The 144179-nt window shown below is 43.6% G+C and overlaps 2 protein-coding genes across 3 annotated transcripts in view; one reads left to right on the forward strand and one right to left on the reverse strand.

The window, feature by feature from the left end:
* SBF2 (SET binding factor 2) overlaps positions 1–23183 on the forward strand; it is a 463869-nt gene extending 440686 nt beyond the window's left edge. For both annotated transcript variants that reach the window (XM_080816668.1, XM_080816669.1), the window contains 8 exons: positions 9966–10092; positions 12369–12496; positions 13952–14185; positions 15161–15265; positions 17151–17344; positions 18406–18493; positions 20261–20392; positions 21433–23183. In XM_080816668.1, coding sequence (XP_080672794.1) covers positions 9966–10092; positions 12369–12496; positions 13952–14185; positions 15161–15265; positions 17151–17344; positions 18406–18493; positions 20261–20392; positions 21433–21531 — 1107 coding nt within the window. In that variant the 3' untranslated portion in view covers positions 21532–23183. The remainder of the gene's footprint in view (positions 1–9965; positions 10093–12368; positions 12497–13951; positions 14186–15160; positions 15266–17150; positions 17345–18405; positions 18494–20260; positions 20393–21432) is intronic.
* A 20001-nt stretch (positions 23184–43184) lies between these two features.
* Positions 43185–106227, reverse strand: SWAP70 (switching B cell complex subunit SWAP70). The gene is made up of 12 exons (XM_080817716.1): positions 106032–106227; positions 81664–81804; positions 71950–72123; positions 60921–61148; positions 58494–58640; positions 57232–57340; positions 54411–54592; positions 49686–49793; positions 47965–48131; positions 45794–45992; positions 44696–44792; positions 43185–44361 (listed from the first exon to the last, which is right to left on the reverse strand). Exons 1-12 carry the CDS (start codon positions 106128–106130, stop codon positions 44255–44257), a joined length of 1758 nt encoding a protein of 585 aa, XP_080673842.1. The 5' UTR covers positions 106131–106227; the 3' UTR covers positions 43185–44254.
* Positions 106228–144179: the final 37952 nt, after the last annotated feature.

Raw genomic sequence — 144179 nt, forward strand, 5'->3', positions numbered from 1 at the left:
AAATAGGTCCAGGGAGATCCCTCTTAAGTGTCTAGATTTGTTCTTTATCTATGCTATTTTCAGTTTCAAGCCTCATCACTAACCCAGCTGTACCTGCTGTTCCCAAGTCCAGAGCTCAATCAAGTTTGTTTTTTCCAGAGGACAGACTTCTAATCCCTTGCTTTCAAGGAGACAGTCACATTACTACATGGGGTAGGAAAGGACCCTGGAGATCTCACCACTTCTTCTATAGACTTACACCTAGTTCTCGTTTTTCACTCCCGTTTCTCCCCTATATATGTTTCTCCGCTCTTGGGCCTCTGAGTCCTGAGCCTTTCTGGGTTTACAGGGCAAGCTGTTACCTTCTCAAATCATTTTCATCCTACAAGCATCCCAATGTAGCTTTTCATCTTCTATCATTTATTGCTATTCTTCCTTCTATTTTCCATTGTTCATAAATGTACTGAATTTTCTCAACATGCTATCTCCCTTCCCATTCTCCCCACCTCCTTTTAGGCTTTTTGCCTTACAAAAATTCCTTTCCTCTAATTAAGGGAGAGTTGCAGGGGGCTAAGGGTATATGGCCTAATTTGGCTTAAGTTAAATGCACTATTAAATATGTTAAATGGGGCTCCTGGGTGGCTCAGTCATTAAGTGTCTTCCTTCAGCTCAGGTCATGATCCCAGGTCCTGGGATCAAGCCCGCATCAGGTTCCTTGTTTCTTCCTCTCCCTCTGCCCTCTCCCCCTGTTTGTGTTTCCTCTCTCCCTGTATCTCTCTCTGTCAAATAAATAAATAAAATCTTTAAAAATAATAAATAGATAGATAGATATGTTAAATATCCATGTTCAACTTGCAGTGTTCTGCATACCTTAACATGAGAGTCAGGAAAAGAATCCACTCACCATCAGTAAGAGATGGGAGGTTATCATAGAAGACATATTGTTCTTGAAAATGAGAACATCATTCTACCCCAAGTATAATAATAATTACTTGATATGGAATACTTATATTTTATTGTTGGGGGTAGGTAGGAGTGTGAGTAGTCTAGAATTAGAAAGTAACCTGTATTTTGTGAGTACCCCTTAAGTGGTATAAACAAAGTAACTTAATATAAACAAAAGTGAAGTATAAATTATTTTTCTGTTGTCTTTAGAATACATTACAATAGATGCTCAAACAATATAATGTTATCTAAAACATCTTAGGATGTATGTTTAATTTCTAGTAACTTCTTATTGTAAATAATGAGTTAAAATTCAAATGTTCTATATAAATTGAGCTTTAGTGACAGCTCAGTGATTTGTAGGTGAATGCTTCACAAACTGTAGAAAATAATATTGTTCAGGGCCTAAAGACTCCTTTAGTATGTATTTAAATCTGGTTGTACCACATTAAAAATTTTTATAGAATTTTTTAAAGATTTATTTATTTATTTTGGAGAGAGAGCAAGAGAGCTTACAAGCCGTGGGGAGAGGCAGAGGGGGAGAGAGAGAGAAAGCAGACTCCCCACTGAGCACGGAACCTGCCGCAGGGCTCGATCTCACAACCCTGAGATTGTGACCTGAGCTGAAATCAAGAGTTGGACACCTAACTTACTGAGCCACCCAGGTGCCCTTATATTAAAATTTTTTAAATTAAAGTATGAATTTTTAAAAATTTGCCTGAAACCTCTTTTGCCTTAGTACCCTCACACGTAAAACCTGAGTGGAGGCAAGTCATGGCAAAGCAAGCACATGACCTTAATTGCAGTATTTAAAGGATGCTTGGCTATGATAGGTATCAGCTTTGGTGAAGCAAATTACTTTGTGCTGAATAGGGATTGTTTATTCATTCAAAAACAGAAGACTATAGAAGACGGTAGTTAACAAACAGTGCTTCTGACTCTTGCTGACTTAATTATAAGGTAGTGTTTCATCATCTCCTACATACTAGTTTTAGGCATTAGAAAACGCCTTCTTTGAATACCTTTCAAGTGAACACTAGTGCTTTACATGTCTCCAACTTTTGCCAGACAATTTGAATTACTGCTGTCCTCAGTCTCTCAGGGGCACAAAACAGAGCCAGGTCCAACAACATTTAAAAAAAAAAAAAGCAAAATTACGCAGCACCAAACGAAACTCCCAGGTGGAATATGTTCACTGCTTATTAACCATTTCTAACATGCTGAATGCCAAAAGGCAGTCTATGGAAATTTGCCTAGACTTGTCCATTAGTACTAATAGAGTTACAAAGAAAACAGATGAAGCACTGTTCTTAAATTAGAACTGCCTCATCATATAAAAAGCCATTGTTTATGCCAGTATGTCCAGGTGTCAGATGAATTATAAATGCTAGATCACTATTTCATAATAACAACATCTGGCAAATTTTTTGTTGCTTCTAAAAGAAATTGGCATAGTTCAAATGATATCATTACAGGATGCTTCCTTTTCTTAAAATAGTTGAACCAAATTCAAAAAGAAATACATCCAAAATACAAAATGAAATTTTTACCTAAAATTTATTTTTTAAAATATAATACCAGGGGACCAGACATGTATAATATGAACGAAAACATGAAGTATAAGAAAGCATCTCCTCTATGTCAACATTAGAGTAAATCTTTGAGTGTTTCTTAGAACTTTTTCATTATTTCCTACCTTGAGAAAAACAAGTAACAGTTATAACTTTGCTTTGAAGCTTATTCAAGTTGTAAATTGACTCGCTCTGGTCTGGCTGTGTGATACAGTCCTCCTCAAGGTTACCACAGGCCAGCACTGTGCTAGGTCCTATTCCAAAAAGAAAAACTATTCATCTCTTGAAGATACGAACTTTCCTTGTGAGCACATGTGTGAGAAGCTAAGCTGCCCTCACATGGTTTGGTTACTCCAAAATTTATCCATTAATATTGGCAAAATAACTGCAGTTAATGGGTTAATGGTATATTCAAAGTTTCTGTGTCTGCCCGCTTCCCATTCACTTGAAAACTGGCAGAAATTGACATAACCCAACATGTTTTATATCAAAGCAATTTTACATTTAAGTTTTTAATATTTTGAGCCCATAAAATAAATCTGTGTCTACATATCAGTCTTACTTACTAATTTTGTTCTTTAATAAATTATTTAACCTCTCTGTGCTTTGGTTTCTAGATAGATACATGGATAGGTAGATAGCTATCAGAAGGATCACAAATTTTATGTAAAGCGATCAGCACAGTAGAGACTGCACAGTTAATGTTTGTTAAATCTTTATCTTGAAATAATAAAAACGAACATTAGTTACCTGTTTTCTAGGCTGTGTCTGTGATACCCACAGTTTTTCCAATTTGATACCATTCTATATAGGGTCTCTTGTAGCTTAACATTTCTAGTTCTTGAGAGCAAAATCCAATGTTAACTTACTATATTTTATTCCCAAAATGTTGATCTTTCCTGGGACTTGAGTCATAGCTTATTTTATGGGCCTTTAAATTTTATAAAGTACTTAGTGACACATGGGCAAAAAATAAGACCCTATAAATTCATGTTCCTCCAAATTCCATTTTAGAGGCTCTTCTTATAAATAAGTAAAATTGGCAGGTCTCACTCCATAATGGAAAACAAAACTAAAATACCTCACATAGCTTTGTCTTTTAAATCTGTATATTTAAATTTCCTCAAACTCTAAATAGTATCTATTTCTTGAGAACCTACAGCTAACATCATTCTGTTTTAACAGTGAAAGACTAAATGCTTTTCCTCTAAGATCAGGAACAAGATGTGGATGTCTACTTCACCACTTCTTTTTTTTTTTTTTTTACGATTTATTTATTTATTTATTTGACAGACAGAGATCACAAGTAGGCAGAGAGGCAGGCAAAGAGAGAGAGGGAAGAAGGCTCCCCGCAGAGCAGAGAGCCCGATGCAAGGCTCGATCCCAGGACCCTGGGATCATGACCTGAGCCGAAGGCAGAGGCTTTAACCCACTGAGCCACCCAGGTGCCCCTACTTCACCACTTCTATTCAACATTGTACTAAATTAAGGTCCTAGCCATGCAATAAGGCAAGAAAATAATGATAATAAAGACATCCACATTAGAAAAGAAGTGAAATTATCTTTATTCACACACAACATGGTTGTCTGTGGAATCTACAAAAAACTACTAGAATAAGTGGATTTAGCAAAGCTACAGGATACCTGATCAGTATTCAAAAATCACTAGTATTTCCACATACTAGCAATGAATATTGGAAAATTAAAATGTAAAAATTATTATCTTTACAACAGTATCAAGAAACATGAAAGAAATCTAACAAAATATGTTAAAAGCCTAGACACTGAAAACTACAAAACATTACTGAAAGAAAGTAAAGCCCTAAATAAATCAAGAAATACCTCTTGTTTATGGGTCAGAGGATTCAATATTGTTGAAATGTCAGTCTCCCAGATTGATGGAAATATTCAGAGCAATCACAATCAAACTCCCAGGGGCTATTTTGTAGAAATTGGCAAGCTCATTCTAAAATCCATATGGAAATGCAAAGTATCTAGAATAGCCAAAACAGCTTTGAGGGGCACCTGGGTGGCTCAGTGAGTTAAGCCTCTGCCTTCGGCTCGGGTCATGATCTCAGGGTCCTGGGATCGAGCCCCTCATCGGGCTCTTTGCTTGGTGGGGAGCCTCCTTCCCCCACTCTCTCTGCCTGCCTCTCTGCCTACTTGTGATCTCTGTCTGTCAAATAAATAAAATTTTAAAATCTTTTAAAAAATTAAAAAAAAACAGCTTTGGAAAAGAACAAAACTTGGAAGACTAGCACTGTCTGATTTTATTATAAAGCTACAGTAATCAAGATTGTGTGATAATTGGTGTAAAGATAGGTCAGTGGAACAGAATAGAGTCCAGAAATAGTCCCACATTATATGTAATATGTGGAAAACTGATTTTAAATGAAGGTGAAAAAGCAATCAATAGAGAAAGGATAGTCTTTTCAACAAATAGTGCTAGACAATTGGATTTCCAGATGCAAAAACAAATAAAAAACCAACTTCAATCCAAATCTAGCACCAATATAAAAGTTAATTTAAAAGGGATCACAGACCTAAATATAAGACCTAACATTATACAGTTTCTAAAAGGAAACATAGGAAGATGGGGCACCTGGGTGACTCAGTTGTTAAGCATCTGCCTTCAGCTCAGGTCATGATCCCAGGGTCCTGGGGTTGAGCTCCGCATTGGGCTCCCTGTTCACGGTGGAATCTACTTCTCGCTCTCCCTGTGCCCCTCCCCTACAACCCTTACTACCCCTGCTTCTGTGCATGCATACTCACTTGTTTTCTCTCTCTCTCTCTCTCTCTCATGCATGTGCATGCAAAAACAAATAAAATCTTCAAAAAAAATTAAAATAAAAAATTAAAACTCAAAAATAAAAATACTAAAACAATAAAACAATACTTAACAGAAAGGGAAGGAAGCATGTGGATTGTGCTTTTTTGGAGACCGCTGTGGTATTTTATAGCAGAAGAATCTAGTGTCCCATTGATAAGGAGGAAAAAATGCCAATGAAGTAGACAAACTGAGTCCCTGGGAGATAGGACTAAATGGAGAAAGTATAATTTTTCTTTTTTACTGGAAATCTAAGCACCATATTTTGTCATACAAATACACTCAGGTCTTTGTCTCACATTATGGCAAGAAGACATTTCAGAAAACAGAATTGAGAGCCCAGAAATAAACCCACACATATATGGACAATTAATTTACAACAAAGGAGCCAAGAACATAAAATGGAGAAAGGACAGTCTTTAATAAATGGAAAAACTGGGCAGCTACATCCAAAAGAATGAAACTAGACTAGACCACTGTCTTATACCATACACAAAAATTAACTCAAAATGGATTAAAGACTTGAATGTAAGACCCAAAACTGTAAAATTCCTAGAAGATTCCAAAGGCAAGGGAAGCAAAAGCAAAAATAAACAAATGGGACTACATCAAACCAAAAAGCTTCTGCACAGTGAAGGAAACATCAAAATGAGAGGGCAACCTACTGAATGGGAGATGATACTTGCGAATCATCTATCTGTTAAGGGGTTAGTATCCACAATATATAAAGAACTCCTACAACTCAGTGATTTAAAATATATATATATATGGGCAGAGGATCTAAATAGGTATTTTTCCCATGTTCTTAATGTCAGATTCCAAATGTGGCTTTCTACATATTAATCAACCCAGCATTCAGGTCAGTCTGATTTTTTTTTTTTTTTTTTTTTTTTTTTGTCATGGAAGAAATCCTCACAAGCTTGTTTCTTAAACTGTGGCTAAAGAATTAAAAAAAAAAGGGGGGGGGCTTATATCTTCTTTTCTACTTCCAATAGACCTGATAATTAACTTCAGTTTAGGGGCAGATTGTTTTTTGACCTCAAGCAGTTAGCACCAGCAGGTACCCTTGTGGCATGCAGACACTCAGACACACACACAGTGCCCCCAAGTACTGACACCGTGATGCTATCTAAGCACCAATTACAGTTCAAGCAGGGTGAGTGCCAGTGGCCTTGAGAAGTGTCTAACCTTTCTAACATAATTGTAGGCTCCAGGATTTGTGGTGAGGCCCAGTCACTCTGTACAGTGGGCTATGAAAGTATTTTTCCACTTGTAGAGGAGTTTTGCTTCTAGTCCTAGCATATGATCTCCCTGAAATGCCTGTAAGTTCAACTTAAGGTCATATTCATTATTATTTCCATTCTACTTTACCTCATAAGTGGGTCTTCAAAATCATATACTTAAGCACATAAAGTGTCAGAATAGGGGCGCCTGGGAGGCTCAGTGGGTTAAAGCCTCTGCCTTCGGCTCAGGTCATGATCCCAGGGTCCTGGGATCGAGCCTTGCATCGGGCTCTCTGCTCAGCGGGGAGCCTGCTTCCTCCTCTCTCTCTGCCTGCTTCTCTACCTATTTGTGATCTCCGTCTGTCAGATAAATAAATAAAATCTTTAAAAAAAAAAAGTGTCAGAATAATCAAGGAAAGATACAGATATGTATGAGGCAGTGGTTTCTATGGAGACTGGTCATTGAGAGAACAGTTTTGTTATTTGGAGCTTTGTTTAATAAAAGTTTTTTTAAAAGTTTTTAGAACCTGTTATGGACTGGGTCCGTAGAAATAGCCCTAAACTTTTCTTCCCCTGTGACTAACAAGGTTTATTCCAACATCTATTGGGGCAAAGTTGTTCTTGGAGCTCACTCTCCTTGAGCACGTTGCAGATTCCTCCTCCCTGAGACTCTCAGATGGAAAGGAACCAAGTTCCATCCTGGGTCTGTCTCCTTCTGTCCTACCAGCCACAATCTGAGTCACCCCTCTCTATCATGTGCACACTGGCTGTTGGAGTGGTGCCATTGATTCCAAACCAGGAGCTTGGGCTAGAGTGCGTGCTGTTCTGAACCCTGAGATAGGACACACCACCTGGCTGTTCAGGGTCATGTCACAGTTGTCCCATGGAAAGCTGTCCCATCTTATGGAGAGCTGATGCAACAGGAACTGGCTGAGATCAGGGAAGCAGCTCCACAATATACAAGCCCACTGAATGAAAGTCACACTCTCTCTTAATATGTTTTCCTAAAATCCATTTTATTTTAATTACTTATGAGCTAAAATTTTAGTTCATTTTAAAAGCCAATAAGAAAATGTTGTAGGGAGAAAAAAATCTTTCATCACAGAAAACTAGGTTTCTAACCAGATGATAAACTTTGATAAATCAATGACACCCAGTTCATGTCTTTAAATTCTCACTGATCTATTAGGCAGTAACATCAACATATTACACACATGCCTGCTCACTTTGGCTGACCAAATGTAGGCCTACATTGCCAAGTTAAACATGGAGAGAAAAGGTGGCTTCTAGACAGCCTGCCTAACATGTTCATTTGAAACAGCTTTTAAGCAAATATAATTGTGATTGGATCTTATCTCAACCAAACAGAATTCTCTAATGGTCATGAGAGATTGAGCAATATAGAGGTGGGATTGCAAGGTGGAATGGAGTGTCACAAGGTCATCAGCCTACCTTCTGTGAACATAAGAAGGCTCCACAGAGTCTGCATACAGCTTGTCTAAAATACGCTGTAGCTCAGTGACCGTTCCAAGTTCTGCCTTGCTCCTGCTCTCCCATATCATGCCTTCATCCTTATTCCTATGTCCAGTGACCTCACTGCCTAACTTAATGATCACAAATTAAGTTAAAAGGCATAAGCTCTTCCCCTTTCCTTTGGCACTTGAACATCTCTTTCTTCTAATCTACTCTTCTATATCCCTTCTCATTTCCAAGCTATTTCCTATATCTGAGCCCTTAGCCTCATTCATTCTTGCTTTCCCAGGCCTTGCTCTCTTAGTTATCAGATCTTTTGCCACAATTTGTTTTCTCTCTACTGGCTTCTCCTGCATTGTCTTCAGACAGCCATATATTTCTTTTGTCCTGAAAAGATCTCTTGCTATACTCTAAACCACCATCTCCTCTTCTCATTCCTTTCACTACTGGTACTTCTCTGTACAACTTTTGTTTTATTACACACTACTATATACCACAAGTACCTGGAAAGCAAGTTATGACTTATGGTAATGTATGTCTGTTGAGAACCTAGCGCAGTATAAAGCAGTGACTGAGGCACAAACCTTGGGTTCAAATTTGGTCTCACTGGTTACTGTCAAATGACCTTGGGAAATTACATAATCTTACTCATCCTCAGCTTCTTTGTTTCTAAATGAGGAGGGGTGTGGGAATTATAATGCTTATCTTCAGAGGCTCTGAATAGGGATTTTTCCAAAAAAGACATACAGACAGCCAATGAGTATTATGAGAAAGTGTTCAACATCACTAATATCAGGAAAATGAGTAATCAAAACCACAATGAGATATCACCACACATCTATTAGGATGGCTAGTATCATGAAGACAAGAGGTAACAAGTATTGGCAAGATACAGAGAAAAGGGAGCCCTTGTGCATAGTTGGTGGGAATGTAGATTAGTGTAGCCACTGGAAAAGTAGTTCCTCAAAAAATTGAAAACGGAATGACCTTATGATCCAGCAATCCCACTTCTGGGTACGCATCCAAGGGAGTGAATTTGGTATCTCAAGGAGGTAGCTATACTCCTGTATTCACTGCAACATTCTTCACACTAGCCAACATATAGAAACAACCTAAGTGACTATCTATAGATGGACAAAGAAAATGTTTTATACACACACACACACACACACACACACACACAATGGAATATTATTCAGCCATGAGAGGGGAAAATAAAAAGGAAATCTTGCCATTTGCAACAATGTGGCTGGACCTTGAAGGCATTATGCTAAGTGAAATAATTCAGAAAAGAATAAATTCAGTACGATCTCATTTATATGTGGAATCTAAAAAAGCCAAGCTCATAGAGACAGTAAAATGGTGGTTGCCAGAGACTGGGGGTTGGAGGAAATGTGGAGATACCTGTCAAGGGGTACAAACTTCTAGTTGTAAGAAGAGTAAGTTCTGGGAACCCAATGTACAGCCTGATGACTGTAGTTAACAATTCTGTATTATTTACTTGAAAGTTGCTAAGAGACGGGATGTTAAATGTTCTCACTAAGAAAGAAGCTTATGAATTTATGTGAGGGGATAGAGGTGTTAACTAATCCTATTGTAGTAATCATTTCGTAATAGATAATGTGTATCAAGTCATCACATTGTATACCGTAAATTGACCATGTTATATGTCAGTCATATCTCAATAAAGCCAGGAAAGAGTAATGCCTATTTTATAATGTTGTTATGGAGATTAAATGAAATTATGTCTATAAAAATCCCTAGCATGGTGTCTGGCATATAGTAGGTACTGAGAATGCCTGGTTCCCTTCCCACCTCCACTCATGGTAGGGGCTCAGTTGATTGACCACACGGTCTCCCACAGATTTCAGGTCACTATTCAGTGGCATAGCATCCAGTTTTTGTTAAGTTTGATTTTTATTCTTTTCTTTGTCGTGTATGTTTCAGGTTCACAACCAATATCCAACGGAGTTTGAATTCAATCTCTATTACTTAAAGTTCTTGGCTTTCCACTATGTGTCTAATCGCTTTAAAACATTTCTCCTGGATTCAGACTATGAAAGATTAGAGCATGGTATGTGTTTGCACTCCCTTGTTCCATCTTTTTTGTTAGTTTTGTGTGTTTTTAATTAAAATTTCTAGTAACATACTACCCCCAAGTGTGGCAAGGTCATTTTAGGGTTTTACCCTGAACTACAAAAGTAGAATAGATAGGAGTGAGTGCCCAAATTCTCAGATTATGTGCTGTGCTAACTCTTAGGGACTACAAGTGGTCATCCCTATAGCAAAGGTGAAATCTGCTTACTAGTTTAACATCTCAAAGTGGTATCACTGTTTAAAGAGAACATTTTACTTAGTTTTTCCATCCCTGGTATACTCACTGTAGTAGGGAAAGCTCCTGCTTTTGGAGGCAGTGTGAATAGCAGGAAAGGCCATGGGCTCCGGAGCAAATAGATCAGGGTTCAGTTCCAGTATTTCCAGTACCAGCTGAGCACTTTGGACAAGTTAGGTGCCTTTCTGAGTTTCCTCAGTGTCCTCATCTCTAAAAATGATGACAATAATAGCACCTACCCCTTTGGCCATGATGATCACATGAGGAAATAGTTATAAATTTCTTAGAACAGTTTTTAGCTTTTAATAATCATTCATTGAATTTTAGATATCCCCATCATTATTATAATTTTTAATAGTAGTAATACTTGTAAAGAGTAGATTTTGAAAGTTAGCCTCTATGAAAACATTCCCTACAGGGATTTTACATTCTTACATTCGTTGTTGTTTTAGGGAGAAGGGAAGGGATGATACACAGGATCTTGTTAAGAAAACAGTAAAGGAAAAAAAAAAATAGCTATTTCCAATATATGTACCTGGATATTCATAAAGAGTACTCTTCTACTGGCTAAAAATATTTACTGATGTGTCCTCAATTTAAAAAATGGAATCTGAAAATGTTACAGTTCCCGTGATGCTATTAGGTGGTCTAGTAGGGTGTTTCACACTTTTGGTAAAGGAGACAGCACTGGTTCTTATTTATACTCCAGACCTTTTTTGACTCATAGAATTGTCATTCCACACGTCATAATCAGAGACGAATTTCTTACATTGGACGTTGGAGTCCCTTAGAGAACTGTTAAAATGACTAGTATCTGGGACCCATCCTCAGAGATTCTGATTTAAGTGGTCCGAAGCAAGACCTAATAAGCACTGGGATTTTTTTTTTTTTTAAGATTTTATTTACTTATTAGAGAGATAGAGAGAGACCACAAGTAGGCAGAGCAGCAGGCAGAGGAAGAGGGAGAAGCAAGCTCTCCACCGAGCAGGGAGCCCGATGTGGGGCTCGATCCCAGGACTCTGGGATTGTGACCCGAGCCAAAGGCAGCCGCTTAACCAACTGAGCCACCCAGGTGCCCCAGCACTGGGATTTTTTAAAGCCCTTGATTTTTCTGATGTGTGCCCAGGGTTGAGAGCTACCACACTGGGCTCTGCGGGTAAAAGTTAGACAAGAAACAATAGTAAGTCTTGGAGGCCTCTTGTAGGATTTTGTGCAGCCTTTGGATTGAAACATCTTTTCTGATCAACTGGTAAAATGCTTGACTTTTGACTGTCATTTCATTCAAAGCAAGACAGCAGTGCTAAGAGAGGCATCCTTCCTGGCCCTTTGAAGAAGTACCCTCCTTCCTCACCCTTACACATCTTCTCTGTTAAAACGAAAGTGAGCTTCTGTGAGTGGCAGATTGAGGGTTTGATAGGTATAGAATAAGATCAGAAAAAGCCTGAAGCACCCCCCCCCACCTTTGGCTTTTGTTAAGTCACCCAAAGATACAGACCACACCCTTCTATCATCCAAAGTCTCCATGACCACGATTTGCAGTATACATAAACTATTTAAACAAGAAGAAACTTTAAACAGCTTCATAATGAACAGCTGGCAACTGGAAAAAGAAACCTAAAATTATGTTTTTAACCAAACTTCATCACATCAACTAGAAGTCCTTCCCTTTTCTCCTGAAAAATGTGTAGAATGACGCCTCGCGTGGAGCTCTTTGAATCTAGACATAGACGTAGGATGTGGATTAAAAGAAGGTCATGATGTGCTGCTAAATACTTAGGAAAACCTTATCAGATATTTTCCTTCCATTTGGGTTTGTTTCCCTATAGCAGTAAGTTCGTTCCTGTCTTTAGCTTTGCAGTGACCTCCTAAGGTTTCTGCACATACATTGCTGTTTTGAGACCCATAAGATAGAGTTCACTTTTCATCTGCTACATGCATCATAGTTTTAGGCAAACTGTTGATTTATTTGACTTTTGTGTATTGGGTTTGTTTGTGTTTGTTTGTTTTTTTATTTACAGGAACTTTGTTTGATGATAAAGGAGACAAGCATGCCAAAAAAGGAATTTGTATTTGGGAGTGTATTGATAGAATGCACAAGAGGAGTCCCATTTTCTTTAATTATTTATATTCACCAGTAGAAATAGAGGTATAGTAAGAAAGTATTTATTTTTCATTTTCTGAATGTTTAGTATTAAAGTTTTCCTTACTTTTTTTTTTAAATTTAATTTCTTTTCATTGTAACAGAATTCATTGTTTATGCACCACACCCAGTGTTCCATGCAATACGTACCCACCATAATACCCACCACCAGGCTCCCCCAACCCCCCACTCCCCACCCCTTCAAAACCCTCAGATTGTTTTTCAGAGTCCATAGTCTCTCATGGTTTATCTCCCCCTCCAATTTCCCTCAACTCCCTTCTCCTCTCCATCTCCCCACATCCTCCGTGTTGTTACTTTTAAGTATATATAAGCTGTTTAAGCTTTTTATAAACATTGGACTAGGAAGCTATCAAAAATACCAGAAGCTATTTAAAAGTTTGATACACCATGGGTTTGGGTAATGATGGAATGGAAACTGTTCTTATATTCTTGACCATAAAAATTAGGAGCTGGACCCCCAAACCTAGAAAGGGTAACTTAAAGAAAGTCAAAGCAAGGCAACTTTCCACAGGATGAAAGACCAAACAAAACTTGAAACTGCAACTGGTTATCTAAGCTGAAAAAAAAGGTCTAAAATACTTTGGGAAAGATTTCTTTAAAGTCCCCTTACACCAAAGCCATGGGAAGCAGGGATGTTTGGAGCCCAGCCCAAGAAGCATGACATCTCAGGGGCAACCATGCTGTGTGATGCACGTCTGTACGAAGTAAGCTCTGGAATGGGACAGGCTGGTGTGATGAGCAGGACCACCTTCCTCAGGGGCAAGAAGGCCCTTGTCCTTGGCTCCATACTTAGGACCCCACTCTGGCCCTTCTCCAACAACCCCTTCCTCATAAGATGCAGAACGCAAAAAACCCAAGTGTTTGTGCTTAGATACTCCTTCTTTATCTAAACCATGCTCTGTTACCCCAAAATTTCTTACCCAAATCCAAGTTACTAACAGGACTACTTCCAGTCTGTCTCCCAAGCCAGTACATGTGCCCTTCAGCCCCATGCGTGCCTAAGAAGTAGCTGTTTGGCAGGGAGTAAACAGGGTTTAGCCTTGTGGGTTGGAGTATATATACACATTCATAAAAGACCTTCACAATATAGGACCGAGCCAGAGTGAGAGGAGCAGGAACTTAGGCTAAGGAGTCTGGTTGCTGGGCCCAGCTTCTCCAGTGCTACCACTGTCTGGTGTAGAATTCTAAAGAGTCCAAGCTCTCTCATTTTGAGCGTGGTCTTGCAGGTCATTAGGAAGTTTTATTTATCAAGGTAGGAGGAGAGACATTTTATTTAATAGTTTATCTTGATGTATAACATTTAAATATTTAGAATGTGGTATTGAACATCCATTCATGCTCTTGCCCTAGACCCTGCAGATGTTAGGGGCCAGCCTGCCTGTGCACTTGAGGTACTTTGAGGTCAAGATGAAACTATATTTCAGAATTCTCTTTGAACAGGCCCTGAAGCCCAATGTAAATGTCTCCAGCCTCAAGAAGTGGGATTACTACATAGAGGAAACCCTTTCCACAGGGCCTTCATATGACTGGGTGATGCTAACTCCCAAGCAGTTCCCCTGTGAGGACTCTGAAGCAGCTGGAGGAGCTGGGCCCCAGAGCCAAAGGAGAACGGTGTGGCCATGCTATGACGATGTCAGCTATGCTCAGCCTGATGCACTCACCAGCCTCTTCAGTGTAAGTCAGACCCACGGAGACATGCATGTAGGGTACCTGAGGCCTCAGGAACCAGGTTAAGAAATTGGCTCTCAGACTTCTAGACATGGCTTTCCTCCCTCTGGGCTAGTGTTCTACGTGGCACCCCCAGAGGGTGAGGAAACTGAATTTGCTCCCCAGCAACAGCAGGGGATCAGACTCAACTACTGGAAAAGAGTTAAAAAAGTAAGTTTTCCAGCATTATGAGGAAGCAATCAAGCAAATGGAGCAATTTGCAGCTTCCCAGCTGTTTTAGCTACCCAGCAGCCTGAGTCAGTCCTGGGTTATGGCTTTTGTGGGTGCTTTGCTTCCTCTGGTCAGAAGTGTGGGTAGTTGATGGCCTGATGGGCGTGCTGCCAACCGTCTTCTCCAGGGAATATTCTGGAGTGAAACAGTCCCAGTAGTAGCCACCCTGATGAGAGCAGCAGCCCGGAGGAAAGGGTTTGAGCCCTGATCTGGACCAAACAGTTCCTGAAGAGTCTTCGTCCCTTCTTGTGACCCGTGAGGCATAGGTGTGCTGCAGGGAAGGCGCTGTCACAGGGCAGCTGCTCTGCTCACTGGCATCCCTCTCCAAAGGAAATTCCGTTCTTGGGCAGTTCTTGGCTCATTTTTTCCACATCCGGTTTTAAATCATCAGAGGTGGGGGTTCCTCTGTCAAGAACAGACCTCCACCTTGCTGTTAGGGTTTGGACACCAGCCCAGTGCTTGACCTTTTGCTGTGGCCATCAGATTTCCTGCGGGGTAGCCAGAGATGAAGGTGTACCTTTGCCACAGTACGTCACACCAGCTAGAGCTCCCACCCCTGTTCCTGCCTTGAGAGACCTCTGAGGTCACCAACTTTCTCTGCCTTCTAGCCGTGGTGTTCATCGGGCCCAGTACAGAGATTTGGCTCTGGGGGCACATTCTGATCTCTATGAAATTCTTAGTGTCAGAAAACTCCTTTTAATTACTTCACAGGAAATTGAAAAATTGGAGCATAAATTGAACCAAACCCCTGAGAAGTGGCAGCAGCTGTGGGAAAGAGTAACAGTGGACCTTAAGGAAGAACCCAGAGCAGACCATGTGAGTTGCTAAAAGCCTGTGAGGAGTTACTTCTGAGCTTTCTGAGCGTGCTTGGTCAGGTGGGGCCTGCTGCCGCAGGTAACCCAGGTGGGCTTATGGCCAGAGGGTGGGGTCATGCCCTGGAGGTCCAGGGCAGAAGGTTCCAAGTGACTGAATACTTCCTGAGTGTCTCACTTTACCACAGTGACATAAGACTTGTGTTTCAGGGCCCCGTACCCAGGGAAAATTACTGGGTTCTTTTCTATCTGCGCCTCTGTGGTTTCAGCTGATTTTCTACCACATGAGTGGGGAGGGGAACACCAGGACCATCTTTCCTTCAGAGAAATAGCCAGAGAAAAGAAAATATTTTTAAAAGACAAATTATGGTACTTTCTCTTGCTCGCACCCCCTTTTCTGTTTCTGAATTAAGAAACATTTATCATAACAATATTTTAAAAACACACACTGTTTTCTGTTTTTCACAGCCCCTCTTCTATTTTTTTTTTTTAAAGAATTTATTTATTTATTTGGCAGAGAGAGATCACAAGTAGACAGAGAGAGAGAGAGAGAGAGAGAGGAGGAAGCAGGCTCCCTGCCGAGCAGAGAGCCCGATGCGGGACTTGATCCCAGGACCCTGAGATCATGACCTGAGCCGAAGGCAGAGGCCTAACCCGCTGAGCCACCCAGGTGCCCCCCCTCTTCTATTTTTTACTTCAGCTTTTATCAGGCATGGAATAGTTGCAAGAGACCGTGCTGAGCCCCACCCACACTTTAGTGTCCTCTGCAGCCCACAGGGAGAGGGTGGCGTCCCTGCTTACATGCAAGGGGACAGGCACAGAGATCACACACCTCATATTTGATAGAGCCACCATCAAACCCACTTCAGACTGGCTCCAGATGCAACAGAAGGGAGGTCAGGACAGCTGTGGGTGTTCTGAAAAGGACTTCACATGTCACAGAGGGACAGGGAGAGTGGGGCACAGAAGAAAGCCTCTAGCTTGCTGAGAAGGGGACCTCCAGGCACTCACTCTTGCCTTCAGATGGCCCCAGGCAGGTGGTGTCTGACTTTAATTCTCAAAAGCTTTATTCTTTAATTCTCAGAAGAATATTCTCAGAAGAATAAAACCATTTCTTGATATTTTTTCTGATTATGAGAGATGTATTTATTCTTTTAAGTAAGATAATACACAGATAGTTATAAGCAGAGGATAAAAATCACCTACAATTTATAGCCTAGAAATAAATTGCTAATTGTCAAACTTATTGTATCATTGTAAACACACATAGAAAGGGATTTACTATGCATACTGTTTTAAAACCAGCTTTCTGGAGCGCCTGGGTGGCTCAGTAGTTAAGCATCTGCCTTCAGCTCAGGTTGTGATCCCGGCATCCTGGGCTGTAGTCCTGCATCGGGCTCCCTGCTTAGCAGGGAATCTGCTTCTCCCTCTCCCTCTGCCATTCCCCCTGCTTGTGCTCTCTCTCTCTCTCTCTGACAAATAAATAAATAAGATCTTTTAAAAAAATATATGAGGCATACATGACCTTCCATTTGTCACTACATATGTCAGCACAGCAGTTCTATTGGCTGCCTAGAATTCCACTGTACGGAAATACCATTTTATTAACCAGTCCCCTAATGATAAACATTTACATTGTTTCTGTTTTTTTATTATCATAACTCCAGGATAAACATCTTTGTATGTGTATTGTTTTAATTGCTCCTTGAGTTATTCAGTTTTCTCCTTGAGATAAATTTTTTAAAATGAAATTACTGGATGAGTTGCTCAATAAAATCTTTATAAGGCTTTCCTAGCTCTTTTTTTTCTTTAACTTAAAATGCAAATTTATCATCTTACAGTTTGGGGGGGTTTATTTTTTTTTTAATCAAAATATGGTTCTTTTTCAGCTGCAGAGACACCCTTCAGGCTCCCCAGGAATTGTGTCTACCAACCTGACCTCCTGTCAGAAGAGGTCTCTGCTGCACCTCCCAGACAGCAGCGTGGGCCAGGAGCACAGCGCCGGCATCTCCCCGTCCAATGGCGTGGACCGCAGAGCAGCCACGCTGTACAGCCAGTATGCGTCCAGGAATGATGAGAACAGGTGGGCGTGCTGAGCCGCTGGGCCTGGGCAGGACAGCCTTCTGTAACCTTGAGATGGATTTGCTTTCATTCTTCGTTTCTGTTGTAAATGTGTCAGATGGCTCGTTGAAGAGGAGAAGTCAAAATTACAACTAAAATAACGCCAAGAGGTTATGGTGATTTGTGGTTGAGTCCTGGTTATTATTATCTCATGCCTGTCAGATTGTTTGAGAGCGTATGTGTTAGTCAGCACTTTTTCAGTGGCGGACATCAGAAGTTCAGCTCACGCTAGCTTAAGCAAAAAGGAATTTACTGGCGTGCCTGGGTGGCTCAGTGGGTTAAAGCCTCTGCCTTTGGCTCAGGTCATGATCCCAGGGTCCTGGGATCGAGCCCCGCATCGGGCTCCCTGCTCAGCGGGGAGCCTGCTTCCCCCCACCTCTCTCTCTCTCTCTGCCTGCCTCTCTGCCTACTTGTGATCTCTATCAAATAAATAAATAAATAATTTTTTTTTTTTTTTTTTTTAAGGCATTTACTCACAGACACTGGGAAAGCCAAGGATGTGCCAGTTTCTCACAATTTTCTTCAGGCTTCTGTTCATTTGCTGGCTCTGTTTTCCTCTAGTGGTTGCATCATTCCCAACATGGCACAAAAGATGGCTATTGAGAGCTCCAAACCTTACAAGTTTGGTAATTCCAGCAGAAAGAAGCAGTCTTTTCCCCAAAGGTCTAGTAAAAAAGATTCTGGAGAGAATTCTGATTGGCTTTTTTTTTTACCATCAAGGGAAAGAGAGACTTGACAAAAACAACAGACATCCCCTTCATAGCACTTTTTTTTTTTTTAAGATTTTATTTATTTATTTGACAGATAGAGATCACGTAGGCAGAGAGGCAGGCAAAGAGAGAGGAGGAAGCAGGCTCCCCGCTGAGCAGAGAGCCCGATGCGGGGCTCGATCCCAAGACCCTGGGACCATGACCTGAGCTGAAAGCAGAGGCTTTAACCCACTGAGCCACCCAAGCGCCCCTCCTTCATAGTACTTTTTAAATGAAAAACCAAAATTAACTGCCCTGTCATCATTTCTTCTAGGTCCTTCGAGGGAACGCTTTACAAAAGAGGGGCTCTGCTGAAAGGTTGGAAACCCCGTTGGTTTGTGTTGGATGTAACAAAACATCAGGTAATAATACTCTCAAAGCCTACAGAAAATCACTTCTCTCTAGGCTAGACTGTGGCCTCATTCTACCTTAGAACTGACCAGTCAGCCTGGAGGCAGAGAACCCATTTTGTTTCTCAACACGTTCATCTCTAAAATGGAGTCTGTTGAGGGGCACTTGTGTGACTTAGTTAAGCATCCAGCTCTTGATCTCACTCAGGTCTTTATCTCAGGGTTGTGACTTTAAGCCCCACGTTGAGCTCCATGCTGGACATGGGGCCTACTTTAAGATACGATAAGATGTATAAAATAAAATAAAAAATAAAGGCTGTTGAGAAAGATAAAAACTGGTACCCCTATACAGTGTTCTGTAGGACCTGCACCTAGAAGACCATCCACATAAAGATCTTAGGTGGGGACCACATTTCCCTCTGCTCAGGGCATTTCATAAAAGTTACAGAATCTTTGTGGAAGAATATAGAGAATTTATTTACAAATATGCAATGGAAGCCCTTTAGGGTAGGTTGTACTTTAACATAACAATGTCTCTGAAATCATAAAGAATACACTGTGGAGACAAGTTCCATTAAACCACTAAATATAACACAGGACAGTGTCATAATTTTTCCATTATTTATAATTACACCAAATTATACTTGCATTCTTACCAACTTTTGGATTTCTTGAACACAAAACGTACAGTTTTCCATTTTCGACTTACTTCTACCCATGCCTGACTAGAGAAACAGAGGTAAGTATGAGGCCAGGGTGTAGTGACAGAGGCACTAGACACTTCTCTGCTGTATAAGTTACAGAGTGATACCCAGTCCTGGCACATAATAACCACTCAATCAAATGTTGAGCTAGTTTTTCAAAAATCATTTTATATCTACATGCTGTCTGGCAACTTATATTTTTATATAATGTAATTGAACATATTTTCCTACCAGTTCATAAAGATCTTCCTTATCATTTTTGAAAAGTTATAGTATTCCATATTACTGATATAATTAACCAACCATCATTTAATTAACAAATACCCCCATTGAAAGACAGATAAATCTCTTCTGTTTTTAGCTAATAAAAATAGTGCTGAAGGAAACCTCTTTCTCTGTCTCTCTGCATGCTTAAGGGAGTGTTTCTGCAGAGGTGAGGACACATCAATAGGCATAAACATTTTAAAATTGAGTTGCTGTTGCCAAATTTAGTCCAAAAGGTTTCTAACAAATTATATCCCCACTAACAATGTTTGAGAATACTTAGTGCCTTACAATCAACCTGAATATTATCAGCCATTTTTAATATTTCTTAATCTAAGTGAAAAGTGAAATCTTACTGATTACATTACCTTTCTTCCATCACCGAGGTTGCGCATCTTTTCAGATGTTTATAGGTCATTTGTATTTCTTCTGTGACTTGCCCATTAAGCTTTTTAAAATCATTTTTCTACTAGATTATTTATCTTTTTCTTACCAATTTCTAGGAATTCTGTACATATTCTAAACAACCTCTTTTTTATATGTTACATATATTTTTTACAAGTGTTAGTTGACATTTAATTTTATTTTTAATATGTAATATTTTTATGCATTCAGATTTCAAAAAAAAATTAAGTCTTTTTCCTCCTTTCTGTCAGCCACCAAGAAGCAAGCAATGTTTTTATTTTCTTATTTATTCTTTTAGGCATAGGTTAGCAAGATACAGAGGAAGGTATTCAAATACATTTTGAAAAGCCATGCCATTTTCCCTTTCTGTGTGTCTTATATCCCATCTGTATCCTTTTGGTTCCAGCTACGATACTATGACTCAGGTGAGGACACAAACTGTAAAGGCCACATCGATCTGGCTGAAGTAGAAATGGTCATCCCTGTTGGCCCCAGCATGGGAGCCCCAAAGCACACGAGTGACAAGGCTTTCTTTGATGTAAGTTGATCTTACTTGTCTTTTTCTCACTCTATCTGTACATGACTCCTTACAATCCATCTATCTACAAGAATTATGGGGCCTCAGAGCAATTGATGGAGACAGCAGATAGGTTACAGATCCCCTGGCTATGGGAATTGCTACAGAATTTGAATTCAGCACTCAATGCCCAAATCTGACCTCTCCCAGCTGTTCAAATGTCTCAAAAAGGCTGCATATTACTTTGCATAAAGGACTTCTTCAGCGGGTATCCAGCCACATATGGAGGAAGATGAATTCCCTGTTAAATATTGTTAGTTATTTTACTCACCACCTACTGTCAAGAACAGATGCTACTTCCCTTTGGATCCAGCGGTCTTCATGCTTGACCATCCATAAAAATTGTCCATAGTCATACATAATGACTGTTTGCCCTAACATCTTCAGCAGCCCTTAGGTGAGCCTTGGGGCATTTTATGGGCCACACGATGGGGTTCTTACCTAGTTCCCATAGCCAAGCAGGGCTTCATAAAGAGCACAGTCATACTCGAGGGCTCTGTTCTGGCTATGAAGCCATTTCCCTGAGTCTGGGCTTCCAGAGTGGCCCCAGCTGAAGCCTTTAGAGAAAGGGATGGAAAGAGGACAGGAAAGGCAACTTCCTCATGGTGTAGATGATTCTCAGGCTTCACAGAGGAGCACAGGAAGCTTCTGTGGCACCTTTGCTGCATCTGTGCAGTGCATGCGAGAGGCCAGAGACTCCACAGCCCTTCCTGACCCTCCTTCTTAGTCAAGGAAGGCCCCAGGAAAATGCGAAGTTAGACTCTCCTAGCATGTCTCCTTTTCTGCCAGTGCCCTTCTGTTAACATCTGCAGTGACTCTGGGGACCAAAAACACAAAGTGACCGTCAAGGCAATGACAGTATGGTAGTGGAGGGGAGAGAGAACATAGAGGTTCTGGGGTGGCATGGGAAGGGAAGTTCACTGGGATTGATTCACACACTTGCCCAAAGCCATAGAACAGGCCTGCCCTTCATCTGTGCTTCTCGTCTTTCGGTTTTGTAGCTCAAGACCAGCAAACGTGTGTATAACTTCTGTGCCCAGGATGGACAGAGTGCCCAGCAGTGGATGGACAGGATTCAGAGCTGTATCTCTGATGCCTGATGTCCCTGGTCAACCCAAGCAGAAGAGGGAGGAAGGACTCAAGCTGTCAGATAGGACAAAGTGCATGAATCCTTGAGGAGCTGACAGCTTCCAGTTTGGTTCTAAAGAGTCATCCCAGGCCTGAAGTTCTCCTGCCCAGTCTTACCCAGTGCCCTCTTTGAGCAGTTGCTATGTCTGCTTAGCCTGATTGAATGCATCCCAGAGGGCTGGCCAAGAGCCCCAGGCACTCCCTGTGTCTTGCACTAGGTTGTTCTAACAGGGTCTTAGTGGTTAGGGACCAGAAGAATGCTTCCTGAGCCAACTGTCACCCATCCCCTAGGCAAAATGGCTACCACTTACTTGACTCCTTCTTGATGAAACTAGATCCTTTTTGTTACCAAGGTCATAATTTCCTTGGATAGCTTTCTGACAAGCAAAAATCAAAACTCTCCAAGATGATCTTATATTCTGTCTGGAACAGGTTTCCCAGCAGAATAGTTCCTACTCTTACTGCCTGACCTTAGAGATGCTCAGTTCTCTGGTGCTGCCTAAAGGTGCTTCCATAACCCCTGCTTGGCCACTGGGGATCACACAAGAACCTCAGTGCTCAGTGGCAGGCAAAGGGGGCGCACACAGGATTCTCTTGAAGGAAAAAGATGGCAGGGAATGATGCAACAATGACCAGGCCAATGCAGGAAAATATTTCTTCCAAAACACTGAATTTTCTAGGCCAAAGGTGCCCTGAGGATCCAGGACTTTGTGTTCCTATGTATTCTTCTGCTCCCTGACAGCTTCTTACACGAAATAACATGCAAAAAGCCGAATGCACTAACTCACAAAATAAACCCTTGCACTGAACTCTTAATGAAGTGAAGATGTTGCAAAGACAGAAGCCAGCTGTCCATGAGCACAGCACACCTGTGACAGGCTGTGTAGACAGCAGACGCACGGTGGCATGATCAGATGCCCAAACAGCACTTCTGCACATGAAGAGTAAGCACGGTCGGTAGATTTTCTTTACTTTTGATAATATTGTCTTTTGTTCAGCTGAAGATCTGAGGAATGCTGTGTGTTCCCCGCCAGCGGCAACAGCGAGATCCCTGCTCACAGGCGCTGTGGCCGGCTGGAGTCAGAGGTAGCTAGAGCGTCATTTTGAAATGTTAATATGTTAAATACCAAACTAATATTTCAAAAATATGTATATATGATTTCTATATCCTTGTTTTTCAGATAGCCTACTTATAATTTAATATAAAATTAACTGATTCATGCATAAGATTTCAGTCATAAAAATAGTTCCCTTTTTAAAAGATAAAAAACCACTTTGTCTTTGTAGATTACAAATAAATCAGATTTTCAAATTTAAAATTATCTACACACTAGGAAATAGAACTGTGTTAATATATAAGAAATTGGGGAAAAATAAGAATGAAGGATTTTTCTATCATTTTCATTTTATAAATTGCCACCTGTGAAAATGATTTTTGCACATTATTTGTATTTTTTCTTTGTATATGAAATAATTTTTGTACTTTGTAAAATATGGAGCCCATTGTACCTTCAGCTATTTGAGACTGTGCACAGTGCTTCTTTTATAACTGGATTCTTTTAACTTTCGTAAAGGTGTTCCATGCCTTACAGTCACTAACCACCTTGAATTAAATTTATTTCTTAAGAAAAAGCATCCTCATTTGCTGTGAAATAAAACTCACTGTGTAGTGCATACCGCTCAGAAGGCAACATCCAGGATGTACGTATGAGACTAAAAATTCAAGGGTGGAACAGCCCATTTCGTGCCTTGCTTAGGTGGTCACTAGACACTGGACATGCTGGCATGAGCTTCTGGGCTCTAGACACACAGCCGCTGAGTTTAGGTAAGAGGCCGGAAGCCACTCTTCCCACCCTGTGCCTCTCATGGCTGTGTGAAATTGGTGGAGTCCTTTTCGTCTTCTGGGTCACAGGTTTACCACCTATGTATGGTATGTGGCAGTTAGTGAGAATTTTAGGCAGGAACAACTGAACTGGAGTCAGATGGCTGGCTTTTCTGTTTCAGGAAATCGTTAAAACAGCACAAATGAAGGATCGGTGATTTCCATTCTGGGCAACGTTTCTTCTGGTTGAACCCTTGAGTTTACTTTGGGGACCTTAGCTACATCTCAACATGGAGCCAACAGAATTGGGGTTCTCACCCCAGGGCTGAACCTCTCAGGCTTCACCTGTCCCAGGATTCTGCCCCTGCTTTGTCCCTGAAATTCACTCACAAGGGAAACTACTGAGACTGGGGGTTGAGTACAAGAATATCCAGATGCCCTGTGTTCTTCAGGTCTTAGCCATGGGGGGGTGGGGCGGGAAGAACACTGGATTCCAAGGAAGAAAGATTAAGGCCTGGCACCTTGTAAGGAGCTTAGCTGCCACCACCCCTCCCCTGTGGCGCTTGTGACAAACCTTTCTATGGCTGGGCTCTGGAAAGATGCAGATCCTGAAAGGAGCACATTGTACAGGTCCAGCTTCCCAAGCCCTTTGGCCCAGGTTCGTTCTTCTCACTTTGCAAAGCCCTCTGCCCAGTGGCCTCTGTTCCAGAGCTAGAGCTTAGACTGCTAATGGCACAGCATGTTTGCTTCTCAACAGAAATAGACATTTCTAGATACTTCATTGGGAGTTCTCTTAAGGGTTATTAAGTAACCCCATCATCCCATAAAGAATTTCTGAACCATCTCAGGGTGATAACTGGGAAATGCCTTCAGCAACAGCCACTGGAGCTACAGGTTAAGCAAAGAATAAGGCAGTATTGATGCAGACAGAGGGCTTTGAGCAGCACTGTCAGATACATAAAGCAAGCCATATAATGTATATTTTTTAAAGTAAAAAAGCAGATGTATCGTCTCCCACCCCAATTTCTCCCCCTTCATTTTTCCCTTCAAAACAAATGGAGGGTTTTAGAAAGGGGGTGTGGGGAGATGGGTGAGCCCAGTGATGGGTATTAAGGAGGGAACGTACTGCATGGAGCACTGGGTGTTTTACGCAAATGATGAATCATGGAACACTACATCAAAAACTAATGGTGTACTGTATGGTGACTAGCATAACACAGTAAAAAATAATAAAATTTTAAAAAACAGATGGAACTGATTTTAATAACATTTCATCTTATTTTTAATATATTTTTACTTAACCCAGTATAACAAAAATATTATTTCAACATGTAATCATTCCAAAAAATTATTAATGCTGTATCCCCATGCAGTTTACCCATTGCCCTTTGCCCAACTCAGGCTCAAACTCAAAGGTACTTATTTCCATCTTACGGACTGGTTCCAGGCCCATCCGTTTTTATGACTTGATGCATCCAACAGAACCCAAGTCATAATGGACAGTTTCAGATGTCCCTCTTGGTATACTTTGGTCAAGTGTTGTGTCTCTAGTAACATGCTAGAAACTGTTCCTCAAAATGGTGTGTAATTCACTGTTGCTATTAGCATGGCCCTGCCGTGGCATCCAAGGGGCCTGCTTTGGGACTTTCCCACTGAGCCTTGCCGTAAGCTCCATACTACATCTTTCCCCTTTCCCACTGTCAACACTCCCAACACCTCCAGCTTCCAAGTACAGTAGCCTGACCCTGTTGCAGAGGCTTCTCCTGCTATGGGACCCACCTGCAGCCGACAGCCCTACACATCATCCAGAACACTGTGTTGTCCCTAAACCCAGAGACAGCTGCCATCCACCATGCTTCCTTCACAGTGGCAAGGAATAGAAGATACAATAATTTCTCTTATTCTTGACTTTCTTTCGCTGGCCACTGAACCCCTTAAAAACATCATTAAAGTGGCAGGTCCTTAAATCTTCATCAGTTTTATATGCTACACTCTGGAGTGCATGTGACTGAGCCATGGGCTCCAGCACAGGACACCTCTTACTCATTCTGCCTGATCAGCACGAGGTCATTGATGTAATGGATCAGTGTGATATTCTGTGGGATATCCACATGGCCCTGATCTCTTGACATGACATTAAGACAGAGGGCAAGGCAGTTTACACAACCCTGAGGCAAACTGTAAATGAATATTGTTGTCCATCCCATGTGAATATGAACTGTTTCCGATCCTCTTTTCCAATTGGAATGGAAAAGAACACATTGACCAAATGACTGCAAACCACATACCTACGGCCTTATTAATCTGCTCTAGCAATGATCCCATGTCTGGCACAGCATCTGCAAGCGGGGCTCCTCCTTGGTTCAGCCAGAGGCAGTCCAGAATCCGTCAGATTCATCCGGAATCCATCAGATTCATGCAGAGGTCAGATAGGTGAATTAAAGGGAGAAACGGCAGGGACCACCACCCCTTTGCCCTTTAAGTTGTTAATGGTGGCATTACTTTCTGCCATATCCCCTGGTATGAGATGAGATGTTTTCATTTACTACTTTGGGCAAGGCGAGGGAGCCGGGAGAAGGCAGCAGGTTCAGAAGTCTGCACATGGCATTCTCTGCTATGACTGCTCCCACCCAGTAAGCCAGTGACCTGATGTGGGGGTCACTCCAGCTGTCAGAGCACATGAGTTCTGATGGAGCACTTAGGTGCAAGGGACTGCTGGGCAACTTTGTGGACCCAGCGAGCCCACTGCAAGTCAGACCATAGCTGTGACTCCCCTTTTCCCTGACCTCCAGGGGCCTCACTCTAAAAAAGGGCCCATGATGATGCTTTGAGTCTCATAGGTTCATGTGAACTAGAACTCCAGTATCTACTAGTCCCTTGTCTCTAGTGAACAGTCACCCAAATAAATGGCCCTAGAACTTTGGGAGAAAACTTCAGGAATCACCATATATACTTGCTGCGGTTTTGCAGGGTCCTTCCTCCTAGACCCCTGGCCCCTCTTTAGACTATGGGTTCCAGATCCTCAGACTGGCTCAGGTCTGGGAACTGAGCAAAGGAACAAGACTTTACATTGAGCCTGCCTCCTGCACCTCCATTCCTGTGGGCTTTTTTCATTGTACTTAAAAAGCAGAACCTCATTGGCTGCCTGTTTTGTACCTAGGGACACCATGCTCCACGTGCCTTCTGCACAACTTTCTGTGGGTTGAGCCGTCTTGCCTACCCCTCCATCCTTACTGGCCTTACACAATATATCCATTCCAGCACCCCCACTCTGGCCCAGCTTCTTTTATTTCTTCTTTACCATCTGTCAGGAAAACTCGGGTATTTCCACTTCACTGAATGTTGGCCACTGCTCTTTCCAGACTTCTAAGAGCCCCCCCCCCCCCCAGCAGAATCTGCCCTATCGCCTCATGTCCCATCCAGGGTATTAAATCTGTGTCTCAGGAAAGTGCCCCCAAATCCATGACTTCTTGCTTATCCAGTCTTACATTCTAGCCCTCTTAATCAAGCGTTCCCCAGTCCAAGCCCAGGACCATTCCTTTGGCTCCTGCTAGTGTCTGTGGTAGTTACTATTCTTTCATGTTACTCTCTTTCCCTCGCTATCAGGCTCAGTATGTCCCCAGCTGGATTATTCTGGAATTCAGCCCTAATCACCGTACTTGGCCAGCAGGGGAAGAAGCGGGGGCAACTCCCTAGAAGGTACCCGTTGCCCGGCAGGGGTGAGGCCTCTGTGGCATCCTTCAGCACAGCAGAAATGGTAGCTCTTAGGAGGAGGCGTGGCCGTCTCTGTAAGTAAGCCTGGAGGCTCAGGAAGGCTGCAGCCCCCACATCCTCGGGGCATCCACGCTGATGTCTTTATCTCGTGCGGAGGGTTCCAGACTTTCCCCACCAGGGCCTGACCTTCACAGAAGTAGCTTGGCTGAGCGTTCAGTCTTATCTGTGCAACTCTGATCTTCAGCCTGCCACTCAGCTGCATCTGTTCTCCACGGCCGGAGATAAGTGCTGCTTTGTAAGCTTCCACGGAGGTTTGCTGGCTCGCACGCTGCCCCAATAATGCTTGTCAGTGGCCCGCGGTCCCTCTTCAGTCCTCCACAGAACACCAGCTTGCGTTCACAGTAACCAGTCAGTTCTTGGCAGGCATTTTTCCATCCCCACCCACCCACCCCTACCCCCAACTTATTTTTTAAATGTTTGGATGATCGCACCTACCACAACATTACCCTCCCCTAGGAAATTTTCCCAGGTCTTTACCAGTGAAATCTTTAGCATTTGAGCTGCTACCTTACTCAAGGGACTATCTGGGGCCCCCATCAACCAGGACGGCTTCCTCTTCCCCATCCGCTCTCAGGCCCAAATCCCTATCTTGCCACTGTTTCCTCAGACCACTTAGGTTAGTTCTGGTCGTTCCACAAAGACAGGACTCCCTCCCTGTGTGCAAGAGACTTACGGGGGAACACGTGTGAGGGAAGACGAGCAGGGCACAGGTCGGGGAGGTTGGGAGGGACGTGAGGCAGTGATGTAGGTTTGACCCTGCGAACAAGAGACAGAGGCTGCAGAGTCGGAGGCTACAGTTGGGATCTAAAAGGAGCAAGGCCAATGGGAGCCCTTGTGCTGTTAAAACGGCCTGTCAGAGAAATCTTGTATCTCCCAAGAAAGAACCCGTCTTAGTCACTGGCTGAGAGCAGCCTGTGGGCCTCAGCGCAAAGCCTGAGGATATGAGAACACAACCACAAGGGCCAGTCTGAAATCTGAGAGGCGTATTTTCATGGCCACCATCCAAGTTCTAGGGGTTTCTCTCCATTGGAGCGCTAGACCCAAAGGAGCAAAGATGTCTGCATTTTCCACCTGAGGGAGTATATACGGAAGCTCCTGTTTCTGTCACATACCAGCTTTGACCTAACTTCTCTGAGCCTTATTTTCCTCACCTGTAGAATGGGAACAAAAGTCGTGATAATACATATGAAAGTACCCAGCACAAATGAATTCTCAGTATATCATTTGACTAAACCAGATTTATTGAAATATGTAATAAACTTGGTACAGGCTGGGTTCCGAGGAGTCTGTGGATGAGTCAGAGGCCCAAAGAGTTGGAAAGAGACAGGCCATCTGTGGTGTGCAGAATAATGCCTACTGCCCCCGAAGACATCCACGGCCCCATCCCCCAGAATTTGTGAACATGCTACCTGCTGCCGCAAAGGAGCATTGAGGTTGCAGATGAAATTAAGGCTGTGAATCAGCTGACCTCAAGAGATCTTCCTGACACACCCAGTGTCATCACAAGGGTCCTTGTAAGCTGAGGAAGGAGGCAGAAGTGAGTGGCAGAGAGGGGCGACATGAGAGACATGGCCAGTCACTGCAGGCTTAGAAGATGGAAGGGGCCAGAGGTCGGGGGCCAAGGTACGTGGGCAGCCTCTGGAAGCCGGGAAAGGCAAGAAAACATCCTCCCCTCAAACCTCCTGCAGGAACACAGCTCTGCCAATAGCTGGAGTTTTGCCCAGTGAGACCCGTTTGGACTTCAGACCTTCAGAACTGTAAGATAATAAATCTGGGTTTTGTTTGTTGTTGTTGTTACATAAATTAACCCATTTATTACAGACGAGCGATGTTTCAAATGGTGAAGCTTCTACTGGTCTTTCAGCTCCTCAGTCCTTGGGTGGCGGGCTATACTGTGATGGCAGAAGTGGTTCTGTGGGTCCAGGCGGCACGCGTTCCACGTCTTCATGCAGGATCCCCAATGCCAGATCCCCACAGCTCGTCTCTTCCTCTTGGCTTTGCCACAGGAGGAGCAGGTGTACTTGGCATGCTGGCTTATTTCCATTTTCTTCACCGTTTTCCCGAGGGAGGCACCACAACAGATCCCACACTTAGCAACAACCTTGCCCTTCTTGGTGCACGTAGCCATGTCACCAGATGAAGTCTGAGCCCAGAGAGCAATCAGTCTGTAGTTTGAAGCCTCTAAGTCGGCAGTAATGGGTCACAACAGCACCAGAAAACAAATACAGGTTGATACAAATGACCTGTAGTGACAGAAACGTGTGCAGGGCGCAGGAGCCCGGGATAGGGATGCTGGCTGCGGGGTGGCCCAGGGAGAGGGGAGAGGGAAGTAGAGGGCATGAGTGCCACGAGAGGTGTGGGCTTGGGGGGTTGTGCCAGCAGGGGCTTACTGCCAGGCCGTGACTTGCACGTGCCCACCCTGGTGACACAGGCACTTTGCATGCAGACACTGTCAGACACAGGCCCACCTGTCACCGACAGTCCACCTGTTTCTGGTGACCTCTCTCAACATCCACGTTTCCCAGGGGCAGCTGAGTTTGGCAGGTGGGGTTGGGGATCACTGCTGTGACCCCATCACTTGAGGCCTCACAGGGGGAGGCGGCTGGAAGTCATTTCTCTGCAGGGACTTCAGTAGGCAAGGTGCCAGGGAAGCTTGATGGGGTGTGCATTCCCCCCAAACCTCCCACCGTGAGATGGAGCCTACCACAAATGGGGCAGTCACTCAGAACCACAGAGGCCCATCTTTCCATGCATTTGCTCATTATTCAGTCAGTCAGTACATTTATTGGTACTTTCTGTGTGCTGGTGCCTGTTGAGGCTACTTTGGACCCCAAGTAAAATAAGCCATTAGCCACACCTGCAAGGTGTCCTATCTAGCGTAATCAGAACTGTGACCAGGTGGGGACAGTTATGGGAGGAGACCCCAGCCCAGCCCCTGGCGTCAGAGAAGACCTCCCAGCATGAAAAACTGACGTGACTGGAGTCATTTTAAACCAGAGTCGGTGGGCAGCGGGGAAGGTCACTACAAAGAAACTGCCTTGCCTGCCCGTGTTTGAACCGGGCAAAATTGTCCACAGACTCAACAGGACAGCAGGCTTCTTGGCCATAAAACTGCTGGCTGTGGGCTTTGGAAAGACAGAGCAGGTCTCTAGAGCATACCAGGAATAGTTCCGTTTGTTAACCCAAGAGTCAATCAGTGTGCACCCCGCAGCGGGGCAGCCTGTTAGCACCAAGTCACGAAAATGCCCCCCTTCCTCTCTCTCGTGAAACGCCTCGCTCTTACCCGAAGGCAGGACGCTTTTCCCGGTTACTGCTGGAGTCTGTGCTCCGCACACTGCAATTCTTGGATCCCAAATACACCCTCATTTTCCTCTTGTTGTGGCTCCTTATTTTCGGGTTAACACCCGAATACATGACATGGAGGCTAAGTCTTAGGACAAGAGGGAGCTAGCTGGGCAAGAGGGAGCTAGAGGGCAAGGAAAGGCAGGTAAACCAGGACAGGACATGTGTTTAGAAAGATCTTCGTGGTGAAGACGCACTGGAGAACTGGGAAGTGGGGGGCGGGCAGGGGCTGTTGTGGTTGTTCAGATCTGAGAAGGCAGGCAGCGGGGCTGGAGAGGTGTTCCTGAGGTGGCCTACCTGCTGGGGTCAGTGAGGAGAGAAGGGAGAGGGACAGGACTATCAGGTTGGTGCCTGAGAGACCTGAAAATGGCCGCAGCCTCTGAGTCCAGTGGAGGAAAGATGGCCAGGCAGGCCCTGCCAGGCCCTGGGAGGGCTTGTGTCCCACAGTATCAGGCAGGTGGCCCCCCTGCCCAAGTCACAGACATACAATACAACTTGAGAGAACGTGAGTGGCCACTCTCTGCTCTGCAGCTGAGGGCTCCCTGCTTTGGAGAGAGAGGTCAGATGCCCAGGTCAGATGGCAGTGTCTGTTGGAGACAGGCTTGAACCCAGGCTTGAGTGACTGTGTCCCAATCTCGCCCTCCCTAGTCATCCATACTTCAACCCGGCCAGTCTTGGCACCAGAGAAAGATTACTAGGGACCGCTGACCTCCACCTCCCGACCAGCCACGCCAGGCCACTTAGAGGGCCATTCAAGGCCAGGAGCACACTGCCATGACCTCGGCCTCCTGGGGACTTGACCAGGACATCAAGTTTCTTCTGTGGGTGGAATGAGCTAGGGCCTCCGGGAGAGGACGGAGGGGCCCACAGCTGACTCAGCTCTCTTACATTCTCTCCACACGGGCCACGCACCCCACAGACCACCTGAGAAGCATATATCCCTGTCTGGAAGCAAGGGTTCCTGCCTCCCTGCCAAGAAGAGCACAGGCCTAGCCCAGCTCGTCCCCCACTGTCACACAGCTCAGCAAAGCTTGGCCTTCCAGGAAATGCACGCCCGGCCAGAAGAAACAGAGTTCAGGGCTTACAACAAGGACGCTCATGTGATCCTGGTGAGATCTGGTCCTGTCTGAGCCTGTTTCCTCATCTGAAATGTGAGGCTGGGCTCATTTACCCTAAAGCTTCAGCAGCTGTGACGCTCTTTTGTGTCTGCTGTACAGTCTCTGGCCCCATTCCCGCTGAAGGGTTGTACACCAGATGCCTGGTCCCTGCAGAGAACCCCCAACTCTGGCCTCAGAGATCCACCTCCTCACTCCCCACAGTTCCCCCGAGGTTCGAGGTTCAGTGCAGCCCCAGCCAGAGGAATGTGAGCCATTCCCGGCATCTCCTCCCCTGTGGCCAGCCCAGAGAGGGGCTGGGGCCTCTGGGCCTTTCTGACAGGAAATTAGCTGGGCCTGGCCTTCCCCACTACCAGCTGCTCTGCTGACCCTGACCCCATGTTTTCTGAAACCCGATACTGCTAAGTTCAGAGCCTCCTCTCCATTCCCAAGGAGGCCTGGGTGAGCTCTGTGTCTAACCTCCAGCCTGCATGCGGGTTCGCCTTCCTGCCCTGGAAACTCCAGCCCTACTGTGACCCTAAGCAGGCCCTACTCTCTCTAGGAGACTGGTGTCCCCATGTCTGAGGCTTGAGGCAGAGCCCGTGTGCAGAGTGGCTACAACATGGAAAATGGCTTGGAGGGAGGCAAGTGAGAAGGGCTGTGGAGAGACCATGTAAGAGGCTGTTGTGATCCAAGGGAAGAGTGCAGGTGGTTAGGATCAGGAAGGGGCAGTGAGGCTGTGAAGAACTGATGGAGGCAACGGGATGAAACGGGTGGTAGTCTGGCCACGGAGGCTGCAGGGTGAGGTGTGTGAGGCCCCCTAGCTTCCTGAGTTGCAAAGACTCTTGGGGAGCAGCAGGGGCTGAGCAGGGCTGTGGGGGAGGACCCCAGTTTGCCTTGGATCATCCAGGCTAAGGTGCCTTTCAGATGCCCTAGTGAATATTTGGATACAGACAGGAATGAGCTGGAAGTGCACACTAAGGAGGCAGGAAAGTAGATGGTAACCCAAGCTGAGAGGCGGACAGGGGACCCCAGGCAAAAGTTCAAAGAAGAGGAGAGAGCCAGCCTGCACCCAAGGACAGTAATGCTGAGTGGCCGGCCTGTGTGGGGTGCACCCGGAAGGAGCCACGAGGAGCGGCCAGAGATATAGGAACAACCCAGAATGCTGCGCCCCGCAAGGAGGGAGAAGGGCAGTTCGAGAGGCCAGCGCTGAAGGCTGCTGGTCAACTGGGAAGAGCAAGACTGGACAGTGTCCTGGGGTCACTGACGACTTCAGGGCACACATTCTAGGTGAGTGAGGGGCCGATGAGGCAGGCTGCAGTGGGCCAGGAGGCCGTGAGAGGTAAGCAGCGGAGTGGCCTGGGGAGGGACTGCCCTGTGCAGCGGCAGGGGGACTGTGGGGTCAACACAGGATCTGGCTTGTTCGTGTTTAGGCCGAGCGAGAAGCGAGCGTGTTTACGCGTAGCGGCCGAGGTTTGTCACCGAGGGGTTGATAATAGCCACGAGAGCAGGGATGACCCTCAGAAAGATGGCCCGGAGCCTGCAGGGACCCCGCGAGGCCCCTCCGCACCTCAGGGGCCGAGCTCGTGGGAGGTACGCGCGCGGCCACGACGGGCCTCCCCGCCGCCCCCGCCCCCGCCCAGCACACGCGCACGCGCACACGTACGTACGCGCCTGAAAGCCTAGGGAGCCCGGCGTAGACCTCGGCCACTAAGAGGTCGTGTGTACGGGAGGTGACGACGTAGACGTAGTGGTCGTGTGTCCGGGAGGTGACAGACGTAGACGGTCACACACACTTCTCATCGGAGTGTGGGGCATCCCCGAGAAGTCGAGTCGCGCCCAGTGCCAGGCTCCGTCCTGAACGACGGCAAGCTGCTGTTGCGCTGTTTTCCACTCACGGGTTTTCCACGAAGCTGCCGTTCGCCTCTGCCTAGAAAGAGCCAGGAGCCAGCGCGGCGCCAGCACCCCCGCGTCCCCGCGCTAGGCCCCTGGGGGCCCCCGGAGACACAGGCGGGCGCCTGTGCCGAAAGGCGGAGCTGGGATGGCCACGTCGTACTCCGCCCCTCCCTGTGCGCCGAGGAGCTGAGTGGGGCACGTCACCCTGGGGCATGGAGACACCAGTCGTAAGCGGGAGCTTCGCCTTTCCTGAGCTCTCCGCGGCTCTTGCCAGCATCCCCTCTGGCTTCAGACATGCTCTCACCCAGTGTCTCGTGGTTTCCCGCCAGCCTCTCGTCCACTCCGTCCACTCCGCACGGACCACCAGTGCTGCCTATTGTCCCCAACCGCCCGGGACCCTGTCTCTGCTTGCCCCCTCCCTGGAGAGCTGGCACTGCCGCTCCATCGTTGTCGCAACTCAGGCCTAAGCCTCCTCTCCAGCCCTGGCTGCCTCCAGACGCCTCCACCCGAGCACCCAAATGCACCCTGACCTTGTGACAGGTGCACCTCCTCTCCCTGCACTCCCTGCCCGCCGAAAAAGAAACCTTGCTTCACTTCCTCTGAACTGGGAACTCCTTACACTTGCCCTTAGCCCCAGGCTGAGTCGTCCTCCACAGAATGTTCCTTGCTCTCACACCCACAGATACAAAATAACACAAAATACACCCTCAGCCTCACCACTTATCACCTTCGCCACCGCCAGCCTGGCCCACCTCCCACCTAGGCTTGTGTGGGAGCATCCTCAGCAGTCTCCCTGCTTCCACCCAACAGTGCCAAGGGCGCCCTTATAAATGTAAGTTCAGGGCATCCTCTGTCCAGCATCCCCCAGTGCTGTTCCCTCTTCCTTGGACTGGAAGTCTCTAAGACCTTACAACACCTACAAAACCTGTGGCGACCCTTCCCTCTGTTGCCAGCCAGACCTCATCTCTGCCCAAGGGCCCCACACTCACCTGCACCAGGAGCGAGCACACTTGGCCTGCCCTCTTCCTGGGACACTCCTCCCGCAGACTTCCCTGAGCTCGCCCCTCACTTTCCTCCCCTCTCTGCCCCCAGCATGTCCTGGGTGTGTCCAGAGCCTCACCACTCACGCACAGCCGCCTGTCCCTCCCCTCAGAAAGCAGGTTTTGTGAAGGCCGTAATTCCTGTTCAGAGTCTCTCAACACATGCAAGCATGGTTAGGCACAAACATGCACATAAATAAGCACTTGGTAGGAACGTGTTGGAGGAAGGAGCAGAAGTAGCTGAGAGGATGGTCACTGGGCATCAGGGAGGACGCCCAGCCAGCTGAGGGAGGATCAGAAAGGACAGACTGAGAGATCCACAAAAGATGGAGAGAAGGGTGCCCTTCCAGACCTGCCAGGTCCAATCTGCATGAGACTTGAGTGTTGGTGAGGGCTGCAAGGTGGCCCATTTTATCCTCCACTGTCTCCCACCTCTTTCCTGATGATGTGGGTTTCTGTTCCTTGCAAGCAAAACAGTCTTGACTCAAGCACTGTCCTTCCACCCACCCTCCACATCGCCACCCTACTTCCAGCCTTCCAACCATCTAGACATTTGGTCATCTAGATGACTAGTCCAACAGCCCACTGGGCCCTTCATCCCCAAGAGCACCTGCCTGCCCAGAGTCCACCCATCCACCTACCAGATAGAACAAACAACTGTCCCTCTGCACGTCAGCCCCCCAAAACACACACGGTAGCATAGGGCCAGATCATGAAGGGTCTTGAATGCCAGTGGAGCTATGGAAGAATTTTGAGCAGAAAAGTTATAAAATCTAATCGGTATTTTAGAAATAAAACACTGGCAGTTGTGAAGAAAATGGATTAGAGGAGGTAATCTAAAGCAGGAAGACCGGTTGGGGTAATAATCCAATACTTCAGATGATGAAATAGGGCAGAAGCTGAGTGGCCAGGGAAAGGAAGCTTCGAGGAGAAGACGGGAGCAGCCATGGAAGCAGCCTGTCCAGGTGGGGGACCATCTAATGGGCCTCAGCTTGGCAGCCCCGAGGTGGACCTGGGCACCATGCTTGCCCCAGCTCTCAGGTAGGGCTGTGCCTCCTGCACATTTGGCCGCAGAAGTTCAGGACAGGAAGTTCCCAGGGGCCCAGCCCAGAACCAGTCCTTTCTGTGCCCATCTACAGAGCCCTCTGCCCTATAGCTCAAGCCCCTGAGCAAGTGACATTTCCAGAGTACACTGTCACCACCAACTCCAGTGTCACAGCTCAGCCTGGGCTGCAGAAAGCTGGGGCCTCTTCTCTGTTAATTTTCTCCAACTCCTCAGAGGCTGGGCCTCAGGCCCAGTGAAGTCACAGTTTGGGAGGCAGCCCTGGCTCCCTGCCGCCCACGGAGGCTATATTTGGAGCAAGACAACTCCCTACAGACACAGACTAGGGACCCACCCTGCAGCGCTGCCCCAACCAATTTTACCTATCCAAGCAGTGTGAGCGTCACTCACATTCGCACGTACCTGCTTATTCATTCATTCGGTCCCTCACTGATTCATTCCCCATAGAGTTACTGATCCCCTCGCATGACAGGCCAGGCACAGCAGGATGTATGGTGGGCACGTGTGTGTGTGCAAGTATATGTGGCTATCTGTGTAGAAATGGGGACGGCAGAACATACTCTCAGCACCCTCCTCAGGGTTCCACGGTGCCTGTGACTCAGGATCGGGGCTCAGCGGCGTCTGCAGGCACCTGTGAGCATGTGCGTGCAGGCACGTGCTCTCCGAGGAGGCAGCTGTGACTCAGCCATACACGGTGTCTGTACCGTACCTGCGCGGATAGGACTGTGTGTGCCACGCGAGCCCTTGCCCCCAGGGGGTGGGGGAAGCAGTTGTGACTGACTCAGCTGCATTCCATGACTGGGTGCCCCCAGGCCAGCTGTGACTTTACACCTTGCTCACTTGCCAAGCCAAACAGCCAGTGCTGGGTGCACATATTCTGCACAGAGTGTGCAGGGACAAAGTCCCAAGTCAGCGGCCTCCAGTAAGCGATCCGGGCCCCACTGCTTCCGCCCCTCCCCTGGCAAAGGGCCCTCATCCCAACCTCTCCGGCCTGGCCTCCTGGAGCCTAGAGACTGTGCCCCATGCGGACTCCTCCGTCTCCTCCACCCACAAGCGCCAGGTCTGCGCACATTAGGAACCAGGCTGAGGGGTACAGAGCTGCCAGCCCGATCCATTTTCCTCCCATACCCCAAACTCCTGCTGTTTCAGCCATGATCACATCTTTCTCCACCTCCCAGTCGCAGCCTTAGCAGGCACAACCCCAGCAGCATTTCCAGTCTCTGGGGCTCCAGAACCCCAGCCTCAGCTATGGCACCGCCTGGTCCCTCCCCGTCTTCTTCCTTTGTGTTCCTTGACCCATCTATCCCCGGCGGTCTCTCTCCTTATCTGCCCAAGGGTCTATCTTTGTCTCTTTCCGAGGCAGACTGTCTGCAGCGGAGGCTTCACAGGAGTGGAGGTGCTGACAGGGTGGGGGTGTGGGGAGGCCACTTGGTGTCGCTTCTTGAGCCTTATCAGCAAAACTGAAGTTCCTGCTCAGGGCTCAGGCTGGAATTTCGCCCTGGATGACCTTGCTGCATTTGCTGGGGCCTCCGCAGGGACAGCCAGGGTCAGACCAGTCAGGAAACAGGCCCCTGCTTGTTGGCTGCTCCCCCTCCCTCCTCACCCACTCTCATCCCAGTTCTGGGGGGGCCCCCAGCCAAGCCTGTCCACAGAGGACACAGAGGGGAGAGGACTGTCCCTTCCTAGGCTCTTACAGGAACAGGGCCTGGGCTGTGTGTGCTGGGGGCAGCAGGGAGGGGTGAGTCATGACCAGAATGCCTCAAACTACCAGCAGGGCACTTCCCAGGCCCCCCAAGCGGGCAGGCCTGCACTGCAGGCATGTGGTACATGCCCAAGGACTGGGAGAGGCTCCGAGTCCAGACACCTGGGTTTTGTCCCCATCCATCACTGCCTGCCCTTGGGCAATTACCACATTCCCCTCATCGATAAAGTAGGGGGAAAACGACACCTTTTTTGGCTGTTGATGACACAGTGGTACTGCCCGCGGCCGCCTCCGGTAGGCTCAGTGCCCATGGGTTTCCTCAGTCCTTGGCGGACACGGCCACCACCAACTGGCGCTCCCACCCGCCGCAATGGGACGGCCCTGCTGCGGGTGCGACAAGTGAGGGCCAGGTGGCCGGGAACGTGGCCGCGGCGCACGCCTGCCACCTGGCGGCCCCCAGCGGCGTCGCCCAGCCCGGCATCCCACATCCCCGGCTCTGCCTGGCCAGGCGCTGCAGGGACACAGGGTCATTCCCCCAAAAGGCACCAACAGCTCACTGCTCCTGGGTCTGGGCTGCTTCAGGACCTGCCAGGGAGGCTCTGGGTAGGGGGCTCGTCCCTTATGGGGGCGGTCGTGTCCCTCCTTCCAACCGAAAGTAGGCCTGAGACCCCGGGCAACCATGGTCCATTGTCCCTGGAGGGTGGGATTAGAGCGGTATTTTATTCTCTCTGCATACTTCCTTTGTCTCCATTTTCCACATTTGGTATGTACTACTTTGTGATGAGAAAAAACTACAAACATTTTTTTAAGATTTTATTTATTTTGGGGGGTGGTCAAAGGGAAAGAGAGAGAATCCCAAGCAGATGCGGCACCCAGCTTGAAACCAGGTTCAAGGATGCGGGGATGTGGGGCTAGATTCCACTACCCTGAAATCATGATCTGAGCTGAAATCAAGTCGGTTGCTTAACTGACTGAGCCACCCAAGGGCCCCCAAACGTTATTAAAAAAAAAAAAAATCAGGGAGGGCGCCTAATTGACTTGTCCATAAGGGAATTTTGGAAGACTTTCTAGTATCTCTATTGGGAGAGATGGAGACTAGGACTCGAGACCCTAGGACTGATGGTCCATCCTTCACATAAGCTGGCATTAACTCTCTTAAGAAGAAAGGCAAGAAAAAGTAATCCCAGCCTCAGCACAGGGTGGCGTAAATGCTCTAAACAGACCAGAAATTCTGTAGAAGAGAGTTGCTTGCAGGTCAGTCACTGTTGTCTCCGTGAGCTCTGATCAGGCCCAGGGGACTATATCCAGGACATATGTGAGGACAAGGTGTCTTGCCAAAGGGGCCATTAAAAAGCCAGCCTCTACTAAGGACCTACTCGGTGTCAATATAGCCATGAGGAGGATCTCCCGCCCTTAAGGAGCCTTGGGCTCAGGCAGCTCAGTCAGCTAAGCGGCTGCCTTCGGCTCAGGTCATGATCTCAGGGTCCTGGGATCGAGCCCCAAATCGGGCTCCCTGCTCAGCAAGTCTGCTTCTCCCTCTCCCTCGGTGATCTCTCTCGCTCTCAGTCTCTCTCAAATAAAATCTTAAAAGAAAAGAAGGAGCCTTGGGCTCACCGCTGAGAGCAGGGCTAGAGAGCAGTGGGGAGCCTCACCCCACAGGTGTTGAGACAGAATCAGCAAGAACATCAGAATTGGCAGCAGGAACAGTAGCTGGGTGAGGCCCTGGGAGGTGGTAGTCCCAGACCCTTGAGATCCACTTCAGAGCCTTGCTGCGGCCCCCCAAAGGGCCTGTGTGACTGGGAAGTGGGAGTCTCGCTGGACGGGAGCCATCACCTTTAGGACCTCCGCCATGCAAACGTTTGCCAAATACAGGCCTTTGCAGGACACCTGCCTATGGAAATGCAAAGAGAGCACGCTCCAGTGGCTTTGCATGATCACCTACTTCAGTCACCTACAGAATTTTCTCAGAGCCTGCCAGTTCACCAGCAATATCTCTGTTGTGTCCTGGCCCAGCCAAGATGGAAAGCCCCTTCACCACCTGACTTTCTAAAGAAAATGCACCCGGATGAAGCAAGGCAGCCAGGGGCTGGGGGGAGAGCATGTCTCTGCAATGTGGAGAAACCTGAACGGGTTGATATTCCCCCACCAGTGATGGACAGATGAACATCATGTGCTTCTAGGTGTGACACCCCCAGAAGGACACATGACCTGTGCAGGACCCCTCTGGGAATACAGAATCTAACTCAGGTGACACAGTAAGGTAGAACCATGAGTAGAACCGAGGTCTGTGTCACTCTGAAATCCAGCCTCCTCTCCAGCTCAGCACTTTTGAAGGACATTGACTCCTTGTGATCTCGGGTTGTGAGGGCAGCCACACTGGAAAGAAGACATTCACCCTGTCCCTTTAGCTATCTTACAGCTCACCGTGCTGTGGGCAGTACAGGGCCTCGGGACTCAGGGGTGAAATCTTCTGCACACCTTTTTAGATTCCCTGTGTGTTCCTGGTAAGCGAGTATTTCAGATGCAAATGGCCTCCAAATGGGAACAGAGAGCCCAGTTTGGTAGCACCAACAGCAGCGCTGATTTCTCTTCTCATCCCGGGCACCACCCCCCCACCCCCCTGAAACCAGCCTGTGGGTTCACAGGGTGTCTTCCCTGGGGAGCTGGCCCACGATGGCCCATCAGGAGGGCAGGGGGCCTGAGATCAGAGGGGGGAGAGTGTACAAAATGGGGCTCAGGGAGGCCTGCTCCCAGAGACCCCGTGTGGGCTGCAGGTCAGAGTAAAGCATCGGCTGAGGGGAAGGGACAGGGTAGCACGGGACAGGAAATGAGGGGTTCAGATGGGGAGGGAGAGTCAGCTGCTAGCCTCAGGGGCTGAACGGAAAGGAGGCTGCCTGCCTCTCCCCACTCCTCACACCTTGCTAGCTCTCAGCGAGGCGCTGTGGACCGCTGTTGAGGAGGTGGACCCAAACGCGGGGAAGGCCTGCATTCCTGTGGGTACACAACCCGAAGAAACCGTGTGCTACGTCTGCGTAGAGGAGGAGGGATCTGAGGCTAGCTCCGGCATTCCCTGTCCACCGCAGCTTAGCCTCGGCGTGGGGCCGAAGACGCAGCAGCCTCAGGCCAGCAGAAGCTGAGCATAGGACTGGAGCGGTGACGGCCTTTCCTCCATAGCAAGGTGAGGCATGGACATGCAACTGGCTGGTGATGGGGACAGAAACACATGGAGACAAACACGTTTGATGTCCAAACGTAAAGGGGAGCCAGAGCAGGTACTGAACCACATCCTAGAAGAGGCATTCCAGTGTGGACTTGGCTCCTCCCCTTCCAGGTCTTTCTCTGCAAAGTGAGGGGTTTGGACCCCCTGACCTCTAGGGACGAGCCAGTTCTAGCATTCTAGAAGCACTACAGTTACCAACAGTCAACAGTACAAATCTTGTGTGTCGAGTGGATGCATTTTACTTATAGAACAGCTGCCCATTTCCAGCTTCCCAGAAGTTTCACTTACGCTCTTTTGCAATCAACCACCCCGCCTACCCCAAGGTCACTCTACTTCTGATTTGGAAATCCACAGATTAGCTTTGCTGGTTCTGGAAATTACTATAATCACGCAGAATGTTCTCCGGTTTCTTTGCTCTACGTGGTGTCTGTGAGATTCATTCATGTTTTTGCATCCTTCAGTGATGTGTTATTTCTCATTACAATGTAGTGTCCTTTGAATACACCAGTTTGTCAGTCTCCCCGCTGGTGGGCGCTGGGTGGTTTCTGCTTTGGGGCCATCCCGGCAAAGCTGCTGTGAACGACCCTCCTGCAGGGTCTTGGTGGGGACACGGACCTCAGTTCTCCTGGGGGTGGAACTGCTGACTGCTGGGCACATGTTGTTTTTAGCTCTAGTAGGTATTACCAAATAGCTTCCCCAAGCGGGGACGTGACTTTTATGGGCCTCAAAATGAGTATAAATAAACAAGGAAATAGAGGGGAAGAGAAAGAAACATATTCCTTAAACAATTCCCAGGACTGATCCTTTCGATCCATTTTGAGTACCTGCGGTGAACTGGGGACGGCTGGGCAGCACGTCTGCCACACATGCTTGTGGCCTCAGGTTAGCCTGATCCCGGCTCCTTGGGCCGCCACGCCTTGTGGGCCTCGGCTGAGGGCACGAGGCTCTGCCAAGCGCAGCAGGCGCCAGCAATGCTGGGCGGTGACTCTGACTGCTAGTTCCTTACCAGCTGCTCAACGGTTGCGAGAGACCCTCTCTCTCGTGGAAAGAAAATCAAGCTCATGGCAACTTTCGTATTTCATACCTCAGCAACCTGCAACACAGAAAGACTTTAGAACAGGGGCGCCTGGGTGGCTCAGTGGATTAAAGCCTCTGCCTTCAGCTCCGGTCGTGATCCCAGGGTCCTGGGATCGAGCCCCACATTGGGCTCTCTGCTCAGCGGCGAGCCTGCTTCCCCCCTCTCACTCTGCCTGCCTCTCTGCCTACTTGTGATCTCTATCAGGTAAATAAGTAAAATCTTTAAAAAAAAAAAAAAAAGAAAGAAAAAGACTTTAAAACATACCCAAGCAATTCCCTCCGGATCTTCGTGGAAAAGGCAAACTCAGGGCACCTGGGTGGCTCAGTGGTTAAGCGTCCGCCTTCGGCTCAGGTGCAGGAGGCCTGCTTCTCCCTCTCCCACTTCCCCTGCTTGTGTTCCCTCTCTTGCTATCTCTTTCTCTGTCAAATAAATAAAATGTTTAAAAAAAAAAAAAAGGCAGTATGACGAGAGTTTCTGAAGCATAGTACCCCACGCCGGCTGTGCCAGGCCTCCTGCCCTCGGCTCTCTGCCAGCTACCAGAGCAGGCGGCCTCTCTCCCTCCCGTTTCTACCAAACAGGACAACTCCTGGGACTCCTTTTTTTAAAAGATTTTATTTATTTATTTGACAGACAGACACATTGAGAGAGTGAGCACAAGCAGGGAGAGTGGGAAAGGGAGAAGCAGGCTCTCCACTGAGCAGGGAGCCCGATGTGGGGCTCAATCCCAGGACCCTGGGATCATGGCCTGAGCCGAAGGCAGATGCTTAATGAGTGAGGCACCCAGGCGCCCCAACTCCTGGGACTCCTTGAGGGAAAACCCTAACTGTGTTCTGGGCACTAGAACTTGCCTTTCTGTAGAGCAGGTCTTCTCAATCTTGGCACCACCGACAGCTCAGGCCAGAGGACTCTTGGCTACAGGGAAGTGTCCCATGATTGTAGGAAGTTCGGCAGCATCTCTGGCCTCTACCCAACTAGATTGCCAGTAACAGTACCAGTTGAGACAACCACAAATGTCCCACACATTGCCAAATATCCCCTGGGGGAGAGGGGCACAAAAGTGTCCCCTACTGAGAACTACTATAGTAGAGAAAGATGTTTAAGAAAACACTAGTGAGTGTGTTCTCTCCTTCTAGAAGGGAAAGATCAGCTTTCCAAGACACAATCAAGCTGGCCTGAGTGAGTGGGCCGGCTTAGCCCACAGTAGGCATTTTAGTCTTGGCAACCATGTGAGACCAAAACAAAAAACCACACTATTTACTCTGGTAAAACTGAAAGAAAAACCAAAAGGCATAAAAAGAAAATTCAGGAAAGCAGAGGTTAAGAGGATTTGGAGTTAAGAGCAACAATGAGGGAGATATCTTAAAAGTTCCCATTTGTGAGTGCACACATCTGCCATGGTTTCCCACAGGAGTGACTCAAACACCAAACATGAAGACAGTTCACCTCATGACAGCACTCGTCTGGAGGTCCAAGCTCCAAAACTCAGGTTTTTCAGGGAGTATCCCTCAACTCAAGTCCATCTCATTATGTGAAAATATACAGATATACACAAAACCTCACCCTACTGTTCTATTAAATCAGGCAGTTTAAAATGCATGCTGTTCTTGTGTTTTTATTTTCTAAGTCCATTTTACTAAAAAAAAAACACAAAAAAAACCCAAAAAACATACAAAACATTTTTAATATATCTTAGAAAATTAGCAAAAAATTAAGAAAGTTCAGCATATTACATTGTACAATATTTAGGTAAGAATGTTTGAAAATTATAAATATTTGTTCTCTCTCAACATAGGACATCATAAAAATACATTTTTAAAACTTTCTTCATGTGTAATTCCTATAAATGATCATATCCCTATTTATTAAGGAAAAGGCCTAATTATAACAAGCATTCACACACTCCTGAAATTTTCTGTACAGTAACTACAAAAGAAAAAGCAAGGGGTCTGGCAGCAGGTTGACCCTCCAGACCATTTTAAATATTAGAAAGAATTCAGTTAGTATCAAATGACCACTCCAATGGGGCTTAGTTCATCTCTGTGCTGTCGTTCATTCCTCAGGATCTATCAGCCAAAGCACTCGCTCCCTTGAGTTGGGGCCACCGGGGCCAGGACGTGGATCAGCGGCAGCACATTGGGCAGAAAGCTCCGCACAACTGCATCCGGGACCGCGAGCGGGGACAAGGGTCACATGCTGCCAGGATGGCCGGAGCAGCGGTCGCAAGCCTCCCGGCCAGGGGCACCCCCAGCAGACCGGCGGGCTGGTTTAGAAGGCTGCGCTCGGAGACAGGGACCTGCTGCCACAGAGGAGGGAGAGTGGGCCACGGCCCGACCCCCGTCCCCTACGGCGGCTGATGGTGCCCCCCGCATGGTGTGCGCAGCCCACTTCCCACGAGCACCTGAGGGAGCTAAAGGGAATTTTCAGAAGCTGAAGTTTTCAAGGAAAGAGTAGATAAAGAGCTTGATAGTGTCGAATTTTTTTTCTTTTCAGGTGAGCCCTGATTTTCAGGCAGAGAAATCAGAAGGCTTCCTTAGTATATTGACCTGATAGGAGGCGCGGAAGGAAGGAGGTCAGAAGCGGCAAAGCCAGTTGCTGTGTCTTTAGCATCGAGCTTCCCAGCTCGACAGGGCTGCACACCCGACGGGCCCTGCCCCTCGTCACGCCTCACTCCGTGCTCTTCTTCCCCTTCCAGCTCTTTTCTCTCTCTTCCAGTTCAGCCTGGGTGAAAGCTGCGGGGCCCCAGTTAGTGATCAGGTGAGGGTTTTTGGAACCTAAGGGACACACACACATTAAATACAGGAAGTACCATGCCCTTCAGTTACCATAACCATTTCCCCACAGGTAAAACAGTCACTTTCTCCTTTATTTCTCCTCTGAGGAATATCCATCAATGTCATACCCACCAAAACCACCAGAAGACGAATGCAAAGGGAATTCCTGGGCCTTCTTATCTATTACAGGGCAAGTTACTCAAGAGCAATTGACCCCAAACAGCTTGGTTTCTATGTATTTGGACTAATGAAGACTTTTAGCACAATTCAAACACACAAATAAAACAGAGAAAAAAACTGGGAAAATATCTGATTACTCCAAGGAGCGTATTACCTGGCTCTATCAATCGAATTAATCCTTCATGCTGGGCCACTTTGTCCTTCCAGCTCTTGGTCTTACTAGTTGCCATCTCCAGCTTCTTCTTAACTCCCTGGAACACAAGGAGATTTTGGATGATGCAAACACAACGGGAGCTTAAGAGCCAAATAAAAATGACTGGGTCCTTACTATATGATTGTGGGTTATTCCAGGAAATCCTCCCAGCCACTCTCAAGAGGAGGAACTCTTATTACCCCAATTTTACAGATGTGGAAACCAGATGCAGAGAGCTTGAGTAACCTGCCTGAGGTCAGCCAGAGGACCTACTCACACTGCTACACACGAATGGGTAAGACCCTTGTGTGAGCACCACAGCACGCCACTCCTCGGCTCCAAATGCCGCCTCCCCTGTCCTGAGTGTGATAGCAGCTAACTCTCCTTGCCAGCGGGCACCCTTAAGGTTGGTCAGTAAAGGACACTGAAGGGACACTGGAGGAAGGGCCTCTGCTTCTGGGTTCCACTGGACCCTTCTCGGTTGCTGAGAACCTGCCGCTCTTCTCAGCAGCTCCTGTGGCAGGGGGCACCCCACGGGCTCACCCCAGTGCCCAGAGGACAGCCTCCCAGTCATAGCTCTTCTGCCGTCCAGGGGGCCAAGGCCATGCTCTCTCCAAGGAGGTCGGGATCACAGCCATGGGCATAAGGGGCAAGGATCAAGGGGGACCCTCTTCCAGCTGGGTCCCCTCTCTGGGTGCCCTGCCTCAGGCATAGAGGCACGGGCTGCTTCCTGTACCTGCCATTGCTGCCTCCTTAGAGTCCTCACTGCCTAGCAGGCAATCCCCTCGTTGTGGCTAATAACTGCTTATATTAGACCTCTCCTGTTCAAATTACTGTGTGCCTTTTGACTGGACTTAACCTGATCCCCCTCACCACCTATAAAAACTACTACTTCTCACAGCTAGGCGAAATTCTCACTACAGCGTCTTACAGCTAAGCAACTGTTGTTCTTTCTAAATGTTTAAGTTTTTACTTTAAGTCCAGTTAGTTAAGCCAGAGGACTAGATTAGTTTCGGGTGCTTAAACGTTTGTTTTGGAAACCTGAAATCCAGGCATCACCTCGTACTGCTCCAGCGCCTGCTTCCGCTCGAGCTCCAGCTGCGCCAGCTGCTCCATGGCTTCCTGCAGGGCCCGCTCTTTCATGACGCGCTGATTCTCCAGCTCCTGCTTCTCCGCCTCGGTCGTCTGAATGGCCTGCTGCTGCTCCAAGTGCCACTTTTCCAGTTCAGCCCTCTTGGAAGACTCTTCCTCAAGCAACCTGTGACACAGAGCGCTCAGGATCTAACCTGCCCGGGCGCCCACACCCCGGCAGATGCCAGAGCACCCGAGGCCATCTCAGCCACCCCCCTTCTTTCACAAGGAAGAAACGAGCCACAGAAGCCCCACATTCCTAAAGCTGGTAAGGCGACCCGTGCCACCTGTCCTGCTCCTCTCTGTTGCACTCTTGTTTGAAAACAAATTAACATTTATGAGAGGTTTACTGTGCCACAAACTGGGCCAAGAACTAAGTGTATTTTCCCAAAGAATCCCCACAATAAACTTAAGTGCTATCAGCATTCATAGTTCAATGATGAAGAAAGTGAGGCACAAAAGCTAAGTGACCTGTACCACATCATTCACCTGGCAGGTGGGAGGGCCAAGTTGTGAAATGTGCCTGGGCTGCTGTAACAGCAAAACATTTTTCATCTCGTACAGACCTAGGACCAAGGACAATGCTAACAAACTAATGAAGTGAGGGAAGAAGGAGTCAACAGAAGGCAGACTAAATCAGCTCCCACTTGGCTGAACAATCACTACATGTATGTCACTCCCTTGACTTCTCGACTGCTAACCCATCAGTTCTGCAAGGTACTGCCATCCCTCCAGATGAAGCAATAAAAAATCAGGGTGTTTGTAAGTACATTACACAGCTAGTAGTGGATTTTTCACCAAGGTTTGTGTGACTCCAAAAGGTTATCTTTGAGTCACAGGCTGCCTATCTAAAATATCGAGCTACAGAGGCATTTAAATAAACTGAGGTACAGCCCAAATCTGTACCAAGTACAGATGGTGTGGTTAGATGCCGGCCCAGGACCGACACACCTCCAGTGGCCCGACCATCAGCACATTCTTCCAAAGCCAGTGAGAGAAAGAGTAAAGTGACGGACCAGACGGCCTCATGTCACCACCCCCAGCCGCCCCCCACCACCCCGCGAGAACTCCCCCTGTGACTCCCTGCAGGGTGCTTATCCGACTCTGCTCAAACCGTCGGAGGGATGGCCCGCCCACTGCTTCACGAATCCAGCGAGTTTATTTATGGGCAGCCGTGGAAATTTCTTCCTGGACTAGGAAGAGCTCTCCCAACTACTGCCCCTAGTTCTACACAGGACCGGCCACTCCCTCCTTAGATGTCTTCTGGAGTGTAAGACCCACAGCTGAACACAATGTGCTGTGACCAGTGTTCGTCCACCCACTCAACGTGTGCATGTATGATGCACTTTCTGTGTGCTTTTCTAGGCGCTGGTGATACAACACGGAACAGGAAAGGCCTATTTCTTCATCCTATTGGTAAGAGTATAGAAGGGGATGCACGTTTGCAGATGTTCAGGCTGCCCAGTTTGAATCCCCTTCACGTGTCCAAGGAATCTGCACAATGGGCATCTTGATGGGAAGCAGGGCCCATCTCCCACTACGGAAGCCAAGGCCAGACCCCTGCCCTCCTGCCCTTTGGCAGCCAGGGCACAGTGGAAGCCCGAGCTGGGCCTGCCTGAGCAGATGCGTTAGGAAGAAACGAGATTCTGGAACTTGGACTCTGAAGCAGCTGACACAAAAGAGCAGAGACAGTGGAGACTTTATCTTGCTGGAGGTGGGGGCATCCTGTGTTGAGTGACAGCAGAAGGCATGGGGACCAACACATGGTGTCAGTGCTGAGGTCAGTGGCATCCTCAGTGGGATCTCCCCCCAGCCTGGCTGGTGCTGTGCCTGGGCTGCTCAGCCTTGGTTCATGCCTGTGTTCAGGCCTGGCCACCTGCCTGCTCTACACAGATGGAAAGCCTGTCTAGGTAGGGCCCTAGAAGCCAGGGTCTTCCAGGGCCCTAGACCGAGAGTAAACAAGTCGGCCAGCCGGGCCTCCAGGGTCTCTCCGGTCTGGCAGACACTCCTCCCTCTTCACCAGAACGTTAGTCATTCCTAGAAACAACATTCGCCCCAGCGAAGCACATAAAGACCCAGGAGACAAACAGATCTGGCACCTGGCCTGAAGCTTCCGCACGGTCTCCTCGTCTTGCCGGGCCTGTCTCTCATCCTCCAGGGCCTCCTGCAGCTTTAGGTACATGTCTTCCAGCTCCCGGACTCGCTGCAAATACTGTTCCAGTTCAGAGGACTTCTGGGCAACTTGTTCTTCCATCTGCTGTCTGATCTGATGGTATAAAAGGGTCATGTTACACTCAGGCTGACTTTACCCCCAGGGAACGTCTCCCGCTGCTCGCAATGGGCTGCTCCCGATGGCCAGCCCTTGCTGCAGCCCAGCAGGGCGGCCAGGGCCCCGTCCCGCACTCCCAGACTGAAGATGGAGCAAGGAGAACACGCAGCCAATACCAACACTGAGACCGCACGCACAGTCGGGGCCACAGGCTACAGCCCTCATGCTGTCTTTCTGCCCAGGGAACATTCCATCCCTTCCACTCCACACTTTAAGATTCAAGTCAAGAAAAAAAATCGTGTCCCTGAATAATTTCTCTTTAAATTCCTTTCTATTATACAACCACAATGTCTTTACCCACAATCTTCTCTAAAAGGAATGAACCTCTGCCCAGTTAGAACAGCCAGAGGGAGGGTTAAAGGGGAAAGGGACGACTGACCAGCAGCCAGCGACTCCTCTTACCTGGCTGCCTCCAGGCCCCTCTTCTTCCTCCCTGGGGCACATCCAGCCTCGGGGAGACTCAAGCACCCAAGTTAGCACCCTAACAAGTATATGGGTTCTCCCTTCTGTATTAAACAGCTTTGAATCTCTGCCTCAAAAATTGGAAGACAAGGATATCTGAATGTAACAGCACACACATCAGCATATGCGTTCGTGGTTTATAAAATATTCTCACTGCTCACTTCCTCGTCCTAAGAGTCATGAGAGATCACATGACAACACCTCCAATGTAAAGAGAAAACTTACGCTCAAAAGCAGGAGCAGAGAGGAAAGAACCCAGCTCTTCTGGCTGTGAGTACAGTGCTCCTTCCCCAACAGCTGCCTGCCTATGAACTTTTCTCTCATAACACGAATATATGTCTCTCAACTCCAAGCAACAAAAACTTAATAAATATCACCAGCATCTATTTGATGGACACTGGGCTCAGTACTCTCCTATACATTACAACTCCATGTAAGACCTGTGTTCCAATGAACTAGCTAACCACCTCCAGCAACCTGGCTCTTGGGTGTCTTGGGGGATGAATCAGAGCTGCTAAGAGAAGCAGACCAGAATTCATATGTTCTCATGATTTCAGAACCTCCCACTTTGCTCATGACAGAAGAGGAATGTCATGGAACCCGTGCTTACTTTTTCCATAGCTACTTATTTTCCAAGCCAGGACTCTTTGAGAAGGAAAAAGAATGCTGTTAATAATTATATCAGGATGGCAAGGACCAGCCCAGCAAACCAAGACATACACTCACCCTAACCACAGTACTTATCACCCCATTCCATGAATTTCTCTTCTGCGGTACTAAAAGCAAGGCTTACGTCTTTTACCTTTATATCCTTAGCATGGTGCCTGGCACATAGAAGGTGCTCAATAAGCCCATACTGAATGAAGAAACACAGAACTTCCCCATGAGCCCCCTGCAGGTCAGAAGCATAGCCCAGCTGACAAGCTGGCCTCCCTCCAGTCTCCCAGGCCTTGGTCCCTCCCCCTTCACCCAAACTGGCTCTGTGAGTGAATGCAGCAGGTCCCAGGTTCCCAGCTGTGTGGCACTCACAAGCTTCTCTCGCTCCAGCTCTGTGCTGAACCTGGCCTGTAGTTCCACTTGAGTCTGAAGACGTTTCTTTTCTTCTTCTGCTGCACGAGATGCTGCTTCTTCCAGTTTCTACCCAATCAAAAACCCACCCCCAGGAAAGCAATAAATATTAGAGTGGAGGTGCATTAGGAAAGAAAAATGATGGCACGTGGGTGGCTCAGTCGGTTAAGCATCTGACTTCGCCTCAGGTCATATTATCATGATCATGGGATAAAGCCCCACATTGGGCTCCACTCAGCACAGTCTGCTTGGGATTCTCTCTCCCCACTCCCTCTATCCCTCCCCACTGCTTGCTCTTGCACGTTCTCTCTCGCTAATAAATGAATAAATCTTAAAAACAAAGTCTCAAATGACCGAACTTTACACTTCAAGGAACCAGAAAAAGAAAAAAATGAAGCCCAAAGTTAGTAGAAGGAAGGAAGTAACAAGAACTAGAGCAAAAATAAATAAAAGAGACCAAAAAAATAAGAGAAGATCAGTGAAACTAAGCTCGTTCTTAGAAAAGATAAACAAATTGACAAGTCTTTAGTTAGACTCACCAAGGAAAAAAGAGGATTCAAATAAATGAAAGAGATGTTACAAAGAATACCACAAACTACAAAGGATCATAAGAGATTAGGAATAATTATACACCAACAAATCAGACAACCTAGAAGAAATTTACAGATTCCTAAAAACATACAACCAATTTGATTACTAGAAGGAGATTCAATCAATGATCAGAAACCTCCCAACAAACAAGCTGTCCCAGGACCAGACAATTTCACTAGTGAATTCTACCACACTTCCAAAAAAGTAATGTCTATTCTTCTCAAACTTTCCCTCCAAACTCATTTTATGAAGCCAGTGTTACCCTTATATCAAAAGCAGATACAAGAAAAGAAAATTAGGGGCTAGTATCCCTGATGAACACAGATGCAAAAATCCTCAATAAAATATTAGCAAACCAAATTCAACAATACATTAAAAGGATCATATACCATGATCAAGTGGGATTTATTCTTTGGAATAATTTAAATTTTTGAACCATATGATTATATTATCTATACAAAAGATTATATATTTTCTAAAGAAACCAAAGTAGAAATAAAAGTTATTTGGGAGGGGCGCCTGGGTGGCTCAGTGGGTTAAAGCCTCTGCCTTCGGCTCAGGTCACGATCCCAGGGTCCTGGGATCGAGCCCCGCATCGGGCTCTCTACTCAGCGGGGAGCCTGCTTCCTCCCCTCTCTCTCTCTCTGCCTGCCTCTCTGCCTACTTGTGATCTATGTCTGTCAAATAAAGAAATTAAAAAAAAAAAAGTTATTTGGGAGAGGAGGGGGATGAATAGGGAGAGCACAGAGGACTTTTAGGGAAGTGAAAATAAGCCTGAATGATACTGTAATGGTAAATACATGGCATTATACATTTGTCCAAACCCACAGAATGCAGAACACCAGCATGAACATTAAGAGAAACTACGGACTTTGGGTGCTATGAGGATCAGTGCAGATTCATCAATATTAACCAATGTACCACTCTGGAAGGGGAGAGGCTGTGCGTGTGTTGACACTGGAGGTATATGGGAAATCTCTGTATCTTCCTTTCAATTTTATTGTGAACCTAAAAGTGCCCTACAAAAACAAAGCATTTAAAAAAAAAAAAATGTGGGCAACCCCCTTAAATGTATTATTTACAAAAACTACATGATTTCTTGTTCTTCCTTCCAAATTGAGGCCAATCAAGTCTTACAAAACCCACAAACATTATGGAATTCCAGGTGATTAAAATATTCATCTAAGCAGTTTTTTCCCTAAATATGTTTCAATGAAAACTTGATGAATTTTATTTCTTTACGAGAAAAGGAAAACTAAAGATTATTAAGAAATCTATAATGACTTCTCAACACTTAACAAATCCCAAATCAGTTTCTTAAATAATTCTGTAAATCTAGGTAGGGGGAGAGCTGTCTAGTTTGGCCTAAGCCTTGCCAGCTCTGCCCATACATTCACATAAAGCAGAGCAGGGCACCTACATCCTCATGGGAGGCAGAGTTTAAAAGAATCTAAAGGTTCAAAAAGATGCCAGATGGGTGAATCTCAAATGCATGATGCCAAGTCAAAGAACACAGTCTTGAAAACTTACACACTGTGCAATTCCATTTATATGACAATTTGGAAAAGGCAAAAATACAGGAACAGAGAAAAGATTAGTGGTTGCCAGGGGTTAGGGATTAGTGGACAATCTGAGTACAGCGGGCAGTGTGAGGAAATTCTGTGGGGCAGTAGAATTGTTCTGCATTCTGTCTGTGCTGGTTACTAGAATCTAGACACATGTAAAAACTCACACAACTATATATAAACCATGAATCTTACTGTTTGTAAACTGCCAAAAAAAATTAAAATGAAAGAAAAAAGGACACCAGAACTTTCAAATTTTGGCAATACTCTATCCTAACTTGGGTAATAGTTTCAGGGGTATTCACTTTGTGATGCTTTCGTACACACTCTTTTGTACTCTCTTCTGTAGGACCTATTGCATAATTTTTTAAAAATTATGAAAGAAGGACAACAAGCCCAGATTTCCACCCCATTCTTCTAACATCCACTACTGCCATGTGTATAGCGGATGAAGGAAGCAGTGATCACATACTACAGGTGCTCATCCTAGCCTATTACGGGAGTTTTTAAAGAAAACATATTACAGCAGAAAGGCAAGATGCAAGAGTGATTCAGGAGGAAGAGCAACAAGACCTGAGGAGCTGCTTTTAGAAAGTAGATATGTCGGGGCACCTGGATGGCTCAGCTCTTAAGCACCTGCCTCCAGCTTGGGTTATGATCCTGGACTCCCGGGATCGAGCCCTACATTGGGTTCCCTGCTCAGCAGGGAGTCCGCTTCTCCCTCTGCCCTTCATCCTGCTCGTGCTATCTCTCTCAAATAAATAAATAAAATCTTAAAAATAAAAAAAGAAAGAAAAGAAAAAAGAAAGTAGGTAAGCTCTCTAGAAAACAGTATGAAGAGTCCTCAAAAAGTTAAAAGTAGGGCTACCCTATGACCCAGCAATTGCACTACTGGGTATTTATGCAAAGGATGCAAACATAGTGATTCTGCACCCCAAAGTTTATAGCAGCAATGTCCACAATAGCCAAAATATGGAAAGAGCCCAGATGTCCATCGACAGATGAATGGATAAAGATGTGGTGTATATATACTCGACAATCAAAAAGAATGAAATCTTGCCATTTGCAACAACGTGGATGGAACCAGAGGGTATTATGCTACGCAAAATAAGTCAGAGAAGGACAAATACCATATGATTTCACTCGTACATGGAATTTAAGAAACAAAACAGATGAACATAGAGGAAGAGAAGGAAAAATAAAATAGATGAAAACAGAGAGGGGGCAAATCATAAGAGACTCTTAACTACAGGAAACAAACAGGGTTGCTGGAGGGGAGGTGAGTGGGGATGGGGTAACTGTGTGACAGGCATTAAGGAGGGCACGTGATATAATGAGCACTGGGTGTTGTATGCAACTGATGAATCACTAATAATATACTAATAATATACTGAAACTAATAATATACTGTATGTTAACTAAATTGGATTTAAATTAAAAATTTAAAAAGAAAGGTATGATGGGGGCACCTGGGTGGCTCAGTGGGTTAAAGCCTCTGCCTTCGGCTCGGGTCATGATCCCAGGGTCCTGGGATCAAGCCCCACATCGGGCTCTCTGCTCAGAGGGGAGCCTGCTTCCTCCCTCTCTCTCTGCCTGTCTCTCTGCCTACTTGTGATCTCTATTAAATAAATTTTAAAAAATCTTAAAAAAAAAAAAAGAAAGAAAGGTATGATGGATAGGAACAACTTTCTAGCTTCGTACACCCACATTAATTCGAAGGTTACAAAAGTACTAGAAAATTCTTTGTGAATCTACTCAGAGGATGTCAGCACAAAGTGTGGCGTCTCCATGGACTGGAAAGGGAGAACCCCACCAGGAATGTGGGGGCTTATACTGTGAGTAGCTCCCATACTCCACGGCAAAGGTGCTACAAAAGAGGTAGGAAACACAAAAGGGTCTTTGATCTTGTAGATGGCAGGTGCTCACTGATTCAAGGCAGAAATAAGGACCGTGTCGATACAATGAGGACCATCACCTCCAGAACCATGATACAGCTGAGCAACAAGGTATTCCAATGAATGTCAGTTATCCTGTACAATCAATAGTACTTGACCTCCTAGCCCAGAGATGGAAGGAGAAACTGACCCAGACTGTATCTTTGATTCCAAACAGTAAGTGAGAGCCACAGTTCTATACTAAGAGTATTCATGAGTAAAGCTAAGGGGGGGAGGGGGTGGCGCTAAAAAAGCAACACACCATGCCCAGGTCACCAAAAGTGACCTTGACATCCTCGAGGAAATAAAAATTCTCATCTTTCTCTGACAAAATTCAACTGTGCTCACTATTCTTATAAATGTTATTGTCTGGTCAATGAAATGCCTTGCTGACCTGAGACCCTCATACTTTCAAGGCTGGGAAAACCAGGATGTCTCACTCAGCAATCTAGATATATTTCCTGAGAAAACAATTTATGAAAACAGCTGTCTAAAACTGCACGCACCTGGTCTTGGCAGACCCAAGGCTTGTCAGGAAGGTAGCTATGGCTACAAGGGAAGAGAGAGCCCTCCCCCAGCCCAGCATCCACGCCCACCTTCCTCACGGTCTCCAGCTCCTGCTGCTTGTTTTCATTGGCAGCCTGGAGCTCCTTCATCTGTCGCTCCAGTTCCTCCTGCTCAGCCAGCAGCTTCTTCCGGAGTTCTTTCCGACGCTGGCGGGCTTCTTTATGTGGTGGGGGGCTGCCCAACTTCAACAGATGGATAGTAGAATGAATGGCTATAAAAGGTGTAGGACAGAAAAAGGGACTGACTGTTTATTCTTCGTAAGCCTAAAATTCGGATGGCATACTGCGAAGAAAACCAGAGGCCTAGTGGACATTCTGCTTCTGCCACTGAGTGCTGGTCCACCCTTCCGTAAGTCGTAACCTGCAGCATCGGTCTCCTCATCTCTGAAATGAAAGATGTGATCTCCAGAGTCCCTTCTATCTCCAAAATTCCATAACTGCGTATCTATTCTTTTTTTTTTTTAAAGATTTTATTTATTTATCTGACAAACAGAGGTCACAAGTAGGCAGAGAGGCAGGCAGAGAGAGGAGGAAGCAGGCTCCCCGCGGAGCGGAGAACCCGATGCGGGACTCGATCCCAGGACCCTGGGATCATGACCTGAGCCGAAGGCAGAGGCTTTAACCCACTGAGCCACCCAGGCGCCCCTGCGTATCTATTCTTAAACAGATACTTGATACGGGAATAGTGCACACATTTGAAGAACTTACAACACTTTCAATTCCCTTCTCTGTATTTCTCAAAAGGCCAAATAAGAACAAGAAGTAGTAAGAGCTGAGATTCAAACTTCCTGATATCTGATTTGCTACATGCTGGGTTTAGTCTGCCCTTATCTATGCCTTATGAAACCATATCCTTATACCCTCCCTTCCTGAGATGGTAAGAGTAGCTACCATTTACTGAATACTTGCTATATGTGTATCTTTACATGCATTATCCAATTTTTATGTATTTTCCTGATTACTTTAATTAATTTTTTGAACAGCTATTACTTTCACATTGTTCAAATTCAAAAGCATGGAAAGACATACAGGAAAAGTCTCCCTCCTGCTCCTATCCCAAGTTCTGGCTTCCCCTCTCCATTACCAATTAATGTTAACAGTTTCTTGTGCATCTTTTCCAGAGATATTTTAAGCATATACAAATACATATGCATATACATCTTCCATCTTCTTTTGACATAATACACTCTTCTGAGCCTTCGTTATTTTCACTTACTTTATCTTAGGGAGTTTTCTGTATCAGTATATAAAGCAATATACAGGGCACCTGGGTGGCTCAGTCGGTTAAGTGTCTGCCTTCGGCTGGAGTCATGAGCCCAACATCTGGGATTGACATCAGGCTCCCTATTCAGCGGGGAGTTTTCTTCTCTCTTTCTCCCTCTCCCCCTACCCCTGCTCATGCTCTCTTTCACACACACACACACACACACACACACACACACACACTCTCTCTCTCTCTCTCTCAAATAAAATCTTTTAAAATAAGTAATACAAATAAATAAAACATTATACATACTGTACAGAACCCCATTGTGTTTCTTCTATCATTTATTCAACCATTTTGCCATTAATGGACATTTAGGTATCTACAATCTATCACATTTCTGCAATGATGTGCCATTTTTTAAATGTGCAAGTGTATCTTTATTAACCCTCACAAAAACCTTAAGAGGTAGGTACTATATTTTAAAAAGATTTTATTTATTCAGACGAACCATGAGAGACTGTGGACTCTGAGGAACTGAGGGTTTGGGAGGGGAGGGGGGTGGGGGGTTGGGTGGGCCTGGTGGTGGGTATTGTGGAGGGTACGTATTGCATGGAGCACTGGGTGTGGTGCATAAAAAATGAATTCTGGAACACTGAAAAGAAATTAAAAAATAAAAATTAAAAAAAATTATGTCTAACTTCACTTGAAACAATAAAGAAGACTTCTGTCAGTTAAAAAAAGAAAGATTTATTCATTTGAGAGAGAGAGAGAGGTAGTGAGAGCATGAGCAGGGAGGAGAGGGAGAAGCAGGCTCCCCACTGAGCAAGGAGCCTGATGTGGGGCTCGATCCCAGTACCCTGAGATCATGACCTGAGCCAAAGACAAGACGCTTAACCAACTGAGCCACCCAGGTGCCCCAAGATGTAGGTACTATTATTATCCCCATTCTATGGTAAAGGAAAAACAGCTACAAAATTCATAATTCAAGTGACCCAGGAAAGAGGATTTAAACCTAGGTGCACTTGCCTCAAAATCTTAAGCCACATCAAAATGACCATAATTTTCAGTATAATTGTACTTATGTCCAAGAATATCATATTCAGAAACTCCTTTCATGACTAAAAAAAAAAATTTCATATATAGTGTTTCATTCTTTACTAATTTTAGAATACTTTATAAGTTATTAAATCAAAAGTCTGTGTTCTTGAAATAATTACTTAAAACTAGTGATTTCTTATGAAAATAACAGATCTTTTTTTTTTTTTAAATAACAGATCTTAAAACTTACTGGAAATTTTCAAAAGTGATTGCATTATTCCTCTTTTGTTTTCTGTCTATTAAAAATTCAAGACGGTCACTTCAAAATCCTTCTAGTCCTTAAAAGTGGAAGTTCCATTCTCTTTAAATAGTAAAAGTAAATAAAACCTAAAACATCCAGTCTATAATTTTCCCATAAGCTTATCATGCAAATGAAACTGATGAAAACTTTAGGAACTCTTCTCAATTTGTTTTTCTTTCAGCTACTATGCTGCAGGCAGAAAAGACAACAATGAGAGAACAATGCCTTTAGCATCTTTAATGAGATTAAAATACAAAGTCAGAGCTCTCAAGTTATATCATGACAAATAATAAAAACTGTCTTACCCTGAATCCACTCCTGTTTCTTCTTCTTATCTGAGGCACTGATTTCAAAGGTCTTATCAAAACATTTTATGAGAAAAAGACATTTCTTCCCATCTTTGTCAGGCAAGGACTAACACAGAAAGCAAAATCAGTTTTTTAAAATTTTATTTTTAAGCATTTAAGTTCAATCTCAATTGTTTATACAAATCCGGCTGAAATTCAAAGTCAATGAAAAATGTCTGTAAGAGCATATTTCTGACTTACAAAATGCTACTCTCAAGGCAACATTACCTATGGTAACAATGACCCCTGATTAGGATACTTCATCTGGACTGTGAGAACCACGCAACAACTGATGGGGACACCATGCTTTGGCTTTCCTGAGGACAGGGACTCTTGTATGTGAGCACACCCCTTACAGGAACCCTGGAAGGTATATTCACGTTGTTACAACAGGTACTGACCCAGTGCACTACTAGACTACTAAGCCAGAGTGATTCCCATGTCCGCCTGATGCAGATCCACTCTCTTTGCACTTGGGCCGTTATTAAGAGTAAGCTGTAGCTCCTGTCCTATGACCGTAAGTAGACTGGTATGGCCTATGGTAAATCTTGTGAGTCTCCATGTTTAGCCAACTCTAAGAAGACTACTTCGTGGACAGTGTACACCCTGGGGCATTAATATAGCTACACTATTTCATCCATCAAAATACACTGTCATTTATGAGCAAGATTTTAGGTAATTTAAATGTTCTTCATCAAATACAGATGTGATGATAGTTCAGATATACATTAAAAACTCAAAATTTATGTTTCGTGAAGACTTCACTTCTTTACAGAATTAACAGCAATGAATAAGGTGTTCTGACTGAAAGTCACCTAAAATATTCAAAGATAATGCTTGTATTTTCTTTAATTTTATTTACTGTACTCAAAATAGCCCAGATTTCCTCATATATTCATGATTTCAAACACTGTCTTACTGAATATTTTTGTGTTTTCTTTTTTATAACTTCATTTTATTCAATAAATGTTTCCTTAAATGTTCAAATAAATCTGACTTAATCTCTATACTTTATTCACGAGACAAAAAATAAATTCACGTTACAAAAAACTTTTTTCAGGTTATCTTTGGTTTTGGTTCAGAAAATCTGCAACTGTATGCCTATACTATTTTCTAAGTACTAATTTTAAGATTATTTTAAGGTTCTAAAATCTAGAAGCAAGATAAAAGACTTCAGCAGCAGGGGGCAGCATCAGAAAGAGGTAACAAGAGACTCTTACCTCCACACAACAGTTTTCATCCAAGAGAATGTCTCCTTTCTTATCTTTCAGATCCTCACTCACATAATAAGAAATTATGTTGGGTTTTAGTACAAACCAGCGTTCAGTCCAGTTTTTCCGTTTATGGCCTTTTTTCATCATGTAACCCTATGAAAGATTAAATCTGGTATAAATGCCTGGCCTTTTATCTATTAGAGCCAATATCTCTTCTTCAAATACAGGAGTATCAGTGGTTCTTGACCTTTGTGGATCTGAACCCACCAAGGATCTATGAAGGCCGGGGGCACTAAATCCAGTCAAATACATGCATATGGAAGTTTACACAGAATTCTGGACATGCAGAGACAACAGTCTGCCCCACTCTCCATCCCCCAGTGCTATATACATAGCCTTAGAACTCCTGGTGCTAAAAGCATTGTGATGTTTTTAATTCTTTTTTTTAAAGACAGGGAGAGATAATCTTAAGCAGGCTCCATACCCACCATGGAGCCTGACATGGGGCTCAATCTCATGACCCTGAGATCATGATCTGAGCCAAAATCAAGAGTTGGATGCTTAACTAACTAAGCCATCCAGGTGCCCCTGGATAATAAAAAATTATATATAAACTTTTTTATAGTGATTCTCAGTAAATTAAAATCTCAATCAATGAAAAGGGTAAACTTGGCCAAATATATCTTTCAATCAAAGGCACCAACCTAGCCTTCTACCGACCTCCCTCTCTCACTATTCTGGAGGAAGAACTCTGCTCCAGATGAACAGAAAAGGAACGAGCAGTTAGGATTCTGGCTTCTAAATGTAGCTTCTACACTTAGACTTCATCTAGGCCTATACTTCCCTCCCAGATAGCTGTCACGAAGGTGCGTAATTCATATTTTTACTTAAACAAAGCGACACATTATTACAGGCCAAGCCCTTCAGGGTTGTTTGAGAATAGTTGACCTTTTTTTCTTTTTTTAAAGATTTATTTATTTATTTATTTGAGAGAGTACTCATGTGCTCAAGGGGGCGAGCAGAGGGAGAGAGAATCCCAAGCAGACTCCCACGGAGCACAGAGCCTAGTGTAAGTCTCAATCTCACCACCTCAAGATCATGACCTGAGCCAAAACCAAGAGCGAAACACTTAACTGACTGAGCCACTCAGGAGCCCCAAGAATAGCTAACATTTAAGTATTAAATGTACAAGGGCTGATGGCCTATAGTACACTATACATTATCATTAAATATTTATTACCTTGCTGTATCATTTATTATGCCAAGTTCTAGTCATATACTTGTTCAGTTTCCTAATCCTTGGACATTTAAGTAAAAGCTATCTCATACTGAAATTCACCTGTAGTCTGATTTATCCTGCCATCCTGGTGGGCCTAGAACTCTTTGGACAGAGACCATGTCTCACACTTCTTTTTAGCACTAAAAACCTAGACAAATGAAACCTCAATTAATGTTTATTGATGGGAATCAATTAGGGAAAAAGAGCAAAGACAACAATATCACCTGCTGAATAAATAAAGACCAAGGTAAAGAAATCCCAACTTGGAGTTATTATTCAGTATAATAATTAAGAAATCTGAAAGAGCCACTAAAAATATATATAATTATATAAATTCTATTTAACACTAAGCTTCCCATATGTGTATCAGATGCTATGCAGGTCATAATCTATAAAATAAATGCAATTTTGCTATATAAAGGTATTTTCTCCCCAAAATAAGGGTATTTTTCCAATTTTATAAAATATGCAATCAGGGGCGCCTGGGTGGCTCATTGTGTTAACCCTCTGCCTTCGGCTCAGGTCATGATCTCAGGATCCTGGGATCGAGCCCCGCATCGGGCTCTCTGCTCAGCAGGGAGCCTGCTCCACGCCCCCCGCCTGCCTCTCTGCCTACTTGTGATCTCTATCAAATAAATAAATAAAATCTTTAAAAAATATATATATATATAATCATATACATACATTCATGTATAGACTCATATAAAGTAGTAAGTTCAATAACAAGGAAGGAATAAAGAAGAAAATAAAATTTACAGAAACCCCACAATCCAGATCACTTTTAACATTTTGGTGACCATCCAAGGGGTTGCAAGATACTTCCTATTCAACAACCTGTTTTTTTTTCTCTGAACAATATGCCATAAGGATCTTTCAGATCAACAAATATGGCTGCACACATAACATTAAAGTACTTCAAAAATAGTTAGAAATGTGTTCACTTAACCAGTCCTTTCAAAATAGTAATTTCCTAATGCTTAAGTGTACTTTAAAATTGTACCAGTAATTTTTTTAAATTAAAGCCTTATACAAGACTAGGAAAATAAGAAACTTTATTCCTGTTCTAATCAGTGTAAAAGTATAAATGACTTGTACTCGATGAAAATATCTTATTTCAAACATACATTCTAAAGGTGAGGAGACAGGACTCTTACCTGTTTCAACACATCTAATATAAGCTCATTAAAGACTTCATTAATCGCCATGGACACTGTCTGCCGATCCATGCCTTTGCTGAACTGTCCATTTCCAATAAGCTCAATCAGTTCCCACACAGAAAGGCCATCTTTACTGTCATCAAAGTTGATTTTATAATGTTCAAATTGTTCTTGCTGCCAACCTCCTCCCATAGCTTCTGTAAGTTTCTTAAGCAGATATTCAATCTGTACAAAGAAAAATATAAAAGTATTAATTCCTAGTTAAAAAAAAACTTTTAAACTTAGATATATGCCCATGTTACTTATACTGATATGGTCAACTTAGGAAATGTTTTTTTCCAGTTACAAAAGCATATCTTTAAATAATCATGATATTAACATGGGGAAAGGTATGGATACACTGGTCTTATACTAACCTTATAGAACAAGTAAAGGTTTCAAAAACTGATAACCCTCTAAAAGTACAGTGTATCAGTATGCAAACTGCATACATACAGTACCATACACAAACTAACTGATGTGATTTTATTACTCTCTGTTGGATGAGTATTTCAATATACCAGAATATTGATTTTACTGAACTAATATGCAAGTACTAAATTAAATAAGCATTTCAAAGTAGAATGTACAAGTTAGTCCTCAATTTACAAATTTTCCACATAACCAATTATTTGAAAGTTATAATGCTCCCTCCCATTATAGCGTTGACAATGTCGGCAACAACAGCTGAACTTCTAGCCCAGGTTGGAAAAGCTTATGAAATCCTGAAACGCATACCTTTGTGTAGAAATACAGTAGAAAATATTGTTACTGAAATAGCAGCAGATGAATAAAAGAGTGAGGCAGTAATACTCACTGAATGAAAAATTGATATCTTATCTTCTGGAAAGCCTAGGTTTCCTACAGTGCTCTTGAATTCAACAGGTCCAAGAATAAACGAATGAATCACTTCTACCTTCCAAATGGCTTCCCCTTCTATTATTGATTTCAGCTGGGAACACCGCCACTCATCCATGCCAATCCTTGTTCCCTACTCCTTTTATACCAAAAATCTGTGATAATAACCTACTGCTTTTACTTCTCTAGATTAGTGTTTTTCAAACTGTGCATTATAACCCAATATAAAATCGACGTATTAGGTAATAACCACCATTTTCCTTAATGGGATGAAAATATTTGAGTTCACCTATAATAAAGATAAATGTTTTGTGATAAGTTTGGCTTTGTGGTGTGTCTATGTGTGCTGGGTCATGAAATAAAACACTTGTCTTCCTATGGATTACAGTCAAAAGAGAATGAAAAACGTCCCATAAAATTAAAAAAAAAAAAAAAGACAAGCATAAAAAGAAAAACGTTGTCCCAGCAGTTCTCAAATCCATCCCTTCCTACTCCATCTGCCTTGGTTCAGCCTCCCAATTGGTATCCTTGACTCCAGCATTGCTCCCTTGCACCTATACTGTTAGAGAGAGTCTTCTAAAACACAAGCTGAGCCTGTCACCTCCCTCTTTAAATCCTGTCTTGGCTCTGTGTCACCTCAAAGATGAAGGCCAAGCTCTTCTGCATCCCTTGGTGAGCACGACCCTCCCAGCCCCACCCCGGTTTACTATCTGTCTCCAACATGTCTTCCCCCATGCCCACTGCAGACTTTACACTTCACCATACACAGATCAGAGGTCTCAAGCTTATTCTGCAAAGGGTTAGGTAATAAATGTTTTAGGCTTTGTGCAATCTCTATTATAATTTACTCTTTGTTTTGGTTGGTTGTTTTTTTTTTTTACACTTTAAAAATGTAAAAGCTATTCTTAGCACATGGGCTATACAAAAATAGGCTATGGGCTAGATTTGGCAATGAGCCATAGTTTGCCAACATCTGCCATAGATTATAAAGAGTTTACCAACTTAACACACTTTTTTATGCTTCTACGCCTTTCCCCATGCTGTCCTCTCTGTTTTGAATACCTCTCCTCATTTCTATATCCAGCTAACTGGTATTTGTTCAAAATCTATATCATGTAGGATATTCCTACTTAAAGTGAGGTATGTGGAACAAGAGCAACAGCACCACTTAGAAGCCTGTTAGAAATGAAGAATCTTGGACCCTACCAAAGACGCAAAAATCAAAATCTGCGTTATAACAAGAACCCCAGGTACTTCCCCATGCACACTGATGTTGGAGAAGCACTGCTCTAGCAAAACTGCTCTGACCAACCCTAATCCAGGTCAGGTGGTCTTCTATGTCACTGAACTTAGCATACTATACTGAAATCATTTCTTTACTCATTTTCTTCCTTACCATTTTCTGAATTCCTTATACAAGGGACCATGCCCCACCCATCTTTGAATCTCCAGGAATCAGCATCATACCTAGAATGTGGTAGAGCTCAATTAATGTTTATTAAACTAAAATAAACTAAGCTAAGCCTCAATTTTTTCATCTATGAAATGGACATAGTAACACTTATCATAAAGAACTACTATGGGGATAAAATGAGACAAGTACAAATTATTTTGTATAGTGTCTGACACAGTATGTACCCCATCAACGTTACTTCCTTTTGCACTGAGTGAGTGGTGTATTATTCAAACATTTAAAATTACATTTTAGGGGACACCTGGGTGGCTCAATCAGTTAAGCGGCTGCCTTCGGCTCAGGTCATGATCCCAGGGTCCTGGGATCAAGACCCACATCAGGCTCCTTGCTCAGAGGTGAGCCTGCTTCTCCCTCTGCCTCTGCCTGCCACTCTGCCTGCTTGTGCTCTCTCTCTGACAAATAAATAAATAATATCTTTTAAAAAACAAAACAAAACAAAACAAAATTGCATTTTAGAAAGCATTTATGAAATAACATAAAGAAGAATGTGAAATTAAATTTACTTATAATTTCCACTGCATAAAGAGTACACAAATATTTTGACAAATACTAGAGGAAAACACAGAAACAGTAAGTCTAATTTGTTACAGATAAGATTGTGAGTTAATTTTTCTTTCTTTCCTTTGCACTTCCGCTAATTTGGTTGTAATGATGTCTGTGAAATAATGTATTTTAGCAGAGAAAGAATGCCAACAATAGGAAAAATGTGCTTGCAAAGAAATGTACATCCACAAAATATCACAGAGTCAAAAATATCAAGAGTTCTATGGATTTAATTTGATAGAATACTATAAATAAGTCCTCTAGTGTGGAAATGATCTTCTTTTCTAAATCTAACATATGGTAGGCAATCAACAATGTTTACTTGTTGGAGAAAAAACACACTTAGATCTTTCCTTTCTCTTATTGGAAACAGATCATGTACTATTAAGCTTATCAGATGTTATTACTTTCTTGACTTTTAAATAGAAGTATAGGGATGGGAGACCGGGGCCGGCTATCTCAGTCCATAGAGCATATAACTCCTGATTTCAGGTCGTGAGTTCAAGACCCACATTGAGTAAAGCTTACTTTAAAAAAAAAAAAAAAAAGTGCATTTGCACCTGGCCGGCACAGATGGTAGAGCATGCAACTCTTGATCTTGGGGTTTTTAGTTCAAGCTCCATGTTGGGCGTAGAGATTTCTTAAAAATAAAATCTTTTAAAAAAAAGAAGAAGTAGTAACAGAGATAGTCAGTGAAGGAGAGAGAGAAAAAAAATGGTCAACAAGACAGAGAAAGAAGAGAGGAGGAGAGAATGGGGCAGAAAAGAAAAGGAAGAAAGACTATCGACAAGAAAAGATTAAAGAGAGACGAGAGAAAAAGTCAAAAAGGACATTAAGATAAAAAAATGCCCAAAGTAAAATATCTTAGAGGCGTTAACATGCACAGAAGTTCAGTCTCCCTAACGCAGCACAAAGAAGGGCCCAGGCTGTCTGATCACAAGTTTTAGTAGTAAAGCCAACAGAAAGTACATTACATGCATATGGTCACGTGTACACGCATGACAAAAAAAATGGTACATCCGAATGACCATTCATACTACAGTCAGGAAACAGCCTCAGCTTTTTCTCACATACCACTGTGAATACACCCAAGTCCCTCCCACTCCAAGCTTCAGTTCCTCTTGTATATGGAATGGTCTTTTATAATGTTAGTAACTCAGAATGCCTGTTAGTAGCAAACTCAGCTCTAGAGGCAGCCTCCCAGGTTCCTCCTGAACCTTTCTGAAGGTGCATTCCCAAAGACTTCTGAGTTTGTCATCAGCACTGAGCAACTGCCTGGACTGTCCCAGGCAAATTATTTAGATTCATTTCCTGCTGACTTTCAACACAATCACATACTTATCATTAGCAAATAATTGAAGGACCTCTTAATTCATTATATTGGGCCAGGGAGACAAACATTACCATTCTCAACTACTCAATTATACTAAATAATAAATCATGTGCCACCGTGTTAGTCTCAAGTGGCCTGCATCAATTCTAAGAGCTCATTCAGTTTCAGGAAGCAGCTTACTTCCTCCTTCCAAGCAAGTTTCACCAAAAATAACAAAGAATAAACTTTCAGGCTGCATGTGATTTTTGAGGCCTTTGGCTCCAAAAATTATTTTGTTAAAAGTTCTTTCCCTGTCATCATTAAAAATGGACTCCATTGGCTTAACAACAATTCAGGTTTTATTTCACTAAGGGTCTCTAAAAACTATTTTAGGTTTGATATTTAATTGCATCAAGACAATTCTTCCAAATAAGCCCATAACAGACACATCCTGTTTTGTTCTTGGCTCTGCGGAAAATGAATACTAATGAAAAAACTACTGACACACATTTCCAGGAATATCATTTGACAAAAATTACAGAACCATCTTAAACAGGAACATACTGTATCTTGACTTCTACATGATTAACTCACTTAAATATTTATTTAATATTTTGACTATTTTATATATTTTTAATATATATAAATATATACATATTTAATATTTTTGACTATTTTAACACTACTTTCTAGGTGATGGGAAACAGTCAAAAGCAAACATTTATACAACTTATGTCATTCATATAACTACCACTGTTATTTATATCTTTTATAGCATTAATCGAAGCTAGAGAATAAAATCTTAGTTAAAAACATTCTAGACTTGGGGTGCCTGGGTGGCTCAGTGGGTTGGGGCCTCTGCCTTCGGGCTCAGGTCATGGTCTCAGCGTCCTGGGATCGAGCCCCGCATTGGGCTCTCTGCTCGGTGGGGAGCCTGCTTCCCTCTCTCTCTGCCTGCCTCTCTGCCTATTTGTGATCTCTCTCTGTCAAATAAATAAATAAAATCTTTAAAATAAAATTCTAGACTTAAACAAAATACAAATAATCATTATGACAGATGAATGACTAGAAACATAAAAATCACCTAAATGTATAAAGCCTAAAAACTGTTGGTAAGATTACAAATTAAATTCATATATACACTCGTAACAAATTAAGACATTATATTCCAAATTTTGTTTTTAAAATATACCTGTCTTGGGACGCCTGGGTGGCTCAGTTGGTTAAGCAGCTGCCTTCGGCTCAGGTCATGATCCCAGTGTCCTGGGATCGAGTCCCACATCGGGCTCCTTGCTCAGCAGGGAGCCTGCTTCTCCCTCTGCCTCTGGCTGCCAGTGCTCACTCACTCTCTCTCTCTCTCTCTCTCTCTCTGACAAATAAATAAATAAAATCTTAAAAAAAAAAAGCTTTAAAAAAATGCCTGTCTTTACATTAGATTTTATTAATGTAATAAAATCTAATAATTTTTAATTTTTATTAATTAAAATTAATAAATTTATTAACTAGTCTAAAACTAGTTCAAAGCATGTTTTTTTAAAAATGTTACTAAAGTATTTAGTAAGGAAGCAAAATGTAACAGACAATAGCCACCTTTTTAATTTATTTATCTGTCAGAGAGAGAGAGAGAGGGCGCAAGCATGCACAAGCAGGGGAGCGGTAGGCAGGAGAACCAGACTCCCCACTCAGCAAGGAGCCTGATGTGGGACTCGATCCCACCACCCTGGGATCATGACCCCAGCCGAAGGCAGATGTTTTAACTAACCGAGCCACCCAGACGTCCCCAGACAATGGCCACCTTAAGAAATATTATGACTCAGTATTTTCCATAAAATAGTGTGACCTTGAGTTTACAGTGCTTGATCCAAGGACAAGTGATGTGCTAAGAGCTTAATAAATACAAAGCTGTATTTTAAACTTCAGGAGGCTGGTTCAGCAACCAGACAAAGCAATTCCACATAAACCTCTCCCAATGAGAGATTTCTTCTTTCCCCACACAAGTACTCCAGGCCACAGAGAAATTCTACATCTAGGCAGAAATGCTGAGAGAGTTAAGGATGTCAAAACAGAGTAAGTCCAAATAGTATCACTGACAAGGTATGCTGCCTGCCTATTCTAAACAAGTCAAAGAGAGGTTATTCCCTCTTCTTTTTTTTTTTTTTTTTTTAAGATTTTATTTGACAGAGAGAGATCAGAAGTAGGCAGAGCAGCAGGGAGAGAGAGAGGGGGAAGCAGGCTCCCCGCTGAGCAGAGAGCCCGATGCGGGACTCGATCTCAGGACCCTGAGATCATGACCTGAGCCGAAGGCAGAGGCTTAACCCACTGAGCCACCCAGGTGCCCCGGTTATTCCCTTTTCAACTGAGATTAATTTGTTTAGAAAGAGGACCAGGGGGGAAAAAAAAATCTAAACATTCTAACAGCTTGGTTTTTTCCCTAAATGAATAAAATAATATATAAATCTAATTTAAACAAATAAAAAATATTTTCTATAAATAAATACTAGATAGCATCTGGTAAAAATAAGAAAAGAAAAGACAAAAGGAAAAGGAGCAAAGACGTTACTATCAGCCCACAAAGATAAAGAGACCCACACCACCTCCAGTGCCAAAGAAAACACAAATAAATTTAGAACACAGAGTAACTACAAAAATGTCTTAAAAGGCAATACTGGAAGTTTTATTAGCACAATTCTTTCAAGCAACAGCTAGATTTTTAAAATGCCATCAGTACATCTTTTTCAACACCTATCAATATTCCATTCCCTTCTATATGTCTCTGTATTAAGCTAGACAATTTTGGTGTGCAAGACTCTATAGCACATTTTATTCCCTACATCTCCTTTACTATACATGCACTATTACATCATTATTGTTACTAACACTAAGAAACTGTTCCCACCACTACAGTAAAACTGTGTTCTACCTGATTACCAATGACCACCTAATTAGTAAATCCAAAGGCAATTTCTTACTCATCACCCTCTAATTTTTCTGTAACATCTAATGCCAGTAACTACTTTCCTGCTTCTTAGAACTTTTTCTTTCTTTGGCATCCATGACTCAACACTCTTCCAGTTCTCCTCCCACCTTATATAGACTATTCAATTCAGCTTCCTGTATCAAATCTACTTCCTCTTCCCGCTACAGATAACAGTCCCAAAGTTCTGTCCTCAACCCTCGCTTCTCCCACAACAGTTTCTTCTTCCCTGATCTAATCTACTTCCATGGCTTCCCAATCTCTGTCTAAAGTCCAGGACTCTCACAAGCCCTAGAAGTCCACTTCCAGTTGAATACAGGACAGCTCCACAAATACGTTCCACCTAAAATACCAATATACCCAAACCATCATCAGACACCATATCCCCAACTTATTCATAATCCAGTCATTCATTCATACACACGCACACACACACACACACACACACAATTTAGTGAGCACTTATCATGGGGCTAGACACTATGCTAAATGCTTTACATCATCAAATATTTTAGTCCTCACAAGAGTCCAATAAATGGAATAGCTTTCCCCATTTTACAGATGGGGAAACCCAAAGAGCTTAAGTAATCTCTTCAAGGTCACATAGTTAAAAAGCGGTAGAATTGGGATTTAAACCAGGCAATCTGATTTCAAAGATCATGCTTTTTTTTTTTTTAAAGATTTTTTTTTTTTTTTTTTTTTTTTGGACAGCCAGAGATCACAAGTAGGCAGAGAAGCAGGCAGAGAGAGAGGAGGAAGCAGGCTTCCTGCTGAGTAGAGAGCCTGATGTGGGCTGGATCCCAGGACCCTGGGATCATGACCTGAGCTGAAGGCAGAGGCTTTAACCCACTGAGCCACCCAGGCGCCCCTCAAAGATCATGCTTTAAATAACCACACTATATTGCCTTCTGATTGTCAAGGCCTGAAAGTTATCCATAGTCCTACACAGCCAGGCACTATGAACTTCGTGCTGTCACCTCCGGATCTCTCCCATCTGACCTTTCCACTCCCACTGACATTACTATACTTCAGTCCTCAAATACCAGTTACCTTCTCTCAACTTCCCATCTCCTTTCTCTCCGTATTTCATTTATTTACTCGTCACTCTCTTGTTTAAAAATCATCAGTGGCTCAGAGTTCCCCACTGCCTACAGGATAAAGTTAGAACTCTTCCTAGCCTCATCTAGTACGACTCCTCTTCATAGCCTCATGTTCCAGTTAGAAAGGGCATGTATCATTCTTTTTGACTGCCTTGCATCTAATCCCCTTCTTATGTCTAGGCAATTCCCTACCACCCAATATAGAAGCTAAAAATCCAAATGGATCCTTTACAGGCCTGCTTTGCAGCTACCTCATGGTACCTGACACAGGCCATACCAATCAGATGTGTTATCCCGACTGAACTGGAAAGTGGGCACAGAGAATTCTCTCTGGTAGCAAGAACAACTGCAGGAAGACTGGAGTCCTGGGCCACACCAAGTGTGCAGGGCCAGAGCTGTCCCACAGCACAAGTAGAGTCCCCACCCTCTGGAGGCAGCAGCATTTTCCTTGTGATTCCTCACTGGGGTGACAAGTATTGATCCAGACTAATAGCATTCAAACCTGGTTTCTCAGCCATCATGACCACTCTGTGAGCTACCCAACATCCTTTCTGGCATCACTCAGACCGTCCAGCTGTTTCTAAGTAAGCTTCCTGACTAGCTCTTCAGACAAGTGGAATACCTCACTCACCTCAAAACATGCCCTTTGCTTTCCTGACTCACATGACCCTGCCCCCTGTTTCTTCCACCCAGAATTCTTCTCCATGAGTCAAAATTCTTCCTATCTTTTAAGGCCCAGCACAAGCGCTACTTTTCCCATAAACATAAAAGCAAACATTTAATGACCACTTTCCAAAGGCCAGGCATTCTCCTTGTCCAATCTTCACAAGACCAGTAGGAGACAGATACTAGCATTAACCCTATTTTATAGCTGAAATTACAGCAAAAACAAACAATGTATATCACCCAAAGTCACATGGCTAGTGAACAGTGATAGAGCTACAATTCACATCCAGGAAATCTGACTGCAGACCCCTGCCCTTAACCAGGGAACAGCAAATGACAGCCACAGATCAACTCTAGTCCATCAGCCAAAACTGGTTCAGGGCATGTCTGTATACATCCAAGACCTAAGAACAGTTTCTGCATTTTCAAGTGGTTGGGAGGGGAAAAAAAAAATAATAATGTTTCATGATCCATGAATATTATGTAAAATTCACAAATTCACATTTCAAAGTCCGTGTTACTAAAGCACAGCAACATATGGTCTACGGCTGCTTTCTTACCATAACAGCAGATTTAAGTAGCTGCAACAGAGACAGTATGGCCCCAAAGGGCACAAAGCCTCAAATACTTATTGTCTGGTCCTTTATGGAAAAAAGTTTTAAGACTCTACTTTTGCCTATTCGATTACATTGCCTCTTACAAAGCTTTCCTTCCTTACTTCCCCACGCTGGAATAAATCTTTCCCTTCTCTGTATTTGCATGACCTTTGCACCTCTCTTATAACAGGTAGCCTATTTTGCTTTGAATTACACTTGACTTATATTTTTCCTTGAGCAGACTACAAATTTCTTGAAGGCAGGAAGTAATCTTTTTCACTCTGCATTCCTCTTGGCACCTTGCTTATTGTTGGCAGTCAACAAATGCTTGCTGACTTTAAATAAAGTACTGCAGTATGAACTTTTAAACAGATTTTCCTAACATGAATATAAATCACAGAAATCACAGACTCTGTATTGACAGGATGGGTAACAACAGGCCCCCTCAATCACTGCTGGTTGGGTGTATAAATCGGTATAGCCTTTCTGACAGGCAATAATGCCTGTTCAGCAAATACCTTGAAAGTGTGTTTTTTAGAAGTCAGAATTCCACTGCTGGAAATTTGCCCTAAGGAAATAAGCAGCCTAAAGTGCAAACATGCAACAACAGTAGTCCCAGCAGCTGACACATTTACTGAGTATATCTTACATGCCAGGTACTGAGCTAAGTCCTTTAAATGCAGAACCTCCTAACCCTTAAACACTGTGATGAGCCCTATTTTATAGGTGAGTAAATTAAAACTCAAGAGGTGAAATAATTTGTCAAAAGTTAAGGAATGACAGATTTCTTTTAAGGGGAGCACTATAGCTGATTGTAATTTTGTGAATTAGTCTTTTCTATACTTACTACTATAATAAGCATGCATTATATATGTAATTTTTTAAGGCAGTAAGATAGCACAGAAACCCTCCTCCTGTCTTTTTTTTAACTTTGGAAGCTCAGGGAAAGTAAGTCAAAACAGAATAAGCAAATGCCCTTTTTCATTTACTTTGGAAAGCACATAAAAAGTCACCATTCTGGACTTTGAAATGAGAATAGTATTTCCTCACACGAAACAGCCTTGAGAATAACACTGGAGTCTATGCTTTCCATATAGCATCACTCAGCCAATTTTGCCCTGCTCTCCTAAAACGCCATACTGGTTTTGCCAATATGTAAGTAGACAGAAAATTATGTTGTAACTTGTACTGAATAAAGACTCTGGATATGAAGATGGAGTCATCTATAATTACAGCAATTTAGAGAGGAAAAGTCCCACCCTGTCTGCAAATCTCCAGGGGTATGACATGACCCCAAATCACTGAGTTTTGGACTTTTTTGGACTCAGGCTGTTTTGCCCCTGATCCAAAAACACTAGTCCCGGATCTCCTCTATATCTACACTGAATTAGTACAATACTTCCATGCTAGATCTATTAAGTGCTATGATGACCACATTAAGAATTTCCCAGAGCCACAACTTACCTCTTCTGGCACAATAATTAATGGATACTTGTCCTCAGATAAAAAGTTGAAAATGACCCATATTTTAAATGCATCTTCTTCTGTAATGAGCAGGGGACTCTTGGTGAGGTTCTTTTTGACACAGAGGGTCCAACACATCCTATTGAATTCAATCTTGTCAAAGTTGTCTTGGACCTAAAAAAGAATGAGTTAAAATTTCAGTGAAAAAATTCCAATGAGTGAGGAAATATTCCAAAATATGCAGGATATAAGCCAAGTAGAACAGATACAGGTTTCCATTTTAACCAATCCAATTAACCAATAAGCATTTTCTAAGTACTTGCTTATGTCCCACACTTTCAAAAGCCCAATTAAGAATGTTACATTTAGCGGGACAGTAAAGTAACATCTACCTGTCCAAATCACTCACTTGGCACATAAAATATTAGCTTGTTGAATAGCTATTTTTTCGCATGTACACATTCTCTTCTAAATAAAACTACCAACCCTGGTACAGAGGAGTGGAGAATGTCAATTACTCAGTATGAGCCACATGCAAATATCTCATCTCTACCTGTACAGTCAAAGAAGACATTTTCTTTTTGGGGGGAAGGGAAGCTTTTTTTTTTTTTTTTAAGATTTATTTACTTATTTATTTGACAGACAGAGACCACAAGTAGGCAGAGAGGCAGGCAGAGAGAGAGAGAGGAGGAAGCAGGCTCCCCGCCGAGCAGAGAGCCCGATGCGGGGCTCGATCCCAGGACCCTGGGATCATGACCTGAGCCGAAGGCAGAGGCTTTAACCCACTGAGCCACCCAGGCGCCCCAGGAAGGGAAGCTTTAATTTAAATTCTAAAATGACAGCCCTGCCATACAGTCATTCAATCATGCATTCAATACTCCCTCAGCATCTACCATGAGCCAAGTACTATGCTACAAATTAAGGATGTAAAGATTAAGAACTGGTCTCTGCTCATAAAATATTCAGTTTATTAGGGAAAATAAATATGCAGCAGACAAATTCTAATATAATACCATGTATAATGCAATAGTTTTTCACTCATTCAACAGATAAGATTTAGATAGTAATTATTATCTGCTAGGGATAATGCAAAGATACTTAATATAATACTAGCCCATGTCTCCAAGTAATGTCAAGACAATTACAATACAGTGTGGTAAGTACTATAATAGAGGTAATCAGAGGGTTCTGTGGGAATGCTGAGAAACTAATCTAATCTTAAGAACTGGGGTAAGATTTGCAGAAAAAGTGACATGACAACAGAGTAGAGTCCTAAAGGATCATTAAATATCAAACAGTTTATAGTCACTATGGAAAACAGAATGGAGGATCCTCAAAATAATTTTTTTAAAAATGCCATATGATCCAGCAATTCCACTTCTGGGAATGTATTCAAAGGTAACAAAAATGCTAACTCAAAAAAATATCTGCATCCCCATGTTCCTAGCAGCATTATTTACAATAGCTAAGACATGGAAACAACCTAAGTGTTCATCGATAGATGAATGGATAAAGAAGTTGTGCTGTATCTCAATCCCAGGACCCGATCAGGACCTGAACTGAAATCAAGAATCAGACACTTAACTGACTGAGCCACCCAAGTGCCCCTTACAACCTGCATTTCAAAATCCATGTTCTGGGACAATAAGGAAAATGTACTAGAGAAGGCAGAATGGGTGGCAGGACAATATGAACAAAGCATTTCTTTTTGGAAAGAGAGAAACAAAGTGCTATGTGTATCATAAGGAAGAAGTCACTAACTGACAGCAGTGAGAAATTTCTCTTGATCTCTACCTAGAATTTGTGGTGGGCACATCAGTTCCCCAGGAGTATGAAGATATCCTTTGTGCTCTGTTTTCAGTACCCTGTCTCATTCTGGCACCATTTCCCACACCCCAATCGTACACAATTGATCCCACGAAGGGAAAGCGGTAGATGCTGCTGCAGCTTCTTTTTCTTTTCTTTTTTTTTTAACACAATTTATGAAGACTTTTAGTGTGTATGTTTGGCATTTTATATGCAGTTTCTGACTTAAACTTTATAGTAGCCATGTAAGGCCAAATATTGCCTCTATTTTACATATCAGGAGATAGAGGTTAAGAAAAATTGAGTACTTTTACCAAGTTCACATGGCTTGTAAATCTGAGGAAACAAAAGTTCAGAAAAACTGAATACCAAGTTCACATGGCTGGTAAATATAAAAACTAGAGCTTAAATCAAAGCTCAAATTCTGTATCTTTCCGCTATGCTAAAGTGCTTACAGAACTCAGTAGATGGAGGACCTCTATGCGATAGAAGACATCTCTACAGGACTCGTTTCACAGGCCACCACCATCAACTCTATCCACCTGCACCCCTAAAAAAACACTTTGGGGAAATCACATGTATACAAAAGCATGTAGCCTTACCCTGAAGAACAAGAAGTGATTCTACGTGTATTATCTGATGAATTATAGGGTTCCTGAGGGGGAGTGGCTAGACTTATGGCTAGAAAAGCAAACAAACCAAATCAGAAACAGCTTTGTAATTTTAAGAAAAAGACAATAAGAAACCCCCAATTGAAGGGTTTAGAGCAGAGAATGAGAACAGGTCATCAGCTGCCCTGATTACTACTTTGCAGAAGGTATTTGAGGCAGACCTTGAAGTATATGAAGAGTGCAAGGGAGAGTATTACAAAAGACAGAAAAGGAAATGGCATGAGCAAAGGTATGGCAGAAACATCACACCAACCAAGTTGGCTTAAGACTCTCTCTCTATCTCTTCTGCCCCTCCTCACCCCTCATGTACTCTCTCTAAAATAAATAGATCTTTTTTAAAAATTAATGAAATATTCAGCCATCAAAAAGAATGAGGTACCATTACATGCTACAATGTAGATGAATTTTGAAGACATGCCAAATGAAAGAAGGCAGACACAAAAGGCCTCATATTTATGAGTCCAGAATAGGCAAATCTATAGAAATAGAAAATAGATTAGTGGTTTCTTAGGAGTGTGGGGAAGGAGAGAGTGAGTCCTAATGGATACAGTTTTTTTGAAGGAAGGTAAAAAATATGTTCTAAAATTGACTATGGTGATGTCTGCACAAAAGAGGTGACTACACTACACTACACTGGGTGGCTCAGTATGTTAAGCATCAGACTCTTGGCTTCAGCTCAGGCCATGATCTCAGGATCCTGGGATTGAGCCATATCAAGCTCCCCACTCAGCAGGAGTCTACCTGTCTACCTCTCTCCCTCCCCCTGCTCACACTCGTGCTTTCTCCCTAAAACACACAAATAAATGTTTTTTGTTTTAAAGTCCCTAGGATGCCTGAGTGGCTCAGTCAGTGAAACGTCTGCGTTTGGCTCAGGTCATGATCCCAGCATCCTGGAATCAAGTCCCACATCAGACTCATTGCTTGGCGGGAAGCCTGCTTCTCCCCCTCTGCCTGCCGCTCCCCGTTTGTGCGCGCTCTCTCTCTCTGACAAATAAATAAAATCTTAAAAAAGAATGGTTATACCAAGAGCCTCTGAATTATACACTTTAAATAAGGCTTTTATTTTAAAAAACAGTATTTCTTTAAACCATATCACTCTTATATTGCTGGCCACAGTACTCAGTGGCATAAAGTCATCCACAATTTTCAGCATTTTAACCTCTTTTTTCACCAGAAATTTTTAGTGCTGGGCACCACCTGGGTGGCTCAGTCAATTAAATGTCCAACTCATGACTTCCGCTCAGGTCATGATCTCAGCGTCATGAGATCAGGCCTCACCCATCTGGCTCTGTGCTGGGCATGGAGCCTGTTTAAGATTCTCTCCCTCCCTCTCTCTCTCTGTCCCTCTCCAACCAACTCCCCACCTCAAACACATGCTCTCCCCCTCTCAAAAAATTAAAGTTAAAAAAAAAAAAGTCCTTAGTACTGTATAACTTCACAAATGTCATGAAAATATAGAATCTGACCTGGTCATTATGCCAAAATAATACTACATAACTCTTAAGCAACAATGAAAGAAAAAATAACACAGGCTAATAAATAAAAAGAACTGTACAAAAACATGGTTTTGGGTAGTTGAGAGCAGTAGGACTTCCTACTAAATGACAGTTGTTAGGCACCCATTTGAAGATATTTTGATTGCTGATGATATATGGATTCAAGCAACAGAAATCTGAAACCTCATTTTATGGAAGAACTAGAACTGACATGAACAGCAAGTATTTGGTATGTCAGCCTAGGAAGCAGAATGCAGAGGCTACTAGCCTTTAGAGAAAGGACATTATATTGAACCAAAACGTTTCTTTTTGCTTTTCTTCCATGTGTATGTATGTTTCCAAAAAGCTGAAAGCAAAAAAGAAAAGGTTTCTTCTAGGAAAGCAGCAAATTCCCCAATGAGACTAGGCATCTTGCTAACAGATTACTATTGGTTTTAGTCATAAATAGCTCAGAACAACCCTTAACATGTGGAATCAGGAAAAAGAACCGAAAATGATTCAGACCCAAAAGCCTAACAGGTAATTAAATCTCATAAGAGAATTAGACTGCCACATAAATATGCTGAAGCAGAATTACCTTTTGATGTAATCTACTGGGGCTCAGTAGTAAAAAGGTAACAAATATATTGCTTTCTTCAATTATTTACTGTCAGATAATCCAGGTATAATGTCTCTTTGCAAAAAAAGAGAGGGGAGGCTCACAAAAACATTCTTCCTAAATGTTCACAGAGTCCCATCCTTTACTAAAGAAGAGATTTAACAAAAAAGCAAAAAAATAAAAGTTAACACTCAGGGAAGGCAAAATATTTGATATAAGAACACAGGCATATTAATAATTTGATGTCTCAGGAAAGCTGAAAATAAATCCTATCATCATGAAGAACAACAGGAATATGATTATCTCTGAAAGCAAATACAGAAATCAATTGGAAAAATTCGTTTTTAGAAAGTGAATTTCAACATAATTTATCTCTCAGTCCCAGACCCTTCAGAATAATTAACCTAGGCAAAGGCAAAAAACCTCTAAAACCACCTGGGAAAAACGTGATGAGAATGAACACTAAAGAACACCAGATACTAATTAAGAGAAAAGACTCATGTTAAAACTTTTGAGAAAAAAACCTAAGAGAACTAGAGGCTGACAGAGTTTGAGATTTGTCAGAATAGCTGTTAAGCCTCTCCCCCTTCCCCTATATACCCCATAATTGGAAAAACAATAATTCTTAAAGGAAGTAATTAATCCCTCAACAGTACAGTTAAAAGAACATTGATCTAGAAATTAAATGGCTTAGGTTTAAAATCTCTCTAACCCTTATTAGTTAGGCAACCTTGTGTTTGGTTTCCTCCTGAGTTAAATGGGAGTAAGAATTCCAGTTATGCATTACAGGAATAACATGAGGATCAAATGAGATAGTGTGTGATATGCGTATATATATGTTTATGTATATGTTTATGTATATGTATGACACACACAGATATGTGTATCACATCTTGCAAATTTAATCATTATTTTCTATTTCTTTTGCATAACCAATTAAAATCTCTAAACTTTATGTTAACATTCTCCAGTCACTACTGGCACTTTTTCAACCAAGTTTCAAAACAAGGCACTAATCTTTTTCAATTTAAACCCACACCATGGAAACCTTGGCTGCTTTATTTGGATTGAAGGACTGGCAAAATTCCACTCCAGGTGGCTAAGCAATAATAAACAAGAACTTACTGTTTCATCATATCCTCATTCATTTTGAGTAAGTTTTTCTCCCTTAGTAGCTTATTTTGAACTTAGTAGCTAATTTTGAACTTTTTAAATACTGCTATATTTGCTCCCCCAATTACAAAACTTTAAAACACCTAAATACTAAAGGAAAAAAAACATTTTAAAGCTTAAAATTCAAGGTATTTAATGAAAGTTACACCAAGGAGAACAAAATACAGTATTAGGGTACCACACTTTGAGACATGAAACCATGTTCTTCTATCCACTGGCCCACCCCACACAAATTCTAGCACTGAAAAGGCAATTTTCAGATTTCTGAATATTTCCCAGTACATTCTATATTTTAATAACAGACACAATTCTGCTGATTGTTTTTTAATTTGGGGGGAGGGTAGAGAGGGGAAGGAGAGGGAGGGAGAGAATCTTGAGCAAGCTCTGCACCCAGTGCAGACCCCAAGGTAAAGCTCAATCTCGCAACCCTGAGATCACGACCTGAGCCAAAATCAAGAGTTGGGACGCTTAACCAACTGAGCTACCCAGGTGCCACTGACTATCTTTAATTTTTAAGATTAAACACACTCACACAGCAGGGCATCAAATATTTGTGGAATTTAAGACATATTTACTTATAATACAACTACAGAATACAAATGAACTACCTCATCAATGAACAGAACAGCACCCAGGAAAAGCTCCAGAAAATAGTACAGCATCATACTATGAAATTTTGAGACCTCACAAATCAGTTTCCATATAATCTGATTTAAAACATTTCTAATGATTTATTTATTTATTTACTTCAGAGAGAGAGAGAGAGAGAGAGAAAGTTCACAGGCAGTGGGTAGAGCAGAGGGAGAGGGAGAAGCAGACTTCCCGCAGACCAGGGAGCCTCCTGCAGGGCTCATTCCCAGGACTCCCAGATCATGACCGGAGCCAAAGGCAGACACTCAACTGATTGAGCCACGCAGGCAACCCTAGACATTTTTTTTATTGAAACATAATTCACATACCATAAAATTTGCATTTTAAAGTGTACAATTCAATAGTTTTTAATATATTCACAAAGTTTTGCAACTACCATCACTATCTAATTCTAGAACATTTTCATCATTCTAAAAAGAAACCCCAAGCCCATTGGTAGTTACTCACCATTCCAACCTCCCCTCAACCTCTGGCAACCACTAATCTACTTTTTATCTCTATTTGTTTGCCTATTTTAGGCATTTCATATAAGTGGAATCACATAATTTGTGGCTTCTGTGAGCCTTATTAAATCTTGTATTTCATTATGGTAGATTTCTCTTATTTTCCTAATTATTAGGCATGATCAAAGCAATGTTATCATCTCTACAGGGAATACTTAAAACACATGTACACATAAAACAAACACAAATAAAGAGCAGAAAATTGTATTGCGGGGTGCCTGCGTGGCTCAGTGGCTTAAGCCTCTGCCTTCCACTCAGGTCATGATCTCAGGGTCCTGGGATCGAGCCCCATATTGGACTCTCTGCTCAGCGGGACCTTGCTTTCCCCTCTCTCTCTGCCTGCCTCTCTGCCTACTTGCGATCTCTCTCTCTGTCAAATAAATAAAATCTTAAAAAAAAAAAGAAGAAAGAAAATTGTATTGAGAGGCTGATACGGAATAACAGACACAGGTACAAAGAATACTACATAAATGAACACATTGTAATCTTGACAACCTTTGCAATAAAATTTCTGAAAAATATGTGATTTTTTATATTTTAAAATTTTATTTATTTATTTGACAGAGAGAGAGAGCACAAGCAGGGGAGTGGCAGGCAGAGAGAGAGGGAGAAGCAGGCTCCCTGTTCAGCAGGGAGCCCAACACAGGGCTCAATCCCAGGCCCCTGGGATCATGATCTGAGCTGAAGGTAGACACTCAACCGTCTGAGCCACCCAGGCACACTAAAACATGAGACTTTTAAAAAGAACTCTCACAAACATCTTGACATTTTCCAAACTACTAACTTATTATCATAAATTTTAATTACTGTACTTTACTATTATAAAAAGATATTTAATATAAAAAATGTATACAAATACAGCAATAAAAAATCCAAAGAAACCATAGAAAAAAATACATAAATAGTTGTGGTATTTAGGTTATGGGAAAATAGAGTTTTCAAATGTTTTTTTTAAGTTTATTTATTTAAGTCATCTCTACACCCAACATGGGGCTCATACCCACAATCTCAAGATCAAGAGTCACATGCTCCTCTGACTTAGCCAGCCAGGTGTCCCTAAATGTATTTTCTTTCTTTTTTTTTTTTTAACAATTTTATTCATTTATTTGACAGACAGAGGTCACAAGTAGGCAGAGAGGCAGGCACAGAGAGAGAGGGGGGAGGAAGCAGGCTCCCCGCTGAGCAGAGAGCCCGATGTGGGGCTCGATCCCAGGACCCTGAGACCATGACCTGAGCCGAAGGCAGAGGCTTAACCCACTGAGCCACCCAGGTGCCCCTATTTTCTTTTTAATTTAAAAGTATTATCACTGTCACTTTTTGAAAGGCATTTTTAAGATATATCCAGAAATTTCATGCTTGGTGTTATAAATAGCCAAAGCAGGGATTTCCCAGCCATTCATGTGAATATATAATTAATTTCATACCTAAACAAAGTATAGACAATATGGAAAAATGACACTAATATATCATTCAGTTAAAAAAAAAAAACCATTTGAGGGGCACCTGGGTGGCTCAGTAGGTTAAAGCCTCTGCCTTTGGCTCAGGTCATGATCTCAGGGTCCTGGGATCGAGCCCCACATCGGGCTCTCTGCTTGGTGGGGAGCCTGCTTCCCCCTCTCTCTCTGCCTGCCTCTCTGCTTACTTGTGATCTCTCTCTCTGTGTCAAATAAATAAAATCTTAAAAAAAAAAAACCATTTGAAGAAGTTTATGTATAGCATGATCTTAGCCCTATGGAAACAAAACACTATGTATTATGTACGGGGATATTTACATGTATATATTTAAAAAGATTGGCAAAGATATTCACCAAACTCTTAAGAGTGGTTACTCCTGGAGAGTGAGACTAGAAAGAGTAAAGAGACATTCACTTTTTATTTCATATATTTTTGTATTAACTGCCTATTTAATAAGCATACGCAAACTTTCATAATTTTTAATCACCGATTTTTTTTAAAGTTGTTGTTTTTTGTTTTTTTTAATTTGACAGACAGAGATCACAAGTAGACAGAGAGGCAGGCAGAGAGAGAGGAGGAAGCAGGCTCCTCGTGGAGCAGAGAGCCCGATGCGGGGCTTGATCCCAGGACCCCGGGATCATGACCTGAGCCGAAGGGAGAGGCTTTAACCCTCTGAGCCACCCAGGCGCCCCACACCGATTTTTTTTTTTAATTATTTGAAGGTGCTATCAGTTTATTTTCTTCTAAATAGAAATAGAAGTATACGAAATTCAACACCTTCTTCTGTCAATTTTTAATTATCCAAACCAGAAGAGAAACTGAACATGGCAGCAATGCCAATAGGTTATATTTGGCTTCCAAACACGTAATAGGTTTTTGCAGCATCTTTACTCATTATATACCCCAGAGGGAGCATCTGAGTGGTACCCGGAAAAGTCTATGATGAAAACTTTGCTGTACAATAGCTATTTAGTAAAGATAATTAATATCACCTTTGACATTCACATTTTACCCTAACACACCCATGCTTTAACAATCATTGCCAATACATGTGGAACCAGAATTTAAAAAGGAGAGGGGGGAAAGCACTCTAAGAAGACATTACAGACTAATAAAAAATACAGTTCTTAATTTCAAGAAATGAGCCAAGTTGTAAAATACCAAACCAACTTTAAGAAGACAGTGAAGAGGAAGAAATAGGAAATGTCAGTCTCCCATTCTTTCTTTTGTTTCTGACTGACTTATCCTCCTGATGCCTCACACCTGAACTCCTTAGTGAACTCACCAGCAAGGGGCTCTGGGGCCCACTTGAAATGCACAAATCAAACCACTCTGAAAGCAAGAAGACATCAGAAGCTTACCTTTTCCAGAATGAACTTGTTTAAATATGGCATGTAGCCCTGATTGGAAACAGGCCCCTCATCGTCATCCCGGAAGTGCTCTTCAAGGGCAACAGGGTCATGTGGAACCTTCAGCACCGTGCACAGATTATGGGAAAGGACCTAAGGGGGAAAGAAAGTCATTTAAAGGCATCCACAAACCAACACACGGCAGCTTCACTGTCTGAACACTACTGGCTGCTCCCTGCCCTAGGGAGAGAAAGATGGAGAAATTAGCTAACAAATGCTGGGCTGCCTGCTCCTCACTTGGTTGTTACCTCATTCCCTCCCCAGTTCTGGCTCACTTCAAAAAGTCTCTTTTACGTGCCTACAATGAGCTGGCTCCACGCCAGATCTGTGACTCTACACAGGAATAAAGAGAACAGCAATGGGAATGCAGTCAATGAGACTGTGACAGTGCTGGGCGGTGACAGATGGAGCTAGGCTTGTGGTGGGCACAGCATCAAGTATAGAGAAGTTGAATCATGACGCTGTACACCTGAAACTACTAGACACTGTGTGTCAACTCTACTAAAAAGAAAAATGTTTACATATCCGTGACTATAATATTCCTTAGAGTTTTTTATTACTTGGCCCACATTAGAAAGAAAAAAGGCTTGGGAAGGGCCAAAAGAATGTTTTCAAAATTAAATTCCCCAGGTAGAGCAGTGTCAGTCAGAGCAGTATGGGAAAGAACATGGAACCAGGCGGCGGCAGCCAAGGGTTCTGGACAAAGTGACTGACCAGGGCCAATCATACCTTTCTGGGCTCCAGTGTTCTCTCACTTGATACAACACAAAGGGCCAAGTTAATATACAAAGGTACCAAACATTATTTAGCAATCTCTAAGTGTCCAAATATCTCTAAAATCCTAGGATACTAGACTGTTTTCAGCATGAGTATAAAAAACCATAAATATAAAAAGAGAAAAGAAACCAAGGGCCTGGTTTAGAAGAAATAGGAGAAAATTTATTGCAAAAATATCTCAGAAGTCACCAAAATGGTTGAAAGTCTTTTGTAGAAAATTTGCATTCCATATATAAAGCATTAGTGGTTTTGGCACAACCTGAGCTCATAATTAATACTCAAGAAGTTCAAGTAGCAGTTTGGGCTCTCTGAGTACTAACCTCATTTTGCATTAAATAAAAATTTTACAGTAAAACTTAAATCCCTCCCATTTTCATTTGTGCATTCTGAACAGGTCAATTATAGAGCTCTGGCTGTACTTTAACAGAGAATCTTACCAAATGTTAAATCCCAGATTAAAATACTACCTACTTTTCTCAGCCCTACACATTTAATCACTTGAAGAACCAAATTCATCTCAATGCCATTAAGCAAGTCACTTTTTTCTGCATACACGTTTCAGTTAAGATTTTTTAAGATTAAAAAAAGTAACCTATAAAAAGAATATTTGCATATCTTCTCTCTATATTTGTTTTGTTTCTCAAAGCTTCCTTTATCTGGAGATCCTTTTCAACATGCTCTGCTGGTTTTAAGGAAGTAAGTAAAGTAAAGGAAGTAAATTCACAAATGGTTATAAATGAAGTAATGAAGACTTTTATCAGCCCCTACAAAGCAGGCTGTGTTTCTCAAGCAAAATCTCTATTTGCCAATAGTAGAGCACATGAAAAGAGCACGGTAGAGCTTTTGCTGAAGAATCTTGCACCACAGTCAGCAGAAACCTAAATAGATATTTCCTTTCTCTATTTACCTAGTAAAACTTATGGAGTAAATTACCTACTTCCAAAGAGGTTTTGTGAGGATCAACTTCAAGTACATAAAGCGCTTAAAACCTGTAAAGCACCATAGAAATAGGAGTCTAGAGAAATAAGGAGTGATTTTCTCAGATAAGGCTCAAAGGTCATTCAAATCTGAAATCATTTGAGACGTCAAGCAAAAATTCCCAACCACTGGTTAAATTATGATGCATTCATCAAACATTAAGAACAATAAGGAAGCTCACTATCTAGTGATAGGAAAAGATCTCTAAGATAAGTTAAGTGAAAAAAGCAATATGCTTAAGATTATGTTTAGTGTGCCATCTTTTATGTAAAAGAAAAAGAAAGAAAAAATAAGAAACTCTAGCAGAGGGGCACCTCGGTGGCTCAGTCGGTTGAGTGTCTGCCTTCAGCTCAGGTCATGATCCCAGGGCCCTGGGATCCCATCCGGCTCCAGGGAGCCTGCCTCTCCCTCTGTCTGCTGCTCCCCCTCCTTGGGCTCTCTCTCTGACAAATAAACAAATCTTAAAGATAGATAAATACAGGTTCTATTTCTTTAAAAAATTAAAAACTCTAGCAGAATATATAAAAAACTAATAACAGTCAGGGAAAGACTAGCTTGGTGGTAGACCTGAGGAAGAAGACTTTTCACTGCACCTCCTCTTTTTCTTAAGCTTGAAAAAAATTTTATCTAATCAAAAATGTTCTATTAAAAAACATTAAACATGTATTTTTAGAAAGTGGCTGACGTAAGATCATACAGCTAGATCTATTTAACTTCGAAGTCTATATTTTTTCTTTCACATTAATCTACTCTCTAGAGATAGGTATAAAAGGAAGGTATTTTCCACAGAAATTACCATGATTAACAGATCAATCAATGAGTTTAGAAAAGAGAAACAATGTGTGTTAAAGTGACTTCACAGAGGAAGTGAAATGTAACCTAGGCCTTAAAATAAGGAGAGCTTTTTGGACAGAAAAGGGCAATTAGCAGGCTTTTAGATAGGACAGTAACATGAGAAAAGTAGTTGATTAATGCAAACTCCCAAAGGTACAAAAAGGAGACACCAATCTCTCCCACACTCCTCTTTCTCTGCCTTCAGGTTTTATAGATCTTCCAACTAAAGTCCTGGCAGGGGCTTTAGGTGCCATATTGTCATCCACCTCATCCTATAGTTGATAAGTACCGGCTTAAAGAGAGAAAATTTCTCTTGTTTTGTTTTTAACTAAGGTTACTTAGCAGAACAGAGACTAGAATTCAGGTTTTGTAATCCGTGGTCCAACACTCTCTAGTAATAAAGGACATCATAGTTTTAGTTCTCTAAAGTCAACAATGCTCTTTGTATGTGTAGGTGCTTAGTTCAATTCAGTGATCCCACCAAAGAAGATTTAGATTTGAACTCTAGACTTCTCTAGAATTTTCTTAACTGCCTTTCTTTATTTAGTTAAACAAACTGAGGGAGGCAACACTTAATAGTAACAACAACCCTAGAGGAGATCTGAGCACTAGCCCTGCTCATGCATTCTGTTCCTGCTCAGTGGTTTGCCACTTACCATTTTGTAACGGTTTAATGTTTTGCTACCTATTTGCTCATTCTCAGCATACTCACTGCAGAATAAGGTGTTAAACCTGCTTCTAAAAAAAAATTTTTTTAAAGACCAATCCTTAACTGTCAACCCAAACTTGTTTTATGAATTCAGCAAAAGCACTATAATTTGATCATAAATTGGCTTTTTTCATTGTTAATATGGCCTAGAATAGGGAAGTCTTCATCAAACAAAATAACAAACTGAATAATAGATAACTGAAAAGGTTTTGTTACTAAAAGAGAAAAAAAAGTGTGCTATCTTTAAAACTTTTCAAAATTTTTTATCAGCATAAATAAATAAAATCTTTTTAAAAGGTAGAGGGTGGCACGCCTGGGTGGCTCCATCAGTTAAGCATCTGCCTTCAGCTCAGGTTATGATCCCAGGGTCCTGAGGTGGAGCCTCACATTGGGGTCCCTGCTCAGTGAGGAGTCTGCTTCTCCTTCTCCTCCTGTTCTTGTGCTCTCTCTTTCCTTCTCAAATAAATAAATAAATGAAATCTTTTTTAAAAAAAAAAATTATCAGCAATTTTTTTAAAACCCTGAACAGTATCTCAAGTTTTTTAATAAAAAAATGTATAAAGAAATCAAAATCTTAAAGGCCAGAATACAAACTATTAGTAAGAAGTAAATACTCCATAAGCTTGTACAGTACTTTATGCTTTTTAGAGTAGACTAGCATTGTCCTTTGGTGGTTTTAGTCTCACCCCGGGGAAAGGTAGGTATTATTGCTATTTTACAGATGAAGAGTCTGAGTCAGAGGTTCGGAGATATCCCCAAATCACAGAATTTTATGCGTAGTGAAACTGGGCCAGAACCCAAGGCTCCTGTTCTGATGCCCCTTCCACATTTGCCACTTGCCCTCTGTTTCTGGAAGAACAGTGAGCCCAATACCCTGTGGCCATGTATGCATGTTGTAGACAAGGTGCACTGATAGACTGGTGCTCACCTAACCCTACCTAGTCAGTTCTCCAGGACCTAATAGGATGTCTGGCACTATTTTGTGGAGCCAAGTTAAATCCAGTGGCAAAGAACTACACATGCCTAGAACTCTGGAACCATTCTCTCTCAGGGAGCCCCCATCTCCTAGCACCCACCTTTGGGGGAACCAATTCCAAGAAGTGCTAGCCTCTCCAGATGAGGAAGCTGGAAAGTAGATCAGGACAAAAGCAATCAGGACAAGAGGGCTGCAAGTTCTTGATTTGCATGAGGACTGCCCCTGAATCACTCTAATCAGACTGTTTGCAAGTTTCTCAAAAAAGTTGAATTGATCCCACTTCAAATGCCTGCTTCCAAAGGCCATTCTTCTAGCGCCCACATGATTGCTAAGCAACTTTGCTCTCATTCCCTTGATTTGAAGAATAAACTATTGTTACTACAATAAAAGATCCATAACCATGCCAACAACCCATCTCTCCAGTCCTTTCATATCTACTATTGCCTCTGCAGGGCCTTTGCTGACGAGAGATGACTAATTAGCTGCATGAGCCCTGTTCGTTGGTTTGTTCCTATTCAGTGGTTTGCCATTACCCTTTTTAAGCACTTTACTCCAACTATCATGAAAACAAAACCAAGGATGATGAACGACTAAGCAGTGTTTTAACACACATGAGTGCATAATCTTTACCCTCCTCCCTCCCAAAGATGTAGAGATTATAAAGGTTCTCTGAAATGTGCCCCCCCACAAGTCACACAGTTTCCCTTTACAGGATATGCGTAATGGGCAAACTTCAGCACTGAAGAAAAGGGAGGTGGGGATCTCTATTCCAATAAGCTTATCTGAACCAACACAATTACAGAATTATAATTCATAATAAGCTATCTTTTAAAAAAAATGAAAATTCCTGTCTGATTTATAAAATTTCAAGCTAATGGCGAATTACCAGAAAACTCTTCCTAACAATGAAGCAGAATGACCAATTTCCTACCAGTATTATGCCCTGCCTTCAGAGCATTGTCTTAATAGAAGTCCTGCCCCTTACCACATAGAGTCATTTTCCCTTTCCTGACAATATCCTTTCATCCTGCTTATCACTGTTTCAATCTTGCTTGCTTTCTCTTAAATTATCTTTACTGTATTCAGCCTCAGAAATCTCCAACTCAATGTTGATTCAGCCCTAAATGCAATCCTAGACACTTTTACCAAATTAATCATTTTTTTTGAAGATTTTATTTATTTATTTGACAGAGAGAGAGCATGCGCTAGAGAGCACAATTGGGGAGCAGCAGAGGCAGAGGGAGAAGCAGACTCCCCGCTGAACAGGGAGCCCAAAGCAGGCTCCATCCCACGATATGGGGATTATGACCTGAGCCAAAGGCAGATGCTTAAAGGACTGAGCCACCCAGGCACCCCTTACTAAGTTAATCTTTAAGTGCTGCTTATACCACATTATTCCCTCATCTAAAATTCAAAAAAAGCCTACAGAAGTAAAAAACCAAATAAGCATCTCATCCGTGTATTTAAGTCCACTCGACAAATCAGGCCCTCTTTAGCTTTCTAGCATTTCTTCCCTCTGTACCAACCACACAAATCCCACCAAACAAGTTTACTGGCTGAAAACATCTAAACACCTCAAATATCTAAGAATAGGAAAGTGGTTAAATAAAACATGGTGCATCAAAACAGTGAAATAGTTTATAGCCATTATTAAGCATGCTGTCTGTATCTATGAGGAGTGATATGCAAAGCTAACCCTAACACCTCTTTAAGAAAATAGGTTACAGGGGCGCCTGGGTGGCTCAGTGGGTTAAAGCCTCTGCCATCGGCTCAGGTCATGATCCCAGAGTCCTGGGATCGAGCCCTGAGCCCCACATCAGGCTCTCTGCTCAGCGGGGAGCCTGCTTCCTCCTCTCTCTCTGCCTGTCTCTGCCTACTTGTGATCTCTCTCTCTAAAATGAATAAATAAAATCTTAAAAAAAAAAGAAAATAGGTTACAGAGGTGCCTAGGTGGCTCCGTCTGTTAAACGTCTGCCTTCGGCTCAGGTCATGATCCCAGGGTCCTATGATCAAGCCCCACATCGGGCTCCCTACCAGGCGAGAAGCCTGCTTCTCTCTTCCCCCACTCCCCCTGCCTGTGTTCCTGCTCTTGCTGTCTCTCTCTCTCTCTCTCTCTGTCAAGTAAACAGAAGAAATCTTTAAAAAAAAAAAAAAAGAATAAAAAGAAAAAAGAAAAGAAAATAGGTTACAAAAGTATATGAAATATAGTCCCATTTATATAAAAGGATACGTATGTTTGTGTATATGCAACTGTGTGCATGCATGTGTATATGTGTACAGAGCAAGGAGAGGGAGGATAAAGGGGTGGAAGAAACAGAAAAGATGTTAGAAAGATATTCACTGAAAAGTTAATTGCATCTGCCGTTGGTGGTGGAATTTTGGGTACTTTTACCTTTGCCTCTATATTTCAATGCATTGTTTGAATATTCTACATATTATCTTTATAATCAGAAAAAGTGAAGTTCTTATATTTACAGAAAATTTAAAAATTAAGTATGTCTGGAGGTTCCAGCTAACGGAACACCAATAAAATTACAAAATATGAAGAGATCACTATAGGAATATAGAATTGATGAAACTAACTCAGTTCAGTCATCACAAAGAACTAGGCTTTGCCATGCCTCTTAAAGAAGCCACATGACGGGCAACAAAGTCTCCTAATCTGGGACAACTTCCTTAGATTCCAGTCTCCCTCCTGCTGGATAACAATATAAACAAATGTTTTAAGATAAATCATGTACAAAAATATTTAACTCCAATAAGTGTATCTATCTCTCCCACTACTCTGTAAGTTCCATAAAGGAAAGATCTATATTTTATCCAACTGTACAATACCAAAGCCTAATAAAGTGCCTGATGTTCAACAAATGTGTGCTAAATGAGCCCTATTTAAGAATTTTCTTATGTCTCTCTCTCTCTCTAATTTAGTTTGCTTCTCCATCATTTTTATCTAGATCTAGGTCTTTGAGTTTACTTCATTGTACTACCACTATATTCTACTGGAGAGCATTTTTGTTTAATTGGAATCTCTAATTCAGATCATTTTTAGAGTAAAAACCAATGCCTCCATTAGTTATTCACGCCACCAGAACTAGCAGGTGTAATTCATCTGACCTGCGGTCTAGTAAAGCAATCCAGTTCCTCAAAATTCAAGTTGAGATTTTTGAGGAACGGACTCAGTAAGATTAAAAGTGTGAGAGAGAACTCTGAAACGGAAGAGAGAAAAATTAGGTAGTTCAATTTAGTACACTCTACTCCAAAAGAAAATCTGAAGACACAGTATACACCCAAAGTGATGATAAACATCACAAATCTGAGGTTTATCGTTGCTGCCCCCTCTTCTGATCACTCTGTCTCCTTATGGTCCCCATAATATGGCTCCCATCCTTATCCTTACCTTTAGGCTCCTCAGCCAATGACTGAGCAAGATGGTGATATCATTTGCTCCTAGTTTTGTCAAGTCTGTATCACAGTTTGATACCTCCTTTTCCCAATTCTGCTTCCTCTTTCTCTTTTTTCCCCCCTTAGGTGTTTCTTCTCAGTGGCCCTTTTGCAATCCCAACTCTGTCTCACCATCTGCTTCCTGGAGAACCTATCGTAGGACAGACACCTTCTGAACAAGTCATTCTCCCAAGCTGCTGGCACTTGGCAGTCTGGATCACCCCATCCTCTTAGACTTATGCTGGTTCTTCTCCTTAGGAAAATGAGGGGTGAGGGAGGTGATCCCATAAAGGCACCTCTACCAAAGCTCAATTTTCAGCCCTGAGTTCTTCTTTCTCCCTATTCTCTTCTTCAAAAGTGCTTTTATTCTGACAATGTTAAGTTACCTCTATTTTAATAACTCTCACATCTCCTTCTGGTCTTTCCCTCTGATTTACATCCCTACATCTAGAGATTTCTACACTAAATTTACCTCACATCCAAAAAAACCCATCACCTTTTCCCCCAAAACAGGCTTCCTACCCTGATGCTAACTTTGATACTATCATTCCTTTCACAACAAAATCATGGACTCTCCTCTTCTGGTACTTCTTTAACTTACAGATTGTCCTATTGCTAAATCTAATTCAGCACCCCCCAAGGCCAACTCCTCTCTCCACTGAATGAGCTGTTCTATCAACTTATGGCTAACCAGAGAATGTAATGCTGGCAAAACAGGGGCTCCCCATCCTCAGCAGCAGGTTCCATTCTCCCTTCTGAGACTCCAACAAAGAGCTGCTGCAGAGCAAACACTCAACAGGATATGACTGTGGTAAACACATCAAGCTAACATAGTTAAATTAGAAGGCTAACCCTCAAAGACCTCATCTGGTACTCTACATTTTACAAATGAGGAAGCTGAAGCCCAGCAAGAAGTGACTTCCCATGGCTACACAAGTATCAGAGCAAAAACAGGTCTCCTGACTCCCCAACAAGTGCTCTTTCCTGAGACTTTTTCCTGTTTTTCCAGAGGATTTATTTTCTGTATCTTTCATCATAGATGTTCTTACAGACAAGTCTGACACATCATCCCTTAAGGTCCACGACAAATGCCTCTTCCTCTAGAAGTATTCTCTGACCTAACTCCTCCAATCTTCCCCTTAAGCTAGATAAGTTCCCCTCCTCTGTGCACCCAGCACTTTTTTTCTGGTGAAAGTTGAATTTAAAAAGAGTTAGAAAATGAATGCTTGTCTTTAAACAAGAATGACAATTAATAAATGGACAAAAATGATAAAACTTATCTTAAAAATCACTATATTGGGGCACCTGGGTGGCTCAGTGGGTTAAAACCTCTGCCTTCGGCTCAGGTCATGATCCCAGGGTCCTGGGATCGAGCCCCGCATAGGGCTTTCTGCTCAGCGGGGAGCCTGCTTCCCCCACTCTCTCTTTGCCTGCCTCTCTGCCTACTTGTGATCTCTGTCAAATAAATAAATAAAATCTTTTTTAAAAATCACTATATTGCACCCAACAATAAAATAATTCATTGCAGGCAAGTGTTATGAATAGATTCCACAAGCCTTAGGTGAAATGTGTACTTTATCTCACTATATTTGAACTGACAGTTTGCTGGGTCTCCATCATTCACAGGACTAAAGCTCTATAAGGATAGGGAACAAACCTGTTTTGATTCCCACTGCCACCATCCCAGTGCAGCACTCATCAACCGACTCATCAACTTTCACAGATGCTCCCCAATTGGTCTTCCCATCTCCAGCCTCTCACCTCTAATTACCACACCCACATCATCACAATAATCTCAAAACTCTACCTTTGTCATAAATACTAAAAAGTGGGGCGCCTGGGTGGCTCAGTGGGTTAAAGCCTCTGCCATCGGCTCAGGTCATGATCTCAGGGTCCTGGGATCGAGCCCCGCATCGGGCTCTCTGCTTGGCGGGGAGCCTGCTTCCTCCTCTCTCTGCCTGCCTCTCTGCCTACTTGTGATCTCTCTCTGTCAAATAAATAAATAAAATCTTTAAAAAAATAAATAAAAATAAATAAATAAATAAATACTAAAAAGTTCTCGTAACTTCCCCTTTTAGGATCAGTTCTGAAGTACTGGCACTAATGTAGTCAGTCAACAAATATATGTTAACCATCTATTCTGTACGGGAATGAAAACATCAAAAATGTAACCCCACATCCATCACCCTATGAGCTAAAAGAACTGATGGGGATGTGCTGCCTGGCAAGGTAATGCTCCATCCTCCCACAGCTACTTACGCAATGAAAATATAATACCTTCCACACTGTTCAGCATGTGTCGGAGTCCGGCTGGTACACCGTGCTCACATACACACCACTCTCCATGCTTGACTACCAAACAAAGGTAATTATTCCTAAGGAAGCAGAAGGTATAGAAAGCAGAGAGGAATCCCAAGATGAAAAAATTAGTTTTTCCAATATTGCAGAAATCTCTCCCTAACCACAAGATGTCTTCATTTATAAAATTCAACTACATGCAGATTTACTCCTAAATACCTTTCTACAGTTAATTAGTTGCTGAGAATTGCAGTTTCAAGGAAACACAGATTTTGAATTTTTTAAAAAAGGAATCTGAAGGTACAATGAAAAGGAAATAAAGCAGAAAGCAGAGCAGAAAAATAGATTCATGAAATGAATCCCTGGGGAAGATAAAGGATGCGGAGACAAAGGGCTACCTTAGACTTATGTTGTAGGACGGGAACAGGGACACACATAAGAGAAACTGTGGAGGCAAGCTGGAATACCTCGAGGTCCAATGTGCTAATTAGCCACTGAGGGGATTACATAATAAGCCTCTTTGTCGGGAGGGAATGAGAACATAGCTACTCTGTGATGGCAAATGGAATAAGTGAGAAAAGGTCACGCAAAGCCTCTTCTGTCTCTAGCTTCCAGGTACTATGTACCTCAGGATTATAGTGAGACCCAAAAGGAAGTATGAAATGGAGATCAAGGTTAAGAACTCTGAGTCATAAGATTAGAAATGCACGCTGGCTCTTAAGATGGAGGTGTGCGCGCACACACACAATGCCTCACAGTTTACCTTCAATAAAGCAGAAGTTTACATGTTATTTCAAAAAAACCCCAAAACTTCCAACTCATCTCATTGAAAAGCTTTAGCAAATGAGGAATGAAGAAAGGAAATAACCCAGAATCCATTATTACCATTTTAAGATTTTTAAATGTCTCTTACATGTTCTTTATTTGGAGAGCTGTCTTTACTATTTTGTTTTGGTGAAATATAAAAAATATTTACAAAGACTTTTATAGGCTTACTCATGATTCCAATTACTGAATCCCATTTTTTTTAAAGATTTTATTTATTTATTTGACAGACAGATCACAAGTAGGCATAGTGGCAGGCGGAGAGAGAAGGGAGGAAGCAGGCTCCCCGCTGAGCAGAGAGCCCGATGCAGGGCTCAATCCCAGGACGCCGGGATCACGACCCGAGCTGAAGGCAGTGGCTTTAACCCACTGAGCCACCCAGGCGCCCCTGAATCCCATTTTTTAATTAGAGTTTTTAGTTCTTCAACAGAAAGAACTTTTACCACAGAGGTTAACAGAAACTAGTACTAAAGATTAGGGGGAAAGGGGCGCCTGGATTGATCAGGCAGTTAAGCGTCTGCCATCAGCTAAGATCATGATCCCAGGGTCCTGGGATCAAGCCCCACACAGGGCTCCCTGCTCAGCAGAGAGCTTGCTTCTCCCTCTTCCTCTGCTGCTCCCTCTGCTGCTCCCCCTGCTTGTGCTCTCTTTCTGTCAAATAAATAAATAAATAAAATATTTAAAAAATAAAGCTCAACACCTTAAAAAATTTAGGGAAAAATATTATACATGACAAGTTCACAAAAATTAGACATATTTTTACATGTGTTTCACACGATAAAAGCCCATTACAACTTGCTTCCTGTATACAGCTGTCCTGCTTATGCAGTGGACATATTTCAAGTGGAATCCTGAAAACCTATCGGATAGTACTGAACTCTAGATATATGTTTTTTTAGATACATATATATCTATGATCAAGTTTAATTTATAAATTAGGCACGGTAAAAAGATTAACAACAATAACTAATAATAAAATAGAATAATTATAGGATGCCTGGGTGGCTCAGTGGGTTAAGCCTCTGCCTTCGGCTCAGGTCATGATCTCAGGGTCCTGGGATCCAGCCCCACACCAGGCTCTCTGCTCAGTGGGGAGCCTGCTTCCCCCTCTCTCTCTGCCTGCCTCTCTGCTTACTTGTAATCTCTCTCTCTCTCTCTGTTACATAAATAAATAAAATCCTTTAAAAAAAACAGATTATAACATACTGTAACAAAAGTTATGTGAATGTCATATCTCTCTCAAAATATTGTCCTATACTCACCCTTCCTGTAATTATAAGAGATGATAAAAGGCCTACGTGATAAGATAAGTGAAGTGAATGACGGAGGCACTGTGACATACTGTTATGCTATTAGAGAACTTCTGAAAAATGTTAGAATAGGGATCATCTGCTTCCAGACCACAGATGACTGCAGGTAAATGAAACTGTGAAATTCGAAAACGCAGATAAGTAGGGACTACTGTATTTTCAACTGACACACTGCCCAGGCTCAATTACTTTTGTAACTGATAAGATTCAAAAATTTTAAGGCTAAATGCCTACATGGGAATAGAGCATATAATGTTCTATTCATAAGATACAAAAACTGCAAAGCAAAGAATAAAAAATATTTCGCTAAAAATGAACATTGAGAAATGAATAAAGATTCAAACTACCCATATTCCCAAAAATTTTTTTTCCACTTAGATTCTGTTTTACTTCAAAAGGGCACAATTTGAAACAAAACAAAACCCTGTGTTTCTAAAAACAGGATAAAAGTGCACAACCAAAAAGCTTATTTCAAGACATTTCCAGGACTGACATGTAATTCGCACTGCAACCATAATTGCAAAGTAAAGTTATAATAAAGGTTGCAAAAAATATCACTAGACTTTGCTATATTTAAAAGGACAACACTTGGGGCGCCTGGGTGGCTCAGTCATTAGGCATCTGCCTTCGGCTCAGGTCATGATACCAGAGTCCTGGGATTGAGCCCCACATCGGGCTCCCTGCTCAGTGGGAAGCCTGCTTCTCCTACTCCCACACCCCCTGCTTGTGTTCCTTCTCTCGCTGTCTCTGTCTCTCTCGGATAAATAAAATCTTTAAAAAATAATAACAATAAATAAAAAATAAAAGGACAACTCTTACTAAAACAATAAGTATTAATCTTAAGGTACATTTTGATCTCTGGAAGGAACATAATAAACTAGTAATAATGGTTACCTCCAGAGCAGGAAAATAGTGTAGGACAAGGGTTGAAGAAAACTTACTTTTCACTTCTGTAAATGCCCTTTTGAACTTTATGATTTTTTTTTTTTTTTTTGAGCAAGAGAGAGAGCAAGAGAACATAAGTGGGGGTGAGGAGCAGAGGGAGATGGAGAGCAGACTGCCCACAGAGCAGGGAGCCCAACACAGGGCTTGAGCCCAGGACCCTGGGATTATGACCTGAGCCAAAGGCAGACACCCAACTGACTGAGCCACCCAGGCACAAAGAACTTTATGAATCCTATACCATGTGTTTGTATGACTTATTCTTAGTTTCTCTTTGATGTACAAGTGTTTACATAATAGCTTTCATTATCTTATCTTCTTGAATTACATGCATTTTCTTCTTTTTTTAAAATTTTTATGTTATTTTAAGCCAGTATAATTAATACACAGTGTTATATTAGTTTCAGGTGTACAATATAGTGATTCAAGAATACATTACTCTGGGGCATCTGGGTGGCTCGGTCAGTTAGGCATCTGCCTTTGGGTCAGGTCATGATTCCAGAGTCCTGAGACTGAGCTCTGCATTGGGCTCCCTGCTCATTGGGGAAGTCTGCCTCTCTGTCTCCCTCTGTCCCTCCTGTCCCCCCCATTCATTTTCTCTCGCTCAAATAAATAAATTCTTAAAAAAGAAAAAATAAAATCAGTGCCCATCACAATACATGTACTCCTAATCCGCCTTAACTATTTCACCCTTCCTGCACCTACCGCCCTCCCCTTGAGTAACTACCAATTTGTTCTCTATATTTGTCTTTTTTTCTTCTCTTTTTTAATCTGTTTTGTTTCTTAAATCTACATGTATGAAATCATATGGTTTTTGTCTTTCTTTGCCTAACTTATTTCACTTAGCATCATGCCCTTTAGATCCATCCATGTTGTTGCAAATAAGATTTCACTCTTTTTCATGGCTGAGTAATATTCCATTGTATGCATACACCACATCTTCTTTATCCATTCGTCTATCCATGGACACTTGAGTTGCTTCCATATCTTATTATAAATAATGCTTCAATAAACAGAGGGGTGAATATATCTTTCAAATTAATGTTTTCATATTTCATAAATACCCAGTCATGGAGTTACTAGATCACACAGTAATTCTGTATTTTTTGAGAAACCTTCATACCATCTTCCAGAGTGGCTGCACTAGTTTGCATTTCCACCAACAGTGAAGGAGGATTCCTTTTTTTCCACATCTTCACCAACACTTGCTGTTTCTGGCGTTTTTTATTTTAGTCATTCTGACAGCTGTGAGGTGTTATCTCATTGTGGTTTTGATTTGCATTTCCCTAATGATAAGTGATGCTGAGCATCTTATGTGTCTGTTGGCTATCTGGATGTCCTTCTTGCAGAAATGTCTGTTCACGATGCCTAGGTGGCTCAGTAGGTTAAGCATGTGCCTTCGCCTCAGGTCATGATTCCAGAGTCCTGGGACCAAGCCCACTTTGGGCTCTCTGCTCAGCGGGGAGTCTGCTTCTCCCTATACCCCTCCCTCCTGCTCATGATCTCTCTCTCTAATAAATAAATAAAGTCTTTACTTTTAACTAATTTTTAAAAGATTTTATTTTATATATTTGTCAGAGAGAGAGAGAGTGAGCACGCACACAAGCAGGGGGAGCAGCAGTCAGAGAGAAGCAGACTCTCCACTGAGCAAGAAGCCCCATGTAGGACTCGATCCCAGGACCCTGGGATCATGACCTGAGCCAAAGGCAGATGCTTAATAACCCAGCTGAGCCACTTAACCCAACTGAGCCACCCAGGCATCTAAGTAAAGAAAATCTTTAAAAAAAAAAAAAGTCTGGGGGCACCTGGGTGGCTCAGTGGGTTAAAGCCTCTGCCTTCGGCTCAGGTCATGATCCCGGGATCCTGGGATTGAGCCCCGCATCGGGCTCTCTGCTCAGCAGGGAGCCTGCTTCCTCCTCCCTCTCTCTCTGCCTGCCTCTCTGCCTACTTGTGATCTCTGTCTGTCAAATAAATAAATAATAAAAATCTCAAAAAAAAAAAAAGAAAGTCTGGGGTACCTGGGTGGCTCAGTTGGTTAAGTGACTGCCTTTGGCTCAGGTCATGATTCTGGGCTCCTGGGATCCAGTCCCACATCGGGCTCCCTACTCAGCAGGAAGCCTGCTTCTCCCTCTGCCTGCCGCTCCCCCTGCTTGTGTGTACTCTCTCTCTCGCTCTCTCTCTCTGGCAAATAAATAAAATCTTTTAAAAAAAACCTTTAAAAAAATTGCATTCAAAACAATAATAGTCTTATAGTTTATTCTAAGGAAAGACTATAAATACAAGTTTAAAAGCAAGTAGAGAATGTGTTTCTGAAGATTTCCTTCCCCACTATATCTACTTAGCCATCAACAACTAAACCACTACACAATTAGGAAAAGCTTAATTTAAAATAATAATTCAGGGGCACCTGGCTGGCTCAGTCATTTAAGTGTCTCCCTTCAGCTCAGATCCTGATCACAGAGTCCTGGGATGGAAAGCCCTGCATCTGGCTCCCTGCCTGATTCTCCCCCTCCTCCTGCCCCTCCCCCACTAGTGCTCTCTCTGGCTTGCTCTGCGTTTTCTCTTTCTCAAATAAAAATCATTAAAATAATAAATAAAATAATAATTCAGTTTAATGTCCCTCTGTATCCAGCCTGAAAAACAGAATAATACCAAATCAATATGACAATTTAAAAAAATGAGCTGCCTTCTAACAATCCCACTGCAAATTACACTAATACAGCTGATGACTTCTATGGGAGAACACAGTCTGAGTGTGGTGAGGAATGAAGACTTGTACATCTGCAGCTCAGGTGGGGAGCCAGAAACACAACTGGGGCCAAAGAGAAGGCTCCTGCAGAGGATGCACGGATTCCAAGAAAGAAGCCTGAGAGATCACAGGGAATGCAGAAGGACGAGGAGAAAGAATGAAGGGTAAGAAAAGTGAGGCAGGGACGCCTGGGTGGCTCAGTTGGTTAAGCAGCTGCCTTCGGCTCAGGTCATGATCCCAGTGTCCTGGGATCGAGTCCCACATCGGGCTCCTTGCTCAGCAGGGAGCCTGCTTCTCCCTCTGTCTCTGTCTGCCAGTGCTAACTCTCTCTCGCTCTCTCTCTCTCTCTCTGACAAATAAATAAATAAAATCTTAAAAAAAAAAAAAAGTGAGGCAGAGGTGGTTCCCCCTTTTGTGGAGGGTACAGGGAACAGGGGCTCGGGGGAGAAGGGTCCATTAATGAAGATAACGAGGATATTGACCTACATTGACCTTATGCCTAATTGTCTTAACAAGGAAGCATCACTGTGACTAAACAACCTCAACATCTTGCCTCTATAGTAGCTTATGCAAGTCCCAAGTGGTTTTCCAATTTTGTGTACTTTTTTTATAAGATAAAACACTATTTTTATCTTATTGATAAATTTAATGAAAGTCTATGGCTGTAAAACAAAATAATATGTTGTTTATTCTTTGGATTTCAAGTTTCAAATTTACTGAGGTAGTAATTTTTGTTTTCTCAAAAAGAGACCATTAATTAATAAAAATTATGTATAAAACAAGTTTTTGTACTAAACCAGAGACCCTGAAGGAAAATATTTACTAATTTTTTTAAAAGATTTTATTTCTTTGAGAGAGAGAGTGTTCCTGCATGCGGGGCGGGGGTGGGGGGTGGCAGGGGGTTGTGGAGCGCAGAGGGAGAGGGAGAAGTAGACTCTCCACTGAGCAGGGAATCCAATGCAGGGCTGGATCCCAGGACCCCGAGATGATGACTTGAACTGAAGGCAGTCACTTAACCGACTAAGCCAGCTGGGTGCCCCAATATTTACTAATTATAGCAATGACTCAAACACATCTACCTAAATGAGTACTATACTACAAAGTAATCTCCTAAAAGTAAAAAAATGAATTTATTCCCAAAACGATGCCAATACTTCAAACTTTTCACAACTTCACTTTAGAGAAGAAATATGTAGTTTATAAGCTATAGCAGGGAAGAGACACTTTCATTACTTTACAATCTCTAAAATATATGTATAAAACAATAATAATAATAACTCAACTCTCAAAGATAAGAGACCATGTCTTCCTTGAAGTCTCTTCTCCCTCAGTTCCAGTGTTGCTCCAAAGTGGTTCTTACTCTCCTTTCCGGACCCTTCGCTTCTATTCTTCCTCTCACCACATACTCTAGCCATTCCCCAAGGCCATTAATTAATCTCGCCTCTCTTTTTTCCAAGTTTCAACTAATCAGATCCTGTACTGACAGCCCCACTCTTGCCAAGGACATCATCTCCAACAAGGACTTCAAAAACAAAACAAAGTAAACAAAACCCTATACATGTTCAAAGCTAACTTTCCTTTCTTTTCTAAACAGTTCCTTTTCATAACTTTCCTGTTTCTGTTAAAAACCACTACTATCCATTGGTCAACCACAGTTGAAATTTGAAACTTTTCTGACTGTCCTTTTCATTTCTCACACCCAATCATGAGCCGGCTACAAGAGAGCAAAATTCCTTCACCCACCATCCCCCACTTGTCCATCCTCACCACCTTCAGCCCTAAACCTCTCATTAGGGCTACTACAATAGTTTCTTAATTCTAATATGCCCAATCCACTCTAACCCAGGTCACATGGTACAGTCCAAGTGACTTCCTAAAGTGCACTTTTTATCATGGCCCATCACCTCTCAGAAAACTTGGAGGCTCTATGGCACCTACCCCACTAACCCAGTACTCAAAGTCTTCCATGCATTAACCACAATCTATTTCTATTGCTTTATCACCAGCAATAACTCTCTCTTAAATATTCTATATTTAAGAGAATATTCTATACTGCAATCAAAATAAGTTAAAAAGAAGTCCCCATAAATGACTGATTAATTCCTGTCTGCTGCAATAGTTCACAGGGATGCCTTGGAGCTAACAGCAGTCAACAAATATCCAATGAATATCCAATGAATGAATGAATGAATGAATAGAATGGGTTTACCCCTCCCTCCTGTATTTGTTTCTATATAATCACATCCGTCTTAGGAGTTTATTTCAAAGAAGACTTTTTCATGAAATAATCTCACCAGTAAAAAGTAATCACCTCTTCCTTAAAGTCTAATGGTGCCTTCTAACCCACTCGACATCCTCTATCCAATAATACTTATTTCTTATCTCAACCACCAGACTTTACATTTCTTTTTTTTTTTAAGATTTTAATTATTGGGGTGCCTCGGTGGCTCAGTGAGTTAAGCCTCTGCCTTTGGCCAAGGTCATGATCTCAGGGTCCTAGGATCGAGCCCCACATCAGGCTCTCTGCTCAGCAGGGAGCCTGCTTCCCCCTGTCTCTCTGCCTGCCTCTCTGCCTACTTATGATCTGTGTGTGTGTGTGTGTGTGTGTGTGTGTGTGTGTGTCAAATAAATAAATAAATAAAAGTTTTAAAAAAAAGGATTTAATTTATTTGAGATAGAGAGCAAGTGAGAGGGAGGGAGGGAGTTAGAGAGAGCACACAAGTGGCTGGGGAGGGCAGAGGAAGAGGGAGAAGCAGACTTTACATTTCTTAAGGATAAGGTAACTAAGTAATGTAATTGAGAGAGAGAACCAACCATCTCTAATGGTTGATTAATTTCTTAATTTGCCTACCAAAATTTAAACTCTTTGAAGGCAAAAATTTGTATTTGTTTCTCCCCTCTCCCCAAACTCTACTACCATCCCTAGCATCAGGCACAGTATCTAACACATGAAGTGTCTATTAAAATAGTTAGTGAATATCCATTTCAAAAATATTTTAGAATGCCCAAACAATTTTACAAAGTGATAAATTATAAAATTTGTTTTGGATATTTAGTCTGGTATTTAATAAAGCAGTTATGATATTAACTCTTAAGAACCTAAAAATAGCAAAAATGAGCTACTAGGACTTCATCAAGATAAAAAGCTTTTGCACAGCAAAAAAAAAAAACCGTCAACAAAACCAAAGACAACCAGCTGAATGGGAGAAGATAATTACAAATGACATATCAGATAAAGGGCTAGTATCCAAAATCTATAAAGAACTTACCAAACTCAACACCCAAAGAACAAATAATCCAATCAAGAAATGGGTGGAAGACATCCAAATGGCCAACAGACACATGAAAGTGAAGAAAAAGTGTTCAACATCACTCGGCATCGGGGAAATATAAATCAAAACCACAATGAGATACCACCTCACACAAGTCAGAATGGCTAAAATTAAGTTAGGAAACGAAAGGTGTTGGTGAGGATGCACAGAAAGGAGAACTCTCCTATACTGGTGGTAGGAATGCAAGCCGGTGCAGCCACTCTGGAAAACAGTATGGAGGTTCCTCAAAAAGTTGAAAATAGAACTGCCCTATGACCCAGCAAATTGCACTACTGGGTTATTTACCCCAAAGATACAAATGTAGTAGGGTGCCTGGGTGGCTCAGTTGTTAAGTGTCTGCCTTCAGCTCTAGTCATAATCCCAGGGTCCTGGGATAGAGCCCCATATTGGCTCTCTACTTGGCAGGAAGCCTGCTTCCCCTCTCCTGCTGCCCCTGCTTGTGTTCCCTCTCTCTGACAAATGAATAAACAAACTTCAAAAAAAAAAAAAAACTTAAAAAAAAGATACAAATGTAGTAATCCAAAGGGGCATGTGCATCCCAATGTTATAGCAGCAATGTCCACAATAGCCAAACTATCGAAAAACCTTAGATGTCCATGGACAGATGAGTGGATAGAGAAGACATGGTGTATATATACACAATGGAATATAATGCAGCCATCAAAAAAATGAAATCTTGCCATTTGCAACAACATGGATGGAACTAGAGGGTATTATGCTAAGCGAAATAAGTCAATCAGAGAAAAACAACTATCATATGATCTCACTGATACGTGGAATTTGAGAAACAAATTCCAGAGGATCATAGGGGAAGAGAGGAAAAAATTAAACAAGATGAAACCAGAGAGGGAGATAAACCATAAGAGACTCTTAATCTCAATAAACAAACTGAGGGTTGCTGGAGTAGAGAAGGGTGGGAAGGATAGGGTGGCTGGGTGACGGACACTGGGGACAGTATGTGTTATGGTGAACACTGTGAATTGTGTAAGACTGATGAATCAGACCCGAACCCCTGAAACAAATAATACATTATATATAATAAAAAGTAAAGAAAGAAAATAAAGAAAAAAGAGCTTAAAAAGAGCTCTTAAAAAGAGCTCTTGTTATGAAATTAACATGGTATCTTACACAGAATAGACACACAAAAGGTTATTGTATGAACGAATGAATGAACGAATTAAGGCAAAAACTCTACTCCTAGCCAATAAAATCAGTGGATGTCAAATTTCAGAGTCAAAACAAAAAGGAAAGATCTAAACAGAAATTTTTTCTTAATATTTTCCATTCCAGGAAGACTGGCAAGATAAACAGAACTAAATCAACCCCAAAGTCTCTCAGTTAAGCAGACAAGGGACAGACAAAATACAATTGCATAGCTGTATTATCAACATCTTGTGGATGAACATATGTCCTGGGATTTAATATTTCTTGCCAAGCCTTTCAGTCAAGAATCCCCTTTTTCTATAAGCAGTTGCAAGGACAATTTTGAAGGGAGTGCAACAAAAGTAACAGAAACATCTCATTTATGTCATCAACCAAATGAGAAAAAATGAACAAAATTGGCTCAAAGGTTTAAAAATCTTGGTACTAGATTCAGCTACTACTTACAGCTGGGAGTCTGGGCAAGCCACCAAACATCTCATAAGCTTAATCCACCTTACCTATAAAATTAAAGAGTTATCAGGGTACCTGGGTGGTTCAGTCAGTGAAGCATCTGCCTTCAGCTCAGGCTCAGGTCATGATCCCAGGGTCCTGGAATTGAGCCCCAATTTGGGCTTCCTGTTCAGTGGGGAGTCTACTTCTCCCCTTCCCTCTGCCTGCCAGTCCTCCTGCTTGTGCGCACTCTCTCTCTCAAATAAATAAATAAAACCTGTTTTTTTGTTGTTGTTGTTGTTTTTTTTTAAATAAAACCTGTTTTTAAGAAAGTTAAAGAGTGGGGCGCCTGGGTGGCTCAGTCATTGGGCATCTGCCTTTGGCTCGGGTCATAGTCCCAGAGTCCTAGGATCAAGCCCTGCATCAGGCTCCTTGCTCCACAGGAAGCCTGCTTCTCCTTCTTCCACTACCCAGCTTGTATTCTTGTGTTCCCTCTCTCACTGTGTCTCTTTTTGTCGAGTAAATCTTTAAAAATCTTTAAAAAATAATAATAAATAAATAAAATAGATAAATTAAAAAGTTAAAAGTTATCTGGGGAGAAAAAATTATTCCTAAGAGATCTTTAAAATAAAAACGGTGTTTGAAAAAATTTTTTAACATTGTCTGGTAAAGTTTTCAATGTGTGTAAATTAATAAATATGGCAATTATAAAGCAGGGAGGTTAAAAGGACTTAAATGGTGATAAGATTTCCACATTTCTCCTAAAGTGGTAAAATATTAATTCTAAGTAGACTGTAAAGTTAGGTATATATTATAATCTCTAGAGCAGCCATTAAGGAAACTATACAAAAAAATAAAGTAAAAAAACTCAGTATCAAGGCACCTGGGTGGCTCAGTCAGTTAAGCATCTGCCTTCAGCTCAGGTCATGGTCCCAAGGTCCTGGATCAAGCCCCATTTTGGGCTCCCTGCTCAGCGGGGAGCCTGCTCCTCCCTCTCCCTCCGCCTGCAGCATCCCCTATTTGTGCTCACTCTTTCTGTGTCAAATAAACAAATAAAATCTTTAAAAAAAAAATCAAAAACTCAGTATTAAAATGAAATACTGAAGTATATTCAAGTAATCTAAAAGAAGGAAGGAAAGGAGAAACAGTGGAACAAAAAATAGGAAAACAGAAACCAAATAGTAAAATTAGTGGCCTTAAATCTAACCATATCAATAATGACATGAAATGTAAATGGTCTAAACACAACAATTAAAAGACAGAGATTGTCAGAATGGATTAAAGAACAAGACCCAACTACATGCTCTCTAGAAGAAATCCACTTTAAATATAGTGGTATAAGTAAATTAAAAGTAAAAACAGTAAGGGCACCTGGGTGGTTCAGTCACTTAAGTGTCTGCCTTTGGCTCAGGTCACACATGATTCCAGGGTCCTAGGACTGAGTCCAGCATGGGGCTCCCTGCTCAATGGGAAGCCTGCTTCTCCCTCTGCCTGCTGCTCCCGCTGCTTGTATGCACTCTCTCCCACTCTCTCGCTCTTAAATAAATAAATAAAATCTTTTAAAAAAAGGCAAAAAGTAGGGGCACCTGGGTGGCTCATAGGGTTAAGCCTCTGCCTTCAGCTCAGGTCATGATCTCAGGGTCCTGGGATGGAGCCCTGCATTGGGCTCTCTGTTCGGCAGGGAGCCTGCTTCTCCCTCTCTCTGCCTGCCTCTCTGCCTACTTGTGATCTCCCGTCTGTTGAATAAATAAATAAAATCTTAAAAAAAAAAAAGTTAAAAAGTAAAACACAGCTCTATTCATAATCATCAAAAAGGGAAAATAACACAAATGTTCAAGGATTAATAGATTAACTTGGGTATATCCATACAATGGATTAGTTAATAAAAATAAGTATTCATACTGGGGCGCCTGGGTGGCTCAGTGGGTTAAGCATCTGCCTTTGGCTCAGGTCATGATCCCAGGATCCTGGGATAGAGTTCCACATCAGGTTCCTTGCTCAGCAGGGAACCTGCTTCTGCCCCTGCCTGCTGCTCTCCCTGCTTGTACTTGCGCGCGCGCGCTCTCTCTCTCTCTCTGATAAATAAATAAATAAAATCTTTAAAAAAAAAAAAGTATTAATACATACACACAATAACATGGATGAATGTCTAAGGCATTACCCTGAATAAAAGAAGCCAGTGTCAAAAGGCTACATACCAAATGGCTTCATTTACATGACACTGTGGAAAAGACAAAACTGTAGCAATTAAGAATAGAACACACCACTGGCTGACCACAGCTGGAGGTGCAACAGCAATATGAAACTTTCTGGCGTGACAGAACTGATGGAAACCTGATTTAAATTCCATAGATATTTGTACATGTGTTTAAACTCATAGAACCGTACATCAAAAAGTCAATTTTACTGGAGTTTAAAAGTAAAATAAAGATTAAGAGAATGATCTCTGTGAACCCTTCCAGACTATGATTTTATGAACGAGAAGAAGAAAGGAGTGTGAAAGGAAGATCAAGGGAGGAGAGTGAATGCTAAATCCTACTGACATAAAAGCCACCACTCATAAAACCCTCCTGATTACTGCACAAAATAAACAAAGCAAATCCAATCTTCAGAAACTCATTCCCAGAAGAGGCTAAGAAAACCAGACATTCAGATCCAAAATGTGGATATTAGAAAATGCCTGTGAATGGCTCTTCTTGTCTGTTTCTATATTTTATACTTTCAAGAAGCTGCCAATTTCTCCTGGCTAAGTGCCACTTTCCCTGCTTGGGGTTACTCAATTTACAAGCATTCCTTTATTTATACCCTATACTCTCAATGATGGGGTCTTTGGCAGTCACAATAAAGACTCTGACAGAAAGATCAGGGCTCCTCACCGGAACTAAGGTCCCTGAGGGACGCAGCACACGAGTGACCGACCTAAAGTCCCCAGGCGGTGAGGTGTTTCTAACAAGTGCCCCATCACCAAAGCCCCCAAAGGAGGAAGCTCCTGGAGACCAGGCGCCGGGCACTTCTCCCTCCTCCGAACAGCCAGACTGCCTCGGGTGCAGCTGGCCGTTTTGAGGGCTGCCCGGGTGTGGAGCGTGCGCTCTGCAGAAGGTTCTGCCCAGCGACCTTGGGTAAGTCCCTTCCTCTTCCAGAGTACAGCGGTAACCTGGGTATTCTGTCTAATTAGGAGCTTCCCATCGCCCTCTCCGAGTCTGAGACTTTCTGGGCGTCCCCCTAACCGCCCCCCACCGTACCTTGCCCAAAGGAGCCCGCCTGGCCCCTCAGACCCCATCCCCGTCTAACCCACCCGCCACCGCTCACGGGAAGCCCTGAGGGGACTAACTACCCGCCCGAGGGCACCGCCCGAAGGCAAGAGGGAGGCAGAATGCCAAACGCCGGTCTCTGGCCCCTCTGCGCGGAGCAGGCCGCCCGGCCGCATTCCTGCTCACCCCTCCCTGGGGTCACCGCCCTCCCGGGCCGGCTTCCATCACCGGGGGGGGGGTGGAGCGCGCGCCGGGGAGAGTCGGAGTTGGGGACTGGGACGTCGGGGGTTGGGGGGAGCGCCCACCTTAAGCTGGGATTTAGAGACCTTGCCGCTGTGGTCCAGGTCAAGTGCGGTGAAGGCGTGCCAGATGGCCTTGAGCAGCTCGTCCTTCAAGCCCCCCATGGCCGCGGCGTGGCTATCCTGACTGCCAGCCTGCCTCTCCGACCCCAAGGCGAGTCTGACGCCCCTCCGTCACCGCGGCCACAGCCGCCCGCCTTTCAGTCACCTGACCGCGGCAGGCCCCGCCCCCTCTAAGCCCCGCCCCCTGGCCCCTGCTCCAAGCCGGGCGCGCTGGGGTGGGAGTGCAGGGTGGACTCGGGAGTGCACTGGACTTCCCACCCCTGCGGGCCTTTCCTCCCGACTTGGACGCTGAGCACAACCCCGCAGGTCCTCGTGTACCCCAAACCTACTCGGGCTACCTTTAGGGCTTGCGACCCCCATTCCTAGGAAAAATGAGAGTCGGGGTGAGGCAGCCTCCAGCCCGCGCACCGCAGTGGGAAAAAAAAGAGCCCCGCAACTGTCCCGCGGACTTGCCACTGTCTTCGGGAGAACTAAGAAGAGCCGGGAAAGTCCCTGAGCAGGGGGTCCAATGCTAGCGCAGCTCCTAGCCGGAGAGGATGTTGGGGGGAGGGGGGAGGCAGGGAAGGGCTTCTGAGAGAAGGTTTATATTAACTTCTCAAACGTTCCTTGATGCCCACTATGTCGTGGGCCGTGGGGGCACAGAGACGAGGTTTAAGGTTGGTTGAGAAGCCACAGAGTCAGGCAACCCTTTCTTCCTAAACCTCAGCTGTTGAGGGTCAGTTCACAATTTAGGAAGGGTTTGACCCCGGTTATTGTGCCGTTCCTGGTATTTCTGTGCTTGCACAATAGGAGTTATGAGAGAATCACAGCAAATCACTCCACCTATTTTACTAGTCAGAATGGGCGGACCATTTAAGCGAACACAGCCAAGCCTATAAAAGCAACCTCTTCATTATCGATGTTTAATTAGTATCTGTTAACGACGGTCACCTCAGCTCTGTGGGCTTCAGATTCTCCACATACAAATGAGCATGTTGCACCAGCTGTTCTGGAGGGGTTCTTCTCGTCTTCACATCCTGGGATAATAAGGATTGCTGGCTGACTCCAATCTGATGAAGTCACCAGGCACAGTTAGTGCCTTGCCTCTCCAATCCAAGACTAAATCTGGGCAATATGGACAGAAGAACAAATACCAAGAGTTCTCAAAAGAAGGTCATTCTCAGATCAAGTTTGGTTTTTGTTTTCCTCTTTTATGTTCCTAAATACACACATATGTACCTTATAAAAAAAGGGAAAAAGCATCATAAGGAAGGGGGACTGGGAAAAAGCAGAAAAGGAAGGAACTGCTCAATGAGTTGGAGACCAAAGGGAACTTGGTGGGCCAGAGGAAAGGATCACCTAGGTGAAGGGAGGGGGCATAAGCAGAGGGACTGCTGGTCCCTCACTCTGACCTTGAGGCCCTACCTCACTCTATCACCATTTGCCAAGACTTATGTTGACATGCCAGTATCATTTCTATCATTTATCTTCCCAGCTCCAGTCTAAATCTGCCAGTCAGAAAAAACACATGATTCAACCTTTAATTTCTGAAGGCCCACTCAGCTTTCCCTAGGCAGTGACAAAAAAGAAACCCTCCTTATTCTCAGGGTTCAGCTTAACCAGTAGGTGGTTCTCTCAGTATCTGTTAGCACCAGGTATTTCAAAGCTTTTTACATATATATAATCACATGATTAGGATATTCTGAACTTCCAAATTCCCATTTCTCCCACAATCCCAATTCTCATAATCCAAACAAATTTTAAAGCAGATAGATGTCATGAAAAGAGCTGTGCTTTGGAACCTAACAAATTATATTAGTTCTCTAGTACTATGTAACCAATTAAACCAAATTTAGCTTAAAACAATAATAAATATTATCTCAAAAAAGAAAAAAAAATCTCATATTTTCCAGTGGGAGGAATGGGACACATAACCTGTCTCTTTAATTCACAGGTCTTCAGATGAAATAGAGCTCCAGTCAAGGAGCCTCATACACCTGGACTGAGACAATCCTGGACTTTCAAGGCAATTCCATGAAAGGTACATGAATTGTAGTGGCTGGGATGAGGTAAGGACTATGGTGGATGATCTCCAAGATGGTAGCAATTCACTCTGTTCCTCTCTATGGATCCATACTGATCTAAAGATCAAGAAGTAAGGGCACCTGGGTGGCTCAGCCTGTTAAGAGGCTGCCTTCAGCTCAGGTCATGATCCCAGGGTCCTGGGATCGAGCCCCACATCGGGCTCCCTGCTCAGCGGAGAGCCTGCTTCTCCCTCTCCTTCTGCCTGCTGCTCTGCCTACTTGTGCTGTGTGTGTGTGTGTGTGTGTGTGTGTCAAATGAATAAATAAAATCTTAAATAAATAAATATCAAGAGGTAAATCTAATTCCCCTCCCCTTGGATATGAGCTGGACTGAGTGGCTTGTTTGACCAACAGAATGTGGCAGAAGTAACAGCTTGGGACTTCTGAATCAGATGACAAAATGCCTTTCAGCTTTCACCTGGATTTCTTGGAATTCTTACTTTGGAATGTTCCCTCTTGGAACCTCGCCACCATGCTGTGAGAAGCTAAGGTCACATGGAAAAGCCACATGAAGAGAGAAAACAATGCTGGCCATATCCTAGCTGTTTCAAACATACCAGCCTGGACATAAATGAAGGAACCATCTTGGACTGTCTAGCCCCAGCAGACATTATATAGAAAAGAACCCAAATCCCAGACATATGACCCCAGTCAAGCTGTACCTACCATCTCCAGCCATTTCTGAGCCATCACTGCTGAGGCCCCCAGACACTGGGAAGCAAAGACAAACCATCCCTTTTGTGCCCCACCCAAACTTCTGACCCCCTGAATGAGTATAATGAAATGGTAGTTGTTTTATGCCACTAAGTTTTGAGTGGTTTGTTATGTAGGATTAGATAACTGAACAACAGTGAAAAGATAATGTTCCCAAGATAATGTTTCCTTCCCCTGCCCACCAAAGAAGATTCTGGTCTGGCCTACTCATTCTTCCCTTCCCCTGACTTCCAGGAGAGTTCTACCTTCCCAGACTAGTTCTTAAGCTGTTCTTTGTCATGGAGAATTAAGAAGGAAAGAAGACCACGATGCAGAAATTGGGGTGTGGGGGGAAGAGGTGAAGAGACAGTTGTTGAGAAGAAAAGCAGCTCTAGCATGTGAAGGCAATGGGTAGGAAAGGGGGGATACTAACAAGTCTCATGGAAGACTCCATGAGCTTCACAGCCTTTGAAAGGTATAGATAAAGGATTTGAAACCTTTCCAAATAGTTTTGGCTAGATAGACTTTGTTCTTTCATCCAGGACCAGCTTAATGATGGCTAATACTTGTGGCTTATAAGTGTTACAAACAAAGGGCACTCCCTCCCCTCGGACTGCATTCCAGACCACCCTGTGTTTTTCTGCTAAGTGCTACAGAGGAAAAGTATGGGTTGATAAGAGTGTGTACAGGTGAATGCGTTACTCTCTCCAGAACAGGGAAATCTGCAAATGAGGAGGGACAGTGAGGCTGAGTCCTGACGGATGAGTTGTAGCTAACTGGGCCAACGTGAGAGAAGAAACTTCCAGACAAATAAGAGCCTAGACAGAGTATGGTTTAATCAAGAAACCCAAGTGAAGGCCAGTGTGGAGTATGGAGAACAACAGAGAGAGCAGAGATGTGAGAGGAAATTGGAGAGGTTGGCATCTGAGGCCAAATAAGCCAGGAGCGCCAGGCCTGTCAGTTAGGTCTGTAGAGCTCTTATCTTCCCCAGAGGTCTGAAATACCACGTAATCAGTGGCACAATCTGGCAGCAAGGAGCAGAAATGACGAACAGCTCGGCCTGAAGTTGCAGATGTGGGAGTGGTGTCCAGCCCCTGACCGCTCGGCTGCTGATAGCATCTCCATTACGGCCATACCGCAGCTTTCCTGGGGACAAGTGGAAGCTTCTGGTTCCATGGGAAATTTCACAAATCGGGTTATGGGAGTCAGGCCCGCTCCACATCCTCAAAGCCAGGTGAAATCTAGTCCCCTCCACTGGGAAAAACAATAGCCCTCTCTGCCTCACAGGGGTGGGTTATTGTGAGGAACAAACAAGATACCATCTGTGAAAGCACCCATAATCACTAAAGCCTATCCAAATGGGAGGGGCAATAGTGACGAACAAGAAGAAGGAGAATAATAATAGAGTTCTGATGCCAACAAGGACAAAAACCTCTGAGGCTTTAGGGTTGGGCGGTTTGCTCAAGGTGCAAAAGGAGCAAAATTTGAGCTTTTAACGATGAGAACCATGTGACAAGGCTAATTCTTAAAGCCTTCTCAGACAACAGTAGCTGGAGTTGAGGCTGAGCCCAGTGTTCTATGGAATATCCTGACTTCTGTTGAGACCAAAGTCAGATCTACTGACCCACTGAATGCATGAAAGTCAATGTCAACATTACCCACTGAGGAAAGGGGTAAGGGTAGGCTTCACAAAGGTGGAGATTGAGTCTTGAAAATTAATAAAAGCTTACAGACAGCTGGAGAGTAGAAGGAAGGACATTTCAGAAAGAGGTAGGTGAGTGTGCATAAGTATGAAAGCCAAAAAATAAAAATAAAAAATAACTTGAGGGAGATAAAGGAGAAGGAAGAATGTAGAATGCCATTTTGGCTAGGGGCTCCTGGGTGGCTTAGCTGGTTAAGCATCTGCCTTGGGCTCAGTTCATGATCCCAGAGTCCCTGGATCAAGCCAAGTAAGGGTCTCTGTTCAGCAGGGAGCCTGCTTCCCCCTCTCCCTCTACTCCTCTTCCTCCTCCCCCTGTTTGTTCTCTCTCTTTCTCTTTCTCAAATAAATAATTAAAATCTTTTAAAAAATTGTATTTTGGCTACACGATATTGTGATTTATAATAAGAAACATATATAGTTGACCCTTGAACAGTGTGGAGATTAGGGGCACCAACCACCTCACTGCTGAAAATCCGTGTATAATTTTTGACTTCTTCAAAATTTAACTGCTGATAGCCCACTGTTGACTGGAAGCCTTACCGATAACATAAAGTCAATATATATTTTATATATGTATTATGTACTGAATTCTTACAATAAAGTAGGCTAGAAAAAAGAAAATGTTATTAAGAAAACCACAAGGAAGAGAAAATACATTTATTGTACCCATTGTTTTGAAAAAATCCACATGTAAGTGGACCCATGCAGTCCAAACCTGTGTTGTTCAAGGGTCAACTGTATTTGGCCTTCTTCCAATCCCTGGCACAGAATTCCTAAAGCCCATGAATTTCCTAGGTGATGAGAATGACTAAATTGTCTTTTTTATGTTCATGAGCTTTTGGAAAGCACCTGAGGATGAGGGCTTGTTGCCAGCATAGCCAACCATATCATTAGAAGGTTGGAACTTCCAGTTCCACTCTGACCTCCAAGGGAGGGCAGAGAGGTTGGAGGTTTAATCAATCACCAATGGCCAGTGATTTAATCATTCATGTCTACATGATGAAGCCTCCCTAAAAGCCCCAAAAGACAAGGTTTGAAGAGTTTCTGGGTTGGTGAGCCAGCCCACACCCATGTGCAAGGCCCCACGCTCTGCAGAAATGAGCTTCCATGTGCAAGACCTCACCCTATGTATCTCTTCATATGGCTGTTCATTCACATTCTTTAAAATCTTTTGTAATATGTCAGTAATCTAGTAAGTGAACTGGTTTCCTGAGTTCTGTGAGACACTCTAACAAACCAATTGGACGCAGGGAAGAGGCGTGTAGGAACCTCTGATTTCTAGCTAGTCTATCAGAAGCCCTGGTAATAACCCATGCTTGGACTGGTAGTTAACATCTGCCCTGTGGGACTGAGCCCTTAAACTGTGGCATCCGATGCTATCTTCAGGTAGATCATGTCAGAACTGACACCAGCTGGTGTGGGAGAATTGCTTGGTGTGGGAAAAACCCACACATCATAGTTGGTTTCAGAATTATAGGTTAAGACACCTTGGTCTTTGCAGTCAGAAAGATGACCCAAGAAAGAGTTGTGTGTGTGTGTGTGTGTGTGTGTGTGTGTGTTTTTAAGGTGAAACTGAATGCAAAAGCCAGACAGGGCCTCCAAATGAGTAGTAAAATCTACTAGATTTCACTTCTGGAAAAAGGACTACACAGAGAGGAGGGGAATTGGGTAGAAAAGCAGTGGTGCAGAAATCAGGGAGAGCAGCCAAACCAAAGCTCCAAACCCAAGGGTGGGAGGCAGAGCCTGAAGAAGTGCTTGATTTGTACATGGTTCCTGTGGTCAAAGGCAAGAGGTTGACCTGAGGGCTTATGGGTTAATGTCTAGCCCAGATGTGACATACAAGTAGATGAGTGGAGGAGACCAGCTAGAGAAAGCAAAAGATGAAAAAGGGTCTAGAGTCCAGGAAACACCAAAATTCAAGGGATGGTTTGAAGAGGAGTCCTTGAAAAGGACTAAAAAAATGTAACCAGTGAGGTCATGCCCCTCATTCTTGAGTTAATTCTTGATTCTTCGCCCTCCACCCTCTCCATCAAAACTCCTCTTCTGAGTGTGAGAAAGCAATCTGAGTCAAAGTGATCCACGTTTAGGTTTGAATGACCAATTCTTCTCTACCTTCATCCTCGAGTATAAATCTCCAAGTGTAAATTAATCTCCAGTGGATAAACTTTCAGCCTACTACGGAGTGGTGAAGAAAACTTCAGTTGTGGCCACCCTGGCTATTTACTTCAGCTTGGGGAAGAGAAGCAGAGGAGAGAGTTGAAAGCAGCTATGAAGGGCGCCTGGGTGGCTCAGTTGGTTGAGCAACTGCCTTCGGCTCAGGTCATGATCCCAGACCAGCTCCTTGGGGAGTCTGCTTCTCCCTCTGACCTTCTCCTCTCTCATGCTTTCTCTCACTCATTCCCTCACAAATAAATAAATAAAATTTAAAAAAAAAAAAAAAAAAAAAAGAAAGCAGCTATGAAGCCCCTATGAAGTCCTAATTTAGTGACACTCACGTGATTCCCTCCTTCCCACCTCCCATTTTTATTTTTAATTTAATTTAATTTTTAAATAGTCTCCAGACTTAGCGTGGAGCCCAATGCAGGGCTTGAACTCATGACCCTGAGATCAAGACCTGAACTGAGATTAAGAGTCAGACACTTAACCAACTGAGCCACCCAGGAGCCCCTACTCTCCATTTTTAATGGGGGGCATTCATGGTTTGAATCTGCTGGGAACGTCTAACTGATGGCCATGCATACCTAGAAACTCTGGGAACTAGGACAAGCCAAACAGTAGTGTCCTGGGTGTAGTTCAGTTTCAGGCTAAATATCCTTCTTTCTTCTTTCCCTTTATTGACTCTCAGCAAGGACAGAACAATTTAGGCCCTAAGACTCTATAGAGGAAACTGATGGAGAGAGTAGTAGAGAAGAGGACATCTCTTTCCATTCATTCTCTTTCTGGGAGAGGCATCAAACATCTTTTCTTCTGGTATAATCATTATGAAAAACAGTTTAGAGTTTCCTCAAAAAATTAAAAATAGAATAATCTTATAATCAGTTTCAGGTCATGATCTCATGACCTCAGGGTCATGGAACTGAGCCCCAAATGGAGCTCCATGGTGGGCTCCGCACTCAGTCGGGAGTCTGCTTAGGGATTCTCTCCCACTCCCTCTGCCCCTCCCCCCACTCACATGTGCACTCTCTTGCACACACTCGAACCCTCTCTCTCTCACACATAAATAATTCTTTTTTTTTTTAAGATTTTATTTATTTATTTGACAGACAGAAAGCACAAGTAGGCAGAGAAGCAGGCAGAGAGAGAGAGGAAGAAGTGGGCTCCCCACAGAGCAGAGAGCCCAATGCGGGGCTCCATCCCAGGACTCTGCTTTAACCCACTGAGCCACCCAGGTGCCCCACACATAAATAATTCTTTAAAAGAAAGAAAACTTTCCATTTTTATCCAACTGGAAATTCCTTTTGTTCTAACAAAAATATACTTCCTTAATATACCATATACTTCCTTTTTTAACCTCTCATCAAATCTATAATTATAACCTCTTCTCTTTTATAATCTTTTTTTTTAAGATTTTATTTATTCATTTGACAGAGATCACAAGTAGGCAGAGAGGCAGACAGAGAGAGAGGAGGAAGCAGGCTCCCCGTGGAGCAGAGAGCCCGATGTGGGGCTCAATCCCAGGACCCTGGGATCATGACCCGAGCTGAAGGCAGTGGCTTTAACCCACTGAGCCACCCAGGCGCCCCTCTTTTATAATCTTTATTTGAATCACCTATCACCATTCAGAAGTCTCTTGATTGATGCAAATTTGTTTGCATCCTTTTTTGGTCCAAAATAAATTTGGTACTCAACTGTAAGAAAGATTTTCCAGTTAACTCTTATTGTCTCTACCATGGTTATTTATAGATGACCTGTGTTCTGCTTCAATTCAAATCCTTTTTTTGTAAGAATCTTGGTATAAATATAAAATAAATGAATAGAATAGTTTAGTATTATAATCAAGTCAAACCTGATAACAAAGCAACTCATATATATTTCATGATTTGTTGTTGTAATAAGATAATTCAGCATGATGGAAAAGTTTATATATATTTTTTAAAGATTTTTTAAAATTTATTTGACAGAGAGAGAGAGAGAGAGAGCACACAAGCAGAGGGAGAAGCAGGGTCCCCACTGAGCTGGGAGCCAATGTGGGACTGGATCCCACAACCCTGGGATCATGACCTGAGCCAAAGGCAGACCCTTACTCAACTGAGCTACCCAGCCACCACTGGAAAAGTTTATATAAATGATGATAATTACATAGAAGGATGGTATGTCAAGGGTTAGATGGTAGGAGAGAAGGAAGGAAGGCATGGAGAAAGAGAAGGGAGTAAGTGACTAATATATATGGCATGTTTGTATTTCCAGTTATTCCAAATAACTGGGTCAATACATAACAAAAGACAATACAACCAATCATACAATACTAAGTAAAACTTTCAAAATACATAATTTCAGGGGCGCCTGGGTGGCTCAGTCATTAAGCATCTGCTTTCAGCTCAGGTCATGATCCTCTGGGATCAAGCCCAGCATGGGGCTCTCTGCTTGGTGGGGAGCCTGCTTCCTCCTCTCCCACTCCCCCTGCTTGTGTTCCCTCTCTCGCTATGTCTCTGTCAAATAAATAAATAAAATCTTTTAAAAAATAATAATAATTTCAGGAACACCACCCCCCCATGAAAGGTGTAGGCCTGACAAATAACACTCATGGAGCAAGTAAAGTTTAATGACTTTTTAAAAAGATTTTATTTATGGGACGCCTGGGTGGCTCAGTTGGTTAAGCGGCTGCCTTCAGCTCAGGTCATGATCCCAGCGTCCTGGGATTGAGTCCCACGGCTGGCTCCTTGCTCGGCAGGGAGCCTGCTTCTACCTCTACCTCTGCCTCTGCCTGCTACTCTGTCTTCCTGTGCTTGCTCTCTTGCTCTCTCTCTCTCTGACAAATAAATAAATAAAATCTTTTTAAAAAATTATTAAAAAAAAGATTTTATTTATTTATTTGACAGAGATCAAAGTAGGCAGAGAGGCAGGTGGGGGAGGGGACGGGGGAGCAGCCTCCCCACCCAGCAGGGAGCCCGGTGCATGGCTAGATCCCAGGACCTGGGGATCATGACCTGAGCAGAAGGCAGAGGCTTTAACCCACTGAGCCACCCAGGTGCCCCAAGTTTAATGATTTAAAGGAGTCAATTGTATGAAATGTCCAGAGTAGGCAAAGCCATACAGACAAAAAGTAGTTTGGTGGTTGTTCAGGGCTTGGAGGAGGGAAGAAATGGAGGGTGGAATGCTAACCAGTTTCTTATTGGAGCGATGGAAATATTCTTTTTCCTCTCTTTCTTCCTTCCTTTATTTCTTCCTTTCTTTTCTTTTTTTTTCTTTTCTTTTCTCTTTCTCTCTTTCTTTCTCTTTCTTTCTTTCTTTTCTTTTCTTTCTTCCTTCCTTCCTTCCTTCCTTTCTTTCTTTCTTTCTATCTTAGGAAGGCTCCATGCCCAATGTGGAGCTTGAATTTATGATCCTGAGATCACCAGTCACATGCTCTACTGACTGAGCCAACCAGGCACCTCTCCATGAAAATGTTCTAACAGTGATTGTGGTAATGGTGGCACAGATCTGAAGATACTAAAAACCATTGAATTGTATACTTTAAATAGTCAATTGCATGGTATGTGAATTTTATCTCAATAAAGCTGTTATGAAAGTAAGGGCAGCCTGATGTCTGACAGCTCAGGCTTAGAAGTAGCCACCACCCCTCTGCTTCCAGCCAATTACAAATAATTACAAATAACTCCAACCTACACAAACAACCAAACATAAGTAACCTACAACCTTGACCAGTATAAAATGGTATTATTTTAATTGGGGATCTACTAAAACTACTGTAACCCTAGAAGAGTATCAAAATAAATATTACTTATAGAGATAAATAAAATCTGTGGTTTTAATATTTTAAAGTTAGATTTAAGCATAGTTCTAGCCTGTGATTATTTTATTTTCACGTTTCTGCCTGCCATTTCGTGTGTTAGGATGTTTGAAATGTTCAAAGAATTGATCGGTTTGTGCATCTAATTTGGATTAAGTGAATTTAACTAAGCGTATGCAGTAATCATTAAGGCGGATTGCCCTACACTCATTCACTCTGGGATAATTAGTAAAAAGCCAACTGGCAGTCCCATGGTCCTAGCCAGTGATTGGTCTAGGAATAGGCATGTGACACAACTCTGACCAATGACATGTAAGCCAAAGTCCACTGTGGGGCTTCTGGGAAAGGTTTCCATGGTCTCCACCCCGCAACAAGGAAATAAAAAGTCCCAATTCCTGATCTGAAACGTTGTATCTGCATAGCATAATGTCACTGCAGCAGCCCCGAAGTGAGGAGCCTGAGGGTGTTGCCAAAACACGGAGAAGGGCAGAACTAAGAGAATCCCAGCAAAGTGGAGCTGGAAACCAGAGGTTCTGCATCCACAGCTCACCCTACCGCAGGGTTTCACCTTATTATTTAAGGCTTCTCCTTATTATAGTAAGGTTATTTCCTTATTATTTAAGCCACTTTGAGTTAAGGTTCTCTGTTATTGTCACCCCCAAAGAAGCAGAAGTTGTAATCAGGATTTAAATGTAAAAATGTTTAAGAAATTTTTATTTTCTAAGTTTTACTAAGCATGTAAGTTTGATAAATTGAGCATCAGTTGTCTTGATACTGGGAGTTGCAGAGAGAATTCCTCTGCACATACAGAAGCCCCTTGGACTTTGAAGAACCTAGAAGCAGCGCCAACAGACAATTTTCAAAGAGGGATTCATCCCCTTGATCCTCCTATGAAAACCTACTGGTAACTTGACACATGTCTTCAACTGTGGCATTAAATATAAACTCTGAGAAAACATATCTGCCCAAATCACAAATACTGACTTCTTCTGGTATCGTTTCTGGTGGAGGAAGAGAAGTTAGAGAACCCAAAGGAACAAAACACAAGTAGTCATGCTCTCCGTCAGCAACCAAAGGAGACTTCACAGGCCAAGAGTCCCCAACTCAAATGCCTTTAGGGTTCAGGCAATTTCTGTGACTGAAATTGAGTGGAAGTGAGGCAGTAGGAAATGGTGGTCCCACCTAGAGGATCCCAGCCCCAGATGATGTTACTATGAGGAAAAGCTACAGCTTCAGTGTTGCCAGACTATCCCCTTTTAAGAAAAGCCAGAAACTGGGGCGCCTGGGTGGCTCAGTGGGTTAAAGCCTCTGCCTTTGGCTCAGGTCATGATCCCAGGGTCCTGGGATTGAGCCCCGCATCGGGCTCTCTGCTCGGCAGGGAGCCTGCTTGTCTCTCTCTCTCTCTCTCTCTCTCTCTGCCTGCCTCTCTGCCTACTTGTGATCTCTCTCTCTGTGTCAAACAAATAAATAAAATCTTTAAAAAAAAAAAAAAAGAAAAGCCAGAAACCTGGATCATATGAATTTTTAGATCAAGCCAACCGATTCAACTTCAAAAATAAAAACAAAACATTGTGTGGCCAAACAGAACACGTCTATAGGCTGTCCACAGGCTGCCAGCTTGCAACCTCACCCCACAGATTTGCAGCATGCCCATAGGGCAGATGTGTACATCTGTGACATCTGTCCTGTGCTGCCAGCTAGGGCCACCATTTCCCTCCCACAGGTGCTTCTTAGACACTTAAATTCAGGGCCACCAAGCCCAAAAGAGGTGATTCATACCAATAGCCCAGCCAGAAGGATTAGCTGCAAAATGCACCTGCAGAGTTGAATGAATGATTTGTCACGTGGGGCTGCTTAAATGTTGTCCTCTGGGGATCCTGGGCGGCTCAGTCAGTTAAGCAGCTGCCTTGGGCTCGGGGTCATGATCCCAGGATCCTGGAATCAAGCCCCACATCGCGTCGGGCTCCCTGTTCAGCAAGGAACCTGCTTCTCCCTCTCCCTCTCCCCCTCACCCTGCTCATGCTCTCTCTCTCTCTCTCTCTCTTTTGCTCTCTCTTTCACTCTCTCTCTCAAATAAATAAACAAAATCTTTAAAAAAAAATGTTGTCCTCTGCTTCAAAGCAGAGTGACACATAATTTGCATTTCCATCCTTGCCAGATCCAAGTTGCATAACGGTGATTAGCCACAAATGTGATCAGTCCTGCTGAACTCCTTTTTTTGTGTTCCTAGGCTTTCTAAATTAGGATCAACCATTCACTCACGGATGAAAGAAACTAGACACACACACACACACACACACACACACACACACACACGGAGACTGATTCTGCTGGTTGCTGGAACCTCATCACGCATCTCCAGACCTTCCCGGTTTTGCCCAGCACAGTCCGCAGTCTGCAGAGGTCACATGACAAATATTCCCTGGTTTCTCAAAGATTTAAGAGTAAACCCAAGGTCTGTGAATGCCTCTGACTCATAGAAAAATCTGCTCATTTTCATGGGTCTATTTGTGTGTTATTTTAAAATATGTGTGCTATGACACATTGTAACAGGAGGAACTTAGGTTAGATATTAAGAACAGTTTCCTGACGAACAGATTGTGAAACACGAGAGCAGGTTACGAATGAGGAAGTAGAGGCTCCGTCTCTGCCGGACTTTTCCGCGAGGGTAAAGGCCTGATTCTGCCGGTCAGATGCTATCTCTGAAGTCAGCAGTGCTGGTGTGAGATGTCTCCGCCAGCCTGCTCCTCACTTAGTTCGAGCTGCCATTGATAACATGTTCGCTGTTGTAGGTCCTTACCAAGTCCTCCCAGAAACCCCTGTAAGACCAATTATCCCCATTTTACAGATGAGGAAGCTGAACTGCAGAGAGATTAAATAACTTGCTTCACCCTAGCAGGGTTAAGGTTAGAACCTACCTCTGTGGGAATTCCAAGCCTAGGCTCCTTCTATAAGACCATGTTGCCGCAGGTCCCTTGGCAGAGCACCCATAACTACCTGGGGGAAGAGCGACCAAAGGGCAGGTTCCAGCAAGGAAAATATTCCCCAAAACAGTTGTGAGAGCGCTGCTGAGACCCAAAAAAGGAAACCGGTGTCAGGAAGAGAGATAAGATGCCAACCGGGGAGAAGAAAGAGACACAAAGGGAAGGCAAGGTCAGAACCTGGAAGTCAAGGGATATCCTTTTAGAATATGAGTCTACACAGACATGGACAGTCCAGAAAATGAAGAGAGTGACCAGGGACTTCCTTTGAAACAACACCCCCCTTGAGCTGCCGAGCCTGCCAAGCACCAGGCTGGATGCCGCTGACCCTCCCAGCTCAGATTTTCCTTTGGTGACTCCTGACTTGCTAACAGCACCTTTGGACAACTCCCGTTCCCACTGTCCCACCCACCAGCAGTTGTCTTTGATGTACAGGAACTGGAACACTTTCCAGCAATGGCTCTGCAATGTGGTCAGGGGTTTATGCTTGTGTTCAGAATACCTGTAAATGGTATAACCTCCCTTCTCTAAAATATTGGCCCTGTTGCTTCTGCCCTGCTAGGGCCCAGGCTCCTGGAATAGCATCATTGCTACAACGTAAGAGAGGGCAGGTTGGAAACCAGTGGGTCCCTATAGCCCCAGTATATGGTACGTTAAGCCACACTGACTTTCCTACTTAACCTTTGTGGCTGAAAAGAGTTAGTGTCTGTATTGTGAAATCAGCCAAAGAGGAGCTCCGAGACAACTCCCGTTGCGGGGGGGGGGGGGGAGGGGGGGCAGGACTCTCTGTACATTATTTTAAGAGGTAATCTGGGTCCCTCTTTTGTTTTATTAAAGTATCATTGGGGCGCCTGGGTGGCTCAGTCATTAAGCGTCTGCCTTCAGTTTGGGTCATGATCCCAGGGTCCTGAGATTGAGCCCCACATTGAGCCCCACATTGAACTCCCTGCTTGTCAGGAAGCCTGCTTCTCTCTCTCCCACTGAGTGTGTTCCCTCTTTTACTGTGTCTCTGTCAAATAAATAAAATCTGAAAAAAAAAAAAAGTACAGTTAACATACCATGTTACCACAGTTTCAGGTGTACAACCTAATGAGTTGACAGTTCTATACATCACCCAATGCTCCCCACAAATGCAGTCACCAGCTGTCACCAAACAATGTTAGTACCATCTTACTGGCCATATTTCCCTACGCTGTCCTTTTCATCTCCGTGACTTATTTATTTTACAACTGGAAATTTGTGCTCTTAACAGCTTGGTTTCCCAAACTCCAGAGGGCTGTAGGGACTCCAGACTCTGTGCTCAAATAGGAAATCTAAAGAAATGAGCACAACCACAGAGACACAGGACAACAGACTCACTGGGTTGAGTTCCCAGCTGTTCGACTAGAACTGACACCCAGTTCCTTCCGTTAAACTCAAAACCTCCTAGAAGCTCAGGCCTCGAGGATCAAAAGGCAGGCCCAACTCTGTCCCGCTGGTCAGAGTTTTTTGGGGGAAGATTTTTCATTCAGTCTGTGCTTTCCTGATGCACATTGCTCTATAATAAGGATGGAGAGAGAAAAACTAAAGCAGAAGCTTAAAAAAAAAAATCAGGTCTTTTCTTTTTTCCTGACTGGTTGTAGCTTAGCCAGGTCAATAAATCAGTGCAAGGACACATCCGCCTGAAATTGTTTATCTCACCCCACCCTCCACTCAGTACAAAAAAAGTCAGAGCTGGCTTATCTATGACTCCAGCAGAAGGTTAAAGCTCTCCAAAGCCTTCTGAGAGTTTGGCCTAGGGAAAAACAGAATTCTGGGGAATGCTTTGGATTTTACGTTCATTCAGTCATCCCACAATCATTTATTGGGAATTAACTGACTTTCTAGGTGCTGAGCTAGGAGTGGGGGAGTGCTCCAGAATGACGAGAGCACAGATCCTGCTCTCCAGCTGCTCAGGGGGGTAGAGGGGAGACAAAGCATTAACTAGAAGACTGTAGATAGAAGGAAGAAAATGCTAAGTACCAGGAGAGAGAGAAAGAGAGAGAACGAGAACCACATAATACTCATCATTTATATTTAAATGGGACTTTCTAAAATCAGTCTCCTTATATTATCTCAATTGCTCCTCAGCACACCTGTGGTAGACACCTGCCGTGATTCTTCTCCAGCATCCTCTCACCATTCTGATCAATGTACCCTAACTTCTCACTGGAGAAGCTCCACCTACCCATTCTCATCCCATGCGCTGCTGCCAAGACTACACCCCAGCATCTGAGGTCGGACAAGTCTCCTGTGTCCCAGCTGATCCAAGCAGCCAATTCTCCTGGCCATAGGGACCACCTCAGGGATGGGAACATGACCCAGTTACAGCAACGAAAATTTAGTTGGGACTTCTGCAAAAGTTCTCGAGCTTGTCTGCTGGAGTTGAAGCAGAAGGACTTGGGTTCTGGGACTGCTGCCAGCCATCTTGTCACTCTTTGAATCTAAGCCTGAAGGCGTCAGTCAGTAAAATGCAGCGCTAAGAGTCTTGATAATATCACTAGAGCTCTGAATTCACCAATGCCCGAAGCCATCTCTCCCCCTAGACTTTTCAACTGTGTAAACCAGTAAGTGCCCTTTTGTCAGAAGCTGATTTGGGTTGGGTTTTCTGTTACTTGAAACAAAAAAAGAGTCACGAAAAAGGCTCTAACTCTATGAGATAAATATGTCCATCTCTGTGTCACAAAAGAAACATTGAAGGTCAAATAGGCAAAAAAACAAAACAAAACAAAAACCCAGCTAAGGAGTAGCAGAGCCCCATCCAGAACCCACAAGCCCTGATTATCAATTTGTCGGTTCAGTCCTTCACACCACAGCTGCTTCCCTCAGTCACAGAAATCCTGAGGAAGCACAGATAACTAGGCTGGAGAGATTAGCCAGGCTTCATAAGAGTACCAGCTGAGCTGGACTGTGAAAGACAGGTTGGGTTCTGCCCAAGCTGATGGCAAAAGAACTATGGGTAAAGGAAACATCATACACAAGGTCATGGATATGAGAAACTCAGGGGTAGCTGGACAATAGCAAGTACTTTGGTTTGTCCAATGCTTTGGGTGGACAAGAGAAGATAATAGAAAGCTTATTTATGATCAGCATGTTTGGGGAACTTGAAATTTATCCTGAAGGTCAGAAATTTCCAAACCCTACGGTATTGAAGACTTGGTTTCAGGTGACTGGAACTCAGTTTTAGCTAAGCTTGGTTGTACAAGATCTTGGGGATGAGGTCCTGGAAAGAAGATTCATAAGAACCCAGTGAGGAGAAAGAGTCACATTCTTGGCTCTAAGTTCCAAAATGGTATCGTGAAACTAGGACAAGATGATGGATCTGAAGCAAGACTCACCTCTTTGAGACTGAAATCAAGAAAGGGAAGTTCTCAGGAGCCAGAAATCAAAGCCAAAGCTAGCACAGTGAACAGAATCTGAAGCTGGGACAGGATGGCCTTAGAGATTAAGGACATTTTAACATCGATGTGGCAACAAAAGATGAGGTCTTGTGCCCTGACAAGATCTGGACTGGTAAAAGAGGTCCTATCTGGTCCCTGTAGGAGGATAGAAAAACTGTGTTAACCAATGGGGGGAAGGAGCAAGAGAACTTGCCATTAGCCTGAATTACAAGGAGAACAATCGTCTGTGATAAACTGGAACCCCAAACCTGTTTTTGACCAGAACTCACAGGTACATCAGGTCCTGTACCTTATCCATTAGGGGTAGGTCCCAAGATATTGAGTAATATACAAGCACATTCATACCTAGGTAGCATAATAAGATTGGAGAACATCAATTATAAGGAACAAAAAACTTAAAAGCAATTTATGAAAAAGACAGAGTACCTACAAAAGACTAACAAACTGTAGCAAGCTACTCAACATCAGCAACAATAAATGCCAGAAGATAAAGAGATATCTTAAAACTGCTAATCTATGGAGCTGCAAAAGACAACAAGAATGAGAATCAGGAGAGTGTCAAGGAATCATGCAGAGAGTGATGTTTTAAGAACCAGGCAGTAATACATCATTCTTTACAATATCCAAAACATAGAAACAACCTAACTGTCCACCAATGAATAAATAGATAAGAAAATGTAATACACACACACACACACACACACACAAACCCCACACACTGGAATATTATATAGCCATAAAAAAGGAAATCCTGCCTTTGGTAACAACATGGATGGATCTTAAGGATAATATGCTAAGTGAGGTAAGTCAGAGAAAGACTAATACTGTATGATCTCACTTATTTATATGTGGTTTCTAAAAAAAATAAATAACTCAAACTCATAGATAAAGAGAACAGATTGGTGGCTACCAGAGCTGGGGGTTGGAAGAATGGGCAAAATGGGTGAAGGTAGTCAATGTACGAACTTTCAGTTATAAGATAAATAAGTCATGGGGATATAACATACCTCAGTCAGTTAATGTCTGCCTTTGGCTTAGGTCATGATCCCAAGGTCCTGGGAGCAAGTCCCGCATCGGGCTCCCTGCTCAGCGGAGAGCCTGCTTCTCCCTCTGCCGGCTGCTCCCCCTGCTTGTGCTCACTCTCTCTGACAAATAAATAAAACCATTAAAGAAAAAAAGTTCTCATCACAAGAAAAATATTGTAAATATGTATGGTAATGGTTGTTAACTAAACCTATTGTGGTAATCATTTTGTAATATATATATATATATATATATATATATATCAAATTATTACATTGTACACCAAAAAAATATGATGTTATATGTCAGTTATATCACAATTAGAAGAAAAAAACAAAACAGGTGGTTAGTTATGTCAAAAGCTGCCAAATAGGGGCACCTGGATGGCTCAGGTGGTTAATCATCTGCCTTTGGCTTGGGTCATGATCCCAGAATTCTGGGATCGAGCCCCGCACTGGGCTCCTTGCTCAGTAGGGAGCCTGCTTCTCCCTCTCCCTCTGACTGCTGCTCCCCCTGCTTGAGTGCGCACTCTTTCTCTGTGTGTCAAATAAATAAATAAATAATCTTTTTTTTTTTTTAAAGCTGCCAAATAGCCAAGAACAATTAGGGCAGAGAAACGTCCATTGGATTTGGTTACCTAGAAATCACCAGCGAACCTGACTTCATGGTTTCAGTAGTGGCGGGCGGATGGAGGACAGAAAGCAGGTGCCAGAACGCTGAAGTCAGCACAAGGAAGTAAATTTATATCTCCAAAAACCCCTTTGCTTCAAACACATAGCCATGGCATTTAAAAATGCAAAAATGAAAAAAATTTAAAAATAAAAATGATTTTTTAAAAAGACGTAGCTGAACTCTTAGCTATCCCCATGAACCAAAAATGGAATAGAACACAGTATGAAGTCTCAGGTTTAGGGGCTCTAAGTCTAGATGTTGTAGAGCAGCAGCTGGTCAAGAGTTCAGCTCCTGTGGGAATAAAGTGCTCCCTTCATTGTGGGAGACTGATGCTCACAGCTCCGTGCCTGAGGATGATGTGGGCTCCACAGCTTATTAAAAAAAAAAAAAAAAGATGAAGAAAGTAGCTGTCAATCTGTGGGCTCTGTCTTTATTAGAGCCCGGGGAGGTGAGGAACAAAGAGAAATTGTCAAGTCATCTGCTGACCCCATGACTAGATCCTCCATATCCCTAATATCTGGGGGTGGAGAACGATGGGCAGAGGCCCTGGCTCTAGGCTGACACCCAGAAGGAGACATCTTGCGAAGGGATGAGGGGAAAGTAAGAGAGAGAGAGAAATCAAACAAAAACAAATACTTCCCCATTCAAAAGCTTATGAATAATAATAATTCCAAATACTAATTCATAATAATTCCAAAACATATGAAAGGACCTCCTTGTGGGAAAGCAAGCCTTTAAAATGAACAACCAGATCAGAAATTTTCTGAAATTTCCTCTGGAAATTTGTATAAGAGCATAAGGAGGCTTTAAAATAGTCTGTTGAACATGTTCAGAGATGAATGTACACCTTCCATTTCAAAAGGAAAGTGTGAAGCAAAAATACACAGAAATGAAACAACGTGACCATAACCAATTAGAAATCCTTGAAATGAAAAATACCCTATGGGCACCTGGCTGGGCTCAGTCGGTAGAGCATGAGACTCTTGATCTCAGGGTCTTGAGTTCAAGCCCCGCCTTGGGGGCTGAGATTCTTTTAAAAAAGAAAAGAAAAATACTCTAGTTGAAATCTAAGGGCCATAAAAGGGAGAAATTCTAGAGTAAGTTACTCTCAAAGAGTATATTAGAAAATTGGAAGAGGGAACAGAGGAATTCACTCAGAACACAGCATGAGATAAAAAAAAAACAAAACAGCAATTAAAAACATGCAGAATATATGAGGTTTAAATATGTATATAATAGGAGTTCCAGAGAAAGACAATTGAAAGAAATAACAGAAAAAGCAATATTTGAAGAGAAAATTACTGAGTTTTTTTTATTCCCAGAATTTAAGAAAAGATCCTACGAATGAAAGAAATTTATACTCAGCCAAATTATTATTCACATGTTGGGGCAGGGGGGAGCTCAGCATATAAAAACTGAGAAATGTTTGCTACTCACAAGTCCTTGCTAAATTACAGGATTTTGATTCTAACACATGTGTCTGTTTATATGTTCACGTCTCCAAAATCATTGTGTGTATTACAATCAATCAGAAAGTTTTTTTAAAAAATATTTTTATTTATTTATTTGACAGACAGAGATCACAAGTAGGCAGGGAAGCGGGGGGGGGGGGGAGGAGGGGAAGCAGGCTCCCTGCTGAGCAAAAAGCCTGATGAGGGGCTCGATCCCAGGACCCTGGGATCATGACCCAAGCCGAAGGCAGAGGCCTTAACTCACTGAGCCACCCACGAGCCCCCAATCAGAAACTTTTATTTTTAGTTTTGTTTGCTCTTAAAAAAAAAAGGCCTAGACTGTTATTTGCTTAGTTTTCTAGGTACTTATCCTAATGTGCCATTGAATGTTCCAACAGCTGTGCAAATCTGCTCTCCAGGATCATTCCCATTAGGCACTCTGTCTGCTCCAGCTACTTGAAGAGCTCTTCCTGGAGCCTTCTGACTTGCTCCAGAATGAACTGGCTGTTCTCAAAGCCTATGGCATCATCCCTACCTTAGAATTTCTATTCAGCATCATTTTGGTGATTTCCTTCACCTCTGTCTTGTGATGAAGACCTAGTTTCCTGGGTCCCATTATTCTTCCCTCTTGGTTTGTTCCCCTTTTAAATTTTATTTTATTTAAGATTTTATTTACTTATTTGACAGAGAGAGACACAGCAAGAGAGGGAATACAAGCAGGGGGAGTGGGAGAGGAAGAAGCAGGCTTCCCGCCAAGCAGGGAGCCCGATACAGGCTCCATCCCAGGACTCTGGGATCATGACTTGAGCTGAAGGCAGATGCTTAACAACTGAGCCACCCAGGTGCCCCTTTCCCCCTTTTTTAGTGGAGCAAATTCTCCTGTTGTATCCCAACAGTGCACTGGAAGGAACATTTTTTGAGACTTTGCACATCTGAAAATATTTTCTTACTCTCACTTGATATCTTGTTAGGGTTAGAGTTCTAAGTTGGAAATTATTTCTTCCTCAGTATTTTGAAGGCATTTTCCCATTGTCTCATAGTTTTCCATGAGAAAACTGAGAATTCAGATGCACCTTGATCCTTGAGCCTTGGTGGAAAACAGTTCTTCCTTTCTAAAAGGTTTTAGGAATGTCTCCTTGCCCACCCATTCTGGAATTTCTTCATAGAGTACCTATTTTCATTCACTCTGCTAGACTTTTTTTTTTTTTAATTTGACAGAAAATGAGAGATCACAAGTAGGCAGAGAGGCAGGCAGAGAGAGAGGAAGGGAAGCAGGCTCCCTGCTGAGCAGAAAGCCCGATTCGGGGCTCGATCCCAGGACCCTGGGATCATGACCTGAGCTGAAAGCAGAGGCTTCAACCCACTGAGCCACCCAGGCGCCCCCCCCCCTTTTTTTTACTCTCTGCTAGACTTTTTTTTTTTTTTTAAGATTTTATTCATTTATTTGGCAGACAGAGATCAGAAGTAGGCAGAGAGGCAGACAGAGAGAGAGGAGGAAGCAGGCTCCCCGCTGAGCAGAGAGCCCCATACAGGGCTCGATCCCAGGACCCTGGGATCATGACCTGAGCCGAAGACAGAGGCTTTAACCCACTGAGCCACCCAGGCGCCCCCCCCCTTTTTTTTTAACTTTCTGCTAGACTTTTTTTTTTTTTTTTAAGATTTTATTTATTTATTTGACAGACAAAGATCACAAGTAGGCAGAGAGGCAGACAGAGAGAGGAGGAAGCAGGCCCCCCGCCGAGCAGAGAGCCTGATGCGGGGCTCGATCCCAGGACCCTGGGATCATGACCTGAGCCGAAGGCAGAGGCTTTAACCCACTGAGCCACCCAGGCGCCCCCCCCCTTTTTTTTTAACTTTCTGCTAGACTTTTTTTTTTTTTTTTAAGATTTTATTTATTTATTTGACAGACAAAGATCACAAGTAGGCAGAGAGGCAGACAGAGAGAGGAGGAAGCAGGCCCCCCGCCGAGCAGAGAGCCTGATGCGGGGCTCGATCCCAGGACCCTGGGATCATGACCTGAGCCGAAGGCAGAGGCTTTAACCCACTGAGCCACCCAGGCGCCCCTAACTTTCTGCTAGACTTTTAATGGACTCTTTCATACTTCATGATGAGGCCTTCATTCCAGCTTCAAGTTTTTTAGGGTGAAGGCCTCACCTCCATGTCAACATTAAAATCCCATCCTCAGTGCCTTTCCCCTATTTTGTGGGGGAAAATAGCTTCAGATTCTGCTCACCATTCAGCTTTGAGCTCCTCTTTGATATCTGGCACCTGGGGATTTCCCTTTCTTGCTCCCAAGCTGCCTTGGTGCTATCATCCCAGCTCATGGCTTTAAACGCCAACTATAATGACACCTAGCAAATTACTTATCCACACCAGACCTCTCCGAACCTGCAGAGTCAGCTGCTCCTTGATACCTCCATGTGTATGTCCAATAGAAACCTCAAGCTTAACATTTCAAATCCAAACTCCTGATATTCCCGTAAACCTGCCTCTCCCTCCGGCTTCCGCTCCTCAGTTAAATGGCCTTCTTCCATGTGCTCAATCTGAAAACCTCAGAGTCACCCTTGACTCTTCCCTGTGCCACACCTGCATTCAATGCTGTCAGGGGATCCCCTCAACCCTGCCTTCAAAACATACCCAGAAACCAGTGAATTCTTACCATCTCCAGTGCTAACACCTTGGTCTATACCACCTCAAGTTTGGCCTCAATTATTAGTCTTCAAGTCAGTAATGTTGAACTATCACTGTTGTCCCTCATCATTGAGTGCCCCCAATAAACTACAGCTCCTATATTCATATTCGTTTTTCTTTCTCTTCTTTTTTTAAAGTAGGCTCCATGCCTAATGTAGGACTTGAACTCATGACCCTGAGATCAAGAGTTGCATGCTCTAGCGACTGAGCCAGCCACACACCCTTTTTTTCTTTCTTCTTTCCTTTTTTTTAAGTCTTCATGTTCTTGAGGGGCCCATTCCCTCAAATTCGCACTGGTCCTGTACCCTGCTTTAAATAAGAGAATGTGGCAGAACTGATGCTTGCCAGTGATGAGCCAAAGCCTTAAGAAGACCCCATAGCCCTGGGGTGCCTGGATGGCTCAGTTAAACATCCAACCCTTGGTTTCAGCTAGGGTCATGATCTCGGGTCGTGAGATCGAACCCCATGCTGAGCCCTGTGCTCAGCGCAGTCTGCTGGAGATTCTTTGTCTCCCTCTGCCCCTCCCCCTTGTTCATGCTCTCTCTCAAATAAATAAAATCTTTAAAACAAAACAAAAATCCGGGGCGCCTGGGTGGCTCAGTGGGTTAAAGCCTCTACCTTCAGCTCAGGTCATCATCCCAGGGTCCTGGGATCGAGCCCCGCATCAGGCTCTTTGCTCAGCAGGGAGCCTGCTTCCCCCTCTCTCTCTCCCTGCCTCTCTGCCTACTTGTGATCTCTCTGTCAAATAAATAAATAAAATCTAAAAAAAAAAAAAAAAAAATCCAAGAAGGCCCCATAGCCCTGAGCAGCCATGTAAGAAGCTACCCTGTTGGAGAGGCCACATGAAGAGGGAGAGCATATGAGACCACCTGGAGGTAAACCGGGGAGTCCAAGCAACGGCAAAGCACCCAGACATCTGATCCGCACATGGCTCTCGCAGCCAGCTGCCAGCTATTGGTGAACACACGTGAATGAAGAAGCCATAGTGGACATTCCAGGTCCAGGAGGAATTGCTAGCCAGGCTGTGCTTGGTCCAAATTCCTCACCCACAGAACCATGAGTAATAATAAAAGTTTGTTTGTTTAAGCCTTTAAGTTATAGGGGAGTTTATTTTGCCACAAAATATAACATAAATTCTACTGTCCCTGCTTCCCCCTTCACTACTCTCCCCCGCCCCCGCCACCTGCAGTCTATCCTCTCTACAATAGCTGGATTGATTCTTTTAAAATATAAGAGATTAGGGGCGGCTGGGTGACTCAGTCGGTTCACCTTCCGCCTTCAGCTCAGGTCATGATCCTGGGGTCCTGGAATCGAGTTCCACATTGGGCTCCCTACTCGGCGGGGAACCTGCTTCTCCCTCTGTCTGCCCCTCCTCCTGGCTTGTGTGCACTCTCTCTCTGTCAATAAATAAAATCTTTAAAAAAAAAATATATATATATATATATGAGATCACATGACTTCTCTGCTCACAATACTCCAATGTTTCTCATCTCACTCAGAGGAACAGAGGAACACCAAAATCTTTACAACAGCCTACAAGATCCCAAGAGCTGGCAAACTCTTGCCTGTTTGCCAAATCTTTGTACTGCCAGACTTATTTTTTAAACAGGCTATTAAAAAATAAAAAAAGAGGAAGAACGCATGACAGAGACCATATGTGACCTTCGAAACTTAAAATATTTACTATCTGGCATTTTACAGAAAAATTTGCCAACCTCTGCCCTGCACAGCTGGCCCCTTGGTGACTCTGTGTTCATCTCCTCCCCTGCTTACCTACCCTTCGGCTCACATAACTCCAGGCAGACTGGCCACCTGCTCATTCCTTGCATTTTCTTACAGTTACTCCTACCAGCCACACTCGCCCTTGCCCTGAGGTCTTTGCTCCTGCTGTTTTCTCTGCGTGGAATGTTCTTCCCCAAGTTAGCCATCCAGAGTCCTATTCTCTCAGGGCTTTACCCAAACGCACCTTTTCAGTGAGCCTTATCTGACCACCTTATTGAAAATTACTATCCCGGGCACCTGGGTGGCTCAGTTGTTAAGCATCTGCCTTCTGTTTGGATCTCAGAGTTTCAGGATCAAGACCTTCATGAGCTCTCTGCTCAGCAGGAAACCTGTTCTCCCTCTCCCACTCCCCCTGCTTGTGTTGTCTCTCTCTGTCAAATAAATAAATAATCTTTAAAAAAGAAAGAAAGAAAATTACTATCTCCCTGCATCTCTCTCTCTGCTTTATTTTTCTCTATATCTTACGTCACTGACATATATTTTTTACCTTTTGTTGTCACTGCTTTTCTTCTATATCCTCCCACTAGAATGTAAATGTGTGGACCAGAATCTTTGCTTTCTTCACTGACGCATTCTCAGAGCCTAGAGCTCCTGGTGCGTTGTGGGTGCTCCGTGTGTATTCCTTGCGTGTCCTTTTGGGTCGTGAAAACCATCACATCCCTCTGTTTTCAGCATAACACTTGTCAGCAGCTGCAAATGCCATATTTAGCGGTCTGTCCATGAACTCCATGAAAGCAGGAGTAGAGCAGTGCTCAACAAATATCAAACATCCAGTATAATATTTATCCCAGAAGTAAATCCACTTCCCACACATCTTTTAAAAGAGTGAATGGGAAATGGGGAGGTAGAAACACCAACTTTTTCAAGAATTTGGCTGTGAAATGGGAGCAGAGAAATGGAACGGTGGCCAGAAAAGGTTATATGGTCAAAGGAGGGTTACCAATGGGGATACAAGGAATATTCCAGATCGACACATACATTAACAGCATAGGAAAAAGGAGAAATTGAAGAAGCCAAGTTCTTGGAGAGGTGAAAACAACAGGCGCCAGAGCCCAGGAGGAGAGATTGACTGTGATGGGCGGAGATCTACCCTTCCCTTGAACAGGAGGAAAGAGCAACATCCAGCGGTTAAGGCCTCCTTGACGGCAAGAGGAGGGAGTTCCCTTCTGGCTTCTAGTACCTCACTCAAGTGTGGGAGGTGAAGTTACCAGCTGAAATTAAGGGGCAGGCGGGGGATTGGAGGTTTGAGAAGAGGAGACAGAAGAGTGTGGAGACAGATAGAGACCGTCCTAGGGAACTGTGAAAGGATAGCCAGGAAGTTACTGAGGACTCATTTGGGGTCAATAATCATGAATTTCAACAAAAACAGTCACCCCAGGGGTGCCTTGGTGGCTCAGTGGGTTAAAACCTCTGCCTTCGGCTCAGGTCATGATCCCAGGGTCCTAGGATCGAGCCCTGCATCAGGCTTTCTGCTCAGCAGAGAGCCTGCTTCCCTTCCTCTCTCTCTGCCTACTTGTGATCTCTGTCTGTCAAATAAATAAATAAATAATCTTTAAAAAAAAACAGTCACCCCATACAGTAGTTTCTCTTGAGAAGACAGAAGCGAGTTCAGTCAGGGGGTTGTAGCAAAGCAGTGATCCTCAGTGCATGGTCTCCAGACCGTGCACATTCTCAGGCCTCACCTCAGAACTCTTGAATCAGAAACTCTGCAAGAAGGCCCAGCAATCTATGCTTTAACAAGCCCTTCAGATGATTCTGATGCTATGCCCAGTCAAGGTGATCAGCACTGCAATAAAAGGAAAGAAAAACGAGAGAGCTAAGGATCCTTATAAGGAAATAATTATAATGGCAGACTAGAGAGTCTAAGTTGGAAAAGAAAGAAAGTAAAGACATGAGGGGGCTGATCAGTAATGATAGTGTGGTGGCATCAGTGTCTTAGAATATAATGTCAAATAATTACAGTATGGTGAATTCATGTTCTATTGCTGCCATAGCAAATTACCACAAATGAGGTGGTTTAAAACAACACCCGTGGATTATCCCCTTGTTCTGTGTAGGTCAGAAGTGCAGGTTCAGCAAGGCTCAACTGGGTCCTCTGTTCAGAGTCTCAGAAAGGCGATGAGATGTGGGATTGCATTCGTCTCTGGAGATTCTGGGGATAAAACTTCTTCCAAGTTCACTCAGGTTGTTGACAGAATTTAGTTCCTTGGGGCACCTGGGTGGCTCAGTCAGTTAGGCATCTCCCTTCAGTTCAGGTCATGATCTTGGGGTCCTGGGATGGAGTCCTACACCGAGACCCATGTCGGGCTCCCTCCTGCTTCTCCCTCTCTCTCTACCTGCCAGTCCCCCTGCTTGTGCTCTCTTTCTTGCTCTCTCTGCCAAATAAATAAATAAAATCTTAAAAAAAAAAAAAAAAATTCCTGAACAAGGAGCCTGACACAGGACTCAGTCCCAGGACCCTGGGATCAACACCTGAGAGGAAGGCAGACACTAAACTGATTAAGCCACCCAGGGGACCCCTCTCTCTCCTTTTTTTAAGTAGGCTCCACGCTCAATACGGGGGCCAACTAATGGGCCTGAGATCAAGCGTCTCATGTTCTACCAACTAAATCACCCTCTACTCTGGTATGTAGATTCTACTAGGTACATTTTCTAAAAGATGTTATAACAGTTTTAAATGTCAATATATACGATAAGCCAGAAATTATTATGTCCTTTGAAATTATTCAAACTTACAATACAAATTCGAAAACTGATTTCAGAGAACACAGAAACTGGACAGTTCAAAGACTGCTGGCTGAGGATGATAGCAGGGAACACGTGGCCTGTAGGGGCATCAGGTGTATGGCTGCTGAATTTAATTAGCAGCACATGAAAGAGGAGAGGCAGGGAGACCAATAGGCAATCATTGCCGTAGACCATTCACTGTTAATATTTATTGATGGACAGACTGACCACTCTCTGCTGGGAGCTTACTGTGCTCCGGACACCCAATAGGAACCTTCACGAGCCTGGAGAAAGAGAATGAGGGCTAAATCAAGGCAGGACCATGGAGGGTAGAGGTGAGGGGACAGAGGTCAGGAATACACTCACTGGTTTATCTGTGTGTCTGTGTTTTTATCCCTATTTTTTTAAAAGATTTTATTTATGTATTTGACAGAGAGAAATCATAAGTAGACAGAGAGGCAGGCAGAGAGAGAGAGGAGGAAGCAGGCTCCCCGCAGAGCAGAGAGCCCGATGCGGGGCTCGATCCCAGGACCCTGAGATCATGACCTGAGCCGAAAGCAGAGGCTTAACCCACTAAGCCACCCAGGCGCTCCTTTATTTTCTTTTCTTTTTTTTTAAGATGTTTTATTTATTTATTTGGGAGACACAGAGAGAGAGCAAGAGAGAGATCAAGCAGGGTGCAAAGCAGAGGGAGAAACAAACTCCCCACTGAGCCCCTGATGCAGGGGCTCTATCCAGTACCCTGGGATCATGACCCGAGCCCAAGTCAGACACCTAAAGACTGAGTCACCCAGGCGCTTCCCCGCCCTCCTATTTTCCTTTTAAAAGTATCAGAATAACTTGGGATAAATTTAGTCAATCTACTGAGGACTCCGGTGCAGGGCCCCCCTTAAGACCGAGTGATCTTGTTACACGGGCCCTATCCACCATTGATTTTTTAAATAACAAAAATAAACTCCCGCTCATTTTAAGAATTCAAATAACACCAAAGTATAAAAAGTGAAAGTTTCACCCTGTCCCACCCCATCTTATTTCTGCAACAATACTTACAAAATGAGATGCTTTTTATTACGATACCACCGCCCTAGTGGGAAATGACGTGGAGCAAGCGATACACACGTGTACACCCTTCGTGTGTCCAGTGGCTTTTGGACCCCGGGGTCCTGGGGACCTTTCTCTGTGCGTAACCCCTACAGGCAGGTTCCTTTCCTGGGGTACCGCTAACCCTAATTCCAAATCATCTCACTCCTTTCAGAAACCTGCACAATTGAAAACCCTGCTGGTTAGCTCAGATGAGTCTCTAATTGGTCTAATTGATAGGTCTTCCCAACACCCCCTCCATGGGCCAACATGCCCTACCCCAGGACTTGACTGGCCTCAGGCAGTTCTTAGGAGGTGGGGAGAGAAGAGAAGGCTCTCAGTGTACATAGCTGCTCTACAGAGCTGTTTGGGAAGCTCGGAAACTCTGATCCCAGATATGCTGCCCTGGGAGGAAGCCGCCCTGGGAGGAAGCCATCCTGCTTCCTGCTCAGCGGGGAGCCTGCTTCTCCCTCTTCCTCTGCCTCTGCCTGCCACTCCCCCTTCTTGTGCACACACACACTCTCTGTCAAATAAATAAATAAATTCTTTTTTTTTTTTTTAAGATTTTTATTTATTTATTTGACAGACAGAGATCACAAGTAGGCAGAGAGGCAGGCAGAGAGAGAGGAGAAAGCAGGCTCTCCACGGAGCAGAGAGCCCGATGTGGGGCTGGATCCCAGGACCCCGGGATCATGACCCGAGCCGAAGGCAGAGGCCCAACCCACTGAGCCACCCAGGCGCCCCAAATAAATAAATAAATTCTTAAAAAAAAAAAAAGATTTTATTTTTAAGCAATCTCTATACCAAGAGTGGGGCTCGACCTCACAACCCAGAGAGCGAGAGCCGCAAGCTCCAGCAACTGAATTAGCCAGCTGCCACAAGAACAGTTCTTAATATATAATAATGATACTGCTATAATCACATAACCCTATGTGTACATAGGAGAGTTGATATTAAAAACAAAATTAGTTATTGTTGTTAGGCCTATAAGTGGGTTTATGGGTGGTTTTGTAACTTTTTTTTCTTCACATAGGCACAAAAATCTTGCATTCTTTTTTCCTTAAAAGGAACACGTTTTAACCCCCTGGTCACATTGGCTGAGGAAAACCCAGCCCAGTGAAGTCAGCACCTAAGTTCCCCCCAGAGACTCCCATGCTTGGAGGGAGGGGTCCTGGGCTGGGCATGTGCAGAGGGCTGCCCCAGAGGCTGAAACCAAGCACAAATGAAGCGTAGAGCATTTGCATGACTAACCCAGGGAAAAAACCCACCAGAGAGTTATTTCTATTTAAGCTTAGAGAAATGCAGAAGTAAATCAACTCGAACCTAACTTGCCTTTAAAAGGAAACCAAAGTTGCCCCTGAAGTTTTTTTGGGGGGGGAGGGGGAGTACCTTCTGTAAAGAGCAAGAGTAAATTCAGGCTGCTGAGACCCTCAGCAGAGAACCATACTCTTCCACAGGGTCCAGATTCGTGGCCCTGGGACCCTCAGTGTTAGCGCAAACGGTTCGGAGTCCCTAAACCCACTGAGCCTTAACTTTAGACTGGCCCAGCTTAACCAAACTAAGGTTGTAAGCTCTTTGGCAAGCATAAAAGCTACAGCACTCTCTCCAGAAAAATGCACATCAGCCCAAAAACTTGAAACAATTTCATGCTTTTCATGGATGTCTCCTCCCCGCCCCCACCAAATCCTAAACAATCCTACTTGTCCCCCAGATTAAGAACCCCCGCTGGGCCATAATAAATACAATGTCTTACCTACAGGTATACAACGTGAACGCTATTTTCCAAGCCTGTTGAGAGGACTGTGATGAATAAATACAAATTCATGTAAAAGAAATAGTTGGTTCAGAGACTTGGGTATGTTTTCCAGAGAGACAGTAAGTGCCTGTGCGGGAGGGAAGCGGCCTCTTAGCCCAGGTGTCCCTCATCCCTACAGCAAGGCTGTCTCCTGCTGGCCGCTCCCCTGCCCCAGACCCCAGGCAACTGGAGGGTGCAGGGCTCCATATCGCGACCTTGGAGAATCTGCTGAAGCCGACCCCAGCTTTTCGGAGGTGGGGGGGAGGTTTCACGGAAATGCTGCAGCGGCTGGTCGGTTCGCATGTATTTACGATTTACTCTCAAATTACGACTGTGTTTTCCGGACGCGGACTGTCAGCCCGTGTCCAGACTTACAGGCGTGGGCCCCCCAGCGCGAGGGGCCGCCGCTGAGGTCGCTGCGGGTGAGCGCCTTTGGGTGGAGCCGCGAGAGGCCCGGGCGTGGGCGGGATGTCCAGCCCGCGAGCTCCCTCCCCTGGAAGCGCTAGTGCGCCCGGCCCTGACCTGGGGAGCCCACCGCCTTCGGGCTGGAGGGGCGCTCGCTGCGCGGCGGCGGACGCGGGGGCGCTGGGAGCCCCCAGACGAGCGGTGGTCTTGTGCCGGCCGGCGCCGCGCCGAGGCTGTGCGGTCCCTGGGCACCCCCTCATCTCGGTGGCTGGCGGATTCATGGGAAGAGAGCGAGTAGAAGGGTGCAGAGCCCAGCCCATGCCCCGTTGCTGCCAGCTCCAAGACCATCGCCCCACCCGGCTCTCCGCTTCTTTCCCGAGACGCTCAAAGGCCCGATTTCAACTCTGGCCACCAAGCCAGATTGGTTCTGGGAGCGCGGGGCTGGCTCAGGACGGGACTCAGCTGACAACAGTATTTGGCACACAGTAGGTATGTGTGCATGTGTTGAATATAGCAAATACTTTCTTTTTCCTGTTTGAATCGTGTGTGCTTCAACACTTCCAGCAGCTAGCCCCCTGTTAAGAGTGGGTACAGTCAGTAATGTGCGAAGGAGAGTGAGGAAGTGGAAGGAAATGTGCCGGCCCAGAGGCGGCTTCTTGGTACGCAGGAAAGGCTGCGCCCAGAATCTGTCCGAGCGCGGCGCCTCGGTCCGCGCCCGCGGTGGGAACAGCAGGCCGAGTGCCCCGGGGTCAGCGGGGTGGAAAGATACAAATAAGAGAGCCCAGGGGCGACAGTCCTCACTTGACGGTAGGGCTCAGGTCCGGCTCCACTGGGTACCAGAGATACGGGATCAGGGAAACTTAGAGGCCCCAGGAGTCCTGCAGGCCCCAAATCTTCCTGCTGGGGGCAGAGCGACACCTCTCCGGAGCCCGGAGGGCAGGTTCCAGAGCTATGAGCGCCCTTGCTGCTGGGTCGCAGACTTCCCTGATTCTGGGGAACCACGGCCGCCTGCAGGGGGCGAAATGTTCCTTTGGTTCTTCTGAGCCGGGGGCGGGGGGACTGCGGTCTGCGGACCTGAGATCTGAGCTAAAAATAGAAGCTGAGCTCAACGCAAAGGAATGAGACTGAATAAACATAATGTGTGTATGCATAGGAAAGTAGTATTCCCAAACACGCTGTAAGGAAGGGTTCTAGTAAGGAATGAAAAATTGGAGGGTAGAAAAAGCCAAGTTCCACATTATTCATCAAAATAAACTCCAAAACAACAACAACAACAACTCCAAAAGGATTGAAATGCTAAGTATTTAGAGACACTATATTAAATAGGATAAAACAGTTATGTTTGTGGCTCATTGTCAACATTCTGGAGGCTTTCAAACAATAGAAGAAACAAAGATTAATATTTAAAGATATAGGGGCGCCTGGGTGACTCAGTTGGTTAAGCGTGGGACTCTTGATTTTGCCTTTGGTCATGATCTCAGGGTCCTGAAATGGAGCAGGGGATCTGCGCTGGGCTTAAAATTCTCTATCCCTCTGCCCCTCCTCCGCCCCTCTCTCAAGAAAAAAAAAATTTTTTTAACTGGATTTTGAAAAGACAAAATCTTGAGAAAAAAAATATTTGCATCAGGAAACGCCAAAAATGTATAAAAGCTTATTTAAATATGTAAAAACAATCAAGATAACAATAACTAAATAGATGAAGAAGGTAATAAATAATATAATTCACCAAGAGAAATAAAATTAGTACACAAATGCATGGGGAAATGTTGGCTGTCCTTGACAATCAAAAATTTCAAACTCAAAACAACCTTGACGCAGTACCTTACACCTACTAAAGTAACAAAAATATTGTAAGATTGCAATGTATAACATTAGCAAATTGGTAAAATAATAAAGTCACCATAGTTCATACAGTTCTTTTGAACAGCAATATGCTGATCTACATTCGTTTAGCAAATAGCTGTTGAGAAGTTCATTGTCATGGAGGAGAACAGACAAGAAACAGATGTACACCACCAGAGAAAAATAGAACAACTAGTGACGCCGGAAAAAAAAATAGAACAACTAGTGATGGGATGTGCTATTTGAATCTGGCTAGGGTAGGCTCTCGGATAAGATAACATCTGAACAGAGACATGAACAAAGCAAGGGAACAAATCTTGTTCGTATTTGTGGGAAGAGTGCTCCAGGTTATAGGGAACAGAAAGGACAACGACCCTGAGGCAAGGGCATGTGACTAGTAGAACACCATTTGATTCCTTTTTAATCATGCAGTAGTACTTGAAATATTTTAGGATGTGGGGGGGGGTATGGGCTAACTGGGTGATGGACATTAAGAAGGGCACTTGGTGTAATGAACACTGGGTTTTATATCCAATTGATGAATCAATAACTCTAAGCTTTATCTCTGAAACTAAAAAATAAAATAAAATACTTGGAAAAAAAATAAAATACTTGGAATTTTTAAAAATTGGTTTACTTTATATACATATTACAACAATGATGAATTCATTACGCTGAAATGATATAGTATTGTCAATTATCTGTTATTTTATCTTCACTAAACTAACAAAACCTTAGCTCCCATGGTAAGTGACATTACAAAAAGATTGTTTTAGCCCCATCGTCTTCCATAAAATGTTACTCATTCATTTCCAGCACACTCAGCCCTTCTCTAAATGAAGTATACAAAGATATGAGTTAAAGTATTGCCACAATTTAGAGAAAGGGTGTTCAAAGTAAAGACAAAAATGTGGTTGTTTTTTAGTAGGTTTATCCAGTTTGGGGGATCAACAAGCCTAACCATTCTCAAACAGATCCCTAATCTGATCCTCAGCCTTGAACTTCATCCAAACTCAAACATCCATCTGTCCACTTGACCTCACCAAATGGATGCCAGACTTAAATGTCCAAAAGTGACCACCTGTTCTCCATCCCTCCATCACACCTACCCCTCCCAACACACACCACAAAGAAGACTCCAACAGTCTCCTCTCAGTTAATAGCAAGTCAATTCTTTCATTTGCTCAAACCAAATACATGGAGTCATCCTTGACTTCTCTTTCCTTTTTTCTTTTTTAAAGATTTTATTTATTTATTTGACAGACAGAGATCACAAGCAGGCAGAGAGGTAGGCAGAGAGAGGGTGGGGGGAGCAGGCTCCCTGCTGAGCAGAGAGCCTGATGCGGGGCTCGATCCAAGGACCCCGGGATCGAGACCTGAGCCTAAGGCTGAGGCTTTAACCCACTGAGCCACCCAGCGCCCCGACTTCTCTTTCCTTTAAAATTAGGTCAAGCCATGTCAGTACTCTATTTAAACCTGTTCTTGTCTCCCTACTTATCAGATGTAAAAGCTGAAGAGTTCACTAGGCCCTAACGGTCCAACCTTTCTGACCTCTTCACTTACTCCTCTGGCCTTTCCATCACTCCTGTCTGTCAGACCAGCCTCCTTGCTGCTCCTCAAACACACCAGGCACCAGCCCACTTAGAGGACTTTGGACTTGTTCCCTCTGCTCGGAATGCTTTTTCCTTCCAGAGTCTCATATGATCAATGCCTCCCTTCCTTCAGGTCTTTACTCAGAAGCCAAAGCAACAAAACAACTTTTTCAGTGAGGCAAGCATCCACAAAACTCCCAGCTTTGAGACACCTGGTTGGCTCAGCCGCTTAAAAGTTGGACTCTTGGGGCACCTGGGTGGCTCAGTGGGTTAAAGCCTCTGCCTTCAGCTCAGGTCACGATCTCAGGGTCCTGGGATCGAGCCCCACATCGGGCTCTCTGCTCAGCAGGAAGCCTGCTTCCTCCTCTCTCTCTGCCTACTTGTGATCTCTCTCGGTCAAATAAATAAAATCTTAAAAAATAATAAAATAAATTTTATAAAGATTTTATTTATTTATTTGACAGACAGAGATCACAAGTAGGCAGAGAGGCAGGCAGAGAGAGAGAGGGGGAAGCAGGCTCCCTGCTGAGCAGACAGCCCGATGCGGGGCTCGATCCCAGGATCCTGGGACCGTGACCCGAGCCGAAGGCAGAGGCTTTAACCCACTGAGCCACCCAGGTGCCCCAGAAAAAATAATAAAATAAATTTTAAAAAAAAGTTGGACTCTTGGTTTCAGCTCAGGTCATGATGTCAGGGCTGTGAGATGGATCCTTGAATTGGGCTCAGTGCACAATCTGCTAGAGATTCTTTTCTTCTCCCTTTCTCCCTCCCCCTCTGCTCCTTCCCGCACTTGCGCTCGCTCTCTCTCTCTCAAATGAATAAATAAATAAATAAAATCTTTTTTTAAGAAAGTCTCCCTACTTTGGATTTTCCACTTTATCTGAATCTAAATATACAGACATATATCTGTTTTGTTCCCTGAGGTACCCCCAGTGCCCAGAACAGTGCCTGCCACCTGGTTGGCATTGGAAAAATACTCATTGATTGAATGAGAGGGGGAAGGGAAAGCAGATAATAACAATGTGGTAAAGATAAGAGAGAGGAGAAACCTTAACAGAGTAGTCACTTAAGGGAGATTGCTAAGAATACAGGTTAATAGTGCAGAAGACTCTGCAAAATAGAAATAAGCGTCTGGGTCACCAAGATAGAGGCTGGAGGCCAGCTCTTCTCAGGCAGAGACTGGCTCCCTCCCTGACTCCTAGTTGACTTACCTCCAGCTCCGTCTTCAGAATCACAGTCCTCTGAGGGGGTAAGAACACCGGAATCCATGCCATGCCCTGCCCCACAGACACACGTTGGCCCTGAAGTGGGATGTGGCAGAGCCAATGGGAGAAAGGGGTGCCTAAGACAGTAACAGAAAACTCAACTGAAATTAGTTTAAATACTAAAGGGCCTTTATTGTCTCAGAAGCAATGAGAACTTGACTAATGGTACTAATGGTTCGATCCAGAAATTCCCAAGGTCTTCAGGGTCTTGGCCTCTTCAGGACTCCCTCCACTCTGCCCTGCTCTGTGTGTTGGCCTTGGCCGTATTCTGCTTCTCCGAATGGGTACAGAAACAGCTGTGGTTTTTTCAGGTTGTACATCCTTACGCCGCAGCATCCTTACGGATGACTGGGCTTCAATCTGTTGGGGCCAGTGTCCATCATGTGTCCACCCCCAAGCAACTGCTGTGACCAGAGGAAAGCCAGCATGCAGAGGAGGACGAGAGGGCTAAGGTCCCTCCCTGAACCAGTCACCGGGCCACGAGGCTGGGGTTTCGCTAACTGGCTGAAGACACACCACTGGGGCTGGAGGTGAAGTCAATCCTACCTAAAGAGCAGGGCCCCTCCATCTAGAGGAAAGGGTGGCACAGATGAGGGACCCACCACAGGATCCACAACAAAGGCACAACCCCTCCCCCACCAGGGCTGGAGATGCTGGAGGACCACTGTCTACTCCTTTTCTTACTCAGGTCTAATTACCCATCCCTTCATCAGGGCCAGACCCTGCAGAGTCTCCCAAATAATGTCACCAAATTTCTGTTGGGAACCTGGTACAGATCCCTAAACAGCACAGCATGGAGGCCGTTTCGATCATGGTCTCCTTTGGCTTCAGGTCAATCAGTCCCACCGTACTCCCTACCGCCCCTATCATCTCAGGCGAACTCCTAAATGCAAGTGAGTCCAGTAACCTGACTTCTCCTGCACTCTTAGGCTGAGGCTGCTTTCTGCCCTGCCCGCCACTACACCCAGACTCCTGAACCTATCACCTGGAACCTTTGTTCACCTATAGAAAGAAGCTTCCTCCGGGGCACCTGGGTAGCTAAGTGGGTTAAGCCTCTGCGTTCGGCTAGGGTCATGATCTCGGGGTCCTGGGATCGAGCCCCGCATTGGGCTCTCTGCTCAGCAGGGAGCCTGCTTCCCTTCCTCTCTCTGCCTGCCTCTCTGCCTACTTGTGGTCTCTGTGTGTCAAATAAATAAATAAAATCTTTAAAAAAAAAAAAAAAAGAAGAAGAAGAAGCTTCCTCCATTTTCTGCCTTAACCGAAATTTCGCTGAGGACACGGCTTCTGTTGCTGCCATCCTGAGAGAGGCTAACTCATTCCCATAGCCCGCCTACCATGGCACAAGGAGGAGGGTGGTCAGCATCCTTCCATCCCTCACTGTCTCTCTTGAACCATCACCTTTCTTTGAGATTCCGTTTCTTGATACTACCATCTACCTACCTCTCAGTGTTCACCAGGACTTGGGCCCCTGGTTCTCAGGGTTCCCAGGGGGAAATACTGCCACCGTCTTGGATGACTTAGTGTTTCTGTGGGTGACACATTCTCTATCTTAATTTTAAAGTCTCTGATTCTGTCATCTTCAATGACTCTTCTTTCCACTTGGGCCACTTACCCCTTGCCCACACTCTGAGCTTTGTCATCGTTTAGCAGAGCTACACTCTCTGACAAAACCCCATTCTCCAAATGTAGCAGTTGACCCAAGTTGAAGGGCCTAGGTTTCTGGGTTTCCTCTCTTCTCCTGAACTGTGGGCTCCCAGAGTTAGGGATCAGCTCTTTCCTAAGTGAAGTTTCCTAGAAAGGCAAATGTTAGCTCTGGTAACAGAACATTCCAAAAATGGCCTATTGACAGTTCCTCTGACAGATGCAGAGTAATCTGAGGTCTGAGGATGAGCAAAGTTGTTGTGTGTTTTTTTAAAGATTTTTATTTATTTATTTGAGAGAAGAGAGAGAACGAGTGGGGGTGGGGAGGGGCGGAGGGAAAGGGAGAAGCAGACTCTGCTGAGTAGGGAGCCTGATGCGGCGCTTGATGGCAGGACCCTGAGATCAGGACCTGAGCCGAAGGCAGACGCTTAACCGACTGAGCCCCCCAGGGGTCCCGAGTAAAGTTTTAGATAGCATTAATTTCATCTACCTAGTTTGTCATCTGTGTGAGAACTCCTGGTGCGTGATGCATGAAACTAAAAGGGAACCAGCTACTTTAAGAAAGGAAAACACAGAGTGGGGCTTCCTGGAAGGATAATTAAGTGTTTCAAGTATCAACTAAACTGGAGGATGGGGAGTAGACCCTGAGTTTGACCTTAGTCAGATCCGACTGACATGAAGATTCAATGTCTGGTTCAGTGCTGGCTCAACTGTACTTGCTACAGACTGGACTCCTTGGAGTGGCTGAGCACCAATAGCTCTGGCCTCTCTCACATCCCACCTGTCCCGCAGCAGAGAGGGGCTGGCCTTTTCTCTCTTTGCTGTGAGGAGGGATTCTGGCCTGGCTGGGGTTGGGGCTGGCTCCCATACTATTTATGGCTGGACTGTGAAGAGCCCTCTAGATTTGAGTGTCTACCACTGGACCAATCAGTTATGCCACAAGGATAGGGTCTCATAGTATAGACTGGCTGTTAGGCATCTGCCTGAGGTAACAAAGATACTTTCCAGGGTAGAAGGAAGTGTTAGCATGTTAGAATTAGAATTAGAATAGGGGCATCTAGGCTAGGGTCGTGATCCCAGGGTCCTGGGGTCGTGATCCCAGGTTTCTGGGATCGAGCCCAGCATAGGGCTCTCTGCTCAGTGGGAAGCCTGCTTCTCCCTCTCCCACTCCCCCTGCTTGTGTTCCCTCTCTCTCTGTGTTTCTTTCTGTCAAATAAATAAATTAAAAACTCTTAAAAAAAAAAAAAGAATTAGAATGTTGGAACTGGGGGGTACCTGGGTGGCTCAGTGGGTTAAAGCCTCTGCCTTTGGCTAAGG

Source organism: Martes martes (genome assembly GCF_963455335.1).
Source record: "Martes martes genome assembly, chromosome: 10".
Taxonomy (NCBI): Eukaryota; Metazoa; Chordata; class Mammalia; order Carnivora; family Mustelidae; genus Martes; species Martes martes.

Bases quoted from the DNA above. Each gene is read 5' to 3' on its own strand.
- SWAP70 (XM_080817716.1), bottom strand. From the start codon at position 106,130: ATGGGGGGCTTGAAGGACGAGCTGCTCAAGGCCATCTGGCACGCCTTC. The intron at 45,993-47,964 runs GTGCCAGATCTG...TCTGTGTCACAG, and splicing joins GTGCGGAAGCTTCAGGCCAG to GTTGCTTGAGGAAGAGTCTT. The intron at 44,793-45,793 runs GTGATGCCTGGA...CTTGTGTTCCAG, and splicing joins AGGCGCTGGAGCAGTACGAG to GGAGTTAAGAAGAAGCTGGA.